The sequence below is a fragment of the Ctenopharyngodon idella genome, chromosome 7 (genome assembly GCF_019924925.1).
Source record: "Ctenopharyngodon idella isolate HZGC_01 chromosome 7, HZGC01, whole genome shotgun sequence".
NCBI classification, from domain to species: domain Eukaryota; kingdom Metazoa; phylum Chordata; class Actinopteri; order Cypriniformes; family Xenocyprididae; genus Ctenopharyngodon; species Ctenopharyngodon idella.
Window position 1 is genome coordinate 30,938,149 of NC_067226.1, and position 106,194 is coordinate 31,044,342.

The 106,194-nt window shown below is 37.3% G+C and overlaps 1 protein-coding gene across 2 annotated transcripts; it reads left to right on the top strand.

Moving 5' to 3' along the window:
* Positions 1 to 6,133: 6,133 nt before the first annotated feature.
* Positions 6,134 to 43,344, top strand: minar1 (membrane integral NOTCH2 associated receptor 1). 2 transcript variants are annotated; one of them, XM_051901549.1, is made up of 6 exons: positions 6,134 to 6,234; positions 9,275 to 9,555; positions 9,927 to 9,963; positions 10,811 to 13,065; positions 26,136 to 26,390; positions 37,463 to 43,344. In XM_051901549.1, the coding sequence occupies exons 4-6, from the start codon at positions 10,849 to 10,851 to the stop codon at positions 37,658 to 37,660; spliced, it is 2,670 nt and encodes an 889-aa protein (XP_051757509.1). In that variant the 5' UTR covers positions 6,134 to 6,234; positions 9,275 to 9,555; positions 9,927 to 9,963; positions 10,811 to 10,848; the 3' UTR covers positions 37,661 to 43,344. The 2 variants fall into 2 exon arrangements, with proteins under 2 accessions (XP_051757509.1, XP_051757508.1); XM_051901548.1 differs by lacking the exon at positions 6,134 to 6,234 and having other exon boundaries at positions 9,013 to 9,555.
* The last annotated feature ends 62,850 nt before the right edge of the window (positions 43,345 to 106,194 follow it).

Below are 106,194 nucleotides of genomic sequence, written 5' to 3' on the forward strand. Positions count from 1 at the left end.
AGTTTTTTCTTCAGTGTTCTTGTGATTATAGGATGAGATCTTCTCACTCCTGAGGCCTGGGTTCCTTTCTAGGTTAAAATGATTCTTTTCTTCACCAATTTAAGTATATTTGTCAGTTTTAATTTCAAATTGTGATTTTGTAAGTTGGTTAAATAAAGAGTGTTTCTGATTCAGAAGCATGATAAATGCTAAAATGTAATTAAAATCACATATGAAATCAAAACTGAAAGCGTAAAATATTAAAACAAAAGGTCTCATCAAACAGTTCTAGATGGATAAAATCTTTTTAAATGTGTTGTTTCATTTAGAAATGCTTAAGATTACAAGTAAAATGGGTCCTGGTAAACCCTACATGATGAAAGATGGCAAAATCGTTGTCCAAAGATCCAAAATCTTTGTCCATTTTTGGTCTCATTTCATTTCATTTGTGGTTCAGATGAAATGGTTCATCTCACAGCAGGTTTGTTCATGGATTACAACTTTTTATTGAAGATTTATTTATTTATTTTTTTAAATCTTGGAGAAAATGCATCAGAGAAATATGTCCAGAATGGGTAAATAAACATTACACAATGTTCAACAAATCAAAAATGTATTACATTTCCAATTATTCGAATGTACACTGACTGACTTTGTGATCTGTTATTGTATATTATAATATATTATATAACGTAAGACATTAAATGGATGTATTGACAGCATTTAAAACGTAAAGTATTTATGTATGCACAGATTTATGTATGGAAGTAAAATAATGACAAATGTATTTAAAACAAAAAAGCATGTTGAATTGGACTAACATTACTTGCATTTTAATGCATTGTATTTTCAGGGCGAATATGGATTATTGAATTTTTAACAATGAAAATGTGTGTGAAATATTTTGAATTTAAATAATTACAGCATAAATATACAATCATGTTCAATTTTAACCATGTTGAAGTCCTTAAAAATGCAAGCCCTGAAAATACAATGCATTAAAATGCAAGTACTGTTAATGTAATGGATTTTTTTTTTTTTTTAAGTTCAACATGCTTTTTTGTCTAAAAAACATTTGTCATTATTTTTCTTCCATAAATTTAGAAGTATACAAATGTTTATGAGAGCAACAATTGGTTTAGTGTCAGATGTTATCACAATTTGGCAATCTGATTGTTGAGATATGAGAGAACACCAAGTCCCACAATGTCATTTATTTATTATAAATGAACATATAGTTATTTTAGATCTTTTTGAACCCTAACCCCTAACTACTTCTCAACTGTATAGAAAACGTAATATGTGGATGAATGTAGAGATTTTTAGTCAAAATATACAGATATTTTTAATACGTAAATAATTACATTTGTATACACAAATGTATAAAATATGTGTGCTAGAATCCCTACATAAACTTACTGTATGATCTCATAAGTAATCGTATGATTTTTATCCGTTTGGTCATCCGAAAATTTGAAATGCTTTTAAAAAGTAATAGCACACCAAAAAGTTGCAACCTGGATTCATAAAATTTTTAAATCTTTTCTTTTATTCATTCAAAAGCAGCACATCAAGGTTGACACTCTATTGATTGTAAAAGCTGCAGACTGAATGAGCAATTCAAGTCTTTGCTAAATTAAAAAATACCTGTAGTAACGGCGACATCTAAATTTCTCTTAAAGGAAACAATGGCAGCTCAGGTGTGAGAGCAGAAGGTCAAAGAAAACATCTACACAAAGAAAACAAGCTACACAAATTTTTATAACAGATTGTGTGACTCATTCATGCAGCCTTCGTGCATTTCAAATGAAAAGCTCCTAAATTGAGCTGATTACCTGAGTGTTCCTGCATGCTGACAGTATCAGCACTTGGCATTTCAATTACTTCTCTAGTGGCAAATCATAATCAATTAAAGGTGCATTTAAATGGGCCACCAAAGCACCTGAGCTCTAAAGCAAAACAAAACTTTAGATTTACCAAAGATTAGTCCTCCAGCATTGCCTCCGAGCACAATAATTGGTTTAGTGTCAGATGTGATCACAATTTGCCAATGCCATTTCCTTCTACTGATTCTTGAGATATGAGAGAAAACAAGTCCTGCAGTTTCACCTGCCATTTAGTTTTGTCAAATTTAAAACATTTCCACTTCGAAATGAATCAGAGAAAGCATAAAAATCAGTTTTCATCTTCTTTTTGCTGCGAGTATCAAGACCGTTTGGAATCTGACAGTTTTATAGTCTATGATTTTTGATAATTTTGCTTAATTTCTGTCAAAGTCATGGTTTGTCAAAACTGTTACATAAATTGTTTGCGATTTTTAGATGCCTTACATCATTTTGAAGTCACCATGAAATCAAAATTGACTTCTTATTTTATTATGGAATACTGCAGTATTTATTATAAATGATTTATCCGTGCACATTATTATTGTTATTATTATTTAATTCATGTGCCCTCGTAATCTTTAATCAAAATAACTTCCCCTCCCTCTTGCAGCGACATCTCTTCTCTGATGATGTGTTTGGCGTGTGGGCGGGGCAACCTGTCACTCACATCAGATCCACCAATAGCAAACCACAACCATTCAATCAATTCCCCATGGACAAAATCAAGCCCCATCCTACATTTATTCTTGTTCAAGAAGCTGTCTCACTCAGATATAGTATGACACAATAGAAAAGAAAAGCCTTCTGTTTCATCTCGACTTTAAGTCGGTTATATTAGTTAGTACACCACAGGGTCCAAAATAAATTACAATTTATTCCGTTTGCGAGACTCTGAGTGTCAAAGATGCTAAGAAATTTGAATTAGAAACATATAACATGTTGGACCAACAATATTCCCCCAATGTTGCTCCAACTTGCCAAACACAGTTTCAAACTGAATAGTGATATTTGTTAAGGATTTTTTGTAGTTCCCAGCATGCATTGTAGCATAAATAAATTATGCAGTTGCTGTTATAGAATTATTGTTTGGCTATTTGTTAATGCAGTTGCTATTAATTTTGTCATTATTGTTAGTTATTTGTTGTGTGGTGATGTTGAGAGCTCATCTTTTGACATTTGCTGATTGTCACCATTATTGAATATATTACCAAGTATTGAGGTCTATGTGCATATTTAGACAGAAAACTATTCATCATGTGTCTTTCTTTTGCAAAGTGATTTGTCCTTCAGGGAGAAGATGCAGGGTTCATTTGTAATATGAAACTTTATAAAAATTAGGGCTGGGACGATGCATCAATTCTCGATCAATACAATGAATCTGGACCGATCCTGATATTTTTTCTCTCTAATCGATTCTGAGCTTAGTTTTAACAGCAGATGGCGCTCTAGGCTAGTTTTAAACCGCACACTCTCAAACGCTCACGAAGAAGTCTGCTGGACAGCGCTCGTGCGTTTGGCTGAGTCACGTAAGTGGTTAAATACACTTGCACCTAGACTCAGAAATCTTTTATGATGCGAGATTTGTAATTCGCTTAAACCTTTTTGAACTTTCGAATGATTAGTTTAGGTTTAAGTGGTGTGTGTAAAGTAACTGGAAGAAGGCAGTGTCCGAGTGTTTCTAAAGCACGTATAGTAGTGCCATCTGCCTTTAAAAACTAAGCTCAGAATCGATTCGAGAGAGAATCGCGATACATCGGAAAATATCAGAATTGCTCCAGATTCTTTCGTACCGCGAATGGAGATTCGATGTATTGTCCCAGTCCTAGTAAAAATACAAAAAAAAAAAAATTCCAGATTAAATTTTCATGTTTTAAGGGTGGGGTAAGCCATATTTCAAAAACACTGTTAGGAAGTTAGTCGGACCGACACCAACAACAAACGTGTAGCCAATCAGCATTAGGGGGCATATGATGGTCAATGAGAGAGAACGAGCAAGAGGGAGATTTGAAAAATACATAAATAAATAAATAAATAAAATGGGACACAATACAAAAGAGCTCAAAAGAATATCACTGTAATGAAGATTTATGGCTCGGCAAACGCTTTAGGACCCGCGTTAATATTAGAAAAGCTTTCCAGCGCTAGAGAGAGCTAAGCGGGAAGGCCTGAAAACAGACGTGAGTAACACTGGGTTTCAGTCTCAACATTTTGCATTTAAAGGCACAGTATGTTTTTTTTCGCCGCTAGGGTTCGCTAAACTCCTCAAAACAATAACAAAGGCGAAGATTGATGACGAAGTGAATGAGCGTGGAATCATGGAACTTGTCGTCATTCCGATGGATCTAATAATGTTTATGGCGAAATAATGTTTATGGATGAGTGAATGTATTCATGTTTTTAACATGCCTGTGGTATAAAGCAGGCCGTGGCCAAGAAGCGCGGGCGTGATTGCCAATGAGAGACAGATATCAGTGCCACACGCGAGTCCCAGGGGACATAAAGGAATGAGGACATATCATTCTACCGAACTACTTGCGAAGCTGAAATGCTACTAATACAGGTCAGTTTATTTAACGAATTAAAATTGTGAGGTAACGCAGCACTGTTTCACTTGGTCTCACCTTACACTATCATACTAAACTTGATTGAAAGTTGTAATGTTATTCTATGTGTTAGTTTGTTGGCTGTATGAGACTGACAGTAAGCTAGATCAACATTACAATATCATACTGATGATATTCTAACATTTCATCGTGTTGAGCTATATAACATTGATTAGTCTTATGTAGCTTACATTTGCTTACCTTGTCTAATAACGTGCAAGAGAGAAGTCGAGTTCTGTCAAGTCAAAGTTGTCAAAGTCTTACATATTGTGCCTTTAATAAAGTTGACAACATTAAAAAGAAAAATGGCTACTACATTTAATATACATCATATAGAGAATATGTATACTTCAACATCGTCGGATTCTTAATTAGTGAGCTGAAAGGGATGTTTGTAGCTGTCTCTGTTTTGCTTCATATTAGTCTCTTATGAGATATCATTTCAGTTCGGATGCTCCCTTAGAAGCCAGTCGTTTGGAACAGAGCTAATAGGACCACTAAAGTATATACTAGGTTATGACAGACGTTGCAGCATGCAGGAGGCAGATAAAGAGGTTCAAAGAAATTCAAGGTCACTGCTGATTAGTGCCTGTGTTGGTGTATGTGTGCATACATTTCTCAGCCTTTGGCGTATTATCTCATAGAAGCGATATACATTACATAATATTGAAGGTGCTTCTGTCCTTCCCCCTCAGAGACACACTAATGTATTAATAATGAAATAATTACAATATGTAACCATAACGAATATCACATCAGATGAAAGATGAGAGCAAATGTTGGGGTGATATTTGTTCCAGCATAGATTTCATAGAAATACACAGAGCAAGACAGTCATATATGTTGATATTTTTATATTATCATACTAATTTCTGAAATCTGATCAAATGACTAATTCTTACTATGCTTGCTTGTTTCTCCATGAAATACATTTTTTTTTTGAAAAAGCTAATTGCATCTTTTTATCTCACAATTGTCTTTTTCTCAAAATTGCATTTATATACCGCACTTCTGACTTTTTTCCCCCCTCAGAATTGAGTTATTTAGTCAGAATTGTGAGATAAAAGTTTCATTTTTTTTATTCTGTGGCGGAAACAAGCTTCCATAACTTACTGATGCTTTTGCTGTTTTTTTCACCCAAAAAATTGTCATTTCCCGGAGGATGATATACTAAGGAATTTACTTTTATTGCATGAGGAAAAAAACAAAAAACAATATTCCCAAAAAACATCTTATTTGAAATATTTTGATTATTTTGAAGCAAATATGAGAAAAACCTGTAATATTTCTTTTGCGGCACCCTGATTTTCATCTTTAAAAAATGTTTGTTTAATATTTTCAGTGTATTGATGCATATGATAGGACATGAACATGTACTACTGCTTAGTAATGATCCAGGATGTTTAGATTCTTGTGATGCAAACTGGCATGGAAATGCAAATGGAAAAAGGACAAAGAATAATATTCCCAGAGTGTGTTGTCCTTTCATCTGTAAGTGTGATTATGCAATGCGGATTCCTGCCCGATAAGAACAAGACAGCCCCCTACTGTCCTTGATATTGAGAAGATCCAAATATACTTGTTCAGACTTTCAAACGCCCATTGTTTTAATGCGTGAATCTTCTGGCACTTTGATAGGATTCCCCTTGGAATGAGGTAACATGCATTGAGTCTGGCCTCTGTTAACACTGTTTAGTCAGCTGGAAAATTAAGAATATTGGTCAGAGACTTTTCCGGGTTGTTGGAGTTGAGCTGCTCTTCTGAAGGTCAGTTTACACTTTCATACATTCACTCCAACTGAAAGCAGTACTTGTGTGTGTCCTCAAAATCAACCTGTGTGCCATGTTAAAAGTAATTTCAGTTATTTCATTAATGTCATGTAATATTTAAAGGTGCAGTGTGTAAATTTTAGCGGTGAGGTTGTGAATTGCAATATAGAGAAGCTACGGTGGCCAACACAGGACAAAGATGTCGTTGTCTGAAACAGAAGAGAGTAGCCAGTCAAGCAAACGCGCTCTGTAGAGCAGTTTGTCCATTTAGGGCTACTGTAGAAATGTGCAAAATGGCGACTTAACATGTTAAGGGGACCCGCGATGTATGTAGATAGAAATGGCTCATTCTAAGGTAATAAAAACATAATGGTTCATTATGTAAGGTCTATTATATTATATATTATATTGTATTTCTGTCAATAGATCCTCCTAAAATGTATACATTGCACCTTTAAGCTATCTGTATGTTGATTCAAAACCAATCCGCACAACACTGCCTCAACTAATGGTGTGAGTGTTGGGCGGGGCTATCTCTTTGGCTGACCAGTGGGAGACAGGGGGACTGTTCAAGAAACCTTTTTGAAATGTAATATTTGCATTTTTATTTGGTGATGCTTATTACTCACTTCAGCTTTGGCTTTAGAGGTTCTAAAATTGTGGGACACCACAAAAATAAATAAATAAATACTTTTATATGACAAAAAGGTTTTGTACTGTGTTTGGTCGCCCTTGATGTCCAATGTAAAACATGAACCAAAACCAGTTGAGAACCACTGTCATAGGCTATTAGTATTTCTTTTTGAATTATTAACATTTTAAAGGGCCTCATTGGTCTCTCTCCTCTCATCTGCAGACTGCAGAGGTCTAAAACATGTAATTCATATTAAAGATCACATTACACAATGAAGTGATGTCATAGCGCAATTTACCCTTATGAGCACTGCAATTTGAAGTCATTTCTGTGCATGCTTTTTTGTGTATGAATGTTCTCTGAAGTCCTCCACATTTGTGACAGTCGGCAAAATCCATACCTAAGCCAGAGCAGCCGTATGCTAACAAGAGTTTAGAGCAATGCTGAGTGAACAGTAATACGATATTGATTTGTCAGGAGCAATGATATTGACTTCACTAGGTGGCAAGAGTTGCGTCTGACATTGATGTTAGTGGTGCAAACATAAACGAATGGCCAGAGTTCCCTGAAGGTTCATGCAAGGTTCAACTAATAATCTAATGAAAACATTTCAGCCCAGGCAGGATTACCATATTAATGCTATTATCAGAAATTGTTATGCATGATATGCATGGCATCTGATGTTTATGAATTCATGTTGTCTTAGAGACACCACCATAATTTACCAGCTACATTATTTTTATGGCCAAGTGTCAATACTATGAATCATATTGTGGTATGTTTTATGAAAGAACAGTAAATAAGCACCAAATACCACAGCAAAGCCATGGGCAAGGTCAGTATGGTTATACTTAGAATATAGATATGTAGAAATGATGCATTGTAATTTATATGTAGGCCTATATTATGCAAATCCTGTAAGTAAATGCAGTTTTAAAGGGTTAGTTCGCCCAAAAATGAAAATTCTGTCATTAATTACTCACCCTCGTGTCGTTCCACACCCGTAAGACCTTCATTCGTCTTCAGAACACAAATTAAGATATTTTTGATAAAATCAGATGGCTCAGTGAGGCCTGCATTGCCAGCAAGATAATTAACACTTTCAGATGCCCAGAAAGCTACTAAAGACATATTTAAAACAGTTCATGTGACTACAGTGGTTCAACCTTAACCACTCCGAACCACTGATTCGAAACAAAAGATTCATAAAGCTTCGAAGCTTCATGAAGCAGTGTTTTGAAATCGGCCATCACTAGATATTGTTGAATAAAGTCATTATTTTGTTTTTTTGGCGCACAAGGTTTGAACCACTGTAGTCACATGAACTGTTTTAAATGTGTATTTAGTAGCTTTCTGGGCATCTGAAAGTGTTAATAATCTTGCTGGCAATGCAGGCCTCACTGAGCCATCGGATTTTATCAAAAATATCTTAATTTGTGTTCTGAAGATGAACGAAGGTCTTGCGGTTGTGGAACGACATGAGCGTTAGTAATTAATGACAGAATTTTCATTTTTGGGTGAACTAACCCTTTAAGGTTTTTTTTGTTTGTTTTACTTATTTAGTTATTGTTTTTAATATCGGGTCTACCAATAATTTCCATTTATTGACGCACATCCAGTAGGTAAATTCATTTTTAATTCAGTTTTCTACCTAATTAGTTTTTGTTTTTAAAATAAATGGGTCCATTTTTTATTTCTTGAGTCTCTGCAGAATACCCAAACAGCAACAGCTAATCAAGTTTAATTAAATGTATTTTTTGTGTTATTTGCATAATTGTTTTATGACTTTGTATATAACAGTGTTCATCCATCTTTGCAACTAACCGTCTTTGCAATGCAGAATGTTGTTGTTGAATCCGTATTTCAGCTATAGGAAAATTACCGGCGATCAAATCTTTATCGTTATCGACCGTAAAAAATATTAAATGTCGATATTTCATTTTATTTATTTATTTTTATTTAATTTTTTATGCTGTTTCATACATTGTTTTAAGTTTATTTAATGGCAGATTTTCACTGTGACAACTTACCCCATATTGTGTGTTTAAATTAACTGACAACTATCCCCGTTCTCCCCTATTTTATTTGGCAGCTCGAGGCTCCAAGGATGCGCTTCACAACTTCTTCACTTTACATTAGTTCTCTTTTCCATTTAAACATGTATGCGTCCCCAGTCACCACGAACTGAACATACATAGGTCTGTCAGAAGAGCGCGAGAGAGCAGCGTTATCCTAATGCAGTGTTTGCGATCAGCCCGACGCGTTTCCCGCATGGCTGAGCCACTGACGCGTCACGTTGCGTGTTCTATTAAATGTATAATGCGATCTAATTCCCGTTGTCAATTCCTCAACCTGTATCCACGCGCTCGCAAATGTACTTAAGGTGAAATTACGTCATTCTAGGTGGAAACAAAGACGAGTTGAGCTCTCTGAGCTCCATCAGATGGAGAGAGAGCAGCTCCCTCGCCAAACTCCCCCTGCAATCCGGATGGGATACAGATGAAGAGAGGCCATTCCATAGCATTCCCAATGGTCAGGAGGACGCGGGGATATGATGTTGATGCATGTGCCGTTGCAACTGCAAAGAAATGTCTGTGGATTAATAATGCACTTCTGAGTTAAACGTCCCTGTCCAGTTTTTTTCACTGTCGATCCGGAGGACAGCAGATGGGACCGTTGAATAGGTGTGTGTGCTTTTTATTCTTCTTGATAATTTATTATGAATCTAAAATATTGTATTTTCAAATTGTTGTGGGATGTTTTTAGACCCCCTTCTTTCAGCATAGTCTTGTGATTGTGAATGTCCATGTGTTCATTTATGCCGCTTTTTTTACCATCGATTTTTACGAGGCTTGGAGACAGGATTTTTATACATGCATACTTGCACTGCAAATTGATTTACAGTCCTATTATGTAACTGAAACTGCATGGTTGCATGTGTAAAACAACAGTTTCTTGATGCACTGGATAATGAATTTAATTCAGTAGTTCAGGTTCCTATAATATTTTCAATACAAATAATTACCTGTTTCCTTTCTTTTCTTTTATAATCAAGACTGGAGGGACCAGTGCAGTGGGGCACAAACACATAGGTAAGAAAAATGACAAATGTGATTTCTTTCATATCTCAGTTGTTTCTCCTCGACAGCAATGAGGTCAAATGGAGAACAAATGGAGACATTTGCTTTAAAAATGTAAAATGTTATCCTGTGAAAAATAATCAAATGTCTTCTGTAGAGTTTCAGAACAGATCTCAACAATATCTGAAACTGTGCTCATATTTGCTAATGGTATCAAAGTCTGTAGTCTGTGAATCTCAATATGAGCTCAAATGTTTCTCATCAAATTTTCTCAAGATCAGTGGATCTGATCTATTATATCATTATGCTTTTTAATTAAAACATCTATAAAGTACTATTTCAGTAGGTAAATTGAACATTGCATATGCATTTATTTATTTATTTTTTTTTTTTTTCCATTTTCCAAAATTGTTTAAATGACAGTAACTTGAGCTGGCATAGACTGTACATGGTTATCCAGCATGATTTGAGTTGCAAAGAGCATCTTGAATCTTAACTGAAGCATGAAAATCTGATCTTTTGCATAAGGGAGTTACATAATTAATTTCACAAATGTACTTTTTTTGATTGCAGAACTAGAAATTGTACAAAATCCTAAGTGTTTCATATTAATTTTGTCAGAATTTTTTTTTTCTTAAAATCCTACAACTTTTGAGTCCTATATTTTGAATGTGGTCTCAGACTTTTTGAACTCTCTGTAAAAGTTTGAAAATTAGTAATTGAAATCTCCATATTGATCAATCAGTATTCTGACTATGTCTTTGATGGTTATGGTCCTGCATCCTGATATGATTTTTATGGTAGTTTGGCAGATGGCTCACATTTCTTCAGTCACTAATCATTCATCTGTCCCCTGCAGGCTGTCCTTTCTTCACAAAATCAAGAATCAAAACAGCAATGGATGCCATGCCAGAGTATTCCCTCTTTCTTGTGAGGATTTTGGAGGAGTTGGATACAAAGTACAGTACAGTTTCGTACCAAGACCTTTGTAAGTCCTTGTGTGCCAGGTTTGACTTGGTCCATTTGGCTAAGCTGAGGAGTTTGCTATTCTACACAGCATGTTTGGATCCAGCTTTCCCTGCAACCTTATTCAAAGACAAGATGAGGTGCTCGGTGGAGGACCAACAGTCCAAGAAGCTCATGGTTGCTGCGGACATTGTCACCATGTTTAATCTCATCCAGATGAATGGAGGAATGGCCAAAGACAAGCTGCCAATGGGTCCGAGACCCAAGTTTCACAAGAACCAATCCTTTGAGTCCTGTCGATCTGACACAGATGTGTATAAATTCAACGACAATGACAGGGCGTACAACCTCTTGGACACCAGGGGTCATCACATCTCACGCAAGTCACCCTGCCCGAAGTCTGACTGCAACAACTGCCAGCAGTTTATACCAACCTCAGACCCCAACTTCCTCTTGGGAGTCACCAAGGATTTGAAATGTAGGGCAGCATCTCTGGATAAACTACAGCATCTGCCACAGTACGCCAGCGCCAGTCCTCCTCCGTGCGAGATGCAGAGCACTTACTTCCCCATGGACATCGACAGCGAGTCTACAACGGACCAGGAATCTCTCCATGTCAACCCAGGGATAGAGCCTTTCACCGTGCACTCGTGTGTGAAAAAGCGGAATATCTTCAAAGAGGATTTTCACAACCTTGTTGCCTTCTCGCCCCACGTGATCACCACGGAGTGCAGAGCGAATCCCAAAGCTGGTGGCGATTACCACCACAGGAGGGAGCTGAGCAAGCCTCCCACTTTCTTCAATCACAGTTTTGAGCTGCCGTACAGCAATCCATACTTTGAACCCATCAGCTCACCCATCCAGAACAAAGGGCGGGTTAAGCATGAGAGCCTGGACGACTTGCAAGCATCCACCTACTTTGGACCTACAACAGTTTCCGAATGCGTGAGCAGCAGGAGGACTTCTAGCAAGCATGGCAAACAACCAGCCTGGCCTGTCAAGAGTTTGAGTCTCAATACCGAAGAAGGTCCTGATTTTGAGAGGTCCTTCTTGAACGGAAAATTGGCAAAGGACAATCATCGTCATAACATGGAAAACGACCAACACTTTCAGTGTGCAAAAGACAAGCCCACTGCCTCTCCCTCAGGTTTCTCCAAGAAGTCAAATGGAACCAAAACAAAAGACATGGCTTCTGTGGCTTGCGGACCGAGTGTTGAGAAAAGAGAGGGTGGGAAAAGGTACAAGGACAAGAGCATCAACTGTCCATCGTTTCAATCAAGTAATGCGGACAATGGCATGAGTGTTGGGACCCAGACGGAACAATCCGAACCTAGGAAAGTGAAAGATTACCCCGTTCACAACAAATATGGAGAGAGGCCGCCATTCAAACACTCAGACGAAGACTCGGAGATTGTCAGCGACGATATCAGCGATATCTTTCGCTTTCTGGATGACATGAGTGTGTGTGGCTCTCTTGGAGTTGTGCAGTCATCATGCTACAACAGCAACGGCTCACTGTCTCAGGTGACTAAATCAGATGGGGACAGCTCACCTGAACACAACACTGTCAAGCTGGGCAAAACCAGCATCAAACTTGACCGCCTCTTCCAGTCACTGGAGAACTCTGATGATGAGCTCAAAGAGAGCGTCTGCAAACTGGTACTCAGGATTGGAGAGATTGAGAAGAAGCTTGAGTCTCTTTCAGGGGTGCGAGGAGAGATCTCTCAGGTCCTCTCGAAGCTTACTAAACTGGATGAGAAGATTCAAGAACCAGAGGCTAATGGGAAATCAAATGATAATGGTGTGGTGGAGCAGATTAAAACTGATGCGAACCTCTCACCTCACGTTTTCCAGTGTCACACCACTGGACACAACATGAAGGTGGAAAAAAGTCCAGAATGGACTTGCTGCCCGGAGGCTGATGGGAGCGAAAGCTTGAGGGTTAAAGCTTTAAAGAAAAGCGTATTCACGCGCAGGTCGTCCAGGTCACTAACCGAGGAGAACAGCGCCACTGAGTCCAAAGTGGCCAGCATCACCAACTCACCTCGAGACTGGAGGACTGTTTCTTACTCCAGTCACACAGGGGAAGAAGGGAAAGAAAGAGACCGGCACAGTGAAGGCAAGGACAGACATAGGAAATCCAGAGAGGTAACAAACCTGAATATTCACCTTTTTTGGTTTTTACAATTGCATTGCCATTGTGTTGACCCGCCAAATCACTTAATTGGTGCATCTCTTTTTAATAACTTAGTCAAACCGATTGGCAAAAGAGATTAATGAGATCTTGAGAGTCATCAGTCTAAATCCGAATTGGTCAGACAACTCACTTCATCACTGAATCAACTGAGATTATTATTACACTTGCTCATGTTTTCTAGAATTGAAATGAGCGCAGAACTGTTACTGCATTACATGTGCTTTTTGAAAGCATGATGGTTTTCTGAACAAAGTGCTTTGAAAAGTGTTGTGTAGTGCCTTAAAATGACTTGAGTATGAATGTAAATTTGTAATTTTAGTGAGACAGATCAGTTTATATTTTGTTCTAAGGGTTTGGTGCCCACCTTTGCAAAAACTAAATAGTGTAGGGTTTAGTGTCATTTAATGCTGGGTGACATTTTTAGCAAATCTACATTATATTCGTTATCATTATATGTTTAGAATTAGTCATTATATTTTAAGAACTTGGTTATTGTGCAAAGACAAAAATTGTAACCAGCATTAGGATTGAGTCAGTCGAATTCTATAAAGGGTCACAATTACTGGAAGTATGTTACGTCAACTAATTAATATTCATGAGCCAGACTGATAAGGTTGTCATATCACTCCTACACTCTTTGCATTGGTTTTGCATTGGTTGACACCCCTAGGTAGTTATGCTCAATTACACTCCATCACTTCCCAAAATACATGCAGGCACGTTGTTCTAGAAGCAAGCTAGCTTTAATACCATATCTCCAACAGTACAGCCATGGTCTCTTGCGGTGCAATTATCACACAATTTACCCATTCTATCCTACAACTTGCTGTACTTTCTGCCCAGATGGGGACACAGCCTGAGCACAGGACTCTGTAGAGAATCAGACAAATAATTTTAATTCAATCCCCTCAGAGGAACAGGGATTTCATGGCAAATTAGTCCTGTAAAGTATTTACCAGCTCTCGAGTTAATATGTTGACACATCTGAGCTGAAGCTTCAGTAATGCAGCATTTTAATGTAAACAAGCTCAAGGATTCCATGAATGCTGCAAGGAAGATGAATAAGTTTAATCAAAACCTCTCTTTGTACACCACTTTAAGAATGTAGAAGGACTTGAGGTGTCGAAAAAAGCAGCAGCAAACAAAAAATCAGGTTTTGGTGATCTCTGAAAACATTTGCATGGGATGCCACAAAAAATGAACTGAATGGAAATCATGACCTAAGTCTTTAGTAGGCAGGTTGGATGCAGTCTGCTCTGCTCTGTGTGGGTAATGGAGTATGGGCTCCCATTCCTGATCACATTCATTCCTGCAGGAGGAAAACTGGAATGAGGCCATGCTTTTACAGGTTTATCATTAGTGAGCTGGGTTATGTTATATTATGCTGTTATGGTTCTATCTTGTTCTTTTATGTATTTCTTCTGTTTTGTGCGATTTTTATGTAATGGTATGGTTCTGTCTTATTCTGATTTGCTGTATTTTTTCCTGTTTTGTGCACCTTTTTTGTTTTTTAATTTGTTCTATTTTATTCTATTTTATGGTTCTGTTTTGTTTTATTTGTTTTGTGCTGTATATTCCGTTCTATTCTATTCTGTGCTACTTATTTTGTTTTGTTCTATTCTGTTCTATGTTCTATTTTTGTTGTTTATTTTATTCTATTCTACATTTTTTACATTTTACATGTTTTCAGTATAATTGCCTGTTTTTTTTTCTCTTCCATTAAGTTTACTTCCTTTTTCTTTTCTTGTCTTTTCTATTCTGCCATTCTTATTCTGTTCTGTTTTACAGTATAATTGCCTATTTTTATTTTATTTTCTGTTCCATTAAGTTTACTTCTTTTTTCTATTCTATTCTATTCTATTCTATTCTATTCTATTCTTATTCTTATTCTGTTCTGTTTTACAGTATAATTGCCTGTCTGTTTTTTATTTTATTTTCTGTTCCATTAAGTTTACTTCTTTTTTTCTATTCTATTCTATTCTATTCTATTCTATTCTATTCTATTCTATTCTATTCTGCCATTCTTATTCTGTTCTGTTTTACAGTATAATTGCCTGTCTGTTTATTTTATTTTCTGTTCCATTAAGCTTACTTCTTTTTTTCTATTCTATTCTATTCTATTCTATTCTATTCTCCCATTCTTATTCTGTTCTATTTTACAGTATAATTGCCTTTCTGTTTTTTTATTTTATTTTTGTTCCATTAAGTTTACTTCTTTTTTCTATTCTATCTTATTCTATCTTATTCTATTCTATTCTATTCTATTCTATTCTATTCTATTCTATTCTATTCTCCCATTCTTATTTTGTTGTTTTACAGTATAATTGCCTGTCTGTTTTTTATTTTATTTTCTGTTCCATTAAGTTTACTTATTTTTTCTATTCTATTCTATTCTATTCTATTCTATTCTATTCTATTCTATTCTTCCATTCTTATTCTGTTCTGTTTTACAGTATAATTGCCTGTCTGTTTTTATTTTATTTTCTGTTCCATTAAGCTTACTTCTTTTTTTCTATTCTATTCTATTCTATTCTATTCTATTCTATTCTATTCTATTCTATTCTCCCATTCTTATTCTGTTCTATTTTACAGTATAATTGCCTTTCTGTTTTTTTATTTTATTTTCTGTTCCATTAAGTTGACTTTTTTCTATTCTATTCTATTCTATTCTATTCTATTCTATTCTCCCATTCTTATTCTGTTCTGTTTTACAGTATAATTGCCTGTCTGTTTTATTTTATTTTCTGTTCCATTAAGTTTACTTCTTTTTTCTTTTCTTTTCTTTTCTATTCTATTCTTATTCTATACTTATTCTATACTTATTCTGTTCTGTTTTACAGTATAATTACCCTGTCTTTTTTCTTTTATTTTCTGTTCTGTTCCATTAAGTTTATTTTTTTTATTCTATTCTATTTCTTTATTCTCTTCTGTTCTATTCTGTGTTGTTTTTTGTTTATATCTTTTATATATATATATTGTGTTCTGTTATTTTCTGTTCTGATTCTATTCTATTCCATTGTGCTCTTCTCTTCTCTTCTCTTCTCTTCTCTTCTCTTCTCTTCTCTTCTCTTCTCAGACTACGCAATGTATGCTACACTTACCCTTCTTTAGTCTTGGGAATATTTTCATGTTTTCTTAGTTTTCCTCCTCTGCCTCTCACTCTTGTCTTCTTGGCTTATTGCCCTGGTTAGAAGCCTGCCAGTTCCTGTATCGTCCCTTCTGATCTTTTTGGGGAACTCGCGAGTGCCAAAAGTCCCTGGCTTTCTGTGACGATCCAAGCTGTAGTTAATTTTAGTGAATGGTCGCACAGGGAACTGGTGGTTAATTAAACCTCATTCACATTAATGAGAACACATAACAACCTTGTGCATTTCACCATTCTGTGGCCATTCTGCCTTTTGACTTCTCCTTTATTGAAAGGTGAAGTGTGTAATTTATTCAATTATTTTCTCCTTTATGACTTTAATACACTGCGTTCCAAATTATTATGCAAGTGACATATCAGTAAGATTTCAGTACAATAAACATTCAGATTTTAGTTTTTCTAAGAAAATGTTTGTTTGTTTATTTATCCATGTCTTTTTAGATAACTGGTATCAATCTCAGATAAAATAATTTGCCAGGTCTATGGAAACCCTACTTAGAGGTTGTTCCACATTATTAAGCAAGTCACAGTTCTCATGCAATATGGGGAGGAGGAAAGATCTTTCTGAAGATGAAAAGCATGAAATGGTCCAATGTTGTGCAAAAGGCATGAAAACAACTAATATTGTGTGAAAACTGAATGGAGATTATCGAATTATCATAAGATTTGTGAGTGATTTAGAGCACAGCAGAACTCGGTCAGATAAAGGCTTCTTAATGAAAGTTCCTGTCAAAAAAATTAATTGTATTAAAAGGGCAGCTATAAAAAAAAAAGCCAGTGTTGAGCAGCAAACAGGTATTTGAAGCTGCTGGTGTCTCTGGAGTCTCAAGAACCTCTCCATGCAGGCTGGCAGTTGTGCGTAAAGATGCATTTTAGCCACCACTAACCAAACCTCACAAAGAGAGACATTTACAGTGGGTGCAGAAATACATTTTCAAACAGTTTTATTGCTGTGGTGTTTTTTTTGCAGCATGGGATAGTGCATAGTGCATTGTATTTCAGAAGGCACTATCCTCCTTTTTATACCATAGCTGAAAATGGCCAGTTATGAACTCCACATATCTTAATGAAGTCATTTTAATACCCTCAAAGACCCTAAACGGACCTTCCATCTCACTTCCCAATATTCCAGCCCATATAATCACCCGCTAGCTCCCTGTTGACGTCGCAGTCTTGTTGGAACGTGGTGGCCATTCACCAACCATCCAGAAATCCATCCATTTAGAGCATCCGTTGTAGTACGGCATTAGTCAGTGAATAAAACTATTTAAAAACAAGTCTTCATGTATTTCTAAACCCACTGTAAATGTTTCTCTTTGTGAGCTTTGGTTTGGAGTGGCTAAAATGCATCTTTACGCACAACTGCCAGCCTGACAAACTAACATTTTCTTAGAAAAACTAAAATCTAAATAATAATATATAATAATTTGGAACGCGGTGTATACTAACCCCGGTTTCACAGACAAGGCTTAAGCTAGTCCCAGACTAAAATGCATGTTTGAGCGGTTTTAACTGAAAGCAACTTGTACTGATATATCTTAAAATATGTCAGTGCCATTGTTTTGTCTCAAGGTGCACACCAGGAATGTTTTTTTTTTTTTTTTTTAGGGTACATTTATAAAAGCTACTTAAATGTCCTAATTGAACTAAGGCTTAATCCTGGCTTTGCCTAAGCCCTGTCTATGAAAACGGGCCATAGCTTACCAATAAATAAGCTATTTTATGCTTATTTTCCTTAAAAGTGGAAACATCTTGTGTTGTGTGCCACTATCAAACATTTATCTGTTAGTTAGAGCTTCCCGAACAGCCAGACAGCAACACTGACTCAATGACCAATGGCGTGAGTTTGAGGAAGAGCTATGCGTCTGTCTGACCGATGATGGATGGGAATTGCAATTCTGTTTTATGACACTGGTGCCGCAGAAACTACACACTTCACATTGAAGGTAACAACTGGATGTTTTTTTCTTTTTCAGTGTACAGTTTTGCCTTTTTAGTCTTTCATTTAGAAGCATTGCTTGTATTCAAATCAGGGCTGTCAATGGGGTTCCAAGAAACAGCTCGTCTGCCAAACATCTATTCAGCTGTGAATGTTTTGGTAAATGTTTTTTCTGGGTTAATGAGAGTCTTATAGTATGCATCCTGTCGCTCTCTTTTATTTTCTTTCTGTCTGTATCATCCTGTCTTTAATTGACATGAAGTTGTTACGCCAGCCTTTTAGCACGACTTCTTTATGAGAGAGCACAGCCAACGAACCCAGCAGCTCTGTACAGTGGGTGAGAAGATACGAGAGAACTGTCATTTCCAGACAGGCACTTAGCACAACATCCGTTCCTTCTCACAAAGTGCCCTTGATAAAGGGCAATGCAAACCTTTTTTTTCTTCAAGCCCAAACAAAAGTGCCAGCTAGCCAAGCGATAAGCTCATGTCAGTAGTGGCCAAGCTAAAAGCACGCTTTAAATATTTGCCTTGCGGAATATAAACAACCAGTGCTTTTAGTTGCTTCATTTGAAGTCTATCTTCAATGAAGTTTTAATTAAGACTCTGTGTGTCCATTCAACTTCAAATGTTGCCGAACAAAGTATGTACTAAAGAGAAGTGCCCTGAATAGGCTGATGGGTTTAGATGACAAAATTAAGGGCTAGATATTTACAAATGTGAGGGGTCTTTCCTGTGCTAATTTCACCAGCACAACACTAGGTTGTTGTGGTTGCCAAGATGTTGATTACTGGTTGCCTATAGAGTGCAACAGTTCTGGAAGTAAAAGTTTCTCCATAAGGAAACTGATTTTGAACGATAACTTATAAACCTTTAAAGACAGTGAGCTACGAGGTTGTTAATCCATAGTATTTGCTTCTGCTGAAGTTGTCAGCCTGCATTATTTCAGCTTATTTTTAAAATAATCATGTTTAACAGTGGAATTCCTGGTGGAAAAACTACATTACCCATGATGCTGTGTGGAAAATTACATGAATCAGAGAGTCGAAAAAAGCCACATGCTCCAAAATAACTCTTTAGCTCCGCCCACTCCCATGAAGCACTGCGAATGATGTAATCGAGTCGATCTCTCTACACTCTTAAAATATTTCTCCATCATTTTTAATTTGATCATACTGTTCGCAGTGCTTCATGGGATTGTAGTTCTTTCCCTCACTAAAGCTGATAAGTACACAGTCTTGTACCCCTTGTCATTTTGTCCAATTTTCAAAAACTTTTTGCTTCAAATCAAATTTTGTAGTGTTATGATTCACCTCGCAGCTGATTGGCTTGGTTCATGGCATATAATTCTTTAATTAAGACTATTTTAAAATCTTAATTGGAAAAATGAATTTAAAAAATACTTACAGAAACAGCACTGCTGAAAAAGGGGGCGGGAACTTGCACTCTATAAGACTTTCTGATTGGTTTTGCACAGTGTTATTTAATATTATATTTTTAAATTATTTTATTTTATATTTTTTAATTACCAAAAATTTATTTTGAATAAGTAACAGCACTGGTTTAGCGTGTTTCAGTATGGTTGCTAGGTGGTTGTTAACTGGCGAAAAAGTATAAGAAAAATAGCAGCGCACCTTTCCAAAACATGCCGCATGATATGAGGGATCATGTCGGTTACAGACGGCGCCAAAGTGTCATAGTTAGTTTAGGGGTTTGTTTAGGTCACTAATCCCAAGTATAAGCAATTGTCAAGTCACCTTTATTTATATAGCGCTTTTTACAATGCAGATTGTGTCAAAGCAGCTTTACAGTGATAACTGGTATATAATTTTGGCTGCACAGCAGCTCTTAAAGAAAATGCTGTCAATGTAGGCAGATGCAAAGCACTGTTGAATATCAAATGTCAAATATCAAGTGTCCCCAACTAAGCAAGCCAAAGGCGACAGCGGCAAGGAACCCAAACTCCAACAGGTGACATCAGGTGGCAAACAGGTGGCAAATAGGTGTTAAAATGGAGAAAAAAACCTTGGGAGAAACCAGGCTTAGTCGGGGGGCCAGTTCTCCTCTGGCCAACAGTGCTTTGTTATGATTCATGTAGCTATCATAAGCCCGATAGGATCACAACATTCAAAGTATTTATTCCAGTTCAATCCAGTTGAGGATCGTATTCATCACGCCGGTATGGATGGTTTGTTAAGGGACTGTGCCACTGGCTGTCGTGTCGATGAGGCCTTCACAATGGATGATCTAGTTGACTCAATCTCAGCTGACACTTCAGGTGTGCGTTGTGGTCGTGTCAAGGCGTAGGTCCTCAATCTCACCTGGATATGGCCTGTATCCGGTTGACTACGGTAAACCTCGGGATAAACAGAAAGACTAATATTAGTGTAGATGCCATTCTTCTTCTGATGTAATGAGTACATCTGGTCTTATAGGAAGTGTTCCCGGCTCCGGCTGACCTAATTTATGCAGCCTAACAATCCTTTAACGGATTTGAAAATATAAATTGATAATGTGTTATGTGTATGCCAGGTTAAAGAGATGTGTTTTTAGTCTAGATTTAAACTGACAGAGTGTGTCTGCTTCCCAAACAATGCTAGGAAGACTGTTCCAGAGTTTAGGTGCCAAATAGGAGAAGGATCTACCACCTGCAGTTGATTTTGATATTCTAGGTATTATCAGCTGGCCTGAATTCTGAGATCGCAATAGACGTGAAGGACTATAATGCATTAAGAGCTCGCTCAGGTACTGGGGAGCTAAACCATTTAGTGCTTTGTAAGTAATTAGCAAGATTTTAAAATCTATACGATGTTTAACAGGAAGCCAATGCAGTGTTGACAGAAGTGGGCTAATATGGTCATACTTCCTAGTTCTAGTAAGAACTCTAGCTGCTGCATTTTGTACGAGCTGTAGTTTTAATAAAGATAAAGTAATAAAGATTCTTGCTTTGCAACAACACTAGTAATCGTGTCTCAGTGAGATTACACTTAATAAATTTACAGCAGCAGTAAAGATTTTGAATTGTTTGCAATGCCATGATACATTGTTTTATAACTTGTAATTTCATTGGTTATATTACAGTATGAAGAAATAAATACATATTTAGTATCACTATTCAGTGAGTCACAGTCCTTCTGTATGACATTGAGTCTGACCTACTGAACGTATTATTTCACTGCTGCTGTTTTCTTGGCGAGGAATAACCTATATACCTCTTGTGAATACCAGAAAGACAATATTTTTCCTCCTCTCGGTTGGCCTTCCCTCATTTGCATCTGTGGTTGTTTGATTAGTCTTTCCCTGCTGGAAGCAGGAGGTGGCTCAACATTACACTCTACAGCGCTCACTCCTGTGGCTTTTTTTAATTTTCACCTTAGCTCAGGCCAGACAGAACAACACCTTGCCTTAAATTTTGACAGAAAAAGAAGAACAATTAAGAACATGGGTGTGTGTTTTTATTTTACAAAGTGTACAGAGACAGGGAAATGACTGGGCAGAACAGAATGCTGCAATTATATAGAAATGATCAACTGGTGGGTTACGGGGTGTGTAGTCATTGAAACAATGACAACAAAAACGTACTATAATTCTAAATGTTTTCTGAGGCGAGAAAAAACGTGTTCATCCTGATTTAGTATCTGCTGTCGGGCTAAATGTGAGCGTCATTATTCTAAAATTATTTTCGTAACTTGTAACTCACCTCAGAAAACAAAATGTTCTGTCCTGCCAGACATTATACTGTGCTTGTAGCGCACACTCATCAATTGTATATCACCTCACTATATATAAAGAGCCAATTAAATCACAAGCATGCAAAGTCGAAGTTACGTTGTCAATTAGTAAGTCATGAAATTACCAAAAAGTACCAATAAATGAGGTAACTGTAGGCTACTTCGTGTGTTAGCTGGGAAGGATTTTGCATGCAGGCATGATGTTCTTTCTATTCATCCAGATCAGTGTCCATATGTTTTTATTAGCAACTCATTTTAGTATTATATTTACCATGGTTTCCCAAAATACCACTTTATTTTCACTTTGTGTTGTTTTCGATGACTGTGGTGGCACATGCCACGTTTATTATATTCTGGAAAACTATTATGAATGGGGGTAGGATATACATTTTTTAATTTCTTGTTATTGATATTCTTACAAGTTATGTGTAGGCTATGTTAAGTAAAGTGGGACGGTACATGTGTGTGTGTCAACCATTTTTGAGAAATAAATTTGCTTAGTCCAATGACAAACCATTGATTTAGATAATATAGTTATTAACTGGTGGGAATTAACCCAAAAAAATAGATCACAGTCTGTCTTAATAGTTTTGAAATGGAAGAGAGAAGATTTTTCTTATCTTTTCCAGGCAAACTCACCTGCATTACCCGCACTTAATTGTAAATTTCATTGTTTGGTTTATGGGCATTTTTAGACATGGACATGTCAATTGTAAAGTCTGGGACCTGATGCAAAAACCATGAAGGTTGTGAAACTACAAAATGCTTTAGAACATCAAGCAAAGTTTATAATAATAATTGGCTAGATTGAAAACTCAATCTGGTTCAATAAAGAGAACGTCAGTTTCAAAACAATAATTTGTAAATCAGTGCCTGGTCAAAATACTCTCTTAAATCCACACATGACGATTTGCAAGTGCATATTTAATAAACAATTTGTGTACGTACTATTCAGAAAAGTGCAACCATAATTGTGCATTTACGAATTGTTCTTTGCATTTGTGATTCTCATTTTGTGAATGTAAATTTGGTTGAGCATTTACAAATCATATTTAATTGCTATTTGCAAAAATATATACTTTTTTTTTTTTTTAAGGATGAGAATTGGTGTACAGATTTATGGTTCATATTTTGCCAAATCATTAATTTTAGCTTCACAATGTAATGCTTAAATTTCAATATATCTGCCTTTCAGTTTACTTTTTGAAATGACAAGTTTGTTCATTATTTTAGAAAGGTAAAACATGAGGTAAACGGGTATTTCTGTGTTTATTTACTAATAAAAAAAGGAATTTGGACAGGCCAAAAACAACATTCACATAAAAAAATAAAATAAATGAAAAAGAAAACACAAAGTTACTAGATTTCTGTTGATTATTTTTTGAAAAATGTATACATATATGTATGGTAAAAGCTGCATCAGCTGTTCATTATTAAAGTTATTTTTTACACACTACTGTCCCCGTTTTGTAGAATGGCCCAGTTCATGATAATCAAATCTTTTCACGTTGTAAGCTGCAGCACTTTGGTTTCCCTCCGGACAGGAATAAGCTCCTGACTCAGATATTATTCTTTATAATAGTCTAAAGACTGAGACAATCACACATTTCCTACTCCCCAAACAAGACTGCAGTCGTTCCTGATAAGCACAGCACTTAGTTTCCAGCTTTCACTGTATATATTGCTAGTTAGACTCGTGCAGTGCCAGCATGCTTTTTGCTGAGACTTATAGCTGATTCAGTGTTTGCATCTGCCCCTGGTGTTCATATGCTCATTTTTTTCCCTTCTAATCAAATAAATCTGAATTGCTGAAGAAAATGACTTTTTGAATGATAGTGTACATACAGTTCACTAAGGGTTTGTTCAATAATAATAGTGTTGCTTGCCTTTGCAAACACCACAGTCAAAACATGGATGTGGATGAATTTTATATTCAGACATTTTGAAATACATACAGATTTGCCAGCCATTTCTGTTACATTTGTATCATAGAAGAACATTTCATTGAGCAGTATTTCTCAATAGAGAGTTAAAATGCTCCTCTTTGTTTGTCTTATGTGTTCAGTATTATCAGTTTTAATAAGATTTCTAACATCCTTATCAGCAGAAGAAGAGATAACAGTGCAATTATTTTCTTTCTTAGAATTTTGTATTGTTTTCCAGCAAATAAATCAAGATGCATTTACTTGAAGCAAAATGACTTAAGATATTAAGTCTTACTTTCTGAAAAATCTCTCAAAATTAAGTGTTTAATATTAAAACAAGAAAAATGTTTGCAAATGGGGAAAGAAAAATAACATTAATTCAAAGTGAAAACAAGATTATTTTGTCTTACCTTATTTTTTTTTTTTAAAGAAAAAACACTTCATTTTGATAGATTTAGAAAACAAGACTTAAAGGGATAGTTCACCCAAAAATGAAAATTCTGTCATCATTTATTCACCCCCATGTTGTTCAAAACCCGTAAGACTTTCATTCATCTTCGTAACACAAATTAAGATCTTTTTGATGAAATCTGAGAGATTTCTGTCCCTCTATTGACAGCTACACAACTGACACTTTGACGCTTCAAAAAGTTCATAAAGAGATCGTAAAACTAATCCATATGAATTGAGCAGTTTAGTCCAAACTTTCTGAAGAGGCACAATCACTTTACATAAATAACAGATTAAATATAGTCTTTTGTTCACTTATAAACATTGATCAGCAAACATAAACAGAAGCTCAACCAAACCTGCTTGACAAAAGAACAAACCTCTTGCTGAAGCTCAAACGTGCTGCGTAACACGAGAATGAACCTCATTGGTTCTTGCAGAAGCTCAAACGTGCTGCGTAACACACGAGAATGAACCTCATTGGTTCTTGCAGAAGCTCAAACGTGCTGCGTAACACGAGAATGAACCTCATTGGTTCTTGCAGAAGCTCAAACGTGCTGCGTAACACGAGAATGAACCTCATTGGTTGTTGCTGAAGCTCAAACGTGCTGCGTAACACGAGAATAAACCTCATTGGTTCTTGCTGAAACTCAAACGTGCTGCGTAACACAAGAATGAACCTCATTGGTTCTTGCTGAAGCTCAAACGTGCTGCGTAACACACGAGAATGAACCTCATTGGTTCTTGCAGAAGCTCAAACGTGCTGCGTCACACAAGAATGAACCACATTGGTTCTTGCTGAAGCTCAAACGTGCTGCGTAACACAAGAATGAACCTCATTGGTTCTTGCTGAAACTCAAACGTGCTGCGTAACACAAGAATGAACCACATTGGTTCTTGCTGAAGCTCAAACGTGCTGCGTAACACGAGAATGAACCTCGTTGGTTCTTGCTGAAACTCAAACGTGCTGCGTAACACAAGAATGAACCACATTGGTTCTTGCTGAAGCTCAAACGTGCTGCGTAACACGAGAATGAACCTCATTGGTTGTTGCTGAAGCTCAAACGTGCTGCGTAACACGAGAATAAACCTCATTGGTTCTTGCTGAAACTCAAACGTGCTGCGTAACACAAGAATGAACCTCATTGGTTCTTGCTGAAGCTCAAACGTGCTGCGTAACACACGAGAATGAACCTCATTGGTTCTTGCAGAAGCTCAAACGTGCTGCGTCACACAAGAATGAACCACATTGGTTCTTGCTGAAGCTCAAACGTGCTGCGTAACACAAGAATGAACCTCATTGGTTGTTGCTGAAGCTCAAACATGCTGCGTAACACGAGAATAAACTGCATTGGTTCTCGCACGTCAAGGGAACTTGCTTGAACTTCCGTTTACCACAAATAATGTGTGAGTTGATTAATGTTCATATGTGAATAAAAGTCTAAATTCAATCTGTTAATCATGTAAAGTGATCGAGTCTATTCAGAAAATTTGTACTAAACCACTCAATTCATATGGATTAGTTTTTTATGAACTTTTTGAAGTGTCAAAGTGGTCTTTGTGAGTTGCAATAAAAAATATCTTCATTGGTGTTCCGAAGATGAACAGAAGTCTTACGGGTTTGGAACGACGTAATTAATGAGTAATTAATGACAGAATTTTCATTTTTGGATGAACTTACCCTTTAATATTGTGTACCATTTTGATTCTCAAGTAAAAATGTATCTTGATTTAGGAATGTTTCCAAATTTGTACTGGAAAACAAGACAAAAATACTGAAGGGAATCATTTCTTCCTCCTCCGTGACCTTTCCTCCCATTTCTCCCCTACAGACAGATCGACAGTATGACGCCCACCAGGCCCACCGTTCCTCAAAGCCGCACAAGGACTCCTACCTGGTGGAGCAGGTGTTCAGCCCACACCACTTCCCTCCCGCGGTCAAGTCTCATGTGAAGGGCAGTCCTCTCTATACGGACCTGCGCCTGACCGGCCTCGCCGACGCCAAGCGTTCCCAGCCCTCCTGGACCATTGAAGAGTACAAACGCAACTCAGGAGACAAGAACAAGCTCAGTGCCTTGGACCTGCAGGTGAGAGCTGACCTCAGGAGCTTTGCACTGTGATTGCAACCTTGCCAATTTTGTAGATTTTTCACTGTTTTATTGAGGCTTTGCTGTGTGTGGCGGTCTGTGGGATTAGCTTCAAAGGCTGAGGCGCATGGGAATGGAGGCTTCGATTTTATTCAATCAATGCTTCTCTGCCACATGCCGGTGGTGTGTGTCTTTAGGTCTTCAGTGCAGTAGGTGACCTTGTGTGCTGTGAAATATTGATGATCCTTATTTAAATCACTCCCTGTTGACAGTCAGGGACTCAATGCAATTACTGCATGCCAACATGAAATGCTGTTTGCAACCAAATCCTGGAATCTAACGTATTTCTGCGTGAAACTGGATGTTCAGTAGAATGGACTTGATTGCATTGTGAAAAGGTAGTGGTTTCTGATTTGTGAACAAATAATTTTTTTGATTTCAATTATTTCAGTGAATCAGTTGATCCAGTTTATATAACATGGACAATTTCTTAACAAACCAGACTGAACAATTTGTTTATGATTTTGGACTGAATCAGTCCAAGAGGACTTTTTTTTTTTTTTTTTTAAGTATTTTATTTTTTTAAAACAAACAAATAAAATCTTTTAGGTGAATAATGGAGATTAAATTATGCAAATTCAAATGCGATGTTTTTTATGAGCGGATTCTTGGCTGCAATAAAATGACAAGAAATTACAATAAAGATATTTTATTAATAAAAAACGAGCAAAAAAAAAAGCAATATACTGCAAATTGGGTGTACATATGGCATTATCACTGATATAATCACTGATATACTGGTAAACAAGGCTGGGGAGTAACGAAATACATGTAACAACGTTTTGTATTTTGTATATTTTAAATACAAAATTTGAGTAACTGTATTTCATTGCAGTTACATTTTAAATAAATGGTAATCAAATTGCAGTTACATTCAAAAAGTATTTTAGATTACCAAAGTGATTACTTTGAATTTTAATGTCATATTTCATTTAATATTAACGCAAGCTGTTTGAGGATTTTTAAACAACGAAGCAATTGTTGATGATTCTCCGGATCTGTCTGTTTAAAAAAAAAAAAAACGCACAGATCAGTTAGCAACCTGCAGAGTGCATACAAAATGGGAAAACAATGCATATTGCATTTCTCTCATGGAATTTCAAAGACAGTTTTACTTATAAACATTAAAAAGGACGTAATATCACAGTGCAATGCAAGCTACCTGCAACAAAACTTATATCGGCTTCAAAGGATTCAACATCTAATCTGAAAAAGCATCTTGAGGTAGACTAAGTAGGTCTTTGAAAAATAACACGAAATCCACATAGAATTAACTTCCGATTAATCATGCATTAAATAATGTTTTATAAAGCCAATGGCTTTTTGTACTTTACAGACAAACTTTAAATCTTAATAATTCATTCCAAATGTTCAGGTATATGGCGCGTTTATGCGAGTTCATGATCCGATTCGTAAACAAATTGTTCTTTTGAGACGATCTTTTTAATGAATCATTTGTTTTTGTTTACAAAAATATTGTGAATGAATTATTCACGAATTTGATAGATCTGGGGTATGTTTCCCGAAAGCATCGTTAGATAACTATAGTCGTAAATTCCACTAAACTTCTTTTGTTTTGTTTTTTGAAAGATTCATTCACAAATTCGTTCACAAATTGGACTGAATCAGTCTGAGATCTTCAACAGTTCACTGACTCACTTATCAGAGAATCAATAAAAATAAGGAAGTTTGTTTACAATTTTACAATGTAATTAAAACATAAAAAAAAATTTTTTTAGGTGGATTATGTTAAGGAGATTTAGTATTGTTTAATACATAGTTTTCATGTGACATCACACACTTAAAGGAACGCCTACCTTGAGGGCAAAACAAGGCTTTCCTCCATTACCTGCCAGTCATTTTTACCTGGTTGGTACTAAGTACTAATGTAGTAAGACAGTGATAATAAAAGACTAAATTCAGTATACACCTTATTAATGATGCATACTATGTACAGGCAAGCAAATGAACCCCAATTATAAATGCAACACACAGTTTCTCATTAAGCGTTTTTCCACAAAAGAACCTAAAGAGTACCTGGAAACCATACTAGTAAAGTACAGATACTTTACAGTGAAATTGACTCCATTACAAGTTAAAAATCACCAATTCCAATACGACTTGAGTAAAAGTCTTAGAGTAACTGATTTTAAAAGTGCTTTATTTAAAAGTATTTTACTCATACTGTAGTTTGCATCACTGTATATTACTGTGGGTCGTTGAAATATCTATCGTAAAACAGTTGTCAAATATTAAATGTTTAGCTACTTGCATCTTATTACGCACTCTTAAATATTACACTGTAAAATCTAAAACATCGCGTTGTAATCTGCACTCATCTTTAGTGAACAGTAAGCCCCGCCTTCTTTACTTCTTTCACTGTAAATCGATGCATACGGCCGTCTATCTGAAGCTAGTTATTTTAGTTTTTAAAGTTTAAAATATGGATATTTTTCTTACACAAATGCATTGCTTCGCTTCAGAAGGCCTTTATTAAGCCGTGTGGTTATCTTTTATGATGGATGGATGCACTTTTTTGGGCTTTAAAATCCATCCTCTATTTACTGCCATTATAAAGCTCAGAAAAGCCAGGACATTATTTAAAATAACTCCGATTGTGTTTGTCTGAAAGAAGAAAGTCATATACACCTAGGATGGCTTGAGGGTAAATAAATCATGGGGTAATTTTCATATTTGGGTGAACTTTTTCAAGTTAAGCATTGTAGAATGTCCCGCTGTTTTTAGTGATTGAAAAACCGCAGTAGGTGCTGTATGTGGATTGGATCACACTTGCCCAAAACTTGCATTTTGCTGACATATTTTTTAAGATGGAAAATTAACAGGCATGTGCTGCAGGTCTGTGGATGTTTTGCCCTCCAGGTCTCCGCTCCAGTCATGTGATTGAAAACAAAAAGGCCATAAACATAATTTGTGTGTACATACAACTTGGAACATTTTAGAGAGAATGAAAGGCATGTAATATGCCGTGATGAGACATAAAGGAATCACTGAAATGTGGGTTGACATGAACAAAAGATTCAGAAAAATGAATCATACTGTACTTCTCATAAAAGTAAAAAGTTACATACTAGAATAAACAAGAAAAAGTGGTAGAAAGTTGAAAGTTTATTTAATTAATTTTATTTTGTGCTTTGATAAAAGGCTACAAAGACCAGGAACGTGTATTAAGAAAGTAAAAAGGGTCCATTTTGATTCATGTTGACTTTAAAACCTTCTGTTGTGCACTTGTTTTAGATTAAGGCTTATGGTTGTCTGTTTCAGACGATGTTTATCTGTCTTTGCTATCTCCAGATATAATCGCATGCTATTGATAGAGGAGGGCTCACAATAAAAAGGCTTTAGGTGTAGGAGACAGCACTCAGCAAGCTTCTTTCATACAATACCATAATCTATGCTCTATTTTATTGACTCTCTCCAGAGGGATATTGGTTTTAAATGGACAAAAGCAAATGATGGCTTTAAAACTAGCTGTTCTTGTTCTGTGTGTGTGTGAGAACAAAATAAAAAAGATGGAACAGAAAAGGAAATCGCTGACCTCTTCAGTGGCTTGTGCAACGTCTGCAGCAGGATGTGAAATGTGCCCTACATCTTTGCATCAAATCTATTACATGTTCACCCCCAGTGCATGGAAAACTGGCTAAAACCAGGGGTGGTGTTTCTCTCTTTTTGCCCATTTGCAAAGGCTGTAGGTTTTCTGAAGGCCTGCTTACCCAACCATAGCATGAGAGGAGCAGAAAACAGACAGAAAATGTCAAAAAGACAGAACGTAGCTCAAGCAATGCCACGTACCAGTGATTCTTAGTGACCCAGCACAGCACATTCGAACCTTGACAAAACAAAGAGTTTTCTGGATTTGTGCAGCAAGGATGCAATTGAACAAAAAATGTAACATGAGGTAATTAAAATGATTTGCATTCATTTGCATTTTCAATCAGCCATTTCTTTTTTATCTGTCCTACATTTTTCTGATGATCTTGTCACCTGAAATTATTTAAATTTCTGTTTTGTTTGCTATATGTTTTTTTGTTTGTGCAATATGTTTGCCACATATTGTATATTGTTATAAGCATTACAAAAACATTTATCAATCTGATTTCAAATTGTATCTGAATCTCACCTGCATTAAAAAAATATTAATAATATCTACCTATTAGGTTGCTTTCGCACTAGCATTTTCGGTGTGCTCACCTCCCGGGTTCGATTTAAGTCGGAGTTCAGTTCGTTTGGATGGTGTGAGCACTGTTTTCCCAAACTCAGGTGCGTACCCGCGAACTGTACCCAAGTCCTCATAAAAAGGGTGGTCTGGGGTACGGTTCGTGTGAAATCCAATACGGTTTGCTGCTGATATGAATGCAGTCGTACTGAATTGCTGGAGTGAACCGCTATCAATGACATATGTGTTTGATAAAACTGTCGCTCATCATATAGTAGGGGTGTAATGGTACATGTATTCGTCTCGAACCTTACAGTATGGACGTCACGGTTCGGTTCATGCACTTAGACGACGAATACAGTCAGTCACAGGTGATCCACGTTCCAATCCAGAAGGGGGCGCGTGCGGTAATGCAACAGTGTTTGCTAACCGCCACAACAGGAAAAAGAGCAGAAGAAGAACAGCATACACGAATGACTACTAGTCCACTAGATAGTGTGCACTCGTCAAATTCATCTTCCTGCGCTTGTGGACGCTCATCTGTGTGCGAAACTGAGCGGAAAATTAAGTATATGAGGGTTGGGCTTAAGCTTTGAATGTTTAAATATAGTTTAAGTGGAGCAAATTGTAACACTCCTAATGCACAAGTTTTATTTTTCATTATTCTATTTATTTTGTACTTTTATAACACAAGATGCTTTTCAGTTTTGTAGCTGATTGTGACCAAATACCTTTTGTTTTTTATCAGCCCTACAAAAAAATATGACCTATGCAAGAGTGCATTCTGTTTACTGCTCATTGCTTAATAAACTATAGGAGGCTTTACAGTACCAACTAGGGGACTAAATGCCACTAGGTGGAACAAACTGTTTGTTCTAAATAAATTAAAAGAAACCTAGCATTGTGGATTTGTTCCTTTTAGTTTAGGGTCCAATTCTCACTATTAACAAGTTGCGGTAACACTTTATTTTAGGGTATTTTAACTAGTTGCTTATTAGCATGCATATTACTAGAATATTAGCTGCTTATTAGTAATTATTAAGAACATATTAATGCCTTATTCTGCATGACCTTATTCTACATTCTTAATCCTACCCAATACCTAAACTTAACAACTACCTTACTAACTATTAATACGCAGTAAATTAGGAGTTTATTGAGGGAAAAGTCGTAGTTAATAGTGAATACATGTTCCCTATTCTAAAGTGTTACCTAAGTTGCTTATTAGCATGCATATTACTAGGAAATTTGGCTGTTTATTGGTATTAAAAATTATTATTGGTGTTATAAAACACATATTAATGCCTTATTCTGCATGACCATATTCTACATCACATAATCCTACCCAATACCTAAACTTAACAACTACCTTACTTACTATTAATATGCAGTAATTAGGAGTTTATTGAGGCAACGGTCATAGTTAATACAGTAGTTAGTGAATAGTGAGAATTGGACCCTAAACTAAAGTGTGACCAGTTTTCTTATTGTACTGAAATCGTACCGAAACGTGACCCACAACTGAGGTATGTACCAAACCGTGACTTCTGTGTACCGTTACACCCCTACCGATAGTATGTGAAAAACAGTACGCCAAAAGAGTAGTAAGTCTGAATGTATAGTATTTGAAATGCAGTAGGCGAAAAGTCTCCCGATGACCTACTGTACTACTTCAGGCAAGATTCTGAAGTGTGCATTCGATGGACACTTTACTATCCCATGAGGCAGAGGGGGTTGTTAATCAGTTTCAGCTGCTTTGATGTTAATGAAATTAACAACAGGTGCACTAGATGGGCAACAATGAGACAACCCCCAAAACAGGAATGGTTTTACAGGTGGAGGCCACTGACGTTTTTTCCCTACTCATCTTTTCTGACTGTTTTTCACTAGTTTTGCATTTGGCTAGGGTCAGTGTCACTACTGGTAGCATGAGGTGATACCTGAACCCTACAGAGGTTGCACAGGCAGTCCAACTCCTACAGGATGGCACATCAATACGTGCCATTGCCAGAAGGTTTGCTGTGTCTCCCAGCACAGTCTCAAGAGCATGGAGGAGATTCCAGGAGACAGGCAGTTACTCTAGGAGAGTTGGACAGGGCCGTAGAAGGTCCTTAACCCATCAGCAGGACCGGTATCTGCTCCTTTGTGCAAGGAGGAACAGGATGAGCACTGCCAGAGCCCTACAAAATGACCTCCAGCAGGCCATTAGTGTGAATGTCTCTGACCAAACAATCAGAAACAGACTTCATGAGGGTGGCCTGAGGGCCCAACATCCTCTAGTGGGCCCTGTGCCTCACTGCCCGGCACTGTGGAGCTCAAATTGGCATTTGCCATTGAACACCAGAATTGGCAGGTCCGCCACAGAGCAGGTTCACCCTGAGCACGTGACAGACGTGAAAGGGTCTGGAGAAGCCGTGGAGAATGTTATGCTGCCTGTAACATCGTTCAGCATGACTGGTTTGGTGGTGGGTCAGTGATGGTCTGGGGAGGTATATCCATGGAGGGACGCACAGACCTCTACAGGCTAGACAATGGCACCCTGACTGCCATTAGGTATCGGGATGAAATCCTTGGACCCATTGTCAGACCCTACGCTGGTGCAGTGAGTCCTGGGTTCCTCCTGGTGCACGACAATGCCCGGCCTCATGTGGTGAGAGTATGCAGGCAGTTCCTGGAGGATGAAGGAATTGATACCATTGAATGGCCCCCACGCTTGCCTGACCTAAATCCAATATAACACCTCTGGGACATTATGTTTCGGTCCATCCGACACCGCAAGGTTGCACCTCAGACTGTCCAGGAGCTCAGTGATGCCCGGGACCAGATCTGGGAGGAAATACCCCAGGACACCATCCGTTGTCTCATTAGGAGCAATGCCCCGATGTTGTCAGGCATGCATACAAGCATGTGGGGGCCATACAAACTACTGAGTACCATTTCCACTTTGATTTTCGGGGTGTCTTTGAATTCAGTCCTCTGTAGGTTGATAATTTTCATTTCCATCAAACGATGTGGCATCCTTTCGTTCCTAACACATTACCCAGTCCATATCAGTATAGATATCCATCCATCATATTTTTTTCCCATTGAGATCTGATGAGTTTTCAAAGTGTTCCTTTAATTTTTTCAAGCAGTGTATATAGAACATACTTTTTTAACGGTCGCGAAGTAAATTCAAATTCAAATGTAGTACCTACTCAGACAGTATGCAATTTTGGATGCAGCGTTTGTGTTTTTGTGTGTTCTCACTCACTTTCCTGACAAGCATGACTGACACACTGCAAGCAGAGGGAATGTATGTCTCATTTCAGCTTGCCTTGTAGCAGAAATGTACTCCCACAGTTTTTAGAACGGTACATTTGCAGCAGATAGAGGCAAGTGCCGTTATGTCCGGAATCTGTTCGCACTTTGAAAACAAAACCAACGCTATGCATTTTGCCACCTTCTCCTCTGTCCTCATTACCAAGCAATGGGTAAACAGCTGCTGCTTTGAAGACGCAAATGCACTGTGGTTCGGACCCAAATAATATAATGTGGACACAATCCAACGGGGCAGGGGAGGGGGGAGCAATCGAACTTGGGTTCGGACCAGGCAATTGAACCAAATGTGAAAGCACCCTTTCTCCTTTGTGTTCTGCATATAATATTTATGAGCTGGGAAGAAAAAAAAAAAATCTGTCATGTGTGTAACACATGGACCATCAATTGAAAACCAGTGCAGTCTGAACACAAGAAAGCGTCATGTGTGAACAGTCCATTAGGTGACTTGAAGAAGAAGTTCTGTTGCCATAGCAATTACCGAGAGGGAGATTTATAAGACAATTAATCACGTGTTTCTCACAGGAGAGTTGTGTACTGTTAAGCATTCATCTTTAAAAATGCATTATTTCCAAACTAACAGTAGTGTTTATTCCCTGGAACTTTACAAGCCAGCTCTGTTATGGTTTAATTAGTCTCTAGATCACTGATTTTGTTTTGAGAAAATAGACAATGTTAACTTAATTAACATTTAATATTAACATTAAATGGTAGTTTTAATGTTGAGACTTGAATTTATTATCTGTATAATGTCATATTTTATTATGGCTTGTGCACATTTTTTTTCTGTCTATAATGATTTAATATCAAAAATGGAACTGAAATGATTTTTAGTAAATGATCAGGTTGCAATTACACATTAGCAGTCGATTACAAGATACAAAAAACAGCAAATTTGATCACCTTTAAAACTCATGATTGCTATTTCTCTTCAATATGAAATTGTGAGGGGGTTTTTTTCACAGGAGAAAATCGGATTATCTTTCTTGCTCACTGCTGGTATTGATAGAAGATTACTCTGAGCTTATTGGAGACAGAGACGGCTAATACCTTCAGTGTGCATGAAGTTAAATACACGCTCAGTGTAGCGGAGGAAAGTGTCATCAGTGACAGCATCCTCCTGCCAGTCATTGCTGAAATTAATGACATCTGATATTCAGAAGCGATCCACATGTGAAAAATGGCAACATTTAACACGCTTTGGGTGCAAAAGTCCCTGGAGAACAGTTATTAGGGGCATTGAAAATGGCATCATTGTCACAGCGGTGGCAGAGCATGTACTCTTGACATTAGATGGATGTCTTATAATGCCATATTGCTTAGACTAATCTTCAGTCTAAGTTGGTCTTAGCTGGTTGGTCTCCCAGTCTGACCTGGTGAAATGTGCCCAAAACCAACCAGCAGACCATCCTGGACAAGGTGGAAGATCAGCTTTTTCTGGTTCAAGACTTTTTTTTTCTTCTTTTTTTCTACATGGTCATGTCTCAGTGTATATTACAGGTATTTTTTATAAATACTTGTAGAAATTAGTAAATACCTGTAATGATTGATATAAAAATATTAAAGGGTTAGTTCACCCAAAAACGAAAATAATGTCATTTATTACTCACCCTCATGTCGTTCTACACCCGTAAGGCCTTCATTTATCTTCAGAACACAAATTAAGATATTTTGATTAAATCCGATCAAAGCAATGACATTTCCTCTCTCAAGATCCATAAAGGTATTAAAACATATTTGAAACAGTTCATGTGAGTTCAGCGGTTCTACCTTAATATTATAAAGCGACGAGAATACTTTTTGTGCGCCAAAAAAACTAAATAACGACTTTTCAGCAATATAGTGATGGGCCGATTTCAAAACACTGCTTTGGAGCTTTACGAATCGAATCAGTGACTCGGATCTCCTATCAAACGGCTAAACTGCTGAAATCACGTGACTTTGGCTGATTCGATTCGTAAAGCTCCAAAGCAGTGTTTTGAAATCGGCCCATCACTATATTGTTGAAAAGTCGTTATTTTGTTTTTTTGGCGCACAAAAATATTCTCGTCGCTTTATAATATTAAGTTAGAACTACTGAACTCGCATGAACTGTTTTAAATAGGTTTTTAGTACCTTTATGGATCTTGAGAGAGGAAATGTCATTGCTTTGAATGCAGGCCTCACTGAGCCATCGGATTTAATCAAAATATCTTAATTTGTGTTCTAAAGATTAACGAAGGTCTTACGGGTGTAGAACGACATGAGGGTGAGTAATAAATGGCATTATTTTCATTTTTGGGTGAACTAAACCTTTAAGTAACATTATTATTTATTTAATTTATACATTTGTATTATATTATATAATTTATATTTATACATTTATATTTATTATCTTTATATTTATATATTTATTTAGTTAGTTATATATTCTTTTTACAGCTTAATTGTGGTTATTTGAGTATGAGGTGAGGTAGAGCTGCTAACTGCTACTGAAATGCTGTTGCTGAAAAACAGATGAAAACATTGATGGAAATATATCTGTTGATCCCTGAAATTACTCTATATTTAGCTTTATTCTAATTGCAGACCTGCAGTAAGCTTTCAAAATACTCTGTCATTTACAGCGTATCATTTTTGTACAACTTCTTGCTCATCTATCAATCAATCAATCAATCAATCAATCAGTCCATCCATCCATCCATCCATCCATCCATCGGAACCTAAATCTTAAAAATATTATTTTTTGGGGAGGAATTTTAATTTACTTAAAGGTTTAATTCCCTTTCAAATGAAAATTACCCCAAGCTTTACTCACCCTCAAGCCGACTGTGTTCATCAGAAAGAAGAAAGTCATATACACCTAGGATGGCTTGAGGGTGAGTAAAGCTTGGGGTAATTTTCACTTAAAAGTGAACTAATCCTTTAATTTTGCTTTATTACATTCAAATTTGAATTGCAATACTGCATCCTGTTTACTACCTCATTTCAGCTCTGAATGCCGTACAACTTTGCTAGCAACACCCTAGCAACTTAATGGAACACCATTGCAACTATAACACTCTAAAATCAGAACAACTTAGCAACCAAATGGCAATGTAATGACAACCACCCAAATAGCATCATGATGGTGCGTTATACACAGACAAGCACCACTCAGAAATTGTTCAGAAAATGTTCAAATGTTGTTTTGCCCCCTTCAGCTGGTTTGACTATTTTTGTCTGACTGTTTCCATTTTCCTTGCTGTCGTACCTGAACATCTCTTTCTCACCCTGAACTGTGTGCCGTGATTCCTCTTTCTCATTTCCCCCTCACTCGCTCACCATATATTCAATTAAAATGGCAATTTGATGAAAAATTCCATCTCGACAGAATGTGTTGCTTCAGTAATCTGTCTGCAGTTAGTGTGCCGAGTGGACAAGAGCTCCATTCATCTTCCACAGCCGTCATTTCACAGCCGAAACCTCGGCACAATCACGGTCTGCTCCACACAGACGCTTTCCTTCTGCAGAACCTCTCACTTTTTCTGTTCCCCTGCAGGTCCAGGAGTCACTCAACCCCAACAATCTGGAGTACTGGATGGAGGACATCTACACGCCAGGCTATGATTCGCTGCTGAAGCGCAAGGAGGCGGAGTTTCGCAGAGCAAAGGCGTGTAAAATTGGAGCGCTGATCGCTGCGGCCGCCTGCACTGTGATACTGGTCATCGTAGTGCCCATTTGCACCATGAAGTCTTGAGGTTTCTATCTGTTTTTTTCTGTCAGATGGTGTTTGTATCACTGTATTCTTTACTGGCGTTGCACAGACGCTGGGACAAACATGGGACTTCATTTGTGGAGGTCTGTAATTATGTCTGATTTCAGCCACCGGCCTTAGACTTTCTTGGAATGTCAATCGAAATATATCACAACAAAGAGTTAAGGATTGCAATTTGACGTTTGTCTTTTTTATTTCCAGTAGTCAATATTTATAACTTTAATAAATTATTTATGTAGTAGATGGCCTTGCTTAAAGGCTCAGAGATGCACCCTTGTTTTATAGTCCAAAGTATATAATATACCAATACGTTTTATGTATGTTTTTTTTTTCCTGGTATTGCAATAGAAACTAAAGGGAAAGCTTTATGTTTAAGCTCGTTCTATTTTTTACTTTACTATGATTATGAGAATTTTAACGAGAGTTATTTTTCGATGACTACACCGACAGAATGTTTTAAAGAATGAGTTGGATTTATCTTTGGAGATCACTCGAATGTTTGGGCTTGTGCAATGCCTTTTTATAAGGAATACATATATATTCAGATAGCTCAAATATAATTCATGTTTGCATTCAATGAAACCACATCCACACCACTGAACTGAATAGTTCACCCAAAAATTGAAAATAATGACAGAATTATAAAAATTTTTGGTGAATTATTCCTTAATGTGAGGGTTTTGATTGTGAAGACAGTAAAATTACTCTATTAATGATGTTTATTGACATGTGACTTTATTTCCTTTGGATTTGCTCTGCATTAATGTGCCAATACAGCACTTCAAAATCAACTATATCACATAGCTGCTTTCTCTTTGATTGTCATAATTTTTTGCCTTGTTATATCATAACTAATTGTAATATACTTGAATTGCCAAATCACTTTCAACTAGCTCAGTTTTTCTCTGAAAGTCGAATGTTTTTCTTGCACTTATTTATCAGACAGATGTTTTAAGCATTGAAAATTGGACCTGACAACAAAAACTGTGAACTTCCCTTAATAATGTTCACTTTTGACACTTTTTACAGTCATAGTAGGAGTGATACTTCTGAGAAGTCAAGCTGTAGGACCATGAGTCAAAAATGCTTGTTAGTCAGAAACAAAATTTCCGCTATTATACTGTTCCAAAACTAATGAGCTGCCTTGCTTGTCTACCGCCTACATAGGCAGCTACCTTCAAAGGCAGCATCCTAACTGAAATAGAACCTTAGTGACTGATCTAGTTCATCTGTAAATGCTTCGTAACCAGTTGTCTATGTAATCAGCTCACTAGTTTTTGGAACAAATCCTGAACAAAAACAGAAAAATATTGTGCCAACTGATATGTGCAAGTTTTTCTTTTATCACAAATCTGTGAATGTCATAAAGATAGAGTGCTGCAGGAATGAGTCCTAAAACCCAGAAATGAGTTTACATTTTTTGCACTTCTGGTTCCATCATCTTAAAGTCAGTAGGTTTTTTAAATGGGTTTTTGGTTAAAGGCCTGAAATAAGGTCTGTGGTTAACAGAAGCTCAAAATATTTTCACATTTTATTCTACGACATAAAATACATCTGTAATACCCTACTTGTGTTTTTTAAGCTTTCATGTGTCTTGAAAAGTGTGGCTGATAATAAGTGGTTAACCTATAGAGGTTGTCAGGATGATTAAACATCATGCCAAACAGGTAAACTCATCTACTCACTAGTCCTCTTTTACAGCCTTATTGTGTTTATAATCACGCTCCTGCAAATTCTTCTAACTCAGACTTTCCAATTTTTAAGACTGGAAGAGTTGTTGGAAGCTTAATGGTGGTGACGTGACGTTGAAGTCTTGCGACCGTGGTGTAGTTCGTTTATGGCCTAAGTTTAGCTTTTTATTTCTGACGATTGTATTTAGTCTTCAAAATTCCTAAAAGTTGTGTTCAAGATTACTTTGAACAACATTTGTAAGAATTATAAAATTTTGTTGGTCACAGAGCTTATTTTCTGCAGTAATCCAAAAGCCAATGGGAAAGTACTAACTCCTGGGTTGGCACACAAAATACATCATCACTGCAGCGCTCTATGACTTCTGTATGCTAACAGTATAACGGTGCATTTCTTGTACCCCTTCAAAAATCAATGGTCTTTCTTTATAGTCTGTTGAAATAGGGTCCATTAAATTTAAAGGTGGAGTGTGTAATTTTTTTTTTCTGTTACTATACTTTTATCCTATATTAAGTAGAACCAGAAGTAAATAATTTGTAGATTGATTGCACTGAAAAGTGCAAAAGGGGTCATAGGAGTGTTTGGGAAACCTGCTTGGTACCACTAGTGCCATAGAAATTACACACTTCATCTATAAGAGAAATTTAATTTGCACATAAGAATGACATTAATAGAATAATGCATTCTATGTGTGGGAATTTACAACTAATACTTTTGATTGTTCTTGAGAGTACTGCAACAGCATTGTTTTTGACAATGAACAGATTTCAAAATATACACATTTATATCCCTATTACCACTGTAGTTTTGCAATGTTATGCTCAGAGACTTATGTGGGTAATTCACCAAATAAGGATGTTTCTGTCATTTATTTACTCACCTCATGTCAATCCAAACCCGTATACTGATATTTTAATTCTGAAGTGATATGATAGCATTGTTTAGGGAGCACGTCTCGGGCTATGACTGTAACCTTGACTCCCTGACAAGGGAACGAGATGCTGTGTCATGGTATTGATGCTTTGGGAACGCCTCTGCGTGATTGCATCTGAAGCACAAGTGTGAAATCAGTTCAATGGCAAAACAGGACATCACAGGCGGGGTGACGTCATGACCAGGAAATCATAAAAGCACATCCGGAATGACCGGTGTTAGCTTCTACTGAGCCAAAGCTAGTCGATCACAGGGATTAAGGAAGTAGGCAGGAAGATGTAGCGTCTTGTTCCCTTCTCAGTCGTAACCCTAGATGTTCCCTTTCAAGGGAATTCACACTGCATCACGGTATTGATGCTTTGGGAACGATAATACCCAAACCACTATGCTTACAAGTGCGTCTGTGTAAATACTGCAAGCACACCTTAAAACAAAAGCACCTGTGAACCTGGTGCAGAGCCCAAGTCCAAATCATAAAATCTTACAAATGTGAGCAGAGAAGGAGAACATCTTGAAGGGATACCCCTGACAATAAGGCCTTAGAGGCCACCATACTCCTAGTCAAATAAGCTCTGACAGCCAAAGGTGAGGGCTGACCAGAGACCTCATAAGCAAGAGAGATAGCCTTAACTATCCATTTGTTTAGTGTATGCTTGGATGCCGGACGTCTTCCCTTATGTGAACCAAAGCACACAAATAACTAATCAGTTTTCCTCCACAGGAACAGTGTCCCAGTGCTCTCACTGGACACACAAGGTTCAGCTTTTCCCGGTCCTAATCTCTGAAAATTATAGGCCGTGGCACATTGGTAGGCATGTTAGGCTCATAGATTGGTCTAGGGTATAAGAATACCTTAACCATCCCCGGTGCAAATTCAAGACACATAGGGGACACCGACATGGCCCGGAGGTCTCCCACTCTCTTAAGAGACGTAACGGCTAGAATTACTTTTTTCAGGGTCAGAAACTTTTCTGGAACAAACTCAGTAGGCTCAAAGGGAGCCGTAGACAGACCTTCTAGCACAATGGCCAAGCCCCAGGCTGGTACTCTAGTGCGGCTTGCAGACCACAGCCTCAAGGCATCTCGGAGGAAATGTGTCACCAGTGGGTTTCTTCCCAGGGATTCACCACCCAAAGGCACATAGTAAGTAGCTATGGCCGCCAAATACCCCTTCAGAGTGGAAGAGGATAACCCTGCGGAAAACCGATCCTGCAGGAACTCCAGCACTGTACCAACCGGGCAGTTAACTGGATCCCACTGTCGATTTCTGCACCACTTCAAGGCATACAGCTTCCTCGTGGAAGGAGCTCTGGAGTGAAATATGATCCCAACAACCTCAGTTGAGAGGCTGGATTGTAGGAGTTGGGCCCCCTCAAAGACCAAACCCACAGCTTCCACAATTCTGGGTGGGGGTGAAGGATTGAGCCCCCTGCCTGAGACAGAAGGTCCCTCCTGACCAGAATCTCCCACGGAGAGCCATCGAGGAGGGACACAAGGTCACAGAACCACACAGAACGAGGCTACTAGTAACAGATGGACCCCGTCCCTGCGGACTCTCTCCAGAACTCCCGGCGGCAGACCAATTGAGGGAAAAGCATACAGACATAGCCTCTGCCATGTGGGCACCATGGCATCCAATCCCAGCGGGATGTCTGCTCCCTGACAGGATGTCTGCTCCCTGATTTTGGTACCCAGGAATGTAGACTGCTCTCAGGGAGAGCCTTTCCTGAGACCACAGGAGGATCTGATGTGCCAGTTTGTAAAAGTGGGCGCAACCGCAGACCCCCTGATGATTTATATAAGAGACCGCCGATGTGTTGTCTGTCCGAACTAGCACATTATGGCCCCTTAGGTCTGGGAGGAAATGCTTCAATTCTAGAAAGACAGCCATCATCTCAATCTGCAGGACCTATTGTGACACATTTGACAGAAGTTCCCACACTGCCAGATGGTCTACTAAGGGAACCAGTCTCTCGAGACTGGCCTCTGGTGTAATCTGAGAAGTCACCATGGTGCCCTGAAGTGAATGAGCAGGGAACAACTGAACTGACTGCTCTAATATCCTCCTTGGAGGATGCGAGCATCCCAGTGGCAGCTTCTTTGCCGAAGCCTTCTATGCGAGAATGACGGTTCTCAGGTCCATCTTCTGCTTAGGAGGCTTCATCTGAGAGTGCCGTCCCGACCCTATATGAGGAGCTATTCAACGGCTCCCGCCCAGCAGCTCCAGAGACCTGAGCCTGGTGAGGGAGGTAACGTTTGAACGCTTCCGTCTGCTTTTTGCCTCCTGAAACCTCTTTTGATGACCGGATTCATTGTGTCACCAAAGAGGCCAGGAGGAGAGAGCAGAGGGTCCATGAGAAACATTTTATCGTTCTCTTTAATATCGGAAAAATTTAACCAGAGATGCCTCTCTACGGCCACAAGGGCTGCCATAGAAGGACCGATGGCTCTGGCCATCTCCTTGGTGGCCCGGAAAGACACATCTGTGGCCCGTCACACCTCTTTAACCATGTTTTTTGTACAGAAGTTAATGCCTGGTCATTCCAGGTGTGCTTTTATGCTTTCCTGGTTATGGCGTCATCCCGCCTGTGACATTGTTCACCACTGGACAGATTTCACACATTTTCTTTAGACGCAATCATGCAGAGGCATTCACAAAGCATCAATACCATGATGCAGCATGAGTTCCCTCAAAAGGGAACTAAAAATCACTGAATCACAGATTATCAAAATCTCTTCTTTTGTGTTCCAGGAAAAAAAAAAAAAACAGCATAAGGGTTTGGAACAGCATGATGGCAAGTAAATAATGACTTGAATTGTCACGTTTGGGTTAACTATTCCTTTAATTGACCTGATCAGTAATTAGGGCATTTGAATGTGACCTTTTCTTTGATTGGCTGAATGTCCGGTGACCTCACCTTCGACAAAGGAACTGTGTGTAGTAGCACGCTGTAGAACCCTGTAAATAATTTCAGGTTCAAAGCGCATTGTGTGAATCAAGTGTAACTGGAGTCATATTCTAATAAATCTCTTACTGTTCAGACTGTTGAATGTGCATCTATCCATTTTTTGTATTTTTTATCATTTTTCATATTTACGTATCTCTATTCCTCGGGATACGCTCTCTGAAATCATACTATGACAGGTATCTAAATATGGAAAGTATAATGATGGTATTTTCCTGGGAATGTTGAGGCAACAGTGACATCTATAAATATCTTGAAATTTTCTAGGAGTGAGGAGCTTGTTATTGTGATTAAACTTGCATTCGTAGGCTCTGTTGGAAAACCACATGAGCTGCAATGTTTCAAGGCATCATAAAGGCATCATTTCAAGGCTATTGGTGGATCTTATGTGAGTGACAGGTTGTCCTGCCCTCGCGCCAGTAAACACGTCATCAGAAAAGAAAAGAGATGTCGCTGCAAGATGGAGAGGAAGTTATTTTGATACGACGCACATGAATTAAAAAAAAATGATGTGCACGGAAAAATCATTTATAATATACACAGCAATATTTTGATTAATCAGTCACAATAAAATGAGAACATGTAATAGAAAAGTAAATTGGGACAGATTTTATGTCATGTTGACTTTAAGTATGATTAAGACTACTGCAGCTGGTCTCAGGTTCTGTCAGCATGATATCTACCTCATGCTGGCCTGCTGAGTGGAGCTTATAAGACATTTGGCACAGGCTGGTGTTTGTAGCTGGCACTGACCTGGCACTGGGGACATTATCAAGAGCAGATCTTAACTAGAGTGCCAGAACCCGCAGAGACTAGAAAACACTTTTCAGAGGGACTCTGTAATGAGGAGCACATATGAAAGATATTTTAGAGTGAATTTTAAAGATTGATTGCCATGGTTTCCTGAAAGTGCAAAGTACAGCAAGTTCTGTAAGTTCTGTTTATTAGTGATGGGTGATACTGTGTGATTTCAAGTTCAGCTTTCTAGATTTCAAGGCCAGTATTACAAATACCAATATAATACTTTGTCAAACACTCACCACTGTGTTAAGGCATTGTAAACGCAAGGCAGCATTGCATGTATCCATTGGCAGTCCCATAATGAATAGTTTTATAAAAACTGCTGCCAAAAAAAGGTTAAAGGGGTACTTCACCACTGGCAAAATGGGCCATCAATATGGATTTATCGATTTATGGTAAATGATTATGGATGGATAATTCAGCAAGGAGGCATTAAACTGATCAAAAGTGACAGTAAAGACATTTATAGTGTAACAACAGATTTCGATTTCAAATAAATGCTGTTCTTTTGAACTTCTATTCATCAAAGAATCCAGAAAACAATGTATATAATACTTGTATTAAATTGATTTTTATTTCTGAGTATAAAATGGGAAATTATAGTTATTTCATGTAAAAATCATTGATGTTAAAATAAGTAAGTAATCCCTATAGGCCATTCTTAACATATTAAAATATCACAATATATTTGGAACCAAACCTTCCAAAAATCTTATAAGATTCAAATAATATCTTACTGTAACTGTAACTGGAAACTCCAGGGTTTATTTTTATTCTCATTCGAGTTTCTGAGCCCATATTTGAGATTGTGTAATCTTCATGTATTGTTTTGAAATGTCATGCCGCTAAAAGGAAATCATCTACAAAGGTATTTTATCACATTTATATTCATAATAGTCCTATTGGGAACTACTGTGTGTTGTACAAAATTCAGTTTTGTTCTGTGCTTAAATCTTATAGAACAGACCCAGTCCCCTTTCGATTTCAATATCTGGAAAAGAACAGTGTGAACATTCTTCAAAAATTCATGAATGTTCCACAGAAGCAAGAAAACATCAGAGTGTGTTGCATTTTTCACTGTTCCTTTAATCCTGTTTTCAAAAAAATCTGGTGTCTTGCATGGTAATGCAAATCTTTTAAAAAAAAATGCAGATCAAAGTAACACAAGTGTAAATTGATGTTTCAGCACTGGACAATCCGGCAGATTGGATGCCTGCGTTGAATTTTTTTCTGTCTGATAGCAGACGAGAACTGCACAGCTAAGCAGGGAAGGTTTTCTCAAGCATAACAAAAGCATCTTGTCAGAAACAGCAGCTGCGAAACGGAGACACGAGCAATCTAGCAGACTGAATCTGTGTATTGCAGAAACTAACGCCACATGACAAACAAATGCTTTCGCTTTGGTCCCTTATTCAACATGATTCAGCTTTTATTTTGTGATATATTCCTGCTTTTGAATAAAATCGAACCTGTAAACAACTGCTTTTTATAAATATTTCAGTAGTTCCTGGATATAAAACGACAAAAGAAGACAAATGTAAGATCATAGCACTAGAATGAGAGCATCAGTTACATGATTTTCATTGGCCAACAGCTCACACATAAATATGACAATAATAAACAAAATGTATGATAAACTAAACTTAAGAATCTCTTCCAAATCTAACGAAATCCTAAATAATGAGGTTTCATAAAACGTAACAAAAATAGATTTTATTTATCTACTTTTTCCCTGCCAAACACATTTAACTGTGACCCACACATGTTTTGTGTGATTCAAGCCATTCTGACTCTGTAAAAGAGGGTTCAGTAGTTTGCAATGTCATGACACCCTTTGTTCTTTGTTTCCCACTAAGCCAGACTTTATTCATATCAATATATCCATTTACAATCCCAATGAAGCGTATCTCTGGGACTGGCATATTACAGTATATAAATCCTTATCACTGCTGGACAGATTCATCACATGCTAAAGCACTGACCGTGTCAGACGCAGCCCGGCTCTCAGCTTCATTACATCGCGACTGCTGCTGGTTCTTGCTGGAAAGGTCTTGACCAAGTACAAAGTGACTGTACAACTCTGAAATGCCGTACAATTATGAGCAAAAACCTTTCCAACTGAAGCAGTTATCCTTATTTCCAGCAGCCTAATTATAGGTGTCTTTTTCTAAAAGTTTTGGCAGTTTGGAAAGGAACAAAACGGCGGATTTAAGGCGAAGCAAGAAATGTAATGATTCTGGTTCCAATTATATTAACGATTCTTTTTGTAATTTGTGTGCTTTTTTTATTTTTAAACCTTTTAAAGATGAAGCAAGTTATTGCATTTTGATAAAGGATAACAAAGACAATCATTTCGTATTATTATTTTGAATAACATACACAGATTAATCATGAACAGTTTAAAAAAAATGTATATTAAGTCTTGATTTTATGGTGATTTAAAATGCACATTACAGTAAATCGATATTGGTTTTATTGTTAATTTATCCATAAACTATCAGTTAATTTCAGTTTTGATATACATAATGACTTGCAGATCAACAAATCAAGAATCGCTCCAATTATTCAGTGAGTGAGTCATTATATAAGTGGTTAACTTTATTTGTTAAAATTAATCGACTGGTATCTGTGCCATTGTATTGGATAATGAATTTGCCCACTGATAGCACAGGCTTATCTTGGTTATGATATGAATATGTATAATAATTAAACGTAGTCACCTAATTACCTTGGCCAAATTCTCATTTATACATTAAGTGGATATGGCAGCTAAATTAAAGAAGCCTCTGTAACACTGATTATATGTCTGGCCTTTGACCGTACAGGTTTAATGAGATGCAGTAAGATCTGCCCCTCAGGAGCTCGTACAGCCTACAGTCGATCAGAGGTATTCAATTAAAGAAAATGTCTCAAAATATCCTTCCCAGAAAGGTCTGAACAGTCATGACTTATACTGTTTCATAAGTCAATATGTATAGAAAATGAAATAAGTAATTTGAGGAACGTTTTTCATTGCATTGTAAGAGTCACATTTGAACCTTGATTGACTGACATGTCAGGGTGTGTATATAAAAAACGGGACACATTTGTATTGTATTTTTATTATTTAACTGGAACAGATCACAGATTTGACTAACTACGATATTTTGAAAATACAATAAATTGTAAATCATGGTTTGATTCTTAGGAAATGCATGAACCAATGTTCTGTCTTGGCAGCTCTCGGAGTGTTTAGCATAGTAATGGATATGACGATGTTAATATGTTTGGTATTGGCGGATAGATCTGCTACACTGCTGTTGGTTATTGCTGCTGCTGCTGCAGAGGAAGTACGGGACTTGCTACTGCCAATACATACACAGACACACTGCTGTGAGCAAGAAAGACATTCTGCTGCTGTACAATATAACGTACATTAATTACCTGTAGCAGATCTATACAGGTGGAGCTGGGGGAGGTGGAGGGTTTCTGAAAGTGTACTGCAAACTGCTACAGCAAATGCTGACCAAGTATTTGAAGGTTGAGCACGCAAGCTCATTGGTTACTATTACAGCAGGAACCAGTCAGCTGTGCCTTATAGAGAACAATGTGATTGCAAGCAGATTAAGTTAAGGACCTATCAGCCTGTGCCATCTAGAGTTTCATGACAGAACTTTGTGTTTTTAATGTATATCTTCAATGCAAAGTACTGTCACTTTGGATAAAAGTGTCTGTCAAATGCATGACTCTAAATGTAAATCCTAATTCTTTCTCATGCTGCTTTGTCCGATGTAAAATCTATACAGTTTGGAATAAATACTACATTTAATTTTTTTCATAAACAGATGTAGCATTACATTGGAGAAGAACACAGAAAATTTCTCCTCAAAGGTATTTAATGTGAATAAGCAGACATATTGAGCTAAATATTTAACAAAATATTTATTTGTTTAAAATTTTTTTATGCATGTTTCAAAAGCCTGCTAGATACTAGATGCTCAGCCTTTGTAATAAATCAAATTCAGAAAATGCAGTCTGCAGTAGTATGAACTACAGAAACATAAGTTACGTCCCAATTAAACGCTATGCACTTGTAACTGACCCTACTCGACCCACTACGAGCGTGATTTGAACCGACGTCTCCGGCATGGGAGGCAAGCGCTAACAAGGATGTTAAGTATCACAGCCTCTAATGTCAATCACTAGTGTGCGTATTGAAGCCAGGGGAGTGAGGTTTACATGCACAGCTCTTTAATAGCAGGCCTCCTACACTCACATCCCCCAGAAATCTCACGCCCATCCGGGTCACGGCACCAATGTAACCGGTCCTTCTCGCCACTCTCGGAGCGGGATTCGAACCAGCATCACCGCCATGGGAGGCGAGCACGCTAACAGCCTCTAACATCAGACGCTATTGCGCCTCTTGAGGCCAGGGGAGTGAGGTTTACCTCCACAGCTCTTTAGCTGGCCTCTGTTGCACACTTATACAGTATGTACTTATACACTATGTACTCCATGTAGTATATTGTTGCATTTACACGGCTTGACCCAGCAGATGTCCTCGGCATGTTATGTTTCGAGTGAATCTAGCAAGTGCAATCGATCTAATCGAACAGTGAATTTAGCTGACGTAGTAAGTATAGTGGAATAAAAACAACACCTAGTCTTTTTCACTGCAACTTCAAAGGAAGCAAGACAATGTTGTCGAAACTAGCGCTGGATACCTGAGGTAATTTTATGTTACACTGTTTGCTAGCCTGGCATAATGATCTCATCACCGTTAATACTTCTCACCACTTATTCCGAGGTATCCATTTTCTTTAAAGTATCCTGTCAAACATTTTTCTGGACCTCGTCGATTAACTTCTCCTCAATGTCGTCTGCCATTTTAAATGCGTGAGCCCTTAAATTCAAATGGATTCTGATTGTCTGTCAGTGTTTTATGGTTCAACAGCTGGAAAAAATATCGTTCTGAAAGTGATCCCAACGATGTTGTTCCTCTGTATTGTTATTGTTATAGTTGTGGTGTGGACTCTGCTGTTTTTTTATATTTTATATTTAGAACTATATCTTCATCGATATCATCCTTGGTGTGAACAGGCCTTGAGAGACCGTTAAAAAAGGGACAGAATAAATAAAATGTGCTCACTAGTTGATTGTCATGTTAAGTGTAATTGTTCAAAGTACACTGATGAAGGAAGGCCACAATGAAAAATAATCAGGTGTGCATTGCTTCTATTCTGTTTAAGCTAACAAATAATTACTGGTGATGTATTTGATGTCAGAAGGTCGAGATGCGCTCAGGAGGACTTTTGTAAATCGAAAAGCAGTTCCGTAGCTTTTTGTGTTGCACAAAATAAGATGTTCCAGATTTCGGGATGCCGTCATGCTGTTAGATGAATCAGCACAGCTACTGAGAAACTGAGTGAAAAAACAAACAACACAGGAAATGAGTATCTGCAGCGAAAGTAGAGAAAGGAAAATAAACATCACTTACAAAAAGGGTTCATCTGTAATGGTTACCTTTAACACCTCAGTCATCTGAAAATGCTTCAAATTAAAGCAGAAAAATGCCACAATGTTTGAATAAATATTAATGAACAGTGCTTTTCCATTGCATCCGAAAATGAAAATGTTTAAACCCTTTGTACCAGGAGTCTTGGGTGATGGTTTCTCCACGGTTTCTCTGTCTTTTTCTGTTCGGAAATCATTCTATTATTAATCCAGGCCCCATTGACACCCGCAGATTTTTATTTATTTGTATCTTTTTTTTTTTCCTATACAGAAAACATTGTATTACTGCAGTGCTATTTTATTACATTAAAAAAAAGCCTTTTTTTTAAAGAAATTTTATGTAATTTTAATTAATATTAAAATTCCATCAAATTGAATTGAATAATCATTACGTATTTTAATTGAATAATTGAACAATCTTAAATAATTATTCAATTAAAATACGTAATGATTATTCAGTTTAGTTTGATAGAATTTTACTATTAATTAAATTGCATAAATAGTATATTTAAAATATGGTATAAATATTATATTTAGTAATTTTATTTTATGTGTTTGTTATTTTTATTAGTTTTTTATTAGTTTTATTAGTAATTTTACTACTTCAACTTGCATATTTTTATTCAGTTAAGTGCCAAGGCAACTTTTCTCGTTTTCATTTAACTTTTGTAAGAATATTACTATCATTGAGCAATTTTATTAATATTATAATATTTATACTTAATGAATAGTTAATATTTCATTATATATTATAGTGGGTTTTTTGTGTGTGTGTGTGTGTGTGTGTGTGTGTGTGTTTTTTTCTAGTGACAATTTCTTTTTCGAAGGCTCTTTAAAGCTTAAAATTGTTTCAGATTTTTCCTGGTCTGCTGTCTCTGACGTCACAGCTCATGATAGTTACTAAAGAAGGGTTTAGGATTTTGGTGCCATCAGCCAATCAGCTTTGTCATGATGTCATTTTCCTGTGATTAATCACATGGCATTTATGACTCAGGTCATTGGCTCACAATTGGCTAAAAGTTCCATGTCCAAACTGATGGCCTGTGAGCATAGACGGCAGCATGCAGGTCAGACCGCTCACAGTTCAGACACTGACCGTTTGATGTACGTTTCACACAAAATAGCCAAGCACTGGCTGAAATCACCGGATCCCATCTGATTGCCAGCTGGGAACAAAGTTGTGTTAAGGATGACAAATCTGCCAAAGTTTGCAAGGTTAGTGCCATGAAGTCTTTGAAAGTCTTTTGAAAGAGTTTTGTTTGAAGCACTTAGCAGTAAGTAAACTACATTTACATTTTTTAAATTTAGCAGATGCTTTTATCCAAAGTGACTTACAAATGAGGAGTATTGTCATCAGCATTTTATCATAAGACTTATGATATTTGCACCACACAATGCTGACTTTAAGATAAATTAGCACACAAGCTGGAGCAGAAGTGAAATGCAGAACAGAAGAGGAAAACATTTTAACAAGATAATCAAAAGCAGTCCTTTGTTTTGTCTCAGAAATACTGCTTATTACGTTTGCACAGGCATACATTTTGATTACAAAGTCTACAAACATTTACACTATTGTAACAGTGTTTTCGTGGATATTGCTGCACGATTATATAAACTAATTTTCTGTACTGGTTTATTCTCATAAGCAGCACATAAAATCAACACAAAGTGTGTTTGATCACTTTACAAGTGACACTTTTGGTTATACCAAATGAAGATATTTTCAAATGATGCTAACAGGCTGATATCTAGCTAGCTAGCAAAAGAACAATCAAACATTTTATATTTAGTACAAGTTTTTAAAATATTACAACATTTTCCATGTTTTATAGCAGTTGTACCGAATGACCTGATGTTTCGGGACATGCGTATGAGCAAGTGAAAACATGAATTTTTCAAATAGTTAAGAGAGAGTTAGTTACTTTGCTTCACAACCATGTGGTCCTTTGCAGGTGTCTGAATGATGTCACATCCTGTCACATGATATTGACCGCAGGACTTGATCCAATATGGTCCCTTTATATTGGTTACTCCGAATGACATCAATGAAATTCATTTTTCCAGACATTCTTTCTCATAACAAAGCAACGGCTTCTATACATAATTTTAATACCATTTTGCACTATGTTGATATATAATGTTATAAAATCATGCCAGAATAGAAAAATATATACATTTATTACATTTTAAGATATTTTAATCTCAAATGAAATGGCTGTATTGGCCTTTGGACGGTTAAACCGAATGACCTTTTGACACTTCAGAATCTTTAAAATATCTTTATATGTAGAAAATATAATTAAAACCTTTTGGATTCAGTAAAAGAGATCTAGTTGTACTACCTTACATACTTTGGATGTCATATCTTAGTTTTTTATTATTAAGGCCTTTGGACAAAAAAACGACCTGTCATGTCATTGACCCATAACTTGCATTTGATCATTTATTATATATGCAAAACATCTCCCTTTCTTAAAGAATGCTGTCAAGTCTAATTATACGTTCGTCTGATTTATTTACCATTACAAGGGCATTAAACCAAGGCATTAATGATACATGATTGATACACAATACAACATAAGCACAGAATTGTAGGTTGTGCAGATGACCCAAATACCATCATCTTTCTTACTGAGCGATGAGACACACGCAGTCAAATGAAGAGGTCATTAGAAAGAGTAATGTCACTTAATGTAGTAATTAAAATAAAAGAAGTAAGAACATGAATCAATGAAGGCAAGAAAAAGAGGAATGTAAATGCATAATAGGCAGCTCAAGTGGCAGTGCAGTTAATCTGGTGCCATAAGCAGTAAACAGCCTCCCTACTGTTCTCCATACCGTTTATGATGCACATCATGTGGTCGAGATACTGTAGTCGTCCCATGAGCAGGAGAACTTCAATCAGGCACCAAATAATGAACGTTCGAGTCAGTAAAGGCAAGGTCGAATATTAACAAGAATGCAAGTTACGTGACTTCATTACAAAAAGCAACATTATATAGTTTAAATCGAACTCTATGAATGTTAGTCTGATCCTCGCTGATGATTCTAATTCAGTGACAAACTTTCTACTAATGAATATCGGTCATGATTGACAGGTTGAGAGTTAAGGGGAGTCAAACAAGAATAATGATGGAAATAATATGGTATCTGTCATAGATGTTGATCATAGATGTCAACAAAGATGTTGATCCAGTAACATGCTGTACTTGAAATCATGTGTGCTGTTGATGAAGAGTAGTGATAAAGCTTGTCAGAAAAAAACATCACTAATTTTGCACGATTAAACTATATTTCCCATTATTCTCTGAAGTCTCTTATGCTTACCAAACCTGCATTTATTTGATAAAAATACAGTAAAAAAAACGCAATACTCTGAAATAGTATTACAATTTAATATAACTATTTGTCATACTCGAATGATGGGAAATGAAGGAAAAGAGCTGGATCTAAATGCAGCAGTTGATTTTATTTAAAGAAAACTCAAAGAAACAATATTCTCAGAATACTTGGACTAGATAAACAAGAGCAGAACAACCAGTATCCATGTATGAGAACAGACAAAGAACTGAAAGAAACAAAGAGCTTAAATACACAAACAAGCCAATCAATGAAACAAGCAACAGGTGTTCAACACAGAGAAGTAGAATGTAGAATGTCTAAAGTGGATCATCAAAATAAAGATTCATTGATGAACTAGAATAAATAGAAATCTTTTTGTGACATTATAAATGTCTTTACTGTCACTTTGATCAATTTAATGCATGCTTGCTGAATAAACGCATTAGTTTCTTTTAAAGAAAATGTATTACTGACCCCAAACTTCTCAAAATATTGTATATGCCAGCTAAATAATTGCATTCACAGAGAAGAAATATGTTTAATAATATTTCCTCGATTCACCCGTTTAAAGGTGACCCTAGAATCCTTTAAATTCCACTCAAATCTTCACTTCACAGCCTAGAGCAGCCACTGAAGTCCAAAGCCTCAAGACAACATCCGGTCTAGGGGTTTAATATGAAAAAATCAGGATGTGTGTGAAGAGGGTTCAGCTAGACTCCTGCTAACACACCTTGATCATCAAATAGTCAAGATAGTATGGAGTTTCTTGGGGTTCAGTGCTGAAAATGAAACGGCACTTTTGTCAGTGTCAGGTCTGTGTCTAAACTTGTGATGAAATCTTTCCACAGGTTGAGGAGGGATATTGCATATCTATCTGTGTTGAGAGGTAAACAGTATAGGGCATTCATCGCATTAAGGGTAGGTATGTGAATAAGTTTTTATACGCTACTCAAAAAAATTAAAGGAACACTTTTTAATCAGTGAATAGCATCAAGTCAGTTAAACTCCTGGGATATTGATCTGGTCAGTTAAGTAGCAGAGGGGGTTGTTAATCAGTTTCAGCTGCTTTGGTGTTAATGAAATTAACAACAGGTGCACTAGATGGGCAACAATGAGAAGACCCCAAAACAGGAATGGTTTTACAGGTGGAGGCCACTGACATTTTTTCCCCCACTCATCTTTTCTGACTGTTTTTCACTACTTTTGCATTTGGCTAGGGTCAGTGTCACTACTGGTTTCATGAGGCGATACCTGGACCCTACAGAGGTTGCACAGGCAGTCCAACTGCTCCAGGATGGCACATCAATACTTGCCATTGCCAGAAGGTTTGCTGTGTCTCCTAGCACAGTCTCAAGAGCATGGAGGAGATTCCAGGAGACAGGCAGTTACTCTAGGAGAGCTGGACAGGGCCGTAGAAGGTCCTTAACCCATCAGCAGGACCAGTATCTGTTCCTTTGTGCAAGGAGGAACAGGATGAGCACTGCCAGAGCCCTACAAAATGACCTCCAGCAGACCAGTGGTGTGAATGTCTCTGACCCAACAATCAGAAACAGACTTCATGAGGGTGGCCTGAGGGCCCGACGTCCTCTAGTGGGCCCTGTGCTCATTGCCTGGCACCGTGGAGCTCGATTGGCATTTGCTATTGAACACCAGAATTGGCAGGCCCGCCACTGGCGCCCTGTGCTTTTCACAGATGAGAGCAGGTTCACCCTGAGCACGTGACAGACGTGAAAGGGTCTGGAGAAGCCGTGGAGAACGTTATGCTGCCTGTAACATGGTTCAGCATGACCGGTTTGGTGGTGGGTCAGTGATGGTCTGGGGAGGCATATCCATGGAGGGACGCACAGACCTCTACAGGCTAGACAATGGCACCCTGACTGCCATTAGGTATCGGGATGAAATCCTTGGACCCATTGTCAGACCCTACACTGGTGCAGTGGGTCCTGGGTTCCTCCTGGTGCACGACAATGCCCGGCCTCATGTGGCGAGAGTATGCAGGCAGTTCCTGGAGGATGAAGGAATTGATACCATTGAATGGCCCCCACGCTCACCTGCCCTAAATCCAATAGAACATCTCTGGGACATTATGTTTCGGTCCATCCGACGCCGCCAGGTTGCACCTCAGACAGTCCAGGAGCTCAGTGATGCCCTGGTCCAGATCTGGGAGGAAATACCCCAGGACACCATCCGTTGTCTCATTAGGAGCAATGCCCCGATGTTGTCAGGCATGCATGCAAGCACATGGGGGCCATACAAACTACTGAGTACCATTTTGAGTTGCTGCAATGAAATTTCAGCAAAATTGACTAGCCTGCTGCATCATTTTTTCACTTTGATTTTCGGGGTGTCTTTGAATTCAGTCCTCTGTAGCTTGATAATTTTCATTTCCATCAAATGATGTGGCATCCTTTCGTTCCTAACACATTACCCAGTCCATATCAGTATAGATATCCAGCATGACATTTTTCCCCATTGAGATCTGATGTGTTTTCAAAGTGTTCCTTTAATTTTTTTGAGCAGTGTATATATGTTTACATACATGTAAAAACTGCTATGGCACCTTTGACTTTGCATTTCTCTACAATAAAAAAAAAAAAAAAATCGCAAAGTCATCCTCTTGTGTAGTGCATGGTTATTGGCATTTTTAGCCCAAAAATCATGCATGGTTAAAAACTGACTCTCATCATTATTTGTGATGGATAGTGGGCAATTTGGGACAGAGCCAATATTTGCACTAGTCACTAGGCTAACTTAATTATCTTGTCATTGGTTGTTTCAAATGCATTGCACAATCCATTCACTTAATAATAAAAACACTGAAAATGCGGAGGTGTCCCACAGGAATTTGTTCTATTATTGTTTTGCTGTTTTAGTAAATGAATTTTAAAAGTGTTTGGTTTGCATTTCCTCCATTTAAAATGTGCTCAAACGCTGAAGGATGTTTATGAGCTGTGACAGTGAAGTGTTTTAATCCAATATTAGAGCTTGTACATGCTGTATGCAGCGTGAATGCATCGCATCGCCTCAGTGTTTAATGTCTCGTTTGATTTTGTGTTGATTGTGGTTATACCTCGTTATTCTTTCATGAGCTATAATCTAATGTGGCCCTGTGGGTGAAAGATGGCAGAGATATTAAAATCAAGTAACAAGCCAATATATCTCTGTCTGGAAAATGTGTTCACACACACACATTTACAGAAACACTATCAGGTTCCCCCAGTAATTGTGCCAAATAAGCCTCATATTAGCAGCTCAATGTTTCATGTACGGATTCTATCTATCTATCTATCTCTCTATCTATCTATCTATCTATCTAGTCTGTCACAAGTTCATTTTGTCGATGATTGCATTGCACTCAATTCACTTTTTTTTGTAAAATGGAAGTTGTACCTTTTATTTTGGGACTACATGAATATTTTCGTTGACAAAACTGGGCAGTAGATTTTTAGTTTCCAGCATGCTTTGCATGGGACTGTATTGGGTATGTTGAAATTAAGTGTTATTTTATGTGTTTTTAAGTAAAGAGGAAGACTTGTTCAGTTATTTTGGAGATTTAGAAGAGTTTGTTAGAGTTAGAGTTTTTGTGGTTACCATCTTGTGTTCAGGTTGTGGCTCATTTTAATACAGAATTTTAATTTAACATCTTCTCCCAATTACGTTTAAGTTCCATTAAGATCATTGGACATTTTATTTAGTTTACTTATTTATTTTTGAGTAAGTGTGTGATTTGGAGCATGCAATATAAACCAATTTTATTCATATTATCTGTTTGTGTATTTTTTTGTAATTGAATAAGTTATATTTCATTTAATTTCATATTATGTTATGATTGTTTTGTACAATGCGGCATGAATAGATTATGCTGTAGAGGTTTTTTAGAAGTTTTCTTCTTTTCAGTTTGTTGAGTGTCACCATTGTTGTGTTTTAAATGTCGAGTATTGCTGTCTGTGCATCATTACATGATGCTTATAAGAAAAAAAATCTTATAATGTATCTCAGCAGTTGCTTCACTATTATGAGATGAGATCCTTCTACAAATAGTTATGAATTTGAATCTAATTAATCTTCATGCTTGAACAATGCTAAAATAAAATCTTCATATTCACACTGAGAATAACTAATCAGCGGATCAGCTTATTTTATATTCTAGCTTGTCATCGTTTTAACAAATGTTTTCATTTGTCACACTTCTGTCTTGGCTAGATCATAAATTTTAACATGTGTATATACAAGGTAATAGATCCCAAGCAAATTGAACACTGATCACCATTATGGTGACTTCAAAACAATTACAGTGGTAAACAATTTAATTTCTTACAGTGGCATGGTTCAAGACAACTGATAATGTGAATTCACGGTAAAAGAACAGCAGTAAATTACTGTGATGATCATTCTGCTGTAAAATGAACAGTATATTTCCGACTACAGTAATATATTTATGTTTACAGTGTAGTATATGTCGTAGTGCTGCATAAAGAACATATTTCATCAGTTTTTCAGTACAAACTACAGTCCTCTCTAGTAAACTACACAGAAAGCTTTGAGGACCTTTATGATTGCTCATTTATACTCAAGATTTCCCTTTACTTTTTAATTAGCTGAGTCAGAATTTCTAATTGATGGCAGAGGTCTACATCATCTACGTCTACCCGCAGAAGCGTTTAAGCACACTTGACCTGAATCACAATCTCAGAGAAAATCGTCAGAGATAATTGTTGGAGGTCAGTTCACTATAGCCACATGCACAAACAACACAGGAAGAAGTTTTGGTTACTGCTGAGCGATAAAGCTTTTTTGGCAGTGCCACGTAGTGCATGACAGACCCCTCAGGTCACCGTAACCACATTAGCAATGACCGAGAACATCACAGAGCTTACGTTGCAGAATGCTGATGTGTTGCGTTGTAGGCCGATGCTGTCCTATTTGTTTTTGGGACTCTGGCTGTCTTTGTGCTTCAGTGCAAATAATAAATAATGGAGGCATATGTCATGCTTGTTAAATCCGACTGAATGAGACAATCCTAATATACAAAGTTTTTTGTGTGTTTGTTTGGACCGTACATGAAAATGGCATATATTAAAATGCTAATGTAAGGTCGAAAATTGGATTGTATAGAGTGCAGCCTGGGGGATAAAATCACAATGTACCGCATGTCGCCAGTGGACATGAGTCAGACTTGTGAATGTGTCTGGGTTTGTTTTGCTGCTTGTTGTTGTTGTGGTCATGAAGGGCTGTTCAATACTTCCAGTTCCACATTTAATACAGGTATGGAAAAAAATCAGACTCTCTCGCCCTTAACCACAACTTCCTCTCAGATAACTGCAGGAGACCGAGGTCAGAGAAGAAAAACAGCATGCTTAGTATTGTTTCCAGGAATTGTCCATGCTGCGAAGCCACTGCACCTGAAAGCTGAACAATATATATATATATATATAAATTTATTCCTGTGATACAAAGCTAAATATCTAGCAGCCATTAGTCTCCAGTGTCACATGATCCTTCAGGAATTGAAATTACTGACCCCAAACTTTTGGACCGCAGAAAACATGATGTTTTAACTGTGACTACTGCAGTGTCCAAATAGTTTTTTGGTTAACCATTTTTTAAAAAAAAATTTTTAATCAAACATTTATAAGTATTCAAGTGTTCAATAAAGCAATAAGCCTTGTGAAGCCGTGGTTTACAGTGAATTTATAACAGCTAAGGGGCGTTGTTAGGCACGCCGTAGAGCGGAGTGCCTAAAACCCCCTTAGCTATTATAAATTCACTGTAATCCACGGCTTCATGGGGCTTATTGCTTATATAAAACGGTTACCACACAATACAAATATTAAAGCCAAAAAATCAATGCAACTTTCATGAAGTAAAACCATTAAAAGGCTTCCTTCCGCTAAAAAAAAAATAAAAAATAGTCCCTGACCGTGAACAGCAACAGAAGTTACATTTATTACGCCTGTAGATGGCGGCAAAGATTGTCTTTATGAAGTCACTCAGTCGCAAAGACTTTTATATTGAAATTTGTTGTGAACACGGAACAAGACGCAAATGACAGATGCTTTGACTAGCGCTGTCAGTGTCAGCAGGGCACAGGAAAACCCATTAACTCTTAAAAGGACAAGATGGCAGCGGACGTTCAAACGGATTTTTTTATTTTATTATTATGAACATAGGACTGACCTGAAGGAAAATGCTAAATCTGAATGCGGGTAATACACTGTTCACTCGTTATGTCTCTCACATATACTCTTCTACATAATGCAGTAAGCTTCAATGAACAAAATCAATAGAGAACAAACATATGTTTACGTTGCTAAGGGTGGTTGCTAAGACAGAAGCTGCAACGTACACACTCAGTGGCGCAGCGATACTTATGTAATGCGGTCAGCTGTATGTCGAACGCGGCTCAACCAATCAGAATCAAGGGCCGGAACTATCCGTTTTATAAATGCTTTTTGGCACCACAGTACATTTATTTATGCAAATGTATTGAGTCACATGCACATGCTCACATGGACAAGGGTTTTTATTCTGGTCATGACTTCCTAACTGGATGGATAGATAGATAGATAGATAGATAGATAGAATATACTGTTGTTAAAGCATGATCTGAAAATGAAAATGTGAACCATAAATCATTCTATAACTTTTACTGCAGTTCACACATTCCCTCCTTATTCTCTTAACATTATATTCCTCTCATTTTATTCTCTTTCTAATACTAATATCTTTCATAACCACAGCAGTGAAGCTCATTTCTGATGCATTAACATCGCCCATGGTACGCCTACACTGTCCATCCTGTCAGAATAATGTAGTTCAGTGTATCATAATGTAATGTACACCAGTCACGACACAAATCAATAAACCTGTTTTTAATTAAAGTAATTAAAGTTCAGTTGTCCGTGTTGAAGGAAAATAAGTTTATCACCATTTGAAAAAAACAACTGACAAATTAGTCATAGGAATAAGTTCTAGTCTTGGTCATGTGGTAGAAAATGGATTGAATTCTGTTCTAATAGAACTATTCTGCTCAGATTTTTTTTTTATTTCTATTTTATTCTGATCTTTTCTATTCTAGATTGTTCTCTGAGCTATTGTGTTCTATTATATTCTGCTCTATTAAAATGATAATATTCAATTTTTAACTGTTATGTACACATAATGTTCTATTTGATTGTATTGTTTTATTGCTTTAATCTATGAAGTTCTATTATGTTAGACTTGTTTTATTTACACTCTATTCCATTCTATGTTCTAAAATGCCCAGAATTCTGTCTGTTTCTTTAAAAATTGCCATCTCAGTTTTGCTGAATGTGTCTTATTGCTCCATCTCTGTCACACACACACACACACACACACACACACACACACACACATGCACGGTCACACCTCCTCAGTGACCTTTATTAACTGCAGCGTCTCTGAGAATGGATCCAGCCATTCGTTAAATAGGACACAGCCCTGCATGTGCGACAAGAGACGAATAAACAGCAGATATTTCAGCTCTGATGTTTGGCTTCATAAGTCACAGCATTCAAACCAGCTCCTCTGTGTGAGACTCTGCTTACTGAGTTAGTTAGTTTTCAGAAAGAAAGAAGAAAACACTGGAAGGGCAGTTTTTTCTTGTAAATGCTGCAGAATACACGTCTCAGGGAAAACTTGACAGGAAAATAATGACGGAGTCTTTACCTTTCTGTGAGATGGCTAGCTTGGCTAGAGCATGCGGCATAGGATTAATGTGACCTGCACGCTTTTATCTTTGCAAATGGGATCTGGAAACGTTTTAATCACCTGAAATATAGTAAATATTAGAGCTGCAGGATTTCACTGATTGGCTGAAGTCATTAAAAAGAATGCACAAATCCAAACACTTCATTAGCAACTATCCTGTGGCATATCAAATGTAGCTCTGTATAGCAAACAAAACACAAAAACAAACAAACAAACAAAAACCTTTAATGTGATTATAAAAAAAAAGTATGAAAATGTATTATAAAATGTATTATATTATTATGGTGTAGTTCCAGCATCTACCAGCTGGGGCTTTAAACTATAAACACATATCATACACTCACCGCAATGCGGCGCCAGGCGCGACGCAAGTGTTTTTTGCTAGTTTCAACCCGACGCAGTTATCATTTTCACATCCTGTGCCATGTTATTTAAATAGCAAATGCACTCGCGGCCATCTGTTCGCCCATGGGCGTGCTGGTCTGAAAATGAGGAGTGTTCAGATGCATTGTTGGCGTGTTGCTATTTTGAGGCAATTGAAATAGACTGCGCCATTGACCAACTGAAACCTAGTCTAAAGTCAATGGCGCAATATTTGTTTTGTTATTTAAAGAGCGCATTAGTAATATGTGTCTATAGGCGTGCATACAGTCTGCTTGTTACACACACACAGGGATGCGCAGCAGCACACAAACATGCCAAATATTAAAAATAAAAGGATTACAATGTAAAAGATTATTATTGTGTGCATAAAGGCCACATTCACACAGCAGCAGAATATGGTCGTCAGTCCTGTATTTGAGTCCTTAATACAGTTACGTTCATACACAGTACGGTAATTTATGGGAGTGTGACAACTAGGGCTGCAACAAACGATTATTTTGGTAATCAATTAATCTACCGATTATTGGAACGATTAATCCGTATGCTTTGTTCGATTATTCCATTAGCAATTAGTTCAAATACTGAGTTATACTTTAACTAATAATTAAAACAAGGAAATCACTTCAGCTTTTGAAAGTGTATTTTTAATGAATTTGTTAAAAATACTGTTAAAATGACATACTGTGTTTTTATTAAGTCTGGGAATTGTAATAATTTTTAATAAGAGTAAAAATATGAATATGTAATATTGTGCAAAAAATTCTGAAAAATGCTCCTCTCTAGATTTCTTCTTTTTTTCTTTTTACTAACTATCAAGTTTCTGGGAATGGCTTTCCTGAGGTAAATGTAACATTTTGTGACCTATTTGTTTGCAAGCTGTTTTATTGCGGTCTTTCTGCGGTTGAAACTCTGATTTAGTGATTACATTAGAGCTGGATTCATTTCAGTAAATTGTACTGTATCTTTCAACATACTTGTTAATATTCATTCATGTTTATTTCGTGCTGTAATAGCAGAAAAGAGGAAGAGATAATAGGTTCACGTGCCGCTTGACCTGAGGCGCTACAGCAATCTGTCACTCCACATTAACGAGCACCAAAACCACATGTATTGTTTGAATCCCGTAGTAAAATTGACAGAATTTAAAAGTTAAGACTTTGTTTTATATCAAAAGTAACCTGATCTGTCTTATCTGTCTGCGCGCTGTCTGTGTCCTCTATGCTCTGCTATGTATCTTTCACTGCGTGAGAAAATGGACGTGTGGCGAACAGTGAGTTTGAATGAGAGATGGTGGCCCTGCATGACAGCGTTTTTTGTAGTTATGCTAAACGTTATGTTTTATGTTATGTTAAACTCGATCCGGGAGGGCTGCATTACAGTATTGCGCTACAGCGCCCCACTGGTCAAACCGCGTTATTGCAGGCCCTTCAAATAGATCATATGAGATCAAAAGACTATTCGACAACAAAAATATTTGTTGACAATTTTTTATTGTCGACGTTGTCGATAATGTCGACTAATTGTTTCAGCCCTAGTGACAACCGAATTCTATAACCGAACTCACACCTGTAAATTTTCAGGACTCACAACCGCATTCTCAGAAATTCCGCGCTGTGTGAACGGAACCGCACTGGACAACTAGTTGTCCGTCATGTCATACAGTGCGAGAGAGCTGCTCTATGGTGTTTTGTGTGTGGTTTCGCTTTCGGTAACTTACAGTGACATATGAGCTGTGCGTCATCTTAAGGTGTTAGATCCAGTCACTGTTTCTCACCGGAGCGGCTCCCGTCAGTTTTGTGTTTCTTTTCAAAATTCAAATGCCGTGTCATGCGCGAGACGTCGCAAAGGACGTGACACATGAGTGCAACAGTTAATGACTCCGGCTAGCGCGTGTTCACATGCTGCTGTTGGTTATTGAAGTTTTGATGGATGAACTCGTGGTTCAGTTAGTCTCTCGTCATGTCAAAAGTGATAAGGCTTTTCAGTTTTATGGACGTCGCCATCTTTAGTATTACGTTGGTGAATCTCATTATGGTTACTAGTTAGAGAATACGTGCTTGACTCTCGTTGCACAGTGTTCCAGACGCTACTGTGAGTTGCTGTGTGAACGGGACATTTTGAGACTCACACCTGTAAGTAAATGCGGTTGTCAATCCCAAAAACTGACAGTGTGAACAGCTTGTCCAGTAGATGGTCACGCGCAGATCCATTTCCTCGCTAGAGAAACGTTCAGTTTTCCTGCTTGCAAATTTCACCATGTAAATAGCGAATCTGCCATGGCGCGAGCGCAACTGGCTTTTAAAGGGAATGGGAGATGAGTTTGATTGGTTTATTGTACGTTATGCCCAATATACACCCATATTACTCATTAAGAGATTATTGACAACCCTTTTAGACCATGCGCCGGGCACAGCGAACATTTTTCCCATCGTTAAACTAGCAAAAGTGGATTCGGACATGCCCTAAGTGCACTTCCGCTGTGCGCTTTAGACCATGCACTTAGATCATTAAAATGGGGCCCATAAACTATCAGGCCTATATTTGTTTTGTTTAATCAGCTGAGGTAGGGGATATGAGAGCAAACATTTGACCCATTTATAATATCTACATGTAGTTTGAATCTTCAGTATCCTTTTAAAAACATTTCACAACACAACTTTGACTCAACCAATGGTGTGAGTCTGGGGTGCGGGACCAATGTGGAGAGCATTTTTATTGTTATTCAGTAACTTTAGGTGAGGCTTGTGGCACAGAAATGACATACTTCAGCTTTGTTCAAATATCCAGGTGCAGGAATGTTGAAAATAAACATTTTAGCAAACATTTCTATATAACCTGTACACATGTATAACAAAACACCTATAAAATGAACAGTTGAACTATTCCTCATGCTTCAACTTGAGCTTGGCTGTTGCTGATTTGAGATCATCATTATCAGTGTAATTGATCTGGATAATTCAAGAAGGGCTCTCTATGAGCCCCTAAGTACTAATAAGAGACTGCGTTCAGACCCACTTTAGACTTCACCCCAAGGGGTTGAATTCATTTACAGCGTCAGGATATCTTATTTGCCGCTGTGCCTTATATTGCCTCAGTGCTCAACTGGATTAAACCATTAAGTCGTGGTGCGTTAAGTAGCAATTTCTGCGGTGGAATTCATCTGCTACCAAAAATTGCCAGGCCTTTTAGAGGCAACAGAAAACATTTCCCAGGGAAGAATGTCTTTGCTCTCTGTTTTCCTGCTGTTTTTAATGCTACAAGTGTGAAGTTGAATTTCTGCCTAGAGGTCTTAAAAGAGATCTAATAAGATTTTTCCTTAAACTAAAAATCGACAAGTAAAATGTATTTTAGTTTGAAAAAAAAAAAAAAAAAAACATTAAAAATGCTTTAAGGCAATCAGTTTTCATCAAATTATTTAAATCATTGGGTTTTACAGTTTAAGGAGGTCAAGGGGCAAATAAGAAGGTAAAAAAAGGATAAAGAAAAAAGTAGACAAATTGACATTGGCTTTATTATTTTTAATCTAACTTCATTGTTTTATTGTAAATTGTTCATTAGGTTTTATAGGGAATAGATTAGAAACCAACAGTGCTAATGGGAAACCAAGCTGAAACGAACACAAACAGCTATTATGGAGTGAGGTCACATTAAATAAAAGGAAACTAAACTAAACAGAGATGAAGGCCTTGCTAATGGACCGTTGCATGTAGAGATTCAGCCTCCACCCAAAGCCTTTGCTCATGCATCATTAATAGTGTTCGATTAATAATGTAGTCAATGTGACTATTAAACACTCATTTGACTATAATTGCCTTGCAATCAATCTTGTATGTGAGACCGTCGAACTCTGAGCTCTGATTGGATTGGATATTCGTATCAGGGCATCGTTCCAGGATCCATCGCTAGTAGCAGTTTGGCTGTTTGTTGGTCAGCACCAGCAGGACGATTTGTTCTTACCGAGAGGGACACAGACAGATGCATCTAAATGGTCTTGTCATTTAGACAAAGAGGCTCATTTTTAATCACTTTCACATCTACTTTGGAGAAGAATTACGTAAAAAGGAGACAATATCATTCATGGTGTGTTGGAGTGCTTGTCTCATTGTGAAACAGCAAACAGCAACATTACACACTAAAGAAAGTTGAAAATGTAGAAAAACATAATAGGTCCTCTTTAAATGTAAGTGATTATGTTGATTCTACTTAAAATCATTGATTTTTGCTGTTGTCAATGACGATTTTTAGACTTAATTTGTGAGGGTTTTCTCACATACTTAACTATGGCCTCTTCAAACATAAAGTCAGTTCAGTGATGTCATGTTTTATTTATCACATTTAATAAGAAAGTATTATATTTTGACTGCTAACATATGCTATTACATAATATGACATTAAGTAGGTAAATTATTATTTATTATTGCCATTAGGATTAACTATGTTAATAAGAGTGAATTATTTTCAAGGGAAATTTATAGAATCAGTTAAATGAAATTGGTGTGATTATATTGAATTAATAGGGCACAATTCACCTAATTCAGATAAATCAATTCAACTGTGTGGAAATGTGTGTCATAATTTTATGAATTATTTAATTTAGACTTTTTTTGTCAGCCGAACTGTTTGACCTAAAATATTTACTTAAAGTAACCACTTAGATTTTAAGTTAATATTTCAATAATTTAACAACATTTTCAAAGTTCTCTGATGTTGGTTAATGGTCACTTACTAACTGCAGCTCTTGTGGGGTGTTCCTGGTCTGCAGTGGTCAGTATCTATCAAAAGTGGTCCAAGGAAGGAACAGTGGTGAACCGGCGACAGGGTCATGGACAGCCAAGGCTCATTGATGCACGTGGGGAGTGAAGGATGGCCCGTGTGGTCCGATCCAACAGACGAGCTACTGTAGCTCAAATTGCTCAAGAAGTTAATGCTGGTTCTGATAGAAAGGTGTCAGAATACACAGTGCATCACAGTTTGTTGCATGTGGGGATGCATAGCCGCAGACCAGTCAGGGTGCCCATGCTGACCCCTGTCCACCGCCGAAAGAGCCAACAGTAGGCACATGAGCATCAGAACTGGACCATAGGGCAATGGAAGAAGGTGGCCTGGTCTGATGAATCACGTTTTCTTTTACATCATGTGGATGGCCGGGTGCGTGTGCATCACTTACCTGGGGAACACATGGCACCAGGATGCACTATGGGAAGAAGGCAGCCCGGCGGAGGCAGTGTGATGGTTTGGGCAATGTTCTGCTGGGAAACCTTGGGTCCTGCCAACCATGTGGATGTTACTTTGACATGTAACCTCTACCTAAGCATTGTTACAGACCATGTACACCCTTTCATGGTAACGGTATTCCCTGGTGGCTGTGGCCTCTTTCAGCAGGATAATGCGTCCTGCCACAAAGCAAAAATGGTTCAGGAATGGTTTGGGGAGCACAACAGCGAGTTTGAGGTGTTGACTTGGCCTCCAAATTCCCCAGATCTCAATCCAATGGAGCATCTGTGGGATGTGCTGAACAAACAAGTCCGATCCATGGAGGCTCCACCTCGCAACTTACAGAACTTAAAGGATCTGCTGCTAACATCTTGGTGCCAGATACCACAGCACACCTTCAGGGGTCTAGTGGAGTCCATGCCTCGACGGGTCAGGGCTGTTTTGGCAGCAAAAAGAAGGTGGTCATAATGTTATGCCTGATCAGTGTGTGTGTGTGTGTGTGTGTGTATATATATATATATATATATATATATAATGTAATGGGATATAAATAACCATATGTACATTTCATGTATTTACAAATTGAGCCAGACTATGAGTTTCCTTTAGTCTTTGATATACTTTCTTCTCATGGATAAATAAAGAATCTGTTCACCAATCTGTCTATACCAGCAAGAGACAGCAAACATCACCTCATACCTGCTCTATCAGGGGACGTGTTCAAAAAGACTGACTGATAGTTAAGGTACAAGTACAAATATGTCAAGACAACCTGTCTTCTTTTAAAAACATGTCTTCTATTTTTTCCCCCAGTGTACTGTTTATGTATTTCTCATTAATATATCCCCAAAAACCTCCAGAGAGCCCCCTGTAGAGCAGCAGATAAACTGGGTCAAAAATGTTGACATGAAACTGGGAGATCAGAACTAGGGCTTTAAACTCTGACTCAAGATGCCCATCGGGGACGATATACAACCATCAAAGCTGAGGCTACTGTTTGAGAAAGGCCTCTTTAAATTAGGTGGAAAAGAAGAAATGAGACTAATGAGAAGATGTAAGGTTAACCTTAGCATTCCATACCGTTTTAAACTTTGATGAATATTAATATGGTGATTAGGTCTGCGTGTTTACATTATCCCATCAATCACGAATATAAGGATCGGCTGCTTGGTAACAACTTGACAGAATAACCTTGAACTGACACTTAAGGAAAAGTTCACAAATATAACTTCCAGAATAATTTTCTCTCATTATCATACAGTCAGTGCAAGATAGAGTTAGTGAAGGATTTTTCAGAAAAATCCTTCACTAACCCAATCATGCAGTGACTGTATGATAGTGAGATCCAAAGGGACTCTATACTACAAAATGTGCAAAAATTAATTGATGCTCAAGAAGCTATGCTATTGATAATCCAGGTAATAACATTATTATATAATAATATTTTAGCATATGTAAACCTTTGAACTGGGTCTGCTGTGTAAATTCAGTTATTATTATGTCTTGTAGTCTACTTTTGGTGCATTAGATTTTTTTTTTTTTTTTTTTTTTGCTCAACATTTAGACACATTAGAGCAGGGGTCTCCAAACTCAGTCCTGGAAGGGCCACTGTCCTGCAGAGTTTGGCTGAATCCCAAATGGCACACTTCTGTGGTCTTGTGGATTTACAATGGCTGCCGTGTGCGCATGTCCGTTAAGTCCATGAGACCGTAGGGTGTCCCATTCATCATTTTAGGTTTCGGAAGGGTGTTCGCGAGCACTCCCTTTGCAGCCGCTATGCCCCCTCGGTGAACGTGATTTTACCAAGTACAACATGTTCCTGGATCAACATCTTTGTTGATCCTGGAACAACATTCCAATCAACCAATCAGATCTGAGGGAAAAGTTTACAGTTTATGTCAAGTTTAGGCTTACAACTAGGGTTAGGTGCTTCTATGTCAGTGTTATATCATTTCCCTCTGATTTTAGGGATAAATTATGGACTTTACTCAGCAGTCAAAGCGGCATTACGTCGTGAAAGTGCAGACTCAGAGGAAGACCGTGAGGATTTAGGGTGCCATTTGGGACAGGGCCAGCCTTTAGCTCCAACCACAATTAAACACACCTGAACCTGCTAATCAAGGTCTAATTAGGCAAACTAGAAACTTCCAGGCAGGTGTGTTGAGGCAAGTTGGAGCTAAAGTCTGCAGGACAGTGGCCCTCCAGAACCGAGTTTGGAGGCCCCTGCATTAGAGTAATAAAAAGTACTTGTAATGCACTTTATTCAGATCAAATAGGCTACAATTTCATTATGATTCAAAGTGAATTATTTTGAATTCGCAAAAAATTGCTTTTGAAATTCAGTTGAAAACCTATGAATCATGAATTCCAGGCACATAAGACAAATAATACAGGTTTGGGTTCATGAGTAAATGATGACAGAAACTGTCATTTTTGAGTGAACTATCCCTTTAATTATCACAGTCCTCATAATAACCCTCTCATAAGCTCTTTCTATGAGTAGATTATTCCTGCAATACCTGAGGCTGCAGTTTACTACATTTTATTGATGTCCTAATCAACGCCTAACCCTAAAAATACCCGTTGGTAACCCTCTTGAAATATTTAACCTAATTTGTTTCAATATATGAGACCCTATATTCTGGTTTTAAATTCAATTTTCTGTGTCTGTGCAAGACTTTAATTCATTAGCCGCAGCGCAGCGTGGCGCTTCACGTCTGATGTGTGACCCACTTAAAACTTAAAGTGCAGTAGAGGGAGACCAGGGAGTGTTGTAACACGGGATCAGTTGTAACACTGTCAGTTGAACAAGTCAGAAAAGAGTTGTAGTGATGCCATTAATATCATACACTCCCATCACCTTTCTGAGCTCACAGGAGAAGTGGCATGTGACTGCGAGCAACATTGTATATTTTATGACTTTCAGGAAGGAAAGTAATTTTTTTTTAAATCAAGATTATTTTTTGCCTTGCAATCATTGTATTATAGATACAATTATTTGACTTACATAACCTAAAGTAGCTGTTTCTCTAGTTTAATTTGATGCTTTGCATTCATGCTAACTTCAAACCCGCATGCTAAACAGTTAGCTGTTATGGCTGTTTGGGGTGGGGACAGTTAATTAAAAATGTTACAACCAATCCCTTATGACTCCAATGAGTCCAGTTATCAGTCACATCATCTAGTAAGGCAACGTCACGTAAGTTTTTTGTTGCGCATCACGGGATTTATGTGGTAAATGTGTTTTCATAGTTTATGTGCATGTGTTCTCATCAGATAAAAACATTACCTGCTTCCTTTAAGCGCATACGTTAATTTTGTGAACATTTTTAGAATTTATGCGCATCTTGGCATTTCCATCCAGCATTTTTATGTGATATAGCAAAAGTCACATCAAAATAGGTGGATGGCAACAGCTAGTAACTGAACCCTTATATGACAGGAATACAGTACACACACATACACACACACACACACACGCCAGTTGTTTTTGTACTAAATTTAAAGTCCTAAAAGGGTTACTTTAAATCGTTTACTTTATTCAAAAGTAATTATTCTTTGTTCTTAAATAAAGTTTGCATAAATTAGATGGTGTGGATCATATTTTATCAACTCACCTTTCATGTTACATCTATCTCCAGCTAGTGTTACTTACTACCAGTGACCGAGAGGGGACGTGTTCGGTTCACTTAGTTTTGGGAACGTGATAATATCAAAGACTATAGACTTTATTCGCCAGAGAAACAAGTGCGCCGCTATCTTTATAATATTATCTTTGAACTTCCGTTTTTGCGGTAGCTCTGTATATTTCTATAGTATTGCTGTCAAAGAATAACTAGCTGGTGGAGTAAATTTACTTGTTGTAGAGTTAACAAAAGTTATTATGAGCATTGTATGTTTAAAGCAGATGTCTTAACAAATGTCAGTAGACCGGGAAGATTTTAAAACGATCAGTTCATTCATAAATAAGTAAGATCTCTGTGGAAATACAAACCGGAAGTCAAAAGACAACGAGCGCAGTGCTGAAAAGGGGCGGAGCTACATAAGGTCTATAGAATAACCCAAGACGCGTCACTCGTGTTGTTTTGAATGGGAGAAAGTGCAACACGCAATATGGCGGAATAAGTCCCGCCTTCTAAAAAAGAGCCGATCGCCGATTGGTAAAGTCATCGCGTCACTGCAGTGACCGTTAGAAGCTCCTGTTCCTATAGAAACAGTCAGACGCGCGCTTCCTATAGAGAAGGACTGCGCATGCGCATTAGCTTGATCCAGCCTGAAAAATGCTGTTTTTTGTCATGATTCCAGCGTTTAGATACAGAATTTATGAGACAGTTGTTGTCAGATTTCATTGGTGATTTCAAATATGAAATTTAATCGAAAGCTTGGCAAACAGCTTTAGAGAATTTGATGTTTCCCCATTCAAAGAGATAGGCACTGCATTTGAATGCCCGAGAGGCGTTTCAAAGATGGCCGCCGAGTGAAATGACTTGTCTTAAAGGGACTTTGATAATATGTCGTGGCCACAAGATATTAATTCATGGGAACGTCATATTAACTTATCGGAACGTGATCGTTTTTTCAAGTTAACGACATCCTTATGTCGTTGCCACTCGATGCAATGTCGTGGCTTCGAGATCCTGTTGAGGGAATTACATATTTTCTCATGGCCACGAATTAAATGCGTAAACAACCTGCATGACCATAGCAACCTGGAATTATTAGAAATTGATAGGCCTATAATAATATTTATTTTTAATTAAGAATGACAAAATAAGGGTGGAATTAAGAAATGATTATTTTAATGTATTATTTGAATGCTGTCTGAATGCTAGCCTAGGCACAACTTTACTTCACTTGGCCACGACATAAGGATGTCGTTACCTCAGAAAATGATGTTGTGGCCATAACATATCACGTTCCCAAGAGTTAATGTGTCATGGCCACAACAAAACTAAGTGAACCGAACATGTCCCCTCCTGGTCACCGTATGTTACAACTCCAGTAGTGGGGGAGGTTGTAACAAGGGAACTCTTTGTATTGGACATTAACTCACATAATCTGTGATTGTGTAGTACACGTCCAAGTGAGTTTTATTTGTAGTAGACAAATGTGACAACCATGTATCAAAGAGAGATCTAGCACAAACAACCACTGAGTTACTGATGCTCAAACAAAAAGTGTCGGTCTCCCCTAGCAAATATTGTGTTTATTGGTATGTTAAATCAATTAAAATAATTTGAAAACAAATACCAGTTTACAACATCCAGCAGCACAATGAACTGTTTTTGCCCAGCTAAATAATAACTAGAGACTGCTGATACTGAAAGCCAAGTTTAAAATGGCCGCTCTTACGTTAAAAATAAGGTTGAAAGATAATAAAAAATTAATAATTCCCGTGGGTTTAGTCTTTGCATATGTTTGTTTGAAGTTTGAATCAGGTCTCCTCTGTTGGAGTAGTATTGGCTAGCTGGCTCTATCACAAAAAACTATAGGGTCCAAAAAATGCGGTCCTAGAACTGTCCTGAAACTGCAGCCTCAGGTTTTGCAGGAAAATAGTATTGCTCTTCACAACCAAAATGGCAAATTGGTACCTCAAGACATATTACATTTTCAAGAGATTCACCTCATCAGGACACAGCAAGAAATCAGATTCAGAGGGGCATGAGAAAATCAACCTTTTGAAGGAGTAGCCTATTGTTTGAATGTAGGAGAGCGGGATCGGTTTAATCTGAGCATGATAATAGCGTCAAAGGACAAGTGATATTACAGTCTAGAGAGGTTTATACTCAAGGCAAGATGGATGGATGAGCTTAAAATGGAAGGAAGGGGTGGCTGGCTCATATTTTTTTCATCCCTGGTGCTTTGAATCAACCTCAATTAGCTGCGGCTTCCCGCAAGCCGGTAGGTGTGATATTTTAATCAGATGCACGTCCTGGACGAGGATGAGCCGACTGTTGCTTCAGATGCGGACACAAAGAGCTAGTGCAATTTTTTGAGGATTCAAGCTGAGCGTTAACGATTCCCTGTGTCGGAATGCTCTACACACGGTGGCTGGGATCCAGGCAGGTAATTTCCGCTTTAGCCACTAGCCGCTTCGAGCAGGTGGTGCTACAGCAGAGATGAATTTTTTATGAGATTGAAGAGCAGGAGCAATATCCCCCCCGAGGCCTCAGTCACAACCATGGAGATTATTGTTCTACTAGCACTTTAATCTTAACACATGCTCACACTGAAACCAGTCCTTGAAACTTGTCATCACTTCAAACCGGCAAGCGATCAATTCTGGGAAGTTTTTTTTTTTATTATTTAAAGAAAGAATCATCAAAAAATATGCCCACATGATTTCCTGAGAACGTTGTTACTGTGCCAAATCATGTTTTCCTAGTCGTAATGACCTGGCAGAATTAGAATAAATAGCATTCCAGAGATTTAAATGAAAAGACTTGCTTAATAATTCAGGATGGTGGCCTAGATAGAAGTTTTACACCCGTCTCTAAGGGCCTGGGAAATATTTGAGTAAAATATATGCATTTTGATGATGTCCTGATATATTCTTAGGCTTAATCATTCGATCTTTACAGGACAAGACTGCTAGAATTCTAAATCTGAGAAAGAACGCTACTAAATACCAGTAGTTCAAACTCTAAATTCTAATTGGATGCACCATGTTTGAGGGACAATAATGCACATCTGTGATGCACATACTGTATGGGCTTGTTCTCTGATCCTCACCAAGGCTGCATTTATTTGATAAAAAATACAGTAATATTGTGAAATATTATTACAATTTAAAATAGCGGTTTCTATGTGAATATATGTTAAAATGTAATTTATTTCCTGTGATGCAAAGCTGAATTTTCAGCATCATTACTCCAGTCTTCAGTCACATGATCCTTCAGAAATCATTCTGACTTAATTTTTTTAATGGTCTATGTATTAGTAATGGTGATTTTACAGTGATTTTTTTAAATAATTACACCAGTAGGTGGTGACAAGTGGCTTTGAGCAGCGGCGGCCTTTGCAATTCGGAGGCCCGCTTCAAAGAAACAGTTGGACTGATTTATTTTATTTAAACATTCAGTAACGAAACACCACTGTGTTGCTCTGAGAGATGTGCAATGGCTCTACTGTGGATCTGTTTGAAACTACTCTGATTGTAAAATGTGTCTAAAATGTAAGTCACCTTATATTAACTTCTGGTTTATTAAACTGTTGTATAAAATCAATATCACATTTGCAGTAGTGCTCATATTGGGGCTGCTCTTGCTCATGTGTGGTATTGCTTAACTATCCAGGGACATTTTTTGACCCATATCTTGAATTTTCAGGGCATTTTTTAAAATTAATTTTGGTGACATTTTTGCTCTGAGCCCCTGTTCATTTCCGGTCGGGGCTCTTTTTTGAGTGCAAGCGGAGGCCCCTTCTGTTGCGAGGCCTGTTTCAAGTGAAACAGGAACATAGCAAAGGCTGCAACTGTCTTTGAGTGAGTCACTAGCCGGGTTTCCATTACAGATTCATGCAAAACTTTTGTGATATTTTCTAAAAACTGTTGCAAAATGACGGCATTTCCATTAACCGATGTTATGTGACTAACACTTTTTCTTCTCGCGCAATATGTCATTCAAAAAATAATGGCAATGGATGTTATGGTTAAAGTATATCGCAGCCATTGCACTAGCCATTATTTTTAATCAAAGAAGACATAGACGTGTTATCCAAGCATTAGCAAGGAAAGCCCCTTATACTTGGGAGCGGACATGTATAAGGCGTTTCTGGGTGTTTCTCCCTCTTATCTGCTTCAAGGTCTTGATAAATTGTGGCATTTCTTTGTTGTTTAAAACCCAGTATTCCTATAAATTCTTTTGTCTTTTATGAGTTTAATAAAGAACTCTGTCTCGTCTTCTGTCCAAACATACTGCGCCATCTTTAAAGAATAATCGACTTTTCGAATCCAGCGGGAACTGGAAAGTTGCGCGCAGTCCTACGTCACCGGACTATTTTCACGGTACTTTAGACCTCTATGGAAACGCAGCTAGCAATAGGTCTAGGGGAAAAAAAGTTCCTGGGACAAATTATTCTGGGTAATTTTGGTGAAAACGTGGTTATATAGAGCCGTCTGCTCTCTAATTGCTCTTGCAGTACCTTAATGTCATACGCCAATCGATCTGCTCAGTGCCTCTTCAAGTCGAACGCACCTAAGTACTGCCGCTATGAATGAGTCATTGAATCATTCATTCCAATGATTCATTCTGCAATGCTGATTCTTTCAGTAACAAAACAAGTGACTGTCGCTATGAATGAGCCATTGAATCATTCATTCAAACGGTTCATTCAAAAAACACTGAAACATTCAGGAACAAAACACAACTGCTGTATGTTGCTCGGTTTTGCTGTGGCTTTGTTTATATTCTACAGTGTAAGAAAGTAGTTCCACACACAAACAAGTTCTGGGGCAATTTAGTGTAAGGCTACTTGAATACTTGTCTGATGTTTTATAAAAGAAATATCACACTTGCAAGAGCACTGATTATGTAATTATCATATAATATTCAAATAATCCCCTAATGATCATTACTTTGCAGTTAGACTAAATTCTTCATGAGAAATAAAATGAGTGAAGTACTGTATGTGGCAAAGTTTCATTCTAGTGAGAGAACCCAGATTAAATGGACGGCAATCCAATCTGTGTCTTTTATCATTTCTCTCTCTCACATACACATAAACATAGATGCTCTCTTTCTCCTTGTTTATTGCTGTATGTCTTTCTTTCTTGTTTACCTGACGCTTTTATGTCTTACCCTCTCATCTTGTTCTTGACATTTACTGCTTTGCTTTCTCCATCTCTCTCGGCTGCCGTCCTCTTTTCTCTCTCAGGTGGTAAATATGTTGGAGGTGGCAGAGGTCTACTAAGCAGAGGTCAAGAGTGGATATTACATTTTTTTCTCCCGGCAGTACTGTGGAAAGTGAATGAAAAAGCAAGCCCTTCTGCTTGATTGCTTGAAAATGCCGGGCTGATGTTTTCTTGTGTAGCTACTGGAGCTCTGAGATTGAATGCAGGAGTTCTTAAAGTGCTTTTGGGGAGCACTCGTAGATTTTTGGAACCATTAGCGTGGTGAATTTCTGTCTCAGATTTAAGCTTATTTGCAGGGATTTATTTCTTACCCCTGGTTTAACAGACAAGGCTTTAGCTAGTCCCAGACTAAAATGCATGTTTGGGCTGTTTTAACTGAAAGCGACTTGTACTGACATATCTTAAAATACATCAGTGTTATTGTTTTGTCTCAAGATGCACACCAGTAATGTTTTTTGATAGGGTGCGTTTATAAAAGCTACTTAAATACCCTAATTGAACTAAGGCCTAATCCTGGTTTAGTCTAAGCCCTGTCTGTGAATCTGGGCCTTATAGTTTCTTATCTTAGTTAAAGCTGCAGTGAATTGTGTAACATGATACAAGTAATTTTCAACTACAGTAAGGAACATCACAATTTAGTAATTCTGCTTGAAATTGGATATGTTACTAATTTAAAGGATTAGGATTTAACTTTTTGTGTGTGTAATGTGTAATGTTGCTGTCTTAGCATAAACACATCTGCAAAGTTACGACGCTCAAAGTTCAATGCAAAGGGAGATTTTTTCTTTTAAAAAACTCTCAGTTTAAGGACTACAACAAACGGCTTGTAGGGACTAAAATGAGCTTCTTCCCGGGTTGGTGACATCACTAACCCCAAAATTTACATAAACCCTGCCCTCTGGAACACACAACAAAAGGGGTGAGGCCATGTTGGGCTGCTTTAGAGAAGAGGAAGAGTTGTTGTAGTAGAGTGTTGTTACCATGACGTCATTTTACGCCAGACTGCTTCACAAACGAGGGATTTGCACAAAAGATTAATGACGGCACATGCTAGTCAATGAGTTGAATCTACTTAACTCCACAGCAACTACATAAATTTATCCACTAATCATTCAGAAATGTCCAGATTCATTCTAAAAGTTGTAACTTCTTCCTGAGTCTCTCCATCAGTGTCCGACTTCAGTTTGAACAATGTAAGGCTGAACACCGTTACTGACAATCGGAATTTTGGCTGCGTGAGATTTTCCAGTTTTGTTGTTGTTGAGCAACCGCAGCGCAAGTGGTTAAAGCTCCACCCTCTTCTGGAAAGCAGGCCGGGAGTTAAATACTCAGTATTTAACACCATCACTTAAATACTCAGTTTGGAAAATGTTAACTTGACTCTTTGACTGTCACGTCTGTCTAGATTTTTGTTCATGTTTCATGTTTTTAGTTCATGTTTAAAGTCATGTTGAAATTCCTCATCATCACCGGGCCTGTCCAAATATCCACAATTACTGGACGCTTCTCATTTCTGCATTCTGCATTTGTGCATCCTTGTTTCTTTTCCTCACTTCCTTTCCTCGCGTCTCAGCTCCACCTCCCGCAGGATGCAAGGTAAGGATGCAAGGAAAGAAAATGAGGACAGGGGAATCAAAGGGCAGCTTATTTGTACATTGGAATATTCTTGATCACTCGAGCGTCACTTCACAGCGATCTGCTCAAGGGATCTGCCCTTATGTTGTTAAAGTTTGGTTATTTAAGAAATTCATGATAAAACATAAAAACGCAACATTGAAATATGTGAGATATGGTTTATTTAAACTGCAAAGGTAAAGCAAAATTATTGTGCCAAAATGTATACGTGTGCCAGGTTTTTCGACAGGAAAGACTTCCGCATAGGATACACCTGTGAATCCTCGCTCATAGCTCCTCTGAAAGCTTCCTCACTCCTCATTCCTCGTGGTGTAATTAGAGAATTGAGATGATGGCTTTCTTTGATTTTCTAAAAATAAAAATGTATATACTTTCTATCCACAAATGCTCATCTTGCACTGCTTTGCGATGCACCACACATTACGTAATCACTTTGGAAAGGTCACGTGTGACGTAGGCAGAAGTACTGTGGTAAGGCGAAAAACTCATTTTCACCTCCAACTTCAAAATGTCTGACATTGTTGTTTTACCTTTTTTTGTAAAGGGCATTTGACTTAGTCTTTGTACCTTCGCTTTGTAGACACTGGATCTTTCTGCCTATGTCACGTGTGACCTTTCCAACATGATTATGTAATGCATGGCGCATCGCAGAGCAGTGCAAGATGAGCATTTGTGGTTAAAAAGCATATACATTTTTATTTTTTTTTTTAGAAAATGACCGATCGTTTCACTAGATAAGACCCTTATTCCTCATCTGGGATCATGTAGAGCCCTTTGAAGCTGCACTGAAACTGACATTTGGACCTTCAACCGTTTGGTAGCTGCTGAAGTCCACTATATGGAGAAAAATCCTGGAATGTTTTCCTCAAAAACCTTAATTTATTTTTGACTAAAGAAATAAAGACAAACATCTTGGATGACATGGGGGTGAGTAAATTATCAGGAAATTTTAATTCTGAAGTGAACTAATCCTTTAAATGCCTTGAACACACAGACATGTGTCTGAGTCACTGCTGCACTGATATAATATGTGCTAGACAACACTGTAAATACAATATAGCTCTAAATCCAGAGGATCACTTATATCATCATCACTTGTAACTATGACATTCTGTAAAGCTGATTTGAAACAATGTGTATTGTGAAAAGCACAAATAAATTTGTCTTGACTTTAATCCTTCAACACTACAAAATAACAAAGGATTATTGCCCCCAAAAAACCCTCATTGTAACGGAAGTCCACTAAAGGCAAGTTGAAGTAAGAACCCATGTGCAGTTTAACATAAACATGAACAAAATACAAAACAAACAAAGACCTTACTTGACTTGAAACTTGAAATAAACATGAACTAAACAAACTCACCAATAGAGGTTACAGGAAACAAAGCTAGAAAAGCCACAATGAAAACATGAGGGCTATATATAAACCAAGACTAATGACTAACAAGAAGCACCTGTGAAAATGATGGAAGAATTGTCATTTTACTTTTCCTTATATTATTCCTTTAACTTATCTTTTCCAGCCTATTAATATTTGATGTTTTCATATAAGGGTTCTCTTTCTTGCTGTCCATCACGAATAATTTCAAACATCTATCTCCAACAAACCATAACTGACACACACACGCTTGACAATTCATCCACGTCTGATGCTGACACTGACATACAGGAAGCACAGAGGAAAGACTTCCTGTGGTTTTGTGCTGCTATCATTCACTTCTTCATGCAGGAATGTGGGAAGCATCCAGACGCTGGTGGGCCTGCCATCTGCAGCACTATTCATGAGCAGAAACACAGGGAAATCCATCCAGCTGGTAAACACAGTTAAATCTGTAACATGCTTCAGGAAGAACCAGTGTAAAGAGCCTGAGGTTAACCATATACTGCTTCCTCATAGTCTCAGCTAACAAAAATGTTAACGTTTTGCTAATGTTCCCATTAAAGGGTTAGTTCACCCAAAAATGAAAATAATGTCATTTATTACTCACCCTCATGCCGTTGATTCGTTGATCTTCGGAACACAAATTAAGATATTTTTGTTGAAATCCAATGGCTCATTGAGGCCTGCATAGCCAGCAATGACATTTCCTCTCTCAAGATCCATTAATGTACTAAAAACATATTTAAATCAGTTCATGTGAGTACAGTGGTTCAATATTAATATTATAAAGTGCCGAGAATATTTTAGGTGCGCCAAAAAAACAAAATAAGACTTATTATAGTGATGGCCGATTTCAAAACACTGCTTCAGGAAGCTTCGGAGCGTTGTCATTGCTGGCTATGCAGGCCTCACTGAGCCATCGGATTTCAACAAAAATATCTTAATTTGTTTTTCCGAAGATTAACGAAGGTCTTACGGGTGTGGAACGACATGAGGGTGAGTAATAAATGACAGAATTTTCATTTTTGGGTGAACTAACCCTTTAAGTTATGAAATTGTTATTTCTACATGTTCGCTGAACTTTGAGAGGATGTTGTCAGAATGTTATCAAAGTTCTGAGAACTTTAAAGATCTCTTTACATGAAGGTTGCATAGATAAGCATGTTAATACTTGAACTATGACAAATTTCAGATATTAGAATATGATTATGTTCTATTGTTGTAAATTGTTACCCTCAAAAACTATATTCAGTTGATCTGCATGTGTACAAAATACTTAAAGCATACTTACATTTTTAATAACATATTGCAAGATTGATTCTGAGTAAACGGCACAACCCAGAAAAATCCTTGTGCCTTAAAATATCCTGAATGCTTATGGGCCGATCATGTTGGTTCAACATCATTAATTCACAAATATTCTGGCCTTGAGCCTAATGAAACAGTTGAGCCAAATTTTATATTTGCACTTTTTGATTGCATTACTTGAAACCAGAGCCTCAGATGTTGTAATTGCCTCTTTTTGAAGTATAATTAGCTTTTAGGTCTGGAAAAAAAAAAAAAAAAAAAAAAAAAAAAAAAAAAAATATATATATATATATATATATATATATATATAATTACTTAAGAAATTAGATTAACTCCTGCACTTATTTCTCACATATTTGTCTCACAGTGTTAAATTGCTCATTAAGTACCAAAACTAGGACTGGTGCAGAACTAAAACTGTGTTCATATTATTAATTTGTTTTGATTATTATTTATTGTTATAAATAATTTTAAGACTTTGATAGTGATCTGGAATTCCCAGACTTTTTGGTCAGCTAAACCCCTTTGACCTATTTACTTGAAGTTACCCTGACATTTTAAGTTAATATTTCAATAATTTGCAAAAAATATTTGCATGTTCACAGTTCTCCGATGTTGGTTAATGGTCACATGACATGCAGGTAAAAAGATGTTTTATTTTAATTTTAAAGGGGTCATGAACTGCATTGTTTTATTGTTTCGTAATGTTTCCTGGGGTGCACTTATAATGTTATGCCTTTTACATCAAAAAATGTCATAATTTAGAAATAAAAGGCATTTTTTCTATCCTGATTTTAGCCCTCTGATTTGAACGCTTAAGGGGTGTCTCTATGAGACTTCAGTGTAAACACCCACTGCTGTGATTGGCTGACATCTTTCCATTTGAAAGTATTACTATCTCTTTTAGCACATTTTTTACTATAACAGCTCTCAAGGTTAACTAATCATGAAAAGTGCTGCATTACATTTATATCTATGCCATTATATTTAGATCGTGGCATGAAAGGTTGCAGTGATGAACACAGACATGTTGTTGAGCGCATGAAAGCAGTGATCTCGTCATTGTAACTCAATTTCTGCACACTAACGAATGCTTTCATCGTTACTAACTGTGCAAATGCGATTCGTTGAATAAAACGTGAGTTTTGGCACGTGTCCAGATAAACTCCAGAACTCAGTCACTGTTTGATTGACAGCTCCAGCGACTGCAAAGGGAGCATTCTTTGATCGCTTTCTTTATATAATTTAATCACAGTTTAAATAACAGATTATTTTCATCCTAATAAGAGAAACAATGTGAAGTTGACCATTTATTCACTGGTTTGATTTACTGACACATAGACAAAGAACATCTCGCTGTACATGAATCATTACATATCAGATCAGGCATTAGAATTAACACAGTTACTTACATGTTGTTGCATTACTGTCAAGTCGTAAAAGTCTGTTTGCAAAGCCTGCGCTGAAATGAGATTGATTTACCAAAGAATCCAGAGTGAAATATCGAATAGAAATAGTGTCAATTGAGACATTCACATTGTTGAAAATAAATAACCATATTCCTAGCATTAGGATCCTTTGAAAGGTAATGTTATTTTTGTTGTGTTATATCGCTCTCCTCTCCTCCTCATCTCACTAACACGCCAGTGGGCGGGGCTAACGTTGCACTGATGAAGAATGCGTTAATTTCTTCTGCGGAGGCGGGGTTTCAGTCATAGATAAGCACATTTCAGGATCAGTTGTTCACTGGGCCTGGTGTCAATAAAAGCTTATATTGTACTAACAAGGAAGTTTTCAGTTCTGAAACTTAGAGGATATTCTTATAGTACGATGACCTCTTATATATCAAAAGCTCAAGTAAAAGTTGATTTCTCAATTCATGACCCCTTTAATTTATTTATTGAAATTTTATATTTTTAGCATTTGATCATTAGATTTTCATTAGCTCACAAAACTCCTGCAGTTCCCTGGTGTAGAAACTAAGTCATTAAATCAATGCAAATAAGTGACTAGATCAATGCGACAATGCAAGGAAGATCCATTTACATGCACAACAGTCCTTGGTGACATTTCATAAAGCTCATGTTTCACTCAAACAGAATGTTTCATGTTTGTGCACATTAACTATAATTGACATTCTGCTATTTTTAACTATTCATTTAAAACACTTCAGTCAATTAGTCACATCAGGTGTGGAACAGCAGCCAGATGCCTTTCTTTCATCCACTCCACATTTACAACATATACACAATAATTATAGGACACACACTGACTACAAAGAGGGAAAATTACAGACTTTATTAGAGTCTCTATTGGCTGGTATTGTCACTTAAACCTTATTAAATCTCCACTGATTACACAAATGAGTCACACATATGGCTCTGGTCTATAGAGAGATGCCTATATAAGCAGCAACACAGGCCAGATATGTTCTAAGAACGTTTTGCTAATGTTCCAGATAACTTTGTTTCTGAATGTTCTCTGAACACTCAAAACGTCCAGTTTTTTTTTAAATGTTTCAAAAGCGTTAAAGAAACATGAACATTCCGTTTTATCATTTTGCAAACATTATGGGAACGTTACTTTTGAATGTTCTAAAAACATTCTTAAACAAGTAGTAATCTATTTGTGTTAACGTTTTGAGAATATGTGTAAAGACCAGATAACATTGAACTAACGTTCTATTAACATTACTGGAAGAACGTTCATTCATAACCTTGCCAGAATGTTAGCCAAAGAACATTTCCTGTTAGCAGGGAGACTTCTTTGAAATGAAGGCAACATAAAATCATAGAAAAAGAGAAAAGCAGACAAACAAAGAAAGGAAAAAGAAGAAACGTGTAGGTGGATAAGGAGGATGCAATTAGGAAGTGACGTGACACCTGCTGTGTGTGAAAACACAAAACACAGTGTATATTTTTAGTTAAGATATCTGTAAGTTCTCTAAGTTCAAGAAAACGGAAAAAGCAAATGACAGGATAAGAAAAGGCTGGGAGGATGAATGTCAGAAAGGATGGCTCATTTATCAATGCAAAAAGAGGTCATATGCATTTGTCTCCTCATTAACTTAACAATAACAAGAGTCTGGAAGTAATTATATTACAAATAAATGGATTTCCTCTCAGGATTTGTAATTTATGCAGATGTACAATTAACCCAAAGAGTATTTGGACACTTTTGGGGGAGTTCACACACACTGGAAAGTGTCTTGAGATGCATTTTGCTTTTGTCCAATTATTTAATATAATTATATTTTTCTGTATGTCACCCTCAGAATAAGGCCTGGGAAACACAAAATCTCCATTCACAATCACAATATTTTGATATGACGATGCGTGTTCGTGCTCATAGTTGGGAGGGAAGCTTGGAAAATTAGTCCAGATTCGCTTCATTTGCCAGCCTGTCACTCAGTTGCTCACTTCTGCCTGATCGAATGTGGCATCTGTTGATTGTGACTGATGCTTAATGTCTGGGCTGTTAGTGCTGCTTCAAGATTACTTTGGACCGAACGTTCCCAATGTGGAAAAATTAAGCTTAAAATTAAAATCTACACTGCCCACGCCTGCAAATGTATTCGAGAAATATCAATGCGACATGTGTTCTCTAAAGAAAATAGGTCTAGTGTGGAAAAATGAAAGAAAAGTGTGCACAAAATACAGGGCAATTATTTGACAATATTTATAAGAAATGATTTCGTAAATTTAATTAAAAAGAAAAGTAAATGTCTCAAAATAATTTTAGATAAAATATATGATAATTATATAAAATAGATTTTATATGAAATAATATAAAATAATATATAAAATAGCTTTGAGACCTGAAGTAGATACACCATTGTTTGTAACTTTTGACCAGTAGGTGGCGCAGGTTTGAAACTTTGCACATACAGTCAAACCAAATATTATTTAGACATTTTTGATATTCTTGATATATTTTTACTAGTGGGTGCAGGACACTATAGTTCATTTCTGTAAGTGAGGATAGCAAAATAAAGTAAACTGTGACATATTATACCCAAAAATTCTTCATACAGTGGACTAAATTGATAAAAATTTGGAACCAAAAATTATTCAGACACTTTGACCTGACCATGTTTTGCTTAAGTGTTATCTGACATAATTAAGATTCATTTTTTCTGACACAGTTTAACTCTGAGATCTTGTCATATTTTATTACCATTTTTTTAAGCTATAGTGAATAAACTGTAATAATGAATGAAATGTTCAAGGTGTCTGAATAAATTATGTTTTGACTGTGGCCAAAAGTATTGGCAGTTACATAACGTTTGCTGCTTCAGTATTTGTAAATTATTTTTCCATGTTTCTATGGTATACTGGAAAACAATAATAAGCATTTCATAAGTTTTAAAGGCTTTTGTTGGCAAAAACATTCAATATATGCAAAGAGTCAATATTTACAGTTTTGACCCTTTTTCATAATCTCTGCACTTTGCTCTGGCATGCTGGATGGCGATCCATTCTTGCCTTATTAGTGCTCGAGAGTTGATCACATTTTGGGCTACAATTTCTGCTACCCCTTTTCCACCAGCACAGTTCCAGTGCAGGTTTCCGGCCTTTTTCCATTCTCGAACCTGTGCATTTCCATTGTAGAAAAGGTGGTTCCAGCCCAGAAAGATCAGTTCAACTCCGGCCCTAAAAGCTTGCTGGTCTCGACCAGAGCCGGGGGGCAGAGAAATATTGCCGCTGTCTCATTGAGCAATGTAATAACTTTGCAAGTGACATGTGAAGGCCAAGTATGGTAAGCCATACTCAGAATTTGTCCTCTGCATTTAACCCATAAAAGACAGTGAACACAGTGAGAGAGACACAGTGTGCGAGAGAGGGAGTGAGTCAACTGTTTCAGTTTATCTCAGAAAAGGACAGATGAGAGTACCAGCAGTTTATGTGAGCTGACGTTTGCTAGAATCACTCCTGGTACTGTGAACAGCAAAACAGAAGTGCCACACTGCCTTCACAAACGTCGGGATGCACACTGTTTGATTTGAGACTGTTTATAGTATGGTAAACAACACGTAGCAGCGTTATTTCACCATTCGGTACTCAAGTCTGTAGAAAAATGCAGACGGTTCGCAACAGGCTCCAGTTCACCTGGCCGAAAACAGGCTCTGGCTCCAGAACACGAACCATTCTGGTGGAAAAGGGGTATGCTTGTCCACTCGCCTTTTGAGGATTGACCACAGGTTCTCTTTGGGATTAAGACCTGGGAAGTTGCCTGGCCACAGATCCAAAATTTCAATGTATTGATCTCCGAGTCATTTAATTATCACTTTTGCCTTGTTACATGCTGGAAAATGCACACCAAATTGCTCCTAGGTCATTGTGAGAAGTTGCTCTTGCAGGACATTTTGATACCAGTCTTTATTCCTGGCAGTGTTTTTGGGCAGAATTGTGAAAGAGTCGATTCTTTTGGATGAAAAGAAATCCCACACATGGACAGACTCATGATTCTTCACTGTCGGCACGACACATGACTCAAAGTGTTCACCTTTTTTTCTCTGGACAATCGATTTTCCAGATGTCCCAAACAGTAGGAAGTGGGCTTCATCAGAGAAAAGTCTCCTGCTGTCCAATCCCTGTACTTCCTGCACAAATTCAGTCTGTCCTTGATGTTTTCCTTGAAGTGGCTTCTTTGCTGCCCTTCTTTCCTTTCCTTTCCTTTCCTTTCTTTATTAAAGCACTTTCAACATAACTCATGGTTGACCCAAAGTGCTGTACAATACAACTAAAATCTGAGAAAATAGAAAAACAATACAAAAGAACACAATACAGACATTATACCTGGCTGAAAGCAATTGTTTTTAAGCAGACACTTAAAACTTGATAAATAGGAAGCAGTTCTAACCAAAACTGGTAAATTATTCCATAGACTAGGACCAGCAACAGCAAAGGATCGATCACCTCTGCAGCGCACCCTAGTTCTAGGAATGGAAAGGAGACCAAGATTACAGGATCTCAAGGACCTGTTTGGTTAATGGATGGAAATTGCTTCTGAAAGATATGACCGTGCTGGATTATGTAGAGATTTAAAAACAAAGATTAGAATTTTAAAAACAAGTATAAATTTAATCGGTAGCCAGTTAGTTCATCCGGTCAAGTGTATGAGGTAACACAGCGCTGTTTATCATATTAGAGACATCTGAGTGTGTTGAAAATGATGTTATGACGTTACTCTGTACATTCGCTCGGCGGCTGCTGTGAGACACTGTTACACACTGCAGTAAGATAGATCGATTTTAGAATATCATATTAATAAATGCTGGGTGACTTGTGCTGATAAATGGCATGCAATTTATTTAAAAAAAATATTGTATGATGGAGAAAATGCTGCATTACTTGACAAAATAGTGTTTTTCTTTGAGGCATGGTAAAAGCATGTTACTCGAGGTAAATCAAGAAAACTAGATTTAAACAATAAGACTAAACATGTTGAGCTATATAACAATAATTGGTCCCACTTTATATTAAGTGGCCTTAACTACTATGTACTTACATTTAAATTAATAATTTGATACAATGCACTTATTGTGTATATACATGTTTTTACATTGTACTTATATTTTAAAAACACCTGCATGTAATTACATCTGTAATTAATTTCTGTAATTACATTTATAATTACACTATTGACCCATCCCTTACACCTTACCCCTACCCTTAAACCTACCCATACCACCAAAGCTTTCCCTAACCTTACCCGTATCCCACCTCAATAGCAGCAGAAGTGTTTTGCAATTCAGTATGAACCCAATAAGTACTTATTTTTTGATGTAAGTACATAGTAGTTAAGGCCACCTAATATAAAGTGGGACCCAATAATTAGTTTTCTGTCTATAAATTTAACGGTAATTTAATTTAAGGGTAACGCAGATATGACGCCATTGACAGGTGACTCCCGGACACATCCCAGATCCTTGGTTAAAATCACGATTTACAAATAATTGGAAACATATGGGATATTGTAAGTACTCAACTGAACAAAATATATAACACTGGCCCAGTGGTTTTTGGATATTGTACTGCAAAAATCTTACATATTGTGCCTTTAACACCAAAAGATTCTGTTGTAACCATATTTGTAATTCATTAGACAGGCCAGCGGTGGTCCTAACACCAGGCCGTTGTCCAAAAGTCTCACTGTGGCCTCACTGTGCGTGCAGATGCACTCACACCCGCACGTCTTTTTTGAAGGTAATCACTGATAACAATTTTATGCACCATTTTTTAAACGCCAAGATGTGCATAAATTACAAACATTTGCATTATGCGCTCAATTGAGACAGATACGTAAGACGCCATGCGCATGGAATCACATTTACAGAATAAATCCCTCAAAAAACTCATGTGACTTTGCCTCAACAGTGGACGTGTTTGGATAACTGGACTAACCAGTGGACCGATTTCATTGCACAGCATTTCAAAAGTTGGTTTGATCAACATGGTATTTGGTATTATGACACCAGGCATCCAAACGCAAGATAACATGACAGCGTTTATTGCATTTCGTCTATGCGCTCTGAGATGCAAGTCATTTATGATGTAGGAAAAAAAAAACACAGTTGCTTCCCTGATTGCAGCAACTTCCATTTTTATTATATATATTTTGCCCCAATTTTCCAGGAAGTGACTATTTTGTTCTCTTGAACACATGGGATGGAAACGCTGCTTTATTAACAAATGTTTTACGCGATATTCCAATTTTGCACTTAAGTTAAAATTGCATCATTTTCACAATTATTTAAAATGCATCTTCACTCTGCACAATAATCTAGAAACAATGTGAATCAAGACCACAATAACCGAGGCAGCAAACTTTGCGAAACACAAAATTTGTCACTGCCAAAACTTTTGTCCATGTCTATACACTAAGGACATAGTGGCAATGATAATTTATTAAGGTTGAATTCAGTAAGCCAATGTGTTGCCAAGATACAGTCTAATTTAATTGGCATCCTATCAAATGCTAAAGATAGCAAGATCGCTCAGAGCATCACAACAAAAATACAAAGCAAGTTCAATGTCAATATTTGAAATCATTCCTGATTAGAGTTGTAGCATCAAATTCATTAATGCAACTGGTTTGACTTCAATTTTTGACCACAGTGGTCTCAAGATAATTTGATCTAAATTTGAGAACAGTATGTTGAAAATGGCTGAAAATCTATGGCATGACTGTGCCAAGGAACATAATTAAAATTCTACTATTGGTTCAGTAGATATTAAAATGTACATGATATTATGTTGGTGTTCCTAGAGGATATTGGGTAACACTTTAGTATTCTCACTTTTAACTAGTTGCTTATTAGCTTGCATAATGGCTGTTTATTAGTACTTATAAAACACATATTAATGCCTTATTCTGCATGACCATATTCTACATCCCTAAATTCTACCCCATACCTAAACTTATGCTACAACAACTACCTTACTAACTATTAATAAGCAATAAATTAAGAGTTTATTAAGGCAAAAGTCGTAGTTAATAATGAATATGTGTTCCCCATACCAAAGTGTTACTTGATATTGAAATTGTGGTGCTTGGGCCCTAAAAACGTAAAGTAGAAAAACGTAATGTCACCTCAAAGTTATTATTTACAACAACGCTATTTTATATTTAACTACCATTATTCCAACAAATTAAACTGATTGTGAAGGTGAACCTTAGACCAACAGATGACATTCCGCCTTCACATGCAGAAACGCCCACTGAGATGACATGGTGTCTAGACACGTTCGGCCCCAGACGAATGTGTCTAGCTTAGTTGGTGCTTAGTGCTTAGCCATAGAAACACACACACACACACACACACACACACACACACACACTGTGTTTGGTAAAGCTTCTCTCCTCCTGCCCACATGGCACAGCAGAGATGCCACTCTGTGTGGCAAACAGACATTGGCAGCACACCTTCTCTCATTTCTCTCTGCTGCACGCCTGCCATCCCTTATTTACACCCTGTTTGAGTATATCTGTATGTGTTAGTGAAGAAGAATAAGGTATAGAAGGGTGATGATGAGACGTACAATGTGTAGTAAACTATGAATATGGCATCTGAAGCATAAAACTCAACTATTGATGCAAAAGTTGGGGGGCAATTGGATTTGTTTTAAGAAATGAAAACTTTTATTCAGCAAGGACACGTTAAACTGATAAACATTGATAATAAGAATAATAAATGTGTCTTGAGCAGCAAATCATCATTATAGCACCTATTTTACAATTTGTTTAGACATTTTCGGAGACGCGAGCTCCAGGCCATCAGCAGCCGTTCGTTGCTCGTGTACCCGCCGAGAACAGCTTCATCTCGGCCAGTGCTTCAGGGATTTGCTGCTGGATCTCATAGTGGTTAACGCTATGATTAAATATGAGTCACATATTTCAGGTCAAAACAACTACATTCTCGCCTAAAAACTCTTAAAACTAAAGTTCGTGGTACAACAAGTGTGGTATTCGCAAAAATTACGATGGATTTGCTCAGCTGCCATGACAGTCGCTTCAAGCGGAGTGATACAATTGGCGAAAAGGAGTGCTGTTATCACTAAAATATTGTGCGGCTATCATCACACGGCTACTCGTGTGATATTGCTCATATATATGTGTGTGTGTGTGTGTGTGTGTACATGTAACTTGCTGTATTTCTTGCAGATTCATTTAGCAGAATAAACAAACAAAACCATCAAATAATATTAGCAATACTTCCTGTTTTTAAAAATGAATCTGCTATATCATGCTGCGGCTTTTATTCTAATGACAACAAATTGCTTCAATGGAAATGGGAAAAACCTGGTGTGTGTTTGTGACTGGTTTATATTCTCGTAGCTGTGTGTGTCTCAATAACTTTAATTACCGAGAGTGTGATTATGAAAAATTGAAGTTTTTTTTCCCCCTCTCAGTTCTGGGAAAATCACTCCTGTAATTAGTTTCGTGAGAAGGTCAAATCTCAGTGACTGAAGAGAAGCTGCATAAGCCAACATTTTGCACGCTCTTGTGCTTTTTCATGCAGCTGTGTTTAGACTTCTGATGGGTTAGGTTAAGCTAACACTCAAAGATACAGTAAAAATCTATGCTACACCTTCATAGACAAGTCAAACACTTTTGGTTTGATTGCTTAGTTCAAAACAGAGTTCAATTCCATCCATATGCCTCCACAGGTCTGTTTTTACATTATACTTTTGGGTCCAAAATGCTGTATGGGTAACACCTTATAATACTGGTGCACTAATATGCATTAATCAATGCTTAACTAATGCACAGATAATCATGAGTTAATGTATGACTCATGAAGAACAAAACCATTAATAAATTAAAGCTGTAAGCAGCAATGAAAGGGCCCTTGCACCTGGGGCCACCGCCACCCGGTGGCCTTACAGTGAATAGTGGGCGACACGCATGTAAGCGAGTAAATACAGAAGAAATATGGCGAAGTCATTTTGACATGCCACACTTCCTGCTGCCAACAGGTGGCGCTTTGACTATTACTGAATATTGCCATGTAGATGTCTTTAGGCCAGGACTGTTATAAAACATGTGAAGTTTGTTAATAATAATATTAATATTGAACCACTGTACTCACATGAACTGATTTAAATATGTTTTTAGTACATTAATGGATCTTGAGAGAGGAAATGTCATTGCTGGCTATAGAGGCCTCACTGAGCCATCGGATTTCAACAAAAATATCTTAATTTGTGTTCCAAAGATTAATGAAGGTCTTACGGGTGTGGAATGGCATGAGGGTGAGCAATTAACAACATTATTTTCATTTTTGGGTGAACTAACCCTTTAATGGGTTTTGACAGTTGCACATGCAGTGAGTGTAATGTCAGAGAATGTGTTTGAAGGATGGGTAAGTTGGGCTGCACACAAATATCAGCACACCAGAATCTGAACTACAGACTGATGTTGCACTGTGTTTGAACTGGATGCGTCCATTATCGAGTCATGCCGCAATAGCTGTTTACACTGGACATGACAGACCATTGCAAGTCCATTTGTCCTTCATAACAGAAGTGACGTTTTGATGTGTTGTGTTGTGTCGTGCCGCATCCAGTGTAGAATCACTATCACTGATTATAATGGGTTCTATTGTCTTTGTCCGGTCTTGACACGGTGTTATGAAATTGCAGTGCCCGGCCACATGTTCTCAGTGTTCTGCCTTTGAATCCTAGACCTCAAGCTTAACCTGACACATTCCTGTGCCATGAACAACAAGGTTCTGGATGCAGCAGTTTATCTGGTACAGTGGAGTCCCGGTTGTAGATGGCTGGAAATTGAAATCCACGGCTTAGTGTAGATGTCAAAACCGTAATGACATATTACTTAACAATTAGTTAATAGTCATGTGCTTCAACAAGTAAAGTCATAACATAATGATACATTTGCAAATCATTAGCTAATGATTAATTAAAGCAGACAACTGGAAGTACATGGCTTCAAACCATTGTGGTAATTAACACATTAACTTACACTATTAGTTAATAAAATATGTTATTAAGGAATTAATACATTATGTCACATTTAATAACAATTCACATATTACTTAATCTATTAATCATATAGAAACTTTATTAGTTGCTGATGCAGTAATCATTAATTAATGGTTTAGTTCTTCATGAGTCATACATTAACTCATGATTATCTGTGCATTAGTTAAGCATGAATTAATGCATATTAGTCCACCAGTATTGTAAAGTGTTACTGCTGTATGTGTGTGTATATTTAATTGGGGTTCACTATTTTTATATTCAAAAAATGTATGAAGATAAAATAATTTCCTCAATATAAGAATAAAATGAAGTGTAAGCAGCACTGAGGTCAAAGTTATCCAAATAAAGCAGTTTCTTCCCACAAGCTGTCAGACCGCTGAATGGCCATCTGACAACCTACAACTGGACTGTCCAACATCTCCATTTATTATACTCTCCTTCAGACCAATCTTTACATTGCAGCTACACTGTATTTACTCTCAGTTCATCCAAAAAAAATCTGTCATTCAAACCTTTAAGATATTATTTTTCAGGCAATCAGGATTTTTTTTTTTTTGCTCTTTTTTATACAACATGTAGTTTATAGTGACTGTGCTTGTCAAGAAACAAATATGGGCAAAAATTATTATTCTGTTAATAATTTTTATTTTTTTAATCATGTCCTTCAAAGATGTTATTTTTCCAGTGGATTTTCTTCCAGCTCTTTTTAACAATAGTTAGTTCTCACTGTCTTGTTTCACACGTATCCATGAAAATGACTAAAAAACGTTGTGTTATTCATGCCAGGCCAGTAGTTAGCGACGTCACTTTATAAAGAAAAACGACACGCCTATAGACTGAACATGTACTGTAATATGCATACGCATGACGTCACCATTTTTCACAAATTCGCGTTTTTGTAGTTTACATGGAGATGATAAGTTTTCAAAAACTTGAACTTCAAAGCCCGTTTTCAAAAGTTTGCATTTTCAGGCCCCCAAAACGCCGTTATTGTGTAAATGAGCAGCATAAAACGTTTTCCATTTTTAGTTGGACCCTTAGTCTTTAGTTTTCATTGTTGTTGTCATTGCCTAAGTTCTAGTCTCTTATTAGTTGTCATAGTTTAATTAGTCCTCACCTGTTCCCTGTTCTGTTGATTACCTTCCTCGTGTATTTAAGCCTTTTGTCTTCTTCAGTTCATTGTCTCTCATTAACAATATGGTTCGTGTGTAGTATTATCATTCTTTGTGTTTATTAAAAGTGATTCATCATTCATTCTGCGTCACGCATTGTCTTTGTGATTTAAGCTACAATCAACTGTGACAGGTTTATAGTGACCTGTCAGGATCCACAAAATGATTATATGTGAATATATATATATATATATATATATATATATATATATATAGTGCCTGTTAGGATCTACGAAATATCATAAACAGGGCCGTACCTACCACTGAGGTCCCCGAGGTCCGGACCTCTGTATTTTTCCGAGGTGTATATAATAAAGGTTGTGAAATAATTGTCTAATATTAACTCTACTTTGGTGCTGCACGGATATATTGCACAAAGCCAAGATGACCGACCTTCCCATCTGAGTTGTCAGCGGTCAAACACCACTCATTAATGTCAAAATGTTTGAAACGACCAATCAAATTAAAGTAGGCGGGCTTTAAGTTCACAGAAGCTTCTGATCATGAATTCCAGCGCGTGCAAGATAAACTCAACATTTAATATTTCTCAGCTGTTTTACAATAGAAACGTTAATAAACTTTATTTTATAGCACCTTTAAAAGTTGCACCTCAAAGCGCTTTACAAGAACATACAAATACAATGGAATAGGGGAAATAAAAGATAGAAACATGCATCAAAACACATTTCACGACATAATTACATGTAGGCTAACCTAAAAAAGAAGTTTACAAGAAGTTTTCAGCTGACGAAAATGAGTGGTGAACAGGTGAGTATGATGATTTCTGAAGGATCGTGTGACACTGAAGCCTAGAGTAATGATGCTGAAAATTCAGCTTTGATCACAGGAGTAAATTACATTTTGAAATATACAACAGAAACCAGTTACTTTAAATTGTAATAATATGTCACAGTATTACTGTTTTTACTGTATTTTTGATCAAATAAATACAGCCTTGGTGAGATTAAGAGACTACTTTAAAAACATTTAAAAAAAAACCTTAATGTTTACAAACTTTTGACCGGTACTGTACATGCAGATAATCAATGTAAGCGTTGCCTGAACCAAATTTATGTGGCTATTAATATGTTTAAATGAAAATGAAAAGAGGCAGATTGGTGTTTTATAACATGTTTTGTATAACATGGTGCTGGCGGTTATACATACAGAGATAACTGGAGTAGCCAGAGTTTGCTGAGTTTGCAAAGATTACTGCTGTTGCATTTTGCAGATAATGTAGAAATACCAAACTTTGCGTACTAGGTATTCAGAAACGCCCAGCTCACCTGTTCACCACTCATTTTCATCAGCTGTAAACTCCTTGTAAACTTATTTTCTATATGATTATTTTGTTTTATGTATAACTATATATGTTTTGAAATGTGTTTTGATGTATGTTTCTATCTTTTATTTCCCCTATTCCATTGTATTTTATTTGTATGTTCTTGTAAAGCGCTATGAGATGCAGTTTTTAAAGGCGCTATAAAACAAAGTTTATTATTATTATTATTATTATTATTATAAACGCATGTTTCGGGGCTTCTTCCTGGACACTAGCGTAAATTGACCCACAGCAAAGCGCCATCTGCTGTTTTGGAAGAGGAAGTTGCTCAACTGCATTTGTGAGAAAATCAAGCTGAGAAATCTCATAAAAAGGCAAGTGTCTTACAATCATAACAGACAGGTGTGTGTTTGTATGCACTAGATTTGGTATTTGTTCAAAGGTTACATGCCATTTGTAGGATGGTTTGTATTTATTTGTGAAATATGATGTAGGCTCATTTATTTATATTTGTAAAACAAACAATACATATATTTGTTACTCATCTGCGTTTTCACTCAAACTGACCTTTGTATTTGCACATCACTTTCTGTTTGTTTGCGAGTCGAGTTTTCCTTTTCAAAGCAGATCGTGTTTGTTTGCAAAATGCTGGATTTGTTTAATTATGGCACAATATTAACTCCAGCTGTTACCCTGGTAACCCCGTAAACAAAGCAGCTGCTGTACTTTCGGTTTCTGAACAGCATTTAAATATTTCAAACAACCATTCAGATTTTTGTTTTCGCTTTGGTGTTCATCACAGCACCAAATACTTAATAGGCTATTTATTTATAAACATGTGTTTACACTTTTTTTTTTTTTTTACAACAATACTTACAGCATTTGTTCATCTTAGCTGCTGTTAATTTCAACAACAACAGTTGCATTTTTATTAACTAATGTTAACAAAGAATAATAACAACTGTAAAAATGTATTGCTCATTGCTAATGTTAGTTAATAGCCTACATTAACATTACCTAATGGGACCCTGTTGTAAAGTGTTACCAACTGGTCATGAACACTGATATTTCACCAATATCAATAACAGTCTCTTCTGTATTTATAGTTTGTATTGTGGAACATTTATTACAACATTTAACCTGTTTTAAGTATTTGTGATTGGGCTAGTTTTACAAATAATGTAGCCTATGCTCTACTGACATGGTTTTAAAGCTATTGTTATCTCTTTTTTTTTGTTTTTGGCCCTCAAACGTCTTAAAATGCACATATTTACATCAGGGGAATCAAAATTTTCTCAGGGGGGCATGCCCCCGATAACATGTTTTTGTAGGCAAAACCCGGAAGCGAGTTAGCATTTTAGGACTTCCGGTTCCATCGCTCTAAAGTCTTTGGGTTTTTTGAATGGGTTTTTGCTAAATCGACTGAAATAAGGTCTGTGGTTAACAAAGCCTCTAAATATTTTCACATTTTGATCTATGACATAAAACACACCAGTTATAACCTGCTTGTGTTATAACCCGCTTGTGATTTTTTAAACCATTATTGTGTCTTAAAAACGGCGGTTGCTAACAAATTGCTAAAAGGGACTACTTCCTTTGGCGGGGACTTTAGACGTCATCATGACAAACAGGACATTTGGACAGCATTTCTCATGAAAAAGTGGATAAGTATTCATACACAGCGCAGATCATAATCAGCGAGCATGTTTTTAACTAAAGTTGTTTTTTAAATAAAGTTTGAGGAAGCTTGGTGGTGGTTACGTTGATCCGCAACCATGGTGTGCTGTAGTCCGTTTATAGCCTACTGTTAGCTTTTTATATCTGACGACTTTATTTAGGCTTCAAAATGTATAAATGCTGTGTTAACTTGTAAAGATTATCTTGATAGACAAAACGTGTCATAACCCTTTGTTAAACACAGAGCTTATTTTTTGCGATTTTCCAAAAGTCTATGGGAAAAATGCATAGGCTTTCGATCGAGGGAACCCGTGCGCCGCTAACTTCTGGGTTGGCCTACAAAAACACGTCATCCCTGAGGTACTCTATTATGAAACCCTGCGTATGGCCCTGATCATAAATATATATAGGCCTATTTTTCATTATTAGCCTACCTATATTATTTATTTTATTTATTAATTATGCCCTTCAAAAAATGTTACTTTTCCAGTGGATCACAAAAAAGATCCAAATAAGGAAAAATATATGATAATTTTTACGATTTTTATGCTATTATATATTATGATTTGTTATATTTTTATGTTAATCAGTTTAATTATGCCCAATTACATTTGGAGTTTAGACAGCTTGTAGAATAATGTGTCGTAGTGTAATGTACAATGTAAGCATGCTATACACGACAAACACTGACATCCAACACACCTCAGCGTGAAAATATCCTGAGATTTAGTGTATTCGATCACAGAAGGCTGAGCGCTTTAGCGTTGTTTTCCCTCAGCCCTTTGAGACAGGCTTGATGACTGTCAACAGCTCCTGTGCCTCGCGCAGTAAACCTACCCAATTTGCACACCTTCTCTTTTCCTCTCATTGCTCTTCCTGTGAATTACTCGCATGTCCCTCCGGAGCTGTCTGTTTCCGTCAAACACTCGCTCCCTCGCTCCCAGAGCTTCCCGCCTCCACGACGAGCAGCGTGGAACGAAACGAGACGATTTATCCTCAGACATTACACTGGATCCTATGTATTCTCTTCTCTCTCTGAGGGGAAAGACACCACATGCTGGAGATCGAGTTGTTACTCATATAAAATAATGCGCTGACAGAAGGTGTGCATCAGTCTTTCCTCGCAATTATTAACATTATGACACATCAAATTATAAGTTTACATTTAAACTAGTTTATAAAATAGCATATAAGGGGGAAAGGCTTTATGCGCTATAAATATTTTATGCTATAGTCTAAATATTTTATAGCTCATAAAGCTTTTCTGCCAAACAAATTGGCCAATGCGCATTTTCAATAGCAATGGGTAGGCCTGCAGCGATTCATTCTTTGAAAAAGTTGAAATGTTGAACAAATCCCTAAAGGCTACCATCGCTAGCCGTGGATTATCCCTTACTTGTCCTTTAAAATAGCTTTAATGTAATAAATTACATTTAGTTAGCCTACTTCCTTGTATAGTTTTTCTCAACTGACTGTTCTCGAATGAGATTTTTTTTCCCCTCAAAACAACAAGTTGACCTCTGATTATTTTATTGTTCTTATCAGATTTGCATTTTTTTTTTAATTGCATGTGTTCTGGCACATGTGTGCAAAAGAGCAAGTACAGTTTGCAAAATAACCAAAAATGATGAGTTGATTAATTGTCGAACTCTTCACAACTTCTTAACGTTCTTTCATCATGCAAAATGATTAATTCAGTTATCTAAACCTGTCGGACATGCATGTATATTTTATAAATGTCTGACAAGGAATGTTTGTAATGTCTGATAAAGTTGCCTGCCATTGTAGTGAAATAGGAATCACAATCTTACTAATCTACCAGGGCTGTAACCGCCATAGACACTGAGGGGGACAAGTTTTGAAGCATTAATTAAATGTTTTGGTTGAGTTACTACATTTTGCAGACATGCAGTAGAGTTCTGATGTTCCAGCAAACAGTTGCACTTACAGTTTAGAGAATATTAAGGTCCTGAACATACACTATATTGCCAAAAGTTTTGGGATGCCTGCCTTTAAGTGCACGTGGACTTTAATGACATCCCATTCTTAATCCGTAGGGTTTAATATGGAGTTGGCCCACCCTTTGCAGCTATAACAGCTCTTCTGGGAAGGCTTTCCACAAGGTTTAGGAGTGTGTTTATGGGAATTTTTGACCATTCCTCTAGAAGCGCATTTGTGAGGTCAGGCAGTGATGTTGGCGAGAAGGCCTGGCTCACAGTCTCCGCTCTAATTCAGCCCAAAGGTGTTCTATCGGGTTGAGGTCAGGCTAGTCAAGTTCCTCCACACTAAACTCGCTCATCTATGTCTTTATGGACCTTGCTTTGTGCATTGGTGCGCAGTCATGTTGGAACAGGAAGGGGCCATCCCCAAACTGTTCCCACAAAGTTGGGAGCATGAAATTGTCCAAAATGTCTTGGTATGCTGAAGCATTAAGAGTTCCTTTCACTGGAACTAAGGGGCTCTAGAGTCCAGTGGCGGCGTGCTTTACACCACTGCATCCGACGCTTTGCATTACACTTGGTGATGTAAGGCTTGGATGCAGGTGCTTGGCCATGGAAACCCATTCCATGAATCTCTCTACGCACTGTTCTTGAGCTAATCTGAAGGCCACACGAAGCTTGGAGCTGTAGCTATTGACTCTCCAGATAGTTGGCGACTTCTGCGCACTGTGCACCTCAGTATGCGCTGACCCCGCTCTGTGATTTTTCGTGGCCTACCACGTAGACTTTAAAGTAGACTTTACAGAGTGCTCACCTCTTGCATTGTCAATACAAGAGGTGAGCACTCTGTAAAGTCTCCTCCAGCACATCCCAAAAACTTACACTGAGGTTAAGGTCAGTGCCAATTCATGTGTGAAAATGATTCTTTATGCTCCTTCCCAACAATTCTTTCACAATTTGAGCCTGATGAATCTTGACATTGTCCTCCTGGAATATGGCCATGATACATCTTAATACATGGTTGTTTAAGAAATGAAAAGCTACACACTCCATCTTTTAGGGATAAAAGAACCGTTGCCAAACATATAACATGCTAGAAACATAATAATCACTGTAAGAATGATCCATAAGTATTTGCCTATTATAATCCAAACAGCGACTTTTTTTTTTTTGGCCGGGCAGTGTATATGTATGTACATGTTTTTAATATTTAGACCACTTCTATTATTGATTGCTATCAGGATGTGAAGAGAGTATCAACCAGTATAACACAAAGTGTTTATAAAACAAGTTGCCTATAGCTACTATACCCTAGCTTTAAATGTAATTTTAAACCAAACTTTAATTTTTAATTTTAACTTTAAACTTTTCCCCAAAACTGGTGAATATAAAAACCTGCAGGGCAGATGGGAGTTAGAATCAAACTCGGGTTTGGACCAACCCTGACAATCAAACTAAATATCAGAAGAAACACCCATTTGTTGGACTTGCAAGGTCAATTTTGCTTCAAACTAATAAAACAATAGGCCATTTGCAGCCGCTCCCATTTCCTCTCGTCTCTGCTCTTGTGGAGAGGCTGGATCACTGTCCTTCTGTCCTGCCAAGACAGACCCCGGTGGATGCCAGCCGGAGACAGTGTGATTTCTGCCCATGAAGGCCTCTCGCTAAGTGCTATGTAAGCTGTGGTGAGCCGCCCTCATCCTCTGGCACAGAGAAATCAGTTTCTGGGCTTCTGTGGAGCCACAGTGAGCAGAATCCATTTGCCAAGCCATTAAAGCATGAATGTGTACTAGAAACAAGCCTTTAATTCTTCAAAGGACTATAAACAGTTTCTTTCCTAAGTCTCATTCGTGTCCAGAATCCTGCTGCTAATTTGATTTGAGATGTTCAGTGAATATTCAGTGCTCAAATAGAATCTATCACTATAAAAAAATCATGTCAGGGTGTTAGAACAAGATTTGAATTACAACCCGAATTCCGGAAATGTTGGGACGTTTTTTAAATTTGAATAAAATGAAAACTAAGACTTTCAAATCACATGAACCAATATTTTATTCACAATAGAACAAACATAACGTAAAAAATGTTTAAACTGAGAAATTTTACATTTTTATGCACAAAATGAGCACATTTAAAATTTGATGCCTGCTACAAGTCTCAAAATAGTTGGGACGGGGGCATGTTTACCATGGTGTAGCATCTCCTCTTCTTTTCAAAACAGTTTGAAGACGTCTGGACATAGAGGTTATGAGTTTCTGGAGTTTTGGTGTTGGAATTTGGTCCCATTCTTGCCTGATATAGGTTTCCAGCTGCTGAAGAGTTTGTGGTCGTCTTTTGTTTAATGATGCGCCAAATGTTCTCTACAGGTGAAAGATCTGGACTGCAGGCAGGCCAATTCAGCCATGCTGTTGTAATAGCTGCAGTATGTTGTTTTGCATTGTCCTGCTTAAATACACAAGGCCTTCCCTGAAATAGACATTGTCTGGAGGGCAGCATATGTTGCTCTAAAACCTTTATATACCTTTCAGCATTCATAGTGCCTTCCAAAACATGCAAGCTGCCCATACCGTATGCACTTATGCACCCCCATACCATCAGAGATGCTGGCTTTTGAACTGAACGATGATAACACACTGGAAGGTCTCCCTCCTCTTTAGCCCGGAGGACACGGCGTCCGTGATTTCCAACAAGAATGTCAAATTTGGACTTGTCTGACCATAGAACACTTTTCTACTTTGAAACAGTCCATTTTAAATGAGCCTTGGCCCACAGGACACGACGGCGCTTCTGGACCATGTTCACATATGGCTTCCTTTTTGCATGATAGAGCTTTAGTTGGCATCTGCAGATGGCACGGCGGATTGTGTTTACCGACAGTGGTTTCTGTAAGTATTCCTGGGCCCATTTAGTAATGTCATTGACACAATCATGCCGATGAGTGATGCAGTGTCGTCTGAGGGCCTGAAGACCACGGGCATCCAATAAAGGTCTTCGGCCTTGTCCCTTAAGGCCCGGGTATACTTCACTTTACGCGCCCGGACGCATCTCGCGCACAGTCGTGTCCGTGCATCTTTCAAAGTATACTCGACCACGGATGCGCACGGATCACCGATTTCGACACATTTGCAGTACAATTTTTTTCTATACTCTTACCAGACATCGTGTCATCAACGAGACATTCACTGGGCAGGATCGGAGAAGAAAAATAGTGCATCCACCATTGCAACATAGTTCAGAAGATACACCAAGAGAACAGGAATCAAAAACGATGGAGAAGTTTATGCTTCTAAGTTTACTCGTCTTGTTTTTGAATCGCTCTTTCCACACTCTTCTTCGACGATTGCACATTGTGCTCAGTACTGTGCGTATTGCCACCTAGTGGACTTTTCTGTCCTGCTTGCGCATGCGCTGTTGTATGCGCACCGTCTGTGCGGTTTCGAAATTTGGGCTGCACGCGGCCGAAGTATACTTTGGGCTTTGCGCACAGAGATTTCTCCAGTTTCTCTAAATCTTTTGATGATGTTATGCACTGTAGATGATGAGATTTGCAAAGATTTGCAATTTGACGTTGAGGAACATTGTTTTCCACAATCTTTTTATGCACTCTTTCACAGATTGGAGAGCCTCTGCCCATCTTTACTTCTGAGAGACTCTGCCTCTCTAAGACATCCCTTTTATAGCTAATCATGTTACAGACCTGATATCAATTAACTTAATTAGTTGCTAGATGTTCTCCCAGCTGAATCTTTTCAAAATTTCTTGCTTTTTCAGCCATTTGTTGCCCCCGTACCAACTTTTTTGAGACCTGTAGCAGGCATCAAATTTGAGATGAGCTCATTTAGTGGATAAAAGTGTAACATTTCTCCGTTTAAACATTTATGTTATCTATGTTCTATTGTGAATAAAATATTGGCACATGTGATTTGAAAGTCTTTTAGTTTTCATTTTATTCAAATATAAAAAATGTCCCAACATTTCTGGAATTTGGGTTGTATTTACAAATGTATGACCACTATGTAGAAATCAGGGAAATTTTTAATTGCTTTGAAACTAGATTTTGGAAACTCCATATAAGAGATGCTCTTCCCAGTGTAAAAACTAAACTAAAAATATTAAACATTTAAATAAAGCTGAAATAAAATAAAATATTAGATGGAAAACTTGAATGTAAGAACTTAAATGAAAATTTGAAATTTTGCTTTGGCAGCAAACTGAAATAAAAACAATTGAAGTTTTAAAATGACAAACTAAAAACTGATAAAAAGAAATAAATTACTTAAAGCTATATAGAAATATTTTTTTAATAGAAAATGTAATAAAAATGACAAAAGCACAAAACAAAATTGCTAAAAATTAATTTGAAAATATAAAAATAAAAGCTTATAAATTACATAAATACTAATATATATATATATATAAAAATGTAAAAATTAAAAATATACTGCTATCATATTTTACTTGTAAATCCTTTATGCTCCTTTGTTACAGATTTTGCGCGTACAGCTGGGTTATGCATCTTGTATGATTTATTAAATATAATTAAAAAATATTAGTATCATCTAATGTATCTCTAAGTATACAAAATCTGATGTGTATGATAATGTTTATGTGCAATTTATAATAAATAAAAATTAAAAAAAAAAAAACTATTTTATTCCATTCTACTTCCTGAAATTCAAAATAATAATAATAAAAATTGCTAGAGTCAATATTCAATGCAATGATCACATGAAGTTGTTAAAAGTGGCAACAGAAGATGCAATGTTTTCAAAAAGCGTGTCGAAGTGTTTGTGTTCTTGTTTCAATGCTTGAGCTGTTTATCTTGGTATCTAGCTATTTTAATAACAAACAGAAAACTCACTTTACACATCATCCCTCAAAGTTCATGCTTCAGGTTGTCAGTGAGCTCAACCTTGGTTCCTTCATGCAGCTCAGTCCAGTTTTTTCTGATGACATTCTGATTTATTTCTCTCACTGTTCACAGCAATCTCCATTAACACAGAATGAAACATTTATGAAGAAGTGATAAATGTCGGCCGAAGACAAAGGCAGATCTATCAATCACTAGTTTCTAACAGAGCATGATTTTAACCTTTGCTGTTGTTTTAAAATGGTAACTCTTTTTCTTCTTTAATTTGTTTATTTGGAGACCCTGAAACAAATGTGAATCTTGAGATAGTCTAGTGTTAGCAGTAGTAGTACCACAACTGAATGATTACCATTTTAGAATCCTATGGGATTACCATGGTATGTCCAGAACACATGGTAATACCATGGTACTTTTTCGTTAGTGCACAAAAAAGCAAAGCCTTTTTGACCCTTGCTGTCATGACCAACCTCACCTTGAAGAAAAACTACAGACATTCTGCCAAAATGTTTGTGAGATGAAAAGCACAGAAAACTAGAAAATTCAAGACCAGCTTTGATGTCAGTTTGACAAAGCCTTGCCTGGAAGTTCAAAGGTTGTATAGCCTTGAAGTTTGAAGGTTATAGGACACATGTAGCCTAATTTTAATATTTGGATGGACGGACGTCCGTACGGATGGACGGACAGACAGATAGATAGATATAGAGATGTGAGCTTCTGGTTGCTCGACACATTCTGCATCATCTAGATTCACCTGTCAAACCGTGAAACTCATCCAGCGAGCGTCTTCGTTTCACCTTATTAATTTCTTATAATGAGCGCCCATGCTGTGAGCTGGCATTCCCTCTGATTTTTCCCCCTTCCAATTAATCATTTCTTGAAACCTACTGTTTTTGATTAAGCAGCAGGCAGTTTGAGAAGATAAACATAGTGCTGGGCCAGGAAACCTTCTGCTGCATAATGAAACCGTCCTCATATATCGGGCAAAGAGCAGCTTTATTTTAATCATCATGTCTACAGGGATTTCTCTGTAAATGCCAGACGTTCAGAATAAGAAAGTATAACGCAAACGTGCACCTGACGAGTTTCAGTATTTCTGACCAGTCGCCCAAAAGACCAATGCTGAATTCAGGTACACGGCTTTATAGCTTTCAGGATCATCCCACTTCATGCATGTGAATGTACAATAATCCTACAAGGACCCTGTTGACTCTTCTTAATGCATGCTTCTGGCTTTATTGTGCATGATTCATCGGTACATGCCTTTAGAAATGACTTTTAATTATGAAATACATGGAATTTAAGATCTGATCTGATTGTACATGCAGTTTAAAACGTTTAAACCATTTGTGTTGCATATTTCATATACCATTTATAAAATTTGTAGGTAGTTAGTATACAATTCATATACTGTTTGGGGTCCGTAAATTTTTTTTAATGTTTTTGAAAGAAGCTCGCCAAGACTGCATTTATTTGATCAAAAAATACAGTAAAAGCAGTAATATTGTGAAATATTATTACAATTTAAAATAACCGTTTTCTATTTGAATATATTTTAAAATGTAATTTATTCCTGTGATCAAAGCTGAATTTTCAGCATCATTACTCCAGTCTTCAGTGTCACATGATCCTTCAGAAATCATTCTAATATGTTGAATTTCATTTTCATGGACAGTTTGTTTCTCATTGTTTTCATTGGTTGTCATGGTTACTCATTGTTTCATTGATTTCACACACCTGATCCTTGTTTTGTTCATTGAGTTCACTCTGTATATATTGCGCTCAGTTCAGTTTGCTCATTGTCTGGTGTTTCGTTTACTCATTTGTAGATATCTGTTTTGTTTTGTTTAATAACATGACTACTGCATTTAGATCTGCTACACTTCTTATTATCAATGTTGAAAATATAACAAAAACTCAGGCTAAACATGCATAAAAACACAAATCTATCAAATGCAATTAACTAATCATCTAATAAGATTAAATATCAAGTGTCTGTATACAGTGTGTTCTTTTATCAATTTTCAGGGCTTGTTTTGTTTGTTCTATGGATGGCTCAGCTAGCTACTATTATTCCTTTTAATGTCTCAAAAAATGTCTACAAATTTATAAAACTGATCAGAGATCAGGTAAAAACCATAGTTTTGATTTTTGACACATGATTCATGGGTTCACAGAGATCGAAACAGTTACGACGTAACAAAGCCTCATTTACTGAAATCACGTGACTTTTGCAGTTTGATATGCGCACCGAACCACTGATTCAAAACAAAAGATTCGTAAAGGTTTCAAAGCTTCCAGAAGCAATGTTTCAAAAGCGCCCATCACTAAAAAGCAGTTGTGCTGCTTCATTTTTTTTCCTGGAAACCGAGATACATTTTTGTCAGGATTCTTTGATGAAAGTTCAAAAGCATCTTTGATAACATTTTAATTGTCTTTACTTTCACTTTTAATCAATTTGTTGCATCATTGGTAAAATGTATTAATTTCTTAAATTAAAAAAAAAATCTGTACACGGCCATGTTTTTGTTAGATACATATACCTGCAAGACAGCAGCACACAATGGACAAAGAAGCAGACCGAAATTTGAGTTTGTTTATGAAAAACAAAACAATCAGTGCTTGATTTAATAAATAATGTTTTACATGAAGCAGCATCAGTCTGCACTTATTGAACACTGGGTTATGAATTCACTGAGAGCAGAATGAGTCATTTGTGTAAGTGCACCCCATGATTTTCTCCATTTCTACGTCTTTCATCATCTGAAAAGGACAAAATAGGGCACACTTGTTCCTTTAGTCCTTGTGTAGAACTGTTCTGTGGAACTGTGCACATCTTGTTTTGTTCTTTATTGCTGCGTCTGATTTCAGTGTATTGATTAGACACAGAAGGACTCATCTGCATTACATTTTCTCATAGCAATTATAACCTCTCATCTTCCCTCAGTACAGGTGTGGGAGTGTTTGCTTTATACCTCCTTCTCCATCTCAGAGCTTAGAGGCATGAGTCTCCTGAATATATTTTATAGAAGCACAATCAAAACGAAGATGTATAATGGTGGATTCATTTCTAATGACTGAAATGCCACAAGCCAGAATTGTATTCGGCTAAACTTATAAGAAACAGTTCTCCATAATGAACATTCTCTCATTATTTACTCTCTCTCATATCGATTCAAACCTGTATGCACTTATCATTTTCCATGGAACAGAAAGATATTTTGAAGACATTGCATCTGAAGGTTCAAACATTGTGCTTGGTACGTTTTTCATCTTCAGACCAAACTTGGGTCTTCAGCTGACAAAGATTAAATCCTGTCTGGCTAGCGCGCCTTCCATAATGTTTACGCATTAGGTCAGCAGACGGAGAATAGGCAGTCTTTTGTAGCTGTTTGAACACATTCGACCACATGAGCGTTTACACTACGAAAGCAATCCGGTCAAATGTGTTTTCGACTCCCTCTGGAAGTGGTCGAAAGTGGACAAGCTCAAAACGTTTTAGACCCCATTTTTCACCTGTATTTAGCGTCGTCCACTTGTGATTTGATCGACCAAAACGCATCTTAAAGGGTTAGTTCACCCAAAAATGAAAATAATGTCATTTATTACTAACCCTCATGCCGTTCCACACCCGTAAGACCTTCGTTCATCTTTGGAACACAAATTAAGATATTTTTGTTGAAATCCGATGGCTCAGTGAGGCCTGCATTGCCAGCAATGACATTTCCTCTCTCAAGATCCATTAATGTACTAAAAACATATTTAAATCAGTTCATGTGAGTACAGTGGTTCAATATTAATTTTATAAAGCGATGAGAATATTTTTGGTGCACCAAAAAAACAAAATAGTGACTTATATAGTGATGGCCGATTTCAAAACACTGCTTCATGAAGCTTCGGAGCGTTATCTTTTGTGTCGAATCATGATTCGGATTGCGTATCAAACCTCCAAACTGCTGAAATCACGTGACTTTGGCGCTCAGAACCGCTGATTCGACACAAAAGATTCATAAAGCTACGAAGCTTCCTGAAGCAGTGTTTTGAAATCGGCCATCACTATATAAGTCATTATTTTGTTTTTTTTTGGCGCAACAAAAAATTTTTTGTATCCATCGGATTTCAACAAAAATATCTTAATTTGCATTCTGAAGATGAACAAAGGTCTTACGGGTGTGGAACGGCATGAGGGTGAGTAATAAATGACATTATTTTCATTTTTGGGTGAACTAACCCTTTAATACCAGGTGGAAACAGGGCCAAAGTGTTAATATGACTATATTATATAGAAAGAATATCATAAGAGTTTGGAATGACATGAGGCTGAATAAATAATGACTAATTTA

Bases quoted from the DNA above. Each gene is read 5' to 3' on its own strand.
- minar1 (XM_051901549.1), top strand. From the start codon at position 10,849: ATGGATGCCATGCCAGAGTATTCCCTCTTTCTTGTGAGGATTTTGGAG. The intron at 13,066-26,135 runs GTAACAAACCTG...TCTCCCCTACAG, and splicing joins GACATAGGAAATCCAGAGAG to ACAGATCGACAGTATGACGC. The intron at 26,391-37,462 runs GTGAGAGCTGAC...GTTCCCCTGCAG, and splicing joins TCAGTGCCTTGGACCTGCAG to GTCCAGGAGTCACTCAACCC.